Raw genomic sequence first — 121896 nt, 5'->3', positions numbered from 1 at the left:
TCTAATATACTAGTTATTAAAGCATTTGTATTTCTCTACATCATAGGTGTCAAACTCTGGCCCGCGGGCCAAATTTGGCCTGCAGCCTAATTACATTTGGCCCGCGAAGCCATGCCAAATTACTATTAGAGCTGGCCTACTGGTATTATACAGCTAATATATCTATTGTTTAGTATTAAGCTTTGCTTGTTCCATATTCAGTTTTTCAGCAAAACGTGTTTGAGTCCATAAGAAAAGATTCATTCTTATATCTGGAGGAATAAATATATTTCAATAAATATTAATGTTAGCCCGCGACTTTGTTCCAGTTTTGTGTATTTGAGTTTGACATCCCTGCTCTACATTTACATGTATTTTTAAAAAAATGTTTGTAAACACAAGTCTAACTCACAATAAACACATGCATATGAAAACACGTGCTTTGGATTTTGTCTGAACTGCCTGCCCCGCTCTGTGGGTTCCAAGCCTCGACTGACTGCTGAAAGTGTCAGGGTGGGAAACACACGGAGAGCAGCAGCTCAGGTTTGTTTAGTTCAAACTAAAGCTTAATAGATTTATTCTGGATTTCCTGTTATGGCAGCTGCCATGTACTATAATAAGTAGACAGTCAGCTTATTCAGAGAAAGTGCAGCAAGTGTTAAATGTGAAAGTTCATGACGGCACGATAAGAAAAAGACTGAACAAGTATGGTATCTTCCAGTGTTGGGAAGGTTACTTTTAAAATGTATTCCATTACAGAATACAGATTACATGCCCTAAAATGTATTCTGTAACGTATTCCGTTACGTTACTCAATGACAGTAACGTATTCTGAATACTTTGGATTACTTAATATATTATCATGCGTTTTACAACAACGTGAATGTACTATTGCTGTGTGATTTATTACTATTACTGAAGGTCCACGACTCCGAACTGTAGTAAAGGGACCTCTGACTAATACGGCGGGGTCCCTGTCGGCTCGTAGCCAAAAAATAGCTTTACTTTGTTGTGTGGGTCAACTTTTCTTGCGAGAGACAGAGAGAGGCGTTGAAAGACTGCTCCAACGGAACTTATTGTTTTGGAGGAAAACACGAACACGGTGTACAGTCGAGTCTTAATAGCTTACTTACAGCTGGGCTCGTCAGGCTCTCTTCTTGGCTGCAGTGGTTATTATTATATTTACATGCTTCCAGCTCCCGTTTTTCCTCGACGGCAACTCGTACCTTTCCACTCCCCTTTTTCTCCCTCCTCGCGCTCACAGACCCATAACGTGTATGGCAGTCCATTCTCCCTGCAGCACGGACTACACTGCCCATGATGCTACATTCTTTAGAGCTATGCTTGTAGCATTCTGCCTGTTAGCTTAGCACAACAACAACAACAGCGAAAAGGCGCTCTCTCACCCAGGAAACACACAGTCACAGAGAGAGAGAGAGCGTCGCCCTGTAACCATGGCAACCGTAACGCTGCCGCCTGGAACAACAGAACGTAGCTGTCAAACAAACCCAAACAGTCCTGACCCGCGACAATATGAAACAGGAAAGTACCGCAGTGTAATCCATTTATTTCAACAAAGTAACTGTATTCTGAATACCACCTTTTTAAACGGTAACTGTAACGGAATACAGTTACTCATATTTTGTCTTTGAAATACGTAACGGCGGTACATGTATTCCGTTACTCCCCAACACTGGTATCTTCTCTCTAAAAGAACACGACTTAGGTTTGCAAAGCTGCACCTGACAAATCCCAAGACTTCTAGTACAACAAAACAGCCTTACGGACCTGGGATTCCCATTTCTACAGACGCTTGACAACACAGTGAAAGGGAGACTGCGCCTGAGATGGCAGCTAAAAAATGTTGTCATAAAAAATGTCCCATGTTGTACTCAAAGTCAGGGCCGGGACAGAAAGGGGTGAGAGAAGCCAAGCTACTGGAAGTTTACCACCAGAAACAGTGTTTTGGAAAGTAGAAGCATGCAGCACACAAGCATGCAGCACACAAGCATGAGCGGTCGTTCTCTTTGCTTAAGGAATCCAGGTGAGTGACTGTCTTTTAAAAGATTGAAATCATTTCAGCAGTTGAAATTGCAAGTTACAGCTGTCTGCTTCACATGAAGGATGACCCTGTGAGCAGGTAATACAGTTTTATAACACAACAAAAACAAGTATTATTATCTCCTCTTGGGAATGACGCAGCTGGTCCTGCAGTCAGCCGATTGGATCTTCTCCTGCACTGCATCCACCACTGATGTCGTCTGCATCTGCTCCTTTTCCTGGAAAAAGGAAAAAAACACCTCACTCCCTGATATCCAGCCTGTTGTTTCTACTTATTTTCCAAGTCCGGGAAGTTCTGGCCCAGAAAAATATCCCCCCGACTCTAACCAGTAATGATGTTTGCAAATCCCTCTGCAGCTCAACATGTCACTCTCAGTAATTCAGTTTAATCACAGCTCTGAATGGACTTTTGACCCTCATTGCACAGTGCCAACTCTTAACGAGCACAATTCCAATGTTTATATAAAACTCACACAAAAACAGCTTTATTTAACCATTTTATTCCTAACAGCCTACAAGAAAAGTGTGAGACTACTTAGTCAGAAAAGAAGAAAAACAGCCAACGAGAAGTGACGCAGAGTCCAGTTCAGCTTTATTTATATTGATCCACGTCACAACAATACTCGTCTGAAAAAGCTTCACCCAGAGCCGACAGTATTAGAGACACGAGACAGAAGGACAGCTGACAGCTGGGTTAAAGTCATGAAGAGACCCAGTTCACATCCATGTTCGACTGAATATGTGTGAAGGTAGAAAACCACAAACAGGAGCAGCAGCTGACCTTCCTTCATTAATGAGTAAACAGCAAAAACACTGTTTTTAGTTTATGTTTTGTCTTGATTTACTGAATTTAGTCTAGTTTCCATTTGTTTCCACAGTGAGTTTGATCCTTTCAGTTTAGATTCTTGCACAGGGACAGTTTCCAGTGACCTGAGGGTCATTTATAAAAGCAGGAAGGAGCTGACAGAGCTCTTAAGATCTTTGTCTATGAGCTGTATTCATGTTTGTGTGAATATAAAGTTAGACTGCTGTAATGGAGGGTTCCAAGCAGAGGGGGCATACTTAATTCATTTTTATTTTCAAATCATTTGCATTTCTCTTTGTTTTCATCTCTCCTAAATTCTAGTTGTTGTTTTTTTTGTTTGAACATTATTTATTCATTTATTTTATTTGTTTATTTTTGAATGCAATTTAACAGTTCAGCAGGTTCAGGTGGTTCTAATCTCGGTGTTTCCAGGTGACTTCTTCAGTCTCGGCTGACTCCAAGTTTCCAACCTCATAAACAGTAATGACTGACTATTGCACCACTGAATGGACAATGGGCTGTGAGGTCAGTGTCTTGGTCATTAATATGCAAAATGTCATGGCCATTGACCAGGGGTGGAAAGTAACGAATTACATTTACTTGCATTACTGTAATTGAGTAGTTTTTTCTGTATTTGTACTTTTTAAAGTCATTTTTCAAGTCTGTAATTTTACTTTTACTTAAGTATATTTTTTTAAAAGTTTTGTAGTTCGCTACGTTTTCAATCACACCCTCTACTGAGTAAATTAAAAATAAAAAAAACATTGCGCTTCGGAAATACTGCAGGGAATGATGGGTAGTAGAACAAATTGGCGTTAAGGTCACGTTAAAGATGGAGTTTAACTGCCACTGCACTTTAATTTGTAAAGTTTTTCTTTTCACTAAAAAAGAACTACTTTGAGATTTATATCCCACTGTCTTTTTTTGCACTACTCAGAAGCGGCTGTCCTCCTGCTGACAGAAACGTAACTATGTAACTTTTACTCTGAGTACATTTTAAATGAGCTACTTTTTACTTTTACTTGAGTACATTTTTAGACAGGTAATTTTACTTGTACTTGAGTAAAATTTCAGCAAAGTAATAGTACTTTTACTTGAGTAAAATATTTTAGTACTCTTTCCACCTCTGCCATTGACAATGGAGCAATGGTAACTGGTAATTCAGGGTCACCTGGTCCAGCCGTAACTATATGCTTTAGCAAAAAGGAAAGTTTGAAGCCTAATCTTGAAAGTAGAGATAGTGTCTGTCTCCTGAATCCAAACTGGAAGCTGGTTCCACAGAAGAGGGGCCTGAAAACTGAAGGCTCTGCCTCCCATTCTACTTTAAATACTCTAGGAAGTAGGCCTGAAGAGCGAGAGCGAAGTGCTCTGTGGTTAAGTCAGTTTATTCATTGAGGGCAGGGCCGGTCCGTGGCATAGGCCGTATAGGCAAATGCTAAGGGCGCCGTCCATCAGGGGGCGCCACGCCAGTGCCACAAATGTTGAAAAGAAAAAAAAAAGTTGGTACTATTATTTCTAAATACAAAAAATAATCCCACGTTAATTAAAATGCAAAGTAAAGCTTATTTAATAGAAATATTATTTGTTACAACATTACGCCCCCCCCCCCCTCCCGGCACGGTGCGCCCCCTCCCTTCCCGTATCATGGTTCCTTTTGGACGTCACCACATCAAAAAATCAACACAAGATGTCAAAACGGCCAAAACTGTCAGGTGGCCAGGGAAGAAAAAAGAGAAAAGAAGAGGAGGAGAAACGAGAAAAAGACAGAGGTAGGTAACGTTAGCCTACATGAAATTATTTGTCTGAATGTGATAGTAACCTAAATTTTTAGCATTAAGCTAATGTTACATGATTCGCTAATTGCTAATCAATAAATAGCTAGTTAACTGTTTTAACGTCAGTTAATATTGTGGAGGGGGCTAAATTGTTATGGAAAATAATAATGTAACGTTAGGTAATTACAGTACTCCCACCTTTCCCACCATTCCTCATTTGTATTCATCTTTTAAGCAGGTGTTTTTTGTTTACATTGTTATTGCCTTCTGGTTAGCTAACGTTTACCCTGCAGGTAATAGTCACTTTTCCATCCATCCATCCATTTTCATCCGCTTTGTCCGGGGCCGGGTCGCGGGGGCAGCAGCCTAAGCAAAGTCAAAGCTAGTCACTTTTCCACCCCTGTATATATTATAGTTGTAAGCCTAGTTGTTAAAGCGCACATCATTAATGTTAATTAAGCAATATCACATGAGAGGGAATGCTGTTTTTTAATATGAGCACTGCTGTGATTCGGTCAAAGATAATCATAACATAACATTCTCATATGAGCATTTCACTGTAATGATGACAATAAATTGAATCTAATCTAATTTGCATATCAGTTAACATCATACATATATCTCTTTGGTTTTTCATTTATATTATATCATTTCATTTTATTCCTGGAATCATATGCTTTTATTATTAGACTTTAATACTCAGTGGTGTCACATACTCCTCTCTTCAGATGCACTGTTGAAGTTTCTAAATCCCACCCCTGGGCCATCTACCACATGGATAGTGTCAGGAGAAGACATACCACAAGTTAAAGAGCATTTCCTGGGCTTTCTTGTTGCAGAGGAATCAACAGGAGATCATTTGTCAACTCTCATCCTAAAACGGATAGAGGAGCTTAACATTCCTTTTGAAGACTGCAGAGGACAGTCCTATGACAATGGGGCCAACATGAAGGGAAAAAATAAAGGTGTTCAGGCAAGGTTGCTTCAAAAAAGGAGCTTTTTTTGGTCCCATGTGGTGCCCACACTTTAAATCTGGTAGTAGCTGATGCTGCAAAAAGCTCACCAGATGCCCTTGGCTACTTTGGGCATTTAGCAAAATTATTCAAGCTCCTCTCAGCCTCCACCCATAGGTGGGATGTTCTCCTGAAACATGTGAAAACCACCTTGAAATCATGGGCTGAGACCAGATGGGAAAGCAGGATAAAAAGCATTGAGGCAGTCAGATATCAGGCTCGGCAAGTCAGAGAGGCTCTTCTGGAGGTGAGGGAAACAGCTACAGACCCTGTGGTCAGTGTTGAAGCCCAGTCTTTGGCTGAGGAGATTGGATCCTATCGTTTTTGCATTTGTACAGCCATCTGGTATGACATTCTCAGCAAGATCCAGTATGTGAGTAAACTCATGCAGTCGGCCTCCATGCAGCTAGATGTGGCTGTCGACTTGCTAAAGAAAACCAAAGATTCCCTCACCAGCTACAGAAACACTGGATTTTCTGATGCACAGACAACGGCAAAGGAGATGTGTGAAGAAATGAATGTGGAGGCTGAACTCAAACAAAAGCGATTGAGAACCACCAAAAGGCACTTCGGTTATGAGTCTCCAGATGAGCCCATACAAGATGCACTTAAAAAAATGGAAACCACATTTTTTAATGTGGTAGTGGATACAGCCATCTCTTCACTTGATGAGAGATTTCAGAACCTTGGAGAGGTGAATGACAAGTTTGGAGTACTCCTCAATTTCCACAACTTACAAAATAAAGGGCTGCTACAGCAGTGCCAAACACTGAGTACTACTCTGACCCATGACAGCCAGCCGGACATTAATGGCACAGAACTTGCAATGGAAATGCAGAATTTCCCACCATTGCCATCAAAGAACATGAGAAACATGGAATTCTTGACCTTCCTGCATGAGAAGAAGCTGGTAGAAATTTACCCCAACATGTGGGTTGCTCTGAGAATCTTTGCCACTCTTCCTGTTACAGTACCTGCTGCTGAAAGAAGCTTCTCTAAGCTCAAACTCATTAAAACCTACCTGAGATCTACTATGATGCAAGAACGTCTCAGTGGACTTTCCATCATAAGCATAAATCATGTGGTCTCAAATCAGTTGTCATATGATGATGTTGTAGATGACTTTGCTGCAAGAAAGACTAGGTGTCACGGTTCTGGGTCCGTTGGACCCAGTATTTTGAGTTTTATTATGTTTGGGTTTTAGTTTACATCGGGGATTGTTTTCTTGTTCTCTTGTTGTGTTTATGATGATGATTATGATGTTTATTATTAGAGTTCCATGTTTCTGTTTATCTGGGTTTAAGATGCGGGTTTAGTTTCATATGTTATTTCCTGTCTGTCTCTCGATGTCGAGCCTGCGTGTGATGTTTTATTGTGAAGGTCTGCGTCTCATGTGAGTGTGTTCAGTTTTACCTCTGTCTCGTCTTACTGATTGTTCCCAGCTGTGTCCACCACCTGTGTGTAATTCCCGTATTTCTCTGTGTGTATTTAAGTCGTGTCCTCCGTCATTGTAGTTGCTGGTCCGTCTGTGTATTCCACCCTGCCTCATCTGTGTATCTACCATGTCTCACCCGTGTGTTCTCCCTGCTGTCCGTCATCATTCTCCTCTGCTCATTTTCATTCAGGTTTGTGCTTTGTAGTTTTAGTTGTTTCCCAGTATAGTTTAGTTCTCCGTGTTGCCGTTTGCCTCTCCTTTTGTGTTCAATAAATCACCTTTTACACCTTCACGACTGCCTGCGTGTGGATCCTCCTTTTCCTCCTCCACACGGCTCCTCTCACTCGCCGTGACACTAGGAGAGTAAGGCTGTAGCAGGTGATGTGAGGTTGATGAGGGGGTGGTGTACAGTAATTTGTAAGTCATTCTAGTTAATGCAGTATTAAAAAGCACAACTAGAGAACTCTGTAGGATCCCCTTTTTTGTAATATAGTTGTTAAAGTCATACTGGTTTATTTACAGTAATATCTTGTTTTGTGCAGTGCCTTATTTATATTGTATTTTTAATTTATTTTATCCAACTTGTTGACACGTTTTATTGTGTTTATGTATGTAAAATGTATTGTATTTCATATATTCATTTTTTATTTTTTGTATTCATTTATTTATTCATATATTTTTTTATCTTGTTAATTATTCTGATTGTGAATTTGGTTTCTTTAAGTAAAAAAAAAAAAGGTCAAAGACAAAGCTATTCGGTTTCTTCTGAGTACATACACTACACTGCCAATGTAGGGTGGCGCCACCTAAAATCTTGCCTAGGGCGCCAGATTGGTTAGGGCCGGGCCTGATTGAGGGTGTCTGTCTATGCTGCTGTATTATTCTTTCTTTGTGAGTTTTTGGTAAATTTTTTGTCTGTTTGGGAGCTGACACAGTCTCAGTGGAGATGGGTTTTAAAAAATTTGTCCATATTTCTAGAAATGAGAGCTGCTCCATCCAAAGTGGGATGGATGCCGTCTCTCCTAACAAGACCAGGTTTCCTCCAGAAGGTTTGCCAATTATCTATGAAGCCCACATCGTTTCTGGGACACCACTCAGACAGCCAGCAATTTAAGGAGAACATGCGGCTAAACATGTCACTCCTGGTCTGATTGGGAAGGGGACCAGAGAAAACTAACACCAATTTAAAAAAGACACAGAGGGTGTCCTGACAGAGAAGAAGAAAAAACGTTACCACACATTACATTTGTTTTTTTACTTTGATCTGAGTCTTTACAGAAGAAGACTCAAGTTTACTGACAGGAGGATGAGGCTCCGCCCACAACCTGGAGTAGCGTTCCCTCGGTGTCTCCATCCCGCACGTGTTCCTGGATCAGGTCTGCAGCACACTGTGTTGATGAGGTGAAGCTCACCTGTTCACATGACACCTGTAGGAAACAGGACTCACCTGTGAGATTTGTCACCTGTTGAAATCTTTGAAGTGTCCATGTTATTCATTTACAGATCAAATGTCACCCAACAACCACCTAAAATAAGGTCTGAAACCTTAAAGGCAAAATCCAGGGGAACACTGGATGTAAGCAGTCCATAGAATAATCACTGAAGTGTTTCAGCATTTCAGCTGAAATCAGCTCAAATAAAATCAGTGAATCAGCAGCAGTGAAATCATCACTGATGACACCATCACAAAGCAATCATCTGTGCTTAAAAGCCCACTAACAACGAGAAGACAAGAACCTGGCTGTTAATCCTGAATATTTCATCCAGTTTGGCTTTGTCCACCCCTCCTGATTCACCAAACACCTGCAAACACAACAACAACATCATAACAAGGTTGTAACTACATTAAGAATAATACCAGCAATAGTTGTAATTTATCAATAGATTTCTCACACAAAGACACCGTAAGTATGATTCCTGTTTCATCGTTAGTTGAGGGAAAGAAGGTCTTTAAAGGTTTCTTTAGTAATGGAAAACCAGAGACCAAAAATCTTCTTCAATCAGTGACGAATAGTAAGATGTTCTGGCTTTACGGAGGGCTTTCTTATAAAGCAGCAAACTGTTTCTCCAGACTCCAGAAATCTCTCAGTCAGAACATGCTATGTCATGTTTAGGCAGAAACTAGCGAGCTAACTTCCTGCTAACTTCTAACTCCATTAAACTTCATAAATACTGTTTTCATGGATGCCTGGATGTTAAACTTAGTTGTTACACCTGGTAAAACAGCAACGCTGATCATTTTATTACAGATGAAAGAATTTAGTGCAGGGGTCGGCAACCCTGGGCACGCGTGCCACAGCTGGCACGCGAAGGGTTAACTGATGGCACGATCATAGCTGGACTGGCCATTGGGCTTACCGGGCATTTGCCCGGTTGGCCGATGGTTTTGTTTGTTTGTTGTTTTGGTTTTTTGCAACGTATAATCATTGAAAGGTGGTGGATTGGCCAGTTGTTGGCTGATGTGTAAATGTAACTCAGTTGTTTGGTGGTGGCTGTGGTGGAGCTTCCACAGAGGCCAGCAGGTGGATGAGGAAAAGGGGAGGCAGGAGGAGGAGAGACCCGAGGCGGCCGCCGGTCCGAGTGTCAGGTGATCTGAACTTCAGAAGTTATGACCTGCAGTCTATCTGGGTCAGATATAAACCAAGTTTAGGTGGAGTTTATTTTCGTTGTGCTGACTTTTTACAGTCAGTTACAATAACTCGTACTGCGTTCTAGCATGACGGAGTTTCTATACTTGGGTGGTGCTATGATGTTACTGATGGTGAACTTTATTTTGTTCATAAGGTTAGTTAGTAGAGTTGCCAACCGTCCCGTACAAACATAATCACCCCGCATTCAGAGAAATTATTACGTTTCGTGTTGAGCTGAGAAGGAACAGTTTGTCCCGGACTTCAGCTACAATGAAAAAAGACACAAAGCTGGATTTATTCTGCGTCTTCTCTCATTCTCTCCCCTCCCTCTCCTGTTTCTACTTCAATCATGAAGCTGATCAACAATCAGCTGATCGGCACCAGAAAGAGGAAACCAGCAGATGTCGCACTAAAGAACAGCAGCAGGTTTAAGCTTGATCAGCTGTTGTTAGAATTTATTTAATATTACTTTCTATCAGCTGATGTTTGCTGGAGCCACAGCTGTAAAGCTGCTGGTCATGATGTCTGTTTGGATATGTGGTGAGAGGGAAACATGAAGATGAAAGCAGGAGATGTCCTTACTGAATCATCAGAGCTGAACAGGTGATGGAGAAACAGGTTTACCTTTTAGGTGACATGAATGAGTTGAAGTTATGAACTGTTTCTGAGAGACAAATAACACCAGGATCCTTTTCTTTGTAGACCAAAAACCAAAGTTTTTATCTGATGTAAAATGTATAAAAATCATATCAGCAAGAGAGTGTACAGCACTGTCACAACAGTGTTTGTTTTCATTGTTGTGAGGAGACCATAAACAGCATTTGCATTTTCTGCTGTACCGTTCATTTGCTGTTATGGATAAAAAGTGTCTTTTTTTTGTTTCAAAATAGCTGATAACTATTTGCCAACTGCCAACATCTGCAAACAAATATAATTCTGTAAAGTACTGTTAATATAGAGCGTTATTAAATGTATTGCTAATGCAGTCATATGGCACACTGACTTCTGAGGAAATTTTAGATGCACTCATCATCAGAAAGGTTGCCGACTCCTGATTTAGACAGTTTGTAACTCTGAGTGATGCCGCAGAGTTCATTTGACTTTGGGACCTGAAGCAGAGTTTGGACCAGACAGGAGAGGGTTTTCAGGAAACACTGTTAAATGTTCAGTTTCTATCCCATACGTTAAAACAAGATCTACAGTGTGATTAAAGTGGTGGGTGGGTTCTTTTACATTTTGTGAGAAGCCAATTGAGTCTAATAACAGATTAAATGCCATGTTGAGGCTGTCATTTTTAGCATCTACATGGATGTTAAAATCATTTATTTATTTCATTTTCATTTATAAAGCACATTTAATAACAACAGGGTGTTGACCAAAGTAAATGGTAAATGGTCTGTATTTATATAGCGCTTTACTAGTCCCTAAGGACCCCAAAGCACTTTACATATCCAGTCATCCTCCCATTCACACACTGGTGATGGCAGCTACATTGTAGCCACAGCCACCCTGGGGCGCACTGACAGAGGCGAGGCTGCCGGACACTGGCGCCACCGGGCCCTCTGACCACCACCAGTAGGCAACGGGTGAAGTGTCTTGCCCAAGGACACAACGACCAAGACTGTCCAAGCCGGGGCTCGAACCGGCAACCTTCCGATTACAAGGCGAACTCCCAACTCTTGAGCCACGATCGCCCAGTGCTGTACAACATAACAATTAAACAGTGGCATTAATAACAACAACAGATAAAAATTAAAAATTAGAGCAGCAGTCCCCAACCTCCGGGCGTCGGACAGGTACCGGTCCGTGAGTTATTTTGATACCGGGCCGCGAGAGTTGAGGCTTAAACTGGTCCATGGTGCAAAAAAGGTTGGGGACCGCTGCTCTAGAGGGCGTATACAGCTGCACAAGGTCAGACAAATAGTCCGGTGCATGGCCATTTAGCACTTTATAAGTTAAAAGTAAGATTTTGAATTTAATTCTAAAACGCACTGGAAGCCAATGAAGGGAAGCAAGCACCGGAGTAATATGTTGGTGTTTCTTCACACGAGTGAAAAGGCGAGCTGCAGCATTCTGTACCAGTTGGAGCCGGGCCAAGCTGGACTGACTGACACCCACATATACAGGGAGTGCAGAATTATTAGGCAAATGAGTATTTTGTCCTCTGCATGCATGTTGTCTTATTCCAAGCTGTATAGGCTCGAAAGCCTACTACCAATTAAGCATATTAGGTGATGTGCATCTCTGTAATGAGAAGGGGTGTGGTCTAATGACATCAACACCCTATATCAGGTGTGCATAATTATTAGGCAACGTCCTTTCCTTTGGCAAAATGGGTCAAAAGAAGGACTTGACAGGCTCAGAAAAGTCAAAAATAGTGAGATATCTTGCAGAGGGATGCAGCAGTCTCAAAATTGCAAAGCTTCTGAAGCGTGATCATCGAACAATCAAGCGTTTCATTCAAAATAGTCAACAGGGTCGCAAGAAGCGTGTGGAAAAACCAAGGCACAAAATAACTGCCCATGAACTGAGAAAAGTCAAGCGTGCAGCTGCCAAGATGCCACTTGCCACCAGTTTGGCCATATTTCAGAGCTGCAACATCACTGGAGTGCCCAAAAGCACAAGGTGTGCAATACTCAGAGACATGGCCAAGGTAAGAAAGGCTGAAAGACGACCACCACTGAACAAGACACACAAGCTGAAACGTCAAGACTGGGCCAAGAAATATCTCAAGACTGGTTTTTCTAAGGTTTTATGGACTGATGAAATGAGAGTGAGTCTTGATGGGCCAGATGGATGGGCCCGTGGCTGGATTGGTAAAGGGCAGAGAGCTCCAGTCCCACTCAGACGCCAGCAAGGTGGAGGTGGAGTACTGGTTTGGGCTGGTATCATCAAAGATGAGCTTGTGGGGCCTTTTCGGGTTGAGGATGGAGTCAAGCTCAACTCCCAGTCCTACTGCCAGTTTCTGGAAGACACCTTCTTCAAGCAGTGGTACAGGAAGAAGTCTGCATCCTTCAAGAAAAACATGATTTTCATGCAGGACAATGCTCCATCACACGCGTCCAAGTACTCCACAGCGTGGCTGCAAGAAAGGGTATAAAAGCAGAAAAACTAATGACATGGCCTCCTTGTTCACCTGATCTGAACCCCATTGAGAACCTGTGGTCCATCATCAAATGTGAGATTTACAAGGAGGGAAAACAGTACACCTCTCTGAACAGTGTCTGGGAGGCTGTGGTTGCTGCTGCACGCAATGTTGATGGTGAACAGATCAAAACACTGACAGAATCCATGGATGGCAGGCTTTTGAGTGTCCTTGCAAAGAAAGGTGGCTATATTGGTCGCTGATTTGTTTTTGTTTTGTTTTTGAATGTCAGAAATGTATATTTGTGAATGTGGAGATGTTATATTGGTTTCACTGGTAAAAAATAAATAATTGAAATGGGTATATATTTGTTTTTTGTTAAGTTGCCTAATAATTATGCACAGTAATAGAAAGGCAGCAGGCCCAGACAAGGTGTGTCCTAGGATGCTAAGGGCGTGTGCTGCTGAACTTGGGGAGCCGCTACAACGAGTCTTCAACCTCAGTCTGCGACTGGGGAGAGTGCCCGCCCTATGGAAGACATCCTGCATCGTCCCGGTCCCCAAAAAGAACCGGCCCAATGAGCTGAATGGCTTCCGACCGGTGGCACTGACGTCACATCTTATGAAGACTCTAGAGCGGCTCTTCCTCAACCTCCTCCGACCACAGGTACAACATGCCCAGGACCCACTACAGTTTGCATACAAGGCGGGTGTCGGAGTGGAGGATGCCATCCTGTACCTCCTACACAGAGCCCACTCACACCTGGATGGGGGAAAAGGCACGGTCAGGATCCTGTTTCTTGACTTTTCCAGTGCCTTTAATACCATCCGGCCCTGTATGCTTCAGGAAAAACTGAACAGGATGGAGGTGGACCCCTGCCTGGTCGCTTGGATCTCCGACTACCTCACCGACAGACCACAGTACGTCAGGCTGAAGGACATCACGTCTGACACAGTGGTCAGCAGCACAGGAGCACCACAGGGAACTGTGCTGTCCCCTCTTCTCTTCACCCTGTACACCTCTGACTTCAGCTACAACTCTGAATTATGCCACATTCAGAAGTTTGCAGACGACACAGCCATCATGGGGTGTATCTGGGATGATCAGGAAGAGGAGTACAGAGGTCTGGTGAGGAACTTTGTCGCATGGAGTCACACAAACCACCTGCAACTCAACACCTCAAAGACTAAGGAACTGGTTGTGGACTTCGGGAGGTCTAGAGCAGGTCCACTGCCGGTTCAGATAGAGGGGGAGGAGGTGGAGGTGGTCAACAAGTACAAGTACCTCGGGCTGTGGGTGGACAATAAACTGGACTGGTCATGCAACACAGAGCACCTGTATAAAAAAGCCCAAAGCCGACTGTACTTCCTCAGGAGGCTGAGGTCTTTTAACATCTGCAGGAAGCTCCTGAGGATGTTTTACCAGTCGGTGGTTGCTGGAGTACTTTTCTATGCTGTGGTGTGCTGGGGGAGCAGCACAGCAAAGAAGGACTCATCCAGGCTGGAGAAACTGATCAGGAGGGCTAGCTCTGTGGTCGGCATGAAGCTGGACACTCTGGTGACAGTGGCAGAGAAAAGGACATTAAAGAAACTGATGGACATTATGGACAATGCTAGGCATCCTCTGCACACGGCCATTAACAACCAGAAGAGTCTGTTCAGTGACAGGTTGCTTCTCCCAAAGACAAGAACTAACAGACTTAAAAACTCCTTTGTCCCACACGCCATCAGACTGTTTAACTCCTCTCTGGAGGGGAGAGGGAGGGGAAACAGGAGGACAAAGGAGGGGGGAACAACTAAGCTGTAGTGCCTCTTCACCTCACTGTGCAATACCTTTTGTGCAATACTTTTGTAAATAGTCAACAGTGCAATAGACCTCAATACTTGAAATGTGCAATTCACTTGTATTTTTATTTTTTATTCCTATTTATTCTATTTATCCCCTTTGTATATTTTATTTATATTGTCTCTGTATTTATATGTGTGTGTGTGTGTGTGTATATATATATATATAATATTCTGTAACTCTGTAACTTCTGTCGGTGCTGTGCTTTTTTGGAAATCGAATTTCCCAGAGGAACCCACCCGAGGGATTAATAAAGTTCTATCTTATCTTATCTTATCTTATCTTATCTTATCTTATCTTATCTTATCTTATCTTATCTTAATAGTCACCTGCACACACAGATATCCCCCTAAAATAGCTAAAACTAAAAACTAACTAAAAACTACTTCCAAAAACATTCAGCTTTGATATTAATGAGTTTTTTTGGGTTCATTGAGAACATGGTTGTTGTTCAATAATAAAATTATTCCTCAAAAATACAACTTGGCTAATAATTCTGCACTCCCTGTAGTGAATTGCAGTAATCCAGTTGAGATAAAACAAACGCATGAATGGCTCGTTCCAAGTTTCTAAAGGATAGAAAAGATCTCACTTTGGATTGGAGCCTTAATTTAAAAAAGGACCGCTGGACAACTGAATTAATTTGTTTCTCAAATGTAAGTTTGCTATCCAAGAAAACCCTCAGGTTTTTTACATGCGTTTTAACAGCACATGTTAGGTTGCATGAGTCCAAATCTGGGGCATTGAAATTACCGCTTGGTCCAAAAATAATTACCTCAGTTTTATCCTCGTTGAAGGTAAGAAAATTTGAGGCCATCCAGGTTTTGGTAAATGGTAAATGGACTGGTTCTTATATAGCGCTTTTCTACTCTTCTGAGCACTCAAAGCGCTTTACACAACTTGTGCATTCACCCATTCACACCCATTCGCACAAGCACATCTTTCTCAGTAACATTCACACACACTCATACTCCGATGGATGAATCAGAGAGCAATTTGGGGTTAGTATCTTGCCCAAGGATATTTGGCATGCAGACTAGGGGAAGCCAGGAATCGAACCACCAACCTTCCAATCAGTAGATGACCTGCTCTACCGCCTGAGCTTTAACTTCGTCGAGACATTTGACTAACGATTCCATGGGCGTAGAGGTGTTTCTATTAAACCGAAGATAAATCTGGGTGTCATCGGCATATGAGTGAAAGCAGATGTTATGCTTCCTAAAGATTAGGCCTAGGGGCAACATGTAGATTGAAAAAAAGAATTGGGCCTAATACGGATCCCTGCGGGACACCACAAGTAAAAGGAGCTGGGGAAGAAATAAAATCATCAAGGCTCACGGAAAAAGTCCTCTTGGAGAGGTACGACCTAAACCGTTCCAAGGGGATACCTTTGATACCACATTGCTCCAAACGGGAGATCAGAATGCTGTGGTCAACAGGATCAAAGGCTGCAGTTAAGTCTGGGAGCAGGAGCACAGCTGGGTCTCCTGAGTCAGTGATTAATAAAATATCATTAAGTATCTTTAGGAGGGCAGTTTCTGTGCTGTGGTGGGTTTTGAAGCCCGACTGGAACTTCTCAAAAATATTATGACTGTTTAGAAAGGTTTGTAGCTGCTCAAATACAATCCTTTCTAGAATTTTTGACAGAAACGGTAGCTTGGAAACAGGTCTAAAATTAGCAAGAACAGAGGAATCAAGATTCGGTTTTATAAGCACTGGCTGCACTACAGCGTGCTTATATCCAGTTGGTACTACTCCAGAGCTGAGACTGCTATTAAAAATAGTTAAAATGTCAGGACTGACTACCTTAATTATCTTTTTTAGAAAATGGGTTGGGACTCCATCTGAGGGGCAGGATGATGTCTTTATGCTATTGCAAAGCTCTTCTACCTGCTTAAGACATACAGCCTCAAACTGGTCAAAAGCAGTTGAGGGGGTATATGTTGATGAGACATTATACAGAGATGGGGTAGATGTAGATCGAAGCCTTTCTATCTTATTAATAAAAAACTGCAAGAATCTATCGCAAGTTTCAATGGAGCTATCTATATGGAAAGCGGGGGAGGTATTCAAGACCGAATCAATAACTGAGAAAAGAGTTTGGGGGTTATTAGAGTTGGTCTCAATAATGTTGTGAGAAACTTAGATTTTTCGGCTTTTACGATGACTTGATATCTAGATAGGCTCTCTCTCAGCAGCAGGAAAGACACTTGTAACTTGTCTTTTTTCCATTTTCGTTCAGCCTTCCTGTACTGTCGCCTAGCTGATCGAGTTGAGTCGTTTATCCACGGGTCTGAGTACGCTGTTGATCGCACTGATTTAAATGGGGCGATCTCATCAAGAATAGTCTTACATTTATTATTAAAATTCAAATCCATCTGCACAATGCCATCACCAAGAGAAGAATTCGACAGTCCTTCAAAGGCAGTGGAAAACTGTTCTGTGGCCGTTGGTTTAAAAACACGATAACATCGTGTTGAGGATGTAGGTTTAAGATGGCAATGAGATAAAAGTATATTAAACACTAATGGACAGTAGTCGGAAAAGATTGCATCAATTATTTCCAAATTAAAAATTGGTAATCCAAATCCATAGGATCGTCAGATCCAAATCGCTGTGAGTAAAAAAGTCCTTTAAAATAAAGGTTTTATTATCTAACGAGCGGACATTAGCAAGGCTACTCCTTAGTGAAGTCGAAGGCTTAGTAATGGAAATAGGAGCCCGTTGAAGTGTCCGCAGGTTCTGGAAATTTATTCCTCTTCGACGATGTCGCGGAGGTCGCAGGCGTGGGATCATTGTAGTAATCCCAGCGACAGGAACCATACAGGGGTAGATCATGGTCGGGGAGGTCCAGTGTTTGACGTAGTCAGATCTGGCCGCCTCAAAGTATTGATCATTCCCGGGACGTAAGAAGGCAGCCTTCAGTCTCACCAGTCGACTGCTTCGTCTTCCCCAGCGCCGGCGGTGCCTGGTTGATTGGGGTAGCTTCGAGATAAAGCAAAGGCTGGCAGGGACAGAAACGCCGGGCAGAAACGGTGGAGGGAGAAATTTCTGATTTCCGTAGTTCCAGCAGGATTCACGTCTCTAACAAGGTAATGTTAAATCTAAAAGCGTTTGGCGATCATAAAAACACAGAGAGTTAGCATCTTTTGAAGCGAGTAAAACAAAGGCAAACAATAACACTGGGAGGGACAGACGGCTGGCCGTGAACACTGGCGCCATCTTTGGAATTTGGATCCACAATATCACCCACAATAATTATTTTATCTGAGCTGAGAACTAAATCAGATAAAAAGTCTGAGAAATCAGACAGAAACTCTGTGTAAGGCCCAGGTGGACGATAGATGATAACAAGTAAGACTGGTTTCTGAGTTTTACAGCTGGGGTGGACGAGGCTAAGCATCAGGCTTTCAAATGAATGTCTGGGTCTTTGGTTGATTAACAAGATGAAAATAAAGAGGAAACCTAAAATTCTTCAGTAAACATTTAAGGAGAAGACTTTAGAGTGGTTTTAGTTTAAGCAAACAGAGTTTAAGAAACATATCAAAATGTTGGCAGCCCGTCCCAGGTGACCTTACCTGTGTAGTAATTGTGCGCAGAACATCCAAACAGCTGATCTGGTCTCCAGGAAACAGAGGCAGATTCAAGTGAGTCAGTTTTATGGTGTTTGGTTTGGGAATCCTCAAAGGATCCTGGAGACCATCACAGAAGTCTGCCAGCTCACTGGGGAACACATTAGAAAATATTAAAGTCCATTAGAGACTATTAGACTGTTACAGTGGAGTCCATTATAGTGCAGAACCATTTTTGATTAGTGTTAAGGTTAGAAACCGTCACCGAGCTCAGTCTCACCTGTACTGTATGACCTGCGAGCCACTGGGGTCAAATCTCCTCCAGGTTTCATAAAACATCTGGAGGTGATCATCACTCAGCATCTCAGCGTCCTCAGGGCTCGCTGTGTTGAAGAGCTCCAGGATGACAACGATGAACAGGTGGATCACCAGCAGGCAGAAGAGGAGGATGTAGGAGCTGAAGAAAACAATCCCCACCGTCGGGTTGGCGCAGTTACCAGGCTCAGGTAATCGCAGGTCGCAGTCTGGAGGCGTGTTCATGATGGGACTCAACAGGCCGTCCCACCCCGAGGACGTGGTGATCATAGTCATGCTGATGATGCTGTTTCCAAATGTCTTGAAGTTAAACATGTCATCGATCATCATCTCATGCTTCACGTAGGCAAAGTTAAACATCCCAATGATGGAGAATGTGTACACAATTAGGAAGAAGAGCAGGCCGATGTTGAAAAGGGCAGGAAGTGACATCACAAAGCCCATAATCAGCATCCAGATCCTTCTGGCAAACCGAATGTGAGGGAACGCTCCACATAAGGTGAACAAACGACCCAATCGCATAACAGAAAAGAGAGAGGGACTGACGAAATATTTTTCCAAGATGTCAGCTAAGAAGAGACCTGCAACAACAACAACAACAACAACAACTATTTGTATAGCACATTTAAGACCGAAGGTACACCAAAGTGCTTCATAAAAATGTTCAAACATAACAGATATGAGACCATAACAGAGTACAAATAAGCTAAGAATTGAGAAAAGCTGGTTAAACAAAAATACAGATAAAATAAGAAATAAAACATCAGAGTGTATTTTAGAAAATAAAATCACTGAGTATTCATAAATATAAAGTGGGGGTATACATACAGTGGTACATCAATAGAAGATAAATAACAGCTGGATGAAATATAGGGAATGTGCACTTGACTAACCGAAAACGCTCGGCCACACAGCTAAGTTTTTAACTGTGATTTAAATGAATGGATGGAATCAGAGGCGTGAACGGCAGCAGGAAGATTGTTCCAGAAGCTAGGGCCTGCCAGGACAAAAGCACGGTCACCTCTGGTCTTTAGCTGGCATCTAGGCTGCACCAAGAGTAACTGTCCTGATGATCTTAGGGCTCTCCTGGGGATATACGGATTAAGGAGTTCAATGAGGTAGCACGGCGCAGTATTGTTTATGGTTTGAAAGGTGAGCAAGAGAATTTTGAACTCAATGTGGTATTTGACAGGGAGCCAATGCAGGTCAGCGAGGACTGGGGTAATAGAGGCAAACCTTCTGGTTCCAGTCAAAAGGTGTGCCGCAGCATTCTGGACAAGCTGCAATCTATGAAGAAGGGCAGAGACCAAAGTAAAGGGAATCACAGTAGTCTAATCTAGAGGTCAGAAATGCATGGATAGGTTCTCAAGGTCCTATGTAGTGCTTGGCCTTGGATATTTGACGCAGTTGGTAAAAACTAGATTTAACTACCAAGGATCAATGTTCCCTCTAATGTTTCACGTGTCTGAGCGAACACACAAACTCCCTGAGCGTCCCTTGGACCACTGTGAGCACCAGCAGACGTGTGCACTGTGGTCACGCCAGCATCTAATCCATCCAATTTACATGGTTTATTAAAGTAATCAAATTACAGCATTTACATTTATCTTAGACGACTTTTAATTAACTGCTTTAGGCCACTTACAATGTTTTAGAAAAATTGGTTTTGTAGCATGTTAACACTATTGGAAGTAAAAATAACTTGAACTCCAGTTTTGAAAACACAACTTTCTTTTTTTTTTTTTATAAAGCTCTGACTTGTATTATGAGTATGACTCTGTGGGAGAGAGTCCTGTAACTCTGTCTGCAAAATACAGTAAATAATGACCAATGTTGGGCAATTAATTATTTAGTTACTTCTTCAAAGGAGTAACTGAGTTATGCAAACAACAAAGTTTTTTGCAGCTGTTTACCTAAAAATGCAGCCAAAGCATTTTTTTAAACAAACATTTCAAACTATTTACAGAACAATCAGCTGTTCTGCATCAAATCTGATGCCACACAAATTATTTGTGCCGCTCCAAAAAATAATTTCTGTCCACTATGAGATGAAGGAGAACAACAGCCTGATACCTGCAGGCCTGACAGCAGCAGATGTATCACTGCTGTAACACTCAGCAGGCGCTTCATTGTCCTGACACACAACAACACTACTGACCACACTACACACTAACTACACACTAACTACACACTAACTACACACTAACTACACACTAACTACACACTCCAAACACGCTAAACGTCACAAATCTCAAATCTCTCTCTCTCTCTCCCTCCTGGTCGACATGGTATATTTTTCGACCAATAGGAAAGGGTGGGGTTTTTTTGGTGTTGTTTTTGCTCGCAGGCTTTTGAGCGTTTTCCTTATAAAACGCCGTTTTTACCATTTCTTCCTGCAGTAAATATAAACAACGACAGTATTCAGGAAGAAAACCAAACACTGCAGATATTTTATCATAACTCTGGTTTTACGTGGCCGATCAACACAATTTAAAAACTGGTATAAAGTCCACACTTTGTCCGTCAGTTGTTCCGTCTGTCCTGCTCACATCTCCAATGGTTGTACACGTTGTCATTGTTGTGATATTTTGATACCATGGTAGCATTTACAGGATATTGTTTTATAGTGATATTATACAGGAAAACTGTTACTCAATAAGGCCCATTTACTAGTTGTTTTTCTCTTTCTCTGTGACCCAAGAATTAATGTGTAAGAATCACAGGCTAGTACCTCAAGGTCGAAAATACCACAGAGATCACTTCCTTACTCCCATCCTCCCTTCTTTATCTCTTACAAAAAGGCTTGTTAAAGGCCAGGTGGTTTGTTTCAGAATTCACTAATGAAAGAACTCTGTATTCTATGTCTAGGAGTGTATTTTGCTGGGATGATCATAAATTGTAGCTGAACTGATAAACTATACAAAGGATACTTCTTTGCTCAGAGGGCAGGAAGACGCTTCCTTATTTGGTCTGTACCGGTTTGAACTGAGAATCTGCTGACACATGAACCTTTTTCCTCTATATAAACTGTTGTCTGATGAATAAACCTTTGAGTTGATTTTGGGAAAGCAACCTGAAGCAGTCTGTGTTTCCTTGTTCTCCCAAGCTACTCCCGACGTCGTAACTAACCTGCTGAACGGTATACCTGAGTGTTACTTTGAATAATTTTGAATCTTATAGGGTAAAGACAAAACTCTGCTTATAGGTGCCCACGCCTCGGAGGAAACCCGATCCACGGATGACCCGGGACGGAGATTTCTTTCAATTTGGTGTCAGAAGTGGGATACACTGACGAAGGTAAATACGTGTCTTTTATATTTATATGGGACTGTATTATACCTTTCTCAGTGACCCACAAAGAAACGGGATATGCTGACGAAGTTTTCCTTAGTGGCCCAGATAAATGGGATACACTGACGAATCTTCCTTAGTCCCCGAATAAAGTAAATTAAAAGCAGAGAGACACAGGAAGTTGCCTGTTGTTTTGCGAGAAGTTGCTCGTTAAGTGAGAAGTTGCTCACCAAAAACAAAATAAAAGATAAAATTGCTAGCAATAAAATTGAAAGTAACCTCAGCTGTGCCACAGCAAAAATACTAACATAAATCCTTCAAGCATGTAAACCCCTCTGGAAATCACTGAACATGGGTCAGAATAATTCAAAGACCTCAGACAGGTCCGAGAAAAAATCTAAATTAACTGTAAAACCGAAAAAAATAAAATATAAAGTCTATGTTAAAATGATGCTGAATTTTGATGTTGCAAATCCAGAAGAAAGTGAGAAACTAATGTATGCAAGAGTACCACCTGCCCCAGCACAGCAGGGAGGTTTCAGAGGACGGAAAGATAAGAGTAGAGATGTGTGTTTTTGCTGTGGAAAGATAGGACATTGGTTTAGGGAATGCAAATTTGCAGCTTCCAATAGAGCACGCGCGCCTCAACCACAAAATGCAGGACAAGCTCCTGCCACTAGGCGGCAGCAGAGCTCTTCCAGTCAACAACAAATTTAGCTCCGTTTTCCAGCAGCCGCAGACACCCAGAGCAAAAATGAATTTGTGTATTTCATTTAACACAAAGGGTGAAATGTTTGCTGACACTGATAACAGCTTATGTTTTTTCTGCCCTATGCACCGACATCATGGAGAAGGAACAGCCTCTGTGTCAGCTGGATGCCTCAGCAGAGAATGAACTCAACATCTTTTTGTCCGGTACTCCATGTCACACACTGTGCCAAACACGTGTACAGTCGTTACCAGGTAATCCCATGACTGGGAGCCACACTTTTGTCTCTCTCACACTGTTCAACAACATGATAACTGCTCACACCAGTGAAGGTCAAACAGTGGTTTTGTCACATAACTCAGACATAGGTTATGACATAACTACACCATGTCGACACATAGATCTAACCTACCCTATCCACTGTACTATTTCTGCAGTTACGTTGCCAGCTGAATACCAGAATATGACATTATGGTCAAAAGGTGAGAATGATGTAGGATTTATTGACTGTACACCTTATCACGCACAGCTGAAACACAACAAGCCAGTATATGTCAAGCAATATCCCATTTCTGCCGAAAAAGTCGCAGCCCTAGATGTCATCATAGGAGATTTATTGACTACAGGAGTAATAAAGCCCACAGTATCTCCACATAACACTCCTGTCAATCCTGTGCCAAAGCCTAACAAACCTGGCGTATGGCGTTTCACACAAGACTTAAAGCAAATTAATGCAGTCATTATGCCTCTGCCACCTCTCGTCCCAGACGTTCCCAGCATATTGACATCCATTCCATCCACAGCTACACATTTTACCGTGGTGGACCTGTGTTCCGCTTTTTTCTCAGTGCCTGTGCATGAAGACACACAGCCGATATTTGCATTCACACATAGAAATAAGCAGTACACTTGGACTCGTTTGCCCCAAGGCATGGTAGATAGCCCTGCTGCTTTCTCAATGGTGGTCCGTGCTACCCTGGACAGCTTCACTCCTCCGGAGGGCTGTACGTGGATGACCTCCTCTGTGCTCCGAGTGAGGAACTATGTCAAACTGCTACACACATGCTTCTCCAGCACCTCCAACAGACTGGCCACAAAGCATCGGCAAAGAAAATGCAGTACTGTCAGACTTCTGTTCAATGTTTGGGATTCACACTGTCTCACGGACAACGTTCCATGACTGCAGACAGGGTCAAAGCTGTGACCTCCGTCCCTCGGCCTACTACACAGAAGGAAATGCTGTCCTTCCTAGGCATGGTGAACTATTGCAGACAGTGGATACCAGACTGTTCTTTTCATGACCACATTCTGCGTGACTGTTGTAAAAAAGACAAGCCTCCTCGAATACTGTGGTCCACAGAAATGACTGCCTCTTTCAATGCATTAAAGGGAGCGCTGGCCTCCGCCACTCAAAGGTGCTGCCTGTGGTTGTTCAGGGGATGCCGGCCTGCCTGAGGGCAGTAGCAGCTTGCTCTATCATGATAAGGGACTGTGAGAAGCTCACACTCTCACATGACACTATTCTACACACCAATCACCAGGTCACGACCATTCTAGCAAACATAACTACACAACATATGACCGCACAACGTCGCTCAGGTTATGAAGCTACACTGACCTCCACACCAAATCTCACTATAAAGGCGAGCAGCACACCCAATTCGCCAGCACATTTATTGATCCGTATGCTGTGTTCCTCTGACCGACAGGATGGCTCAGACGGGCTTGACGTTCATGACTGCATGACGCGTATACAGGAATCCACAGCATCACGTCCAGATTTAGAGCAAACACCTATCCCAGACTCAGCCACGGTTTATGTGGACGGGTCCTGTTCAAGGCCGAATGACAACTCATTTCTTTGTGGCTATTCAGTGGTGACATTGCCTGACATCATACTAGAGGCTCACTCATTACCATTTCACTCAGCACAAAAAGCAGAGCTCATGGCTTTAATACGCGCCTGTGAGCTACATGTGGATAAGCATGTGACAATTTACACGGACAGCCGTTATGCGTTTGGCGTCGTACATGACTTTGGCACATTGTGGAGACAAAGAGGATTTAGATCTGCTGACGGGAAATCAATTACTAAATTCTGATTTTGTTCAAAGACTTTTTCAGGCTATACAGCTACCATCAGCCATTGCAGTCGTTAAAACGAAAGGACACAGTACAGCTGACACAGACGAAGCAGCAGGTAATGCCCTAGCAGACATGACTGCCAAAGCTGCAGCTGCGTCACAGCTCCCACCTCCACAGGAAGTATTATCTGTGCCCCTACAGCTGCCACTTGTTACACTCCCAGACTATTTAGAAACAAATGTTGATTTAAAATTTATACAAGAGCAGGCCTCTGCATCTGATTACACCTATTGGGAGGATAATGACTGTACCTTAGATGACAGAGATGGCCTATACAAAATTTTGAGGGTTTGATTGCCCTCCCATCTTCCCTGCTGCCAGTCCTTGTCCGACATTTTCACGGTGTGAGTCATGTCGGACAGGGAGGGGTAATAGGGGCAATAAAATCAAGATTTGTAATTGAGAAAACATTACATGCAGTAAAAAGCATATTAGCAACCTGTCTAACATGTGCACGAACTAATGTAGGGAGACCAAAAGCAAAACATCAGCATTTATCACAACCAGATTTTCCATTTCATACATTATGACTCCATCCGCAGCAACCAAATTATCTCCATTTGAAATAATCATGGGAAGACCATTTCCAACACCATGGTCAGCCTCCAGAGGGGCACCGCTATTGGAAGGGGACATAGACACTGCATTGTCCGACTATGTTCACAATCTGGTAGAAACACTGAATAATAACTATCAGAAAGTTTGTCTCTCTCAGCCTCTCCCCTCCACAGTTCCACCAGTGGAGACATGGAGACGCGGTGTTGGTGAAGTCGCTAAAACCAAGGACACTCGGGGAGGCTGCGTTTTCCAGCCCCCAGACTGTACTTGCAGTGACGAGAACCAGCATCCTCACAGACGGACAACCTCAGTGGATTCATGCCAGCAGGGTTAAGACCAGCCCAACCAGACCACCTCAGGTGTCGGATCAAGTAGACGACGACTCAGGCGAGCCAGCGCCGGGAACCAGAACAAATAAACACACACAGGTAGATGACGACTCAGGCGAGCCAGCGCCCGGATCCAATCCACCTACACACACGCAATCACTGATTAACACACAACGCCTGAAAGAGCCAAGACTCAGAGAGCTCTTTGATGCTTCACCTGAACAACAACAAGGTACTCGAACATCCAGTAGGAACAGAAAGCCGAGAGTACCACATGATGTCTAACTTGATAAAGATAGACTCATTCCATCCTGATCATGGAGAAAATGAAATGCCCATTGTCATCATACGACGTTTATTCTATGTCTCTCGAACCTGGGACCAGGCCAGGAGACAACTGAAGAACTGTTTTTCTTATATATTTTCTTATATATTTAGGTTATTTATCACATCTATTGCATTAACCTTAGGATTTTTCTTTGCTATTTTGTATTGTAGACTGCAACCATGTACACATTTCTGCAGGTCATATTTTGCTGACAATACCTCATGCTCTATTTTACGAGACACATACTTAATACGCTCCTCACAATCAGTAAATGGCAACATAGACGCCCCTAATAAACCATTTTATGCGCCCCCTAGAGCAGGAGTCAACTCCTGGTATGAAAATGCTAGAACAGCTGCTCGTGATTTAGGAAACAGTAACTGTTATGTCTGTTCAAAGGGTAATCCAGAACAGGTTATAGTAGGATACCCCATATCCGGTTTCCCCCTCACTGAGGGACTAGAGGAAATCGGCGGAGATAATGCTCTCCTTAAAGACACTTTACAGTTGACTCTGAGCCCTCTCGACTGCTTACTTAGACACGCACACACACCAACTAACCCTGAGACTCCATTAGGCGAATTATTGAAGTTATCTAATGACACCGCAGGGACCTGCGCCCCAATGAAACGCCCTAAGAATAGGTTAAAACCCTCACTGCCCTTAGGACAGATCCCTTTCCATTTTAATACTAGTATGATATGTCTGCGCAGACTAAAGTTAACTGGCCCAGACACCCACATAGATTATACAAAGGATAACTATACATTCTTCTCTGACTCCCCAGGTGCACGCTGTAATGAGACATGGCTAGCTGTCTCTGTGGCTGAAGTTTTATCATATCTGGAGGAACACACACACAGTTCAAGTTCGAGCGGAGAATCGATCATTGTTCCCCCAGAGGGTGTATTAAATGATACTGACTCGGGGGAGTTAGTTAAATCACACATGGTCACGTGTCTAACTAGAGCAATCCCTAACGGTTATTGGATGTGCAATAATACTCTCAGATTAGCCTTACCTGTTAATTGGACCGGTACCTGTGGTCTAGTAACTTTAGCTCAAGAACTACTAATACAACAAACCTCGGATCTGCCTGTATCCAGCAGACGTACAAAACGCTCCGCTTACTCACATAACGTTTACATAGATGCTATAGGAGTTCCACGCGGGATACCAAAGGAATTAAAGGCACAAGGAGAAATATCAGCAGGGTTTGCCTCAATACTACCGTGGATACAGGTAAACAAAAATGTAGCCTGGATCAATTATGTTTATTACCATCAGCAAAGACATACCAATCTGACCAATACGGCCCTTAAAGCCCTAGAAGAACAGATGTCTGCTACCTCTTTAATGACCATGCAAAATAGAATGGCCTTAGATATGCTGTTAGCTGAGAAAGGAGGTGTTTGCGCGATGTTTAGAGATGTATGCTGTACTTTCATTCCCAATAATACCGCCCCTAACGGTTCATTCACACAAGCTATGAATAGACTTGAAGCATTGCAGATAGAACTAAGAGCCAATGCAGGTCACGGTCAGTGGCTAGACAAGTGGCTGCAGGACACGTTTGGAAAATGGAAGGAACTAATTGTAGCCTTTGTAACCGTTGCAGCATGTATTATTTTGTTTTTGATGATTATTGTCTGTTGACTGATACCATGTATATGCTCTCAGAATTTTTGACATTAAGCTTGCTCGAAGGACCAGTTACATTTATGATTTGTTTTACGTTTATGATTTGTCTTTAGATTATGTTATTACATTCTGTCTTTATACTATGTTATCATTTTATGATAAAAGGAGAGAACTGTTGTGATATTTTGATACCATGGTAGCATTTACAGGATATTGTTTTATAGTGATATTATACAGGAAAACTGTTACTCAATAAGCCAGCGGTGTGCAATTGCCCATGCGTGCAGCTTAGAGGGAACATTGCCGAGGATACTTGTTTGTCAAACTTAGCTGAAAATGTTTTTTAAAAAATTGGTTTTGTAGCATGTTAACACTACAGTATTGGAAGTAAAAATAACTTGAACTCCAGTTTTGAAAACACAACTTTCTTTTTTTGTTTTTATAAAGCTCTGACTTGTATTATGAGTACACTACACTACAGACTAGCTAAACGTCGCAACACACGACAACACACGACAACACACGACAACACACGTCACAAATCTCTCTCTCTCTCTCTCTCTCTCTATCATTTTTTGATTGGTCCACATGGTATATTTTCCGACCAATAGGAAAGTGTGGGGGGTTTTTTGGGTGTTGTTTTTGCTCGCAGGCTTTCGAGCGTTTTCCTTATAAAACCCGTCAACAACGACAGTATTCAGGAAGAAAACCAAACATTGCAGATATTTTATCATAACTCTGGTTTTACGTGGCCAATCAACACAATTTAAAAACTGGTATAAAGTCCACACTTTGTCCGTCAGTTGTTCCGTCTGTCCTGCTCACATCTCCAATGGTTGTACACGTTGTCATTAACGTGGCTTCACTCCACATCAGCCGCTTTGCTCGCTAAAACACCGGTGTCGGCACATAAGGACACTGTCATAGCCAGTCAGCGACATTGATTAGCTGCGTATACACGAATGTGAATCGCGTGATTGGCTGGACTATGGGATAAGGTGGCATCGTTCTGATCCCATACGGGAGCAGCCAGTCAGTCACTGACTAACACTGCAAAACAGAATTGTTAAAGTTTTAATTTTAATTTCAATTCAGGTTCGATTTCTTTTTTTGTGTGCAGAGACTGTGCCAGCAGTGCGCAATTGCCCATGCGTGCAGCTTAGAGGGAACATTGCCGAGGATACTTGTTTGTCAAACTTAGCTGTTTAAGAGGACACCTAAGTTGTTAACAGTGCCAGAAAGAAAGGTGCCAAGGGGTCCAAGAGTATCAGCAAATTGGCCCTGTGAAATATGGTTGTCGAACGGCACGATTTCTGTTTTCTTCTTGTTCAATATAAGAGAGTTATCAGAGAGCCAATCTTTGACCTCTCTCAAACACTCTAGCAGACAGTGTACTGATGACCAAACATCACCAGAGAGCCGAAAGTAAATTTGAATATCATCAGCATAAAAGTGACAGGAGATATTATACTTCTCTAAGACAGAGCCTAGGGGCAGCATATACAATGAAAACAACATAGGGCCCAACACAGATCCCTGGGGCAAACCACAGTAGAGGGGAGCAACAGAGGAAGAGCGAGTAAGTATGTAAGACCTGTCCGACAGATACGATCTAAACCAGTTCAGGGCATTACCCATTATGCCTACTGTGTGCTCAAGCCTCAATAGGAGGATATTATGGTCAACCATATCAAAGGCAGAGGTCAAGTCCAATAAAACTAAGAACGTAGAGCACTCTGAGTCGGCAAATAAAAGAAGGCCATTAAGGACTCTCAGCAGCGCTGTTTTGGTGCTATGGCGTGGTTTAAAGCTAGACTGGAATTTATCGCTGATATTATTTGCATCCAAGGAGGCCTGCGTCTGTGAGAGGACCATCTTCTCCAATGCTTTAGACAACAATGGAAATAACACAGACACACCACACTCTTTCTTCTGCTTTTGATGCCATAAGTGGAGGTTTTCCACACAGGCCAGGTTTGGATTTGGGGTTTTTTCCCCTTAATAATAAACACATTCATTTAGAAACTTCAGTTTGCGTTTACACGTGTTATCGTTGACAAATATTTTCATTGTTTGAGCTGAAACATGTAAGTGTGACAAACATCAGGAAATCAGGAAGAGGGCAAAGACATTTTAAACTGCAGAAACCATGACACGGACTGACTTTAGAGTAAAAACAGGGAACATTGTACTTCCTGTTACAGCCCGCAGACATTTGCAGTAACTAACCAAACTGAGATCAGATAAGAAAATAAGATTGTTTCTGTGTGTAGGACTCACCTATAATGGACAAAGTGAGAACCACAAAGTCCACAATGTGCAAGACATTTCTGAAGTAATGCTGTCTGAGTGCAATGATCTTCAGGATAAACTCAACAAGGAAGATGGCCACAAGGATGAGATGGATCCAGTTCAGGACAAGTGACTTCTCCTCACTCTGATCATCAGTCTCCACCATTAGAACCACCATGTTGAAGAAGATAACCACCACCATGAAGATCTCAAAGTACAGAGCGGTGACCAGGTCAAACAGCCAAGCCAGGCAGCAATTCTGGAGACAAAGACGTAAGCTTTAAACACTCCGGCAGTCAGTCGGTTTGCTGACACTGCAAATAGTTTTCAGTAAAAACCCTCTTACAGGAGAAACTTTGTCATTCAATGTTATCTTAATCACTGCTGAAACAGAATTTGTTTCTTCACCTCCACAGTAGGAGGCAACAGGCTAATATATGAAGGCTGGTGTAAGAGTCTGATTGACAGCTGATGACTCTCTCTACTGCACAAAATGAGACTCGTCCTTACAGTCATTAATCTGACAGCTCTAACATTCATTACCTTTATTACTGCAACGCCTCCATACATGCCTTCACGTGCTACATATGAACATATATCCATAAGTATCTGGACTCTGATGCGTATTTTAGTGTCTGCACACCGTGAGTTTTAAAGGTTTGTAAAAATATTCCATCAACTGTTGTTTCATGCAGTCCCCCGTTTTCAGAGGCTCAAAGGTGACAAACAGTAAAGCCCATTCCCTCATTATTCAATGAAAGTTTGAGCAGTTACAAAACCTGAAACTGATTCAAGGTGTTGTATTTAGGATCAGAGCATCTAATTGAGTCAAGGGGATTCTTGAGGAGGTTGGTGAAACTCTTTGAAAGTCTACGATCAATACAGAGAGTTTACAACAAGATGCAAACTACTGGTTACACTCAAGAAGTGCTAGAATAGATTTTACCAGAAAACATCTAAAGGAGCGTGCACAGGTCTGAGAAACATCTTTGGGCTGATGGAAGCGAGATGAACTTTCAAATCAAATCACTTTTATTGTCACATCACATGTGCAGGTACTCTGGTACAGTACATGCGAGTGAAATTCTTGTGTGCGAGCTTCACAAGCAACAGAGTTGTGTTAAAATACAATAACATAAGAACAAGCAAAATATAAGAATGGGTAAATCTGAGAATTATATGAATAAATATATGTACAATATAAGAGTCTATGTGCATTACTGAATGTGTATACTAAATATAAATATCTACGTGTGTGTGTGTCTATACATATTTTAAAAATTAAATAGAATAAACAATAAATAAAATATATAAAATATACAGAGGTTGGTAGTTGGACATGTGCAAAACAGTGGCATTTATATACAGTGTGGAGTGCATAATGTTGAAGTTCTCTTAAGTGAAGCTGAGGTGACTATGAAGTGTTCAGCAGTCTGATGGCCTGATGGAAGAAGCTGTCTCTCAGTCTGCTGGTACGGGACCGGATGCTGCAGAACCTCCTTCCTGATGGAAGCAGTCTGAACAGTTTATGGCTGGGGTGACTGGAGTCCTTGATGATCCTCCCCGCTTTCCTCGGGTACCGCTTCCTGTAGATGTCCTGGAGGGAGGGAAGCTCACCTCCAATTATCCGTTCAGAGCACCGCACTACTCGCTGGAGAGCTTTGCAGTTGTAGGCGGTGCTGTTGCCATACCAGGTGGTGATGCATCCAGTGAGGATGCTCTCAATGGCACAGTGATAGAAGGTCCTGAGGATGCGGGGGCTCATGCCGAATCTTTTCAGTCTCCTGAGAAAGAAGAGGCGCTGCTGCGCCTTCTTCACTGTTTTGTTTGTGTGTACTGACCACGTAAGATCCTCAGCCAGATGTACACCAAGGAACCGGAAGCTGCTCACTCTCTCCACAGCAGCGCCGTTGATGGTGATGGGGGTGTGTACTTCTCTGCACCTCCGGAAGTCCACTATCAACTCCTTTGTCTTTGCGACGTTGAGGGTGAGATGGTTGTCTTGACACCAGTGGGTCAAGGCGCTGACCTCCTCCCTGTAGGCCGTCTCATCACCTTTGGTGATAAGACCCACCACTGTAGTGTCGTCCGCAAACTTCACAATGATGTTGGAGCTGTTAGTGGCCGTGCAGTTGTAGGTGTATTATTTTCCACCCTGATTTACCAATAAATTCTTTACAAATCCTACCATGTGGATTCATGGATTTTTTTTTTCACATTCTGTCTCTCACAGTTGAAGTGTACCTCTGGTGCAAATTACTGACCTCTGTCATCATTTTAGGTGGGGGAACTTGCACAATCGGTGGCTGACTAAATACTTTTTTGCCCCACTGTAAGTCCACCTGGAGTTTACAACTCTCTGCCATCTATAATCCAGTTCTGAGATCCCTCCCCAGACGCCTTAACACCCACTCACATCCTGGGCCATCTGGCCTCAGGAAATCACATGACAGGGTGGGGCCGGGTTTCACCATGAGCTCACCCGAAACCCTGGCTGATTGTGACCCACACCCGTTTTCACACCTTGGCTCATGTGATTAGGCAGAGGATCATCAGGGGGTCCTTTGTACCTCTTTGGGGGGAAACTCCCACTGGGTTTCAATCTGGGACTCTCCACCATTTGACCTTAGAACTGAAGAAGCTTCTCGGATGAGAGCTGAAACGTCTTCAAACAACTAACGGTTCTCTTTCCAAGCTCCTTAGATTCCCATTTCTTTGGCATTTTTCACAAATTCAGCAAAAGAGCTCAAAGATACAACTTGAAACTGGTTGTTTCCTGAGTTGTGCATCATGTGTGGACACAACATTAGTTCATCCCTTGAGTTAGGAGCCTCTTTTGTGCCTGAATGGGTCAGAGTTGGGTAATCTTCTGAAAGTGGTCGGGTACAAGGACTGGGCTAAAAATGAAAATCAGCCAGCAGTTGACAAAGACTGAAGAACTATATCTGAACTGACCTGAGGTCGTGGAACAGTTTTGTTGCGTTTTTCAGAGAATCGTTTCTTTATGGTGCTCAAATATTTCTGCTGCTGGTCCGTCACAAAAACATGTTTCCCTCCGAAGTAGAGATGAGAGACAAGAGCAAAGTTAACTGACAGAAACAGGAAGAACGAATTCAGCCAACACTGTGGAGCTTCTACAGACTGATGCCCAACTGTGTGTGTGTGCGTGACCTATCTTGTGTCTCTGCTGGTGGATCGTATCAATGATGACTCTAATGAAGAGGTTCAGCGTAAAGAAGCAGCCGATGATAATGAAACAGATGAAGTACAGGTACATGTACACATTGATCTCGTAGCGCGGCTGGTCTTCCACCTACACACACACACACACACACATACAGTGGTTTTAACACACACACACAGTAGTAATATACCAGCAATAACAGCAACAGTAATAGTACTGATCCAGCGTGTATACTGACTTGTCTGGAGTCCACAGCTGCATACATGATGTCCATCCAGCCTGAAGACGTCCCCTGACCCACAATCAACACAGAGTTTCATTAGAAAAACAATGAATTCAAGCTGTATTACTAAATGATACTGACTTTAGTTAGCTTGGTTATGTTTTTTCCACACAGTTGATGGTTTTATGCATTCTAACTAACAAGTTAGAGTGTTCACACTGACCATGATCAGCAGCGACAGGAAACCCATCCCCACATTGTCAAAATTAAACGTCCACGTCTTCCAGTTGACCTCAGAGAAATTCTGATCCATCAGTGAAAAGCATTCAGCCATGTTGTTCACCACGTAAAAGGAGAAAAGCTCCTCTGAAGTCTCATTGTAACAGTAAGAAAACTTTCCTGCAAACAGATTCACTCCTATCACGCTGAAGACAAGCCAGATGACCAGAATCACCAGCAGCATGCTGAACATGGAGGGCAGCGTCACGGCAAGCACCTTCAGCACCACCTGCACACAGACAGAGACAAAAAGGTCTCTGCTGTGAATCAGCTCACATCCAGTTAATAAGCTGCCTCCACGTTGGCTCTCCATCCAACAGGACTTTAGTTCTGCCAGGAAAGTTCACTATTAGCTACTGAAAGACCTGAAAACCTGTAAACAAAAACTAAGCAAATGATATACAACGTAAACAATCATTCAACTTGGGGTGTAAATTGTGTGACATGCAACTGGCTTTATACTAGGGTTACAAGGCATTGATAAGTCCTGGTAAGACCAGTCGCCTCTCACACCTCTGTCATTAGGACAGCTACACCCTGGGGAACCCAGTCTTGTGCCTGGCTGAGCAAACGGAGCACAGCCGCCAGTCTGTGGAGTAACCTCCTCAAGTATGGACAAACTTTCCTCTGAACGTCAAAGGACAGTGTGTTCTTTTTGTGTGGTCATACAGATTTGGGAGGCTGAATAACAGGTTGGCGATTAAAACTCACAAATGCAGACCTGCACGCATTACTGAGACAAAAGTGATAAAGTCCTTCTGCTTACACCAGCGATTAAAATACCTGGGCCACGTCTGTAGGATGGACAACCGAGAAATAAGAAAACAAAGATTGTTTGATGAACGCTCCCTGAGTTGGGTGAAATCGAAGAAACTGTTAGGGACAGATACCCTGCAAATAAGGAGAATGATGATGGATAGGACAAACCTTCAGTGTCTATGGGAAATAACAGACACACCCTAAGGACTCAAATCTCCTAAAAAGGGAACACAATGATGAGTAGAGCAAAAGAGAAAGTCACACGAACTCTACAAATCATTTAACAAGCAAAGAATTTCATAAATATTTGATCTTCTTTCTCTAGCAGAAGAGTACACCTACATCCTGCTCGGCAATGTCTGTATCTGTATGAGTGCCTGCCTCACCCTCATGCCCTTGAAGCGAGACGGGACCCTCAGAGTCCTCAGAGCTCTCAGAGGCCGGCTGGTGTATCCAAGCATGTTGCCCATCAGGGAGAACAGAGACACCTAGAAGACAGCACAGCGGTGACAATGTGATCCACCTGTCTCTAATAATCGGCTACAAGCCACAGGCCTTCGAGATGGCAGTTGTTAAACATTACTTAAATACAACCCCTTGTCCCAGCTGTCTTAGCTAATTATAGGCCAATCCCCAGCCTTCATGTTATCGATTCTTGAAACAGTAGTTGTCAACAGCTAACAGATCATCTGCAGAGGAATGGCTTATTGGAAGAGTTTCAGTCAGGTTTCAACTGTAGGAAATCAGGTCTTTGCTCTGTCTTTTGTATAATGAATCTGTAGTGATCTTTGAATGGTTTCTGATGCAGGGGACTGTTCTGCTATCATTCTGTCCAGTGTTAGTGCAGCCTTTCATACCATTTACCATAACATTCTGCCTGACAGGCTTGAGGTTTAGGCTGGTGTATGTGGCTCTGCCTTAGACTGGTTTTCTTCTTACTTATCTGACAGGACTGTCTCTGTTAGAACAAACCATTGTATCTGTTGAAGTCATTCTGATCAAAGTTGTCCTTGTTGTGTTTAAAACTGTAAACCTTTTCTTGAACTGCGTGCAGATATTTTTCCTCCCCTAGATCTAGCATGGTGGGGGATGCTATTAGCTATAGTGTTTAACTGCAGGCGCACTTGCATGTAAGATTCTTGTTTCCTTATTTAGTAATGAATGTTTACTTCCTGCCATTTATGGGCTCACCTGTGCTTGTATATGGTGGACCGTTCAAGGAGTTGAGCCATGTACGGGGTGTAATATTGGATTCTTCTCTGGCTTCCACTTGCATATAAAATATTCATCATATTGCTGTTCATTTCATTTAAGTAACATTTCTAAGTTATTTTTAGACTATTGTAATAACCTGTTTTCCAGCTTGGACAAATCATTGCTTTCTTTCTTCATTCACAGACTCTGGATTTTTTGGTTGTTCCCTGTAAATGACTAAAGACGAGGGGGCACAGAGGCTTTCAGTCTGTGGCACCAAGGCTGTTGAACAGTCTACCACCACAACTACACTTAGTGGACTCTGTGGACTAAAATCTTTTTTTAAACAGGCTTCAGAAGTTTTATTGGAATGATTATAGGTTTATTTATTTATTTTAAAACTACCTGTTTAGTTTATTTTGTTTTATCAAATATTTTTATTGAATATTTTAGCACTTAATGTTCAGATTTATTTGACCCTTTTGTGTACAGCGACTCTGTGAAAAGTGCTTAATAAATAAATAAACTTAATAAATAAACTTTGCTTACTTCTCATAGAGTTCACAGCACAGAAACAGCTTTAGTGAAGGTTACAAATGATCTTCTTATGGCCTCTGACAGTGGACTCATCTCTGTGCTTGTCCTGCTAGACCTCAGTGCAGCGTTCGATACTGTCGACCATAATATCCTATTAGAGCGATTAGAACATGCTGTAGGTATTACAGGTACTGTGCTGCAGTGGTTTGTATCATATCTATCTAATAGACTCCAGTTTGTGCATGTAAATGGAGAGTCCTCTTCACACACTGAGGTTAATTATGGAGTTCCACAGGGTTCAGTGCTAGGACCAATTCTGTTTACATTATACATGCTTCCCTTAGGCAGCATCATTAGAAGACATAGCATACATTTACACTGCTATGCAGATGACACCCAGCTCTATCTGTCCATGAAGCCAGATAACACACACCAATGAGTTAAACTGCAGGAATGTCTTAAAGACATAAAGACCTGGATGGCCGCTAACTTTCTGCTTCTTCATTCAGATCAAACTGAGGTTATTGTACTCGGCCCTGAAAAGCTTAGAAATATGGTATCTAACCAGATTCTTCCTCTGGATGGCATTACCTTGGCCTCCAGTAACGCTGTGAGGAACCTTGGAGTCATTTTTGACCAGGACATGTCCTTCAAAGCACATATTAAACAAATATGTAAGACTGCTTTCTTCCATTTGTGCAACATCTCTAAAGTTAGAAATATCCTGTCTCAGAGTGACGCTGAAAAACTAGTTCATGCATTTATTACTTCCAGGCTGGACGACTGTAATTCATTATTATCAGGAAGTCCAAAAAACTCACTGAAAAGCCTTCAGCTGATCCAAAATGCTGCAGCAAGAGTCCTGACAGGGACTAGAAAGAGAGAGCAGATTTCTCCTGTTTTGGCTTCCTGTTAAATCCAGAATTCAAAATCCTGCTCCTCACATACTCTTAAACCAATAAGGTCTTAAATCATCAGGCCCCGCCTCAGATGGCCCCGCCCCTCCCTGAGCCTGGTTCTGCTTGAGGTTTCTTCCTGTTAAAAGAGAGTCTTTCCTTCCCACTGTTGCCAAAGCGCTTGCTCATAGGGGGTCATATTATTGTTGGATTTTTTCGGTTTCCTTAACATTACTGTAGGGTCTTGACCTTATAGTGTAAAGCACCTTGAGGCAACTGTTGTTGTGATTTGGTGCTATATAAATAACATTGAATTGAACTCGATTAAATTGAACTGACCTCATTGTACAGGAGAGCAGTGAAGCAGCAGGTTCATCTTACCCAGCCTGACTGTGTGCTGTTAGTTTATCTGTTCAAACTGAAACAACCCCATTTCTTTACTACAACGTCAAATACTGACATCCTGTCAAAGCCGCCCACACCTCAGACATGAACAGCCCGTCCTTTAGCTTCGGTGCCATCACCAATGCTGAGGTGGGTCTATGATCCCCAGCTCCACACATGGTTAAATGCCCCACATCATTTTTCGTTCATTCCAAGATTTAGTCAGAATGCTCTTACTGATACAACCCTCCCCATTTACCCAGGCTTGGGACCAGCACCAGGACAACACTGGCTTGTGGTCCCTCTGTGACTGGCTTTGTAAAATACTGCCAATAATCGGTGCTGCCGATTGTGCTCTTACATCTAGGATGAGGAAGTCGAGCCAGCACCAGAAGCTTGTGAAGTATTTCTTGAATCCAAAAGCGATCCACTTCAGTAGCATCTCCACCAGAAACACGAAGGTGAACACCAGGTCTGCCATCTTCAAAACTCTCTGCAAGACTGGACGATGCCCCAGGTAGATGTCCTCAAAAACCTGTTCACAAACACACGCCTGTTTACTCACAACAAGCAGCATATGAGACGATCTAAGGACAACCACTGTCATTCTAGCAGTGTGACCTTCTGGTTTAACAGACGACCTGCTGTCCTGTTTGTTCTTCATGAGCTCTTCTTTTCTGTCTGTGTTTTTTCCCACCACCCTCCGACACATCCAGGAGATGGCTGCTCCTCCCTGATTCTGGTTCAGATGGAGGTCTCTTTCTGTTAAAAAAGGGATTCTTCCTTCCCACTGTCACCAAGGGCTGCTCTTGTCATCTGATTGTTGTGATCCTCTCTCTAATATTGTAGACTGTGATCATCTGCAACTCTGGCGCTTTAGTGAGGGGATGTTTTGTGTCTTTTAGAGCAGCACCTCTGCAATAATAAGACATAACTTTTCTACCCATGAACAGGAAACCACCCCAACAGCTCCAAAACCCAAAAAGGTTGATTCAGTTCATCTGAACGTTTTCAGTGGGAGAAACGTTTCATCATCATCAGGTGACTTCTTCAGTCTCAGCTGACTGCAGGTTTCCAACCTTATAAACAGTAGATTGCACAAGCAGATGACACAACACAGAAAAGCCACCTCGTCAGGACAGGACTCTGCAGTCTATTCACACCTACAGGCCAGTGGACACTCTTTCAATGATGAGGATGTAACATCCTGGACAGGGAGGAATGCTGGTTTGAAGGCGGAGTCAAGGAGGCCATTTACGTGAAAAGGGAAGGACCATCTCTGAACGGAGGAGGGGCCTAAGGGTACATCTGTCACCATCTTACAATGCTGTGATTGCAGCCATTCCCCAACTCTCTGTGAATGGGACTCATGGTTATTGATCAATCGTCTTTGATCAATGGTCAAAAGAATTTGCATATTAACGATGAAGGAACTGACCTCCCAGCCCATTGTTCCTTCAGTGGTGCTAGTTTCAGTCAGTGTGCAAATGTCCTGTTTATATGGTTGGAGACCTGCAGTCAGCTGAGACTGAAGACGTCCCCTGATGATGAAAGTTTCTCCTGAAAACGTTACGACCAGGTGTACAGATTCAACCTTTGGGATTTACTTACCTGGATGATTGAGCATGCATCAAGACACTGATCCAAAAGTGACTTCAAAGACCAAATCAACTGTCTGTGGGTTCATGCAGGTCGCTATCAGTGCCATATGTTTAGCTCAGTGGTTTCAGTGTGGAGTTAAGCCAGGAAGATAAAACATGTCCAAGTGAGTTCAGGGTTTGAATGTGACATGAATTCATGATGTATATTGTCAAATATGTATTGACAATGTCTGTTTACCAGAGCTGCACAGCTCAGCAGGATGATGAAGACGATGGAGCCCTCAAAGAATTTGTGTTGCACGATGCAGAGGCAGGCTCTCCTGAAGTTAGACCAGACCCTGCCGGTACCCTGGGATGTGTCTATTTCCAGGAACGGACAGCAGATGTAACAGCCTGAAACACATCAGAGGCGTTGCTGACTGATTGGCTTCTGTTCTCTTGATGTAACGGAAACAGCTGCAGTGAAGGAACTTTGATATCATCTCTGTATGTCACAGTTTGTTGAACTTTTAAATTGGGTCTACATCATCCATCAAACTGAGGCACTGAAAACTAAATCATGCACAGAAGAACCAAAAGCTGCAGTTCCTCTAGCAGAGGCTCCAGCAGTGAGCCGGTCGCCATAGATTTAACATGTCCCTATGTTAAAACTTTACAGCACAAATAAACATGTTTACAGCCTGAGACCAAATCCATATCCATAATTTCCCCCTTTCATGACAACTGTAAGAGAGTGAGAGAAGGTTTGTATTGAGCCTTAAAGTTGGCATTATTAGGGGCGGGGCCTCTTTGACTAACAGGTGGATGGTGACACAGGCGGGTGTAGCTGCTAGCTGTCTGCCAATTGCAGTCCCTGAACTGGACCTCTGGACCGTGTTTGTGCTGTTGGAGCCTTTTGGATCATTTTTATTACAATCATCTGACCAATAATATGGCTGCTGTGAGGTTGACTGGACCAACAGACATTCAAGAAGTCTGAGGTCCAGTTTCAGGGACTGAAACTTGAGGATTTTATTTGGATGTTACTGAACACTAATTAGCAGGTATCCGAGTCTGTGTGATCCAAATATGGTGAAACATGAACACGTTTACCAAAGCTCAGCATTTACGTAATTACTCTCACTGCCACAAGAGGGAGACAAAGGTTTGTCACTGCAGGTTTAAACTATTTTACATATAATAATTTGATATAACAGTGTGTGTGTGTGTGTGTGTGCTCATACTGTTGCAGCAGCAGTCCTCAGGTTCTGGATGAGTTTCATCTTTACGTTTCTGCATGACGTCACACTGCAGACACAGAAGTTCACAAACATAAATAAACTTTAATGTCCTAGTTACTTTAAAATACTGTCACCGGACTAAGTGTTCACACTCTGAAAGCTCACGCGGTTTATGTCTCGGGTCTTTACTGTGTCTGTGAATTCAGGATGGCTGATTTCAGTCCTGCAAAAGTCTGATGATCACCTTCTTTAAACTGTTGCAGTGATTTTAACATCAGCAGCTGCTGATGAATTTCAAACTAAAACCTGAACTTTACACGGTCCAGTCGTCTGCCTTAAACCTGTGTGCTGTGGATGTGTGTGTGAAAGCATCTCATCGCTGTGTTTCACTCAATTCATCATAAAGACAACTGCAGTTATGCTGAAGCTCTGATGATGCTGCGGTCACATCGAGGGTGGAGAGATGTTCTTCATGCACAGTGATCACAGTGAGGAAAATAGTACTGTGTAATAATAAATAATAATAATGGATTGGATTTATATAGCGCTTTTCAAGGCACCCAAAGCGCTTTACAATACCACTATTCATTCACTCTCACATTCACACACTGGTGGAGGCAGCTACAGTTGTAGCCACAGCTGCCCTGGGGCAGACTGACAGAGGCGAGGCTGCCATATCGCGCCATCGGCCCCTCTGGCCAACACCAGTAGGTAAGTAGGGTAAAGTGTCTTGCCCAAGGACACAACGACCAGGACAGAGAGCCCAGGGATCGAACCGGCGACCTTCCGGTTACAGATGCGATTCCCAACCCCCTGAGCCACGGTCGCCCCGTGGCGACACAAACATGTTTATCTGCTGTTCATACTCGAGGCCGAAGCTGCGTCACACATCAGTATTTACTTTTAACATGAAATTCTGCTCTAGGATCAAAAATAGTAGAATCTGCTTTACATGCTGCGTCTCCTTTTCTTCTGCATTTTCAGGCGTCCTAAACTCGATCTCAGCCACAGCGACGGGGGCCTCCCAGGCGGCCATGTTTGTGTGGTTATCATCAAGGGTCAGCTGATCTGAGCTCACAGAGCTTAAGGCCAGATATTCCTCCTTGTTGTCTTTTTCAGTGTCACCTGCAAATGAGGAAAACATGAAAATATTTTCAAATTAAAAGCTCTAAATCTAAAATTTAAAAAAGACACAGAAATCCAAATACGATCCACAGAAAAAAAATAAACCACTAACAACAGAGTATGTGTGAGGATGACCTGAAACATGAAGGCAACACTGCCTCAAACCTGCAGTCTCTCTAATGTCCAGCAGGTGGCGACTCCTCTGGTTGTAACCTGAACATTTGCAAGTATATGAGAAAATGAGCTTCGTGTTCACCTCATCACTCAGCTCACTGATGAATTTATGGTCTCAGTCACTAGTTTGAAGTCTTGTTGAGGAGAAGGAAGGACGGGAAGATTTAAGTCGAGACTACAATCCACTTTACATTTTACTACCAATGAGTAGTGAGCAGAGTCCCTCACTGTCAAAGTCAGATCCAGTTTGTAAACATCCAGTTTCAGGCTTCAAGACAGGACTTCACTAAGTCTTAGTCTTAAGTGTATATTTATTTTTCTACTCCTTTTATATCCATTTATTAGGGTTTTTTGCACTGATGTAACTCGTCGTCTTGTCTTTATATGCTGCACTGGCTGTAGCAGTCAGTGCGCCCCAGGGCAGCTGTGGCTACAATGTAGCTTGCCATCACCAGTGTGTGAATGGGCGGATGACTGAATGCAGTGTAAAGTGCTTTTGGTCCATAGGGGACTAAGTAATGCACTATACAAATACAGGCCATTTGCCATTTGCCATTTAGCGGAGATGACACTAAAGTTTGACTTTGACTAATATGTTACCTCGTTGTGGGTGTGCCAGTGTTATATCTACATTCCATGTTAATAATGCAGACCCCCAAAACAGCAATAAAGTAATGGCACAAAACAAGCTCCTTGGATTACTGTGACCTGGATAACTGAGAACCTACAAAGACAAATATACAAACAAAAACCACCTTTGTGATCTTGGTCAGCGTAGTTCTTCCCCCACAAAGTCCAGATTCTCTTGGGGATCCAGGTTCTGGTCTGTTTCATGGTACTCTGCAGAATGTTTGTTGTTTTGTCTTCTGAATCCACCAGCTGAACATTGATGAACAATAAATTCAGGAACAGATGTAGGATCTGCAAACAGACCAGGAACTCATTCAAAAACTCCTGATGGACTAAGGTGGACTGGGTCATTCTAGGTTGTTAAGTGTAAAGAGACTCACCAGCAGCTTTCCAACAATCAGGACAATCATGAAGAAGGTCACACACATGCCATCATTCGAGACCTCCATGCAATCCCATAAAGACTCTAAACAATGTCCACACAAGACCCTGAAGACAAGCATGAAGGTGTGGAAAAAGTCTTCCATATGCCAACGAGGAAGCTGGCGGTCATGAGAAATGCGACAGACGTTAGCTTTGTAGTCTGACTGGAACAGCTGCACGCCCGCCACAGAGAACATGAAGACCGTGATGAAGAGAACCAGAGTCAGGTTCCCCACTGAGGCCCAGACGATCTTCAAAAACATGTGGAGCATCGGCCACCAACGGGCCAGCCGAAACACTCGAAACTGGACAAACAGAAAGATACGTGAGAACAGATGATGATGATGACAGTGATGGTGATGTTATACTAACCGGAAGAAAACTGTGCAGCAAAGATAGACCCTCAACGTCAGCCAGTCCCAGCTGCACCAGAGAAATGATGACGAGGATAAAGTCGAAGATATGCCAGCGCACCTGTAACCACGACAACAAACAATCACAAATGTTTCTTTGAAAATGGCAGATCGCTGAACTGTTGAGAAGAAACTACAAATCTGACCTGGAAGTATCCATGCAGGCCCAGTGCGACAAGTTTGATGATCATCTCAGCTGCAAAGATCACACGGAAGACCTGCACAGTTCAAAGGGGTCAGAGGTCACAGGGTAGAAGCATGTTTTGCATCCAATTCATCCAACCATCGGCAGACAGGCGGACGAAAAACCTCGAACACACCGAGTCCCGTGCAGAAGTAGAAGTTCCAACAAAACAATAATTTTCCTGTGAAATGTCACCCATGTAAAGGTAGATCACTCTGACCAGGCATCACTGTTACTGCAAAGACTCACGATGTAAATAAACCTCAGTAAAGCTCCCTCTGAATCCCAGCTGATCCTTACTTTTCTCGAGACTTGCCAGAGGTTTATACTGTACCCCCGTTACATTTTTACCTCACTGTGCTGCTTTTCCTCTCAGTTATGCAGGTCGTTTACAGGTTTGTACCGTTGGTTTGTTACCATTTGTGATGTAATTGCTCTGAGTGGACATTTTAAACCACTCTTGCTAGGTGGCTGAAGAACCCGCTAAAAGCATTCATCACTAAATTGGTCATGGAGGCACATCGAAGAAGAACATATGGTCCCTCCGACTGATCAAGTCTACACCAAACTAAGGGAGCAGAATGGAAAAGTCCTGATTTTAGCCTGCAGTGAAGAAGCTGCCATTAAATTAACCAAGTAGGAGATAACAGGGTCTGCAGACACTTCTTCAACACTCACCAGCTCAGCGATGACCAGGGTCTCCATGAACTCCTCCATCATAGGGTAATGTTCCATGGCTGTGAAGATGGTGCTAACAATGATGCAGATGATGATGACCAGGTCAAAGAAAGGGTTCGTGATAAAAGTGTGAAACTGCTGTTTGAGCCATCGCCAGCAGCCACAACAGTCCCCCTTCAGGAAGGCGTCAGTGCAGGTGCAGCACAAAGGCCGGTGGTGCTCCTCTGCCTCTGCAACACAAAGCTACTCTGTGAGGCCACAAACTGTGTCAGCATTAAGTTGTCTGCAGAGCCTCGGCTCTTCGTGTTTGTGTACCTGTGACTGCTCTCAGTAACGGAGCGTGTTGTCCTGTCCCAATGAAGGAAGGTGGAGGTTAAAGAGGTGGAGGTAAATATCTGTTTACCTTCAACGTATTCTTGCTTAGTAGCTCGTATACCAGCTGATTTCTTCTTCTGCAGTGAGTCCTGTTGCTCTGGAGTCTCTGCCCTGCTGGAAGCCTGCTGTCCATAACAAAACACCCAAACTCAGTTATGCTAAATGACGATTTCAGCAGAGCCATCCCACAGTACTCTGAACAGTTTCCAAACAGGGTTATTTTGTGTCAGAAAGGTCATGGCTGACACAATAAGTTGAGAAGAAGCTGGTGAAAGGTTTTTGGAACAGCTGGATTTTAAATGCACACTGCCGACAGGTCTGCAGGATTGGTCACATGCTAGACACAGAAGGAAGGATATTTAGATGAAGAATAGGACGTGTTTGATATATGAACAGAACTAAAGCCCGATAATAGACCTACTCGTGTTATTCCAGTATATTTTGTACAGGTGTGGAATGTTTTAGCAACACTGGCAACACCTGGGCCTAGTGTGCCAGTGCTCCAAGCTGTCAGAGCTCAGCTGTTGGTGTGGCTCTCCTCCTAGAGACACACACCTTATGGTTATTTTATATTGTTTCTATTGTGTTGTTTACATATTGTTGTGATTTACATTGCTGTGATTGAGAGTCGTCATCTACCCGAACCAAATTCCTCGTATGTGTCTGCGCATATACACGGCCAATAAAGGCGATTCTGATCTCCCTTTTGTCGTGGCCATGGAGCCCATCAACCTGCTCAATGAGGCCTGTAGAGTCTGAGGTGGGGCTGTTGGACCTCAGCCACAGTAACTGGGGTTTCTCTGTGGTTTCTCTGAGCATCAGTTCTTGCCGTGAATTTGCTGCAATGCCCAGTGTGGTATCATAATGAATCATTTGTTTATATATGCATAACAGTTATTATCAGTACAGGCGTCTTAAGTTCATGTTTATTTCTCTGGAGAAGCGCACAGAGTAGGTTGATTGTTGAGATAGGGCATTGTGTGTTGCTATACTGGCGAGGCCAGGAAAGGTGGTTGTTAGGCTGAAATTGTTAAATGTTGCCATTATTGTACTTAAGTTTGTAAGCCTGGCCTTAAACTGTGTGCTCAGAGACATCCTTCTGTTTCTGTTGCCCTCCCCAGCCTGTTGAATGGTGAGGGGGGCTATAGCGTAACTGTAGGCACATCCTCAGCAGGAAGTCACACAAACGTACCCCCACACACACACAAACATGCTCGCACATGCATATACACACACACACGCAGTGTTTTAACCTTTTGTGACCATAGGGGTTTTTTACAATGGGTGCTTGTGTAAACTGTGTGTCACACAAAAAAAGGCTGCAAGTGGGGGCTGGTTCTTTGGAGTAATCTGAGCTCGAGCGCAGAAGGTTTGCCCCGAGATCCTCCCCTTGCTGTAGCATGTGAAAACCGATCGATTGCTGTTCTGTATTTCCTTCTTTACAGGAATCAGTGTGAACCAGCGGGCCTGCTGTAGCGCAGACCCAACAGCGGTATTGAGTCTGTTCCAGAAGTCGAGATAAATGTAAGAATTCAGAAGAAGAGAGGGCTGTAAGTTAGGTAGACGTAAAAAAGTTGCACCTGTAACATGTGACACAAGGTTCAGCAAATAAGAAGCAACTTTATTCCCGTGTGTGGATCATTGATTCCTGCTTTTGTTTTTTTGAAGGTGCAGCACCCAGTCCTGGAGAGAATGTGGTATTGTGTTAGCACACACCTGGATGCTCCACAGCAAACTGACAAAATCTGCTGTTAAAGAGGTGCACACACTTACTGATGACCAACCAATGAACTAAATCTGATTAGACTTGATTAGTATTTGGCTGCTCATTGCCCTCCTAATTCCTGTGGAAGCAATGAGTCCTTACTGACCTCCTCCTCCTCTCTCCTCTTCAGCACCTCCACAATCCGTCCGAACTCTTCTTCTCTTTGTATGGCCTCGGCATCTCGAGTCTCTTCTTGCTCCGCTCGTGTCATGACAACCACCGCCAAAATGAGACTGAGCAGGAAGAAACAACCCGGGAAGAAGACGAACAGAAAGACGATCAGATAGGATTTTCCTGCAGTTCGCAACGTCTGTGGAGGGACAGACAGGTGAGAGAAACAGATGAGACAACCGGAGTACTGGGAGGAGCCTGCATGTGGTCATCGGTGAGTTACTGACCAACTGCATCAGGCCTTCCCAGAAGTCGTGCATCATGAGTCTGAAAAGTGACATCAGAGACCAGAAAAACGAGTCGTAGCTGGTGTATCCGAAGTTTGGGTTACTTCCTGCTTTCACACAGGTGAAACCATCTGGACAGCACCTGAACACATAAAAAACAGTTTGTTTTTATTGTTGTTGCTGTCAGTGAATGAAAGAGACTCATGTTTACTTACTCGGTGTCTGACCGGTTTCCACACACCAGAGGATCAGGATGTCCAGGAATGTAGTAATAGTTTTCTAGAAGGCAGACAGACATCCAAACCGTACAAACAGATCATGTTTCACCTTTCTAATTTAAGGGCAGGGGTGGCAACGATGACAGGTGCTGAAGTCTGCACTACAAAGCCAGCTGAACATTTCTAAACTTTCTAATCAATTCTCGCAGAGCCCCAGGTCCTGATAACATCCCTGGACGAGCACTGAGGGACTGTGCTGCAGAGCTGTCTTCACGGACATGTTTAATACATCACTGAGCCAGGAAATACTCTCAATGACAGATTCAAGGTCACATTTATGCTGCAATTCTCAGCATCTACATTGTTGCGGGTGATTTTAAAATCTGATAACAACAAATAAAACTGTTTTTGGACCTGAAGACTTTTCCGCAGAGGTTCACCTGATCTCACATGAGATCTCTTTCCACTGCTTTCATTGTAATGTTGGAAGAAGACCTGCGAGTCAGCCATCTGACTGTCTTAAAAGGCTAACCGGCCAATCAGGACGTGGTACGACCATCATACCTGGAGAGGTGGTGTGGATGTGGAAATCGAACTCTGTCGTGTTTGTGTTCATCGACCAGATGACACATTTGTTCTTCAGGGTTCCCATGAAGAGCTGTAAACCAATCATAGCCAAGATGCTAAGGCAGAACAACGTCAGGATGATGACACAACCAAGCCTCTTCACCGATTGGACAAGAGCTTCGACTGTCTTCTTCAGACCTGTGAAGACAGCCCCCGCTGTGAATACAAGTCGCACACACACACACGCACAGACACACACAGACACACACAGACACACACAGACACACGCACGCACACACAGACACGCACACAGACACACACACACAGACACGCACACAGACACACACACACAGACACACACACACAGACACACACACAGACACACACACACAGACACACACACACAGACACACACACACGCACGCACACACAGACACACACACAGACACACACACACAGACACGCACACAGACACACACACACAGACACACACACACAGACACACACACACAGACACGCACACACACACACAGACACACACACACAGACACGCACACACACACACAGACACACACACACAGACACACACACACAGACACGCACGCACACACGCGCACACACACACACAGACACACACACCTACACACACACCTCGGCTGCATGTGAAGATCTTCAGCAGCAGAGAAATCGTCATCAGCACAGCAAACTTCCCCAAATCTACGAACTGTGACACCAATCTGAGACACAGAGTCATCATCACCACCTTCATCATCATCATCATCATGAAGCAGTGATTAAAGCAGCTGTAAAACATAAAGACACATTTACAGCCGAGCAGGAAAAAGCCAAAGTGTGTCGAGCAGAACATACAGAAGCAAAGCCGGTGATGAGGACGTGACAGTTAGTGTCCTAATATAAATCTAAAACCTTTATCAGTGACAAAGGTAGAGGAGACGTACACAGGAAAGCTACACAGGAAAGCAGAGCAGCACAGCGAGCGTTCAGCTACAGGAGGTTAGCTTGTTACCAAGCCTTAAGAAACATCAAGAGTCTCTGTGGTCAGTTTGCTGGGACAGTGTTTGATGTCATCCTGGATTCAAACACTGAAAGAGTCCCAGACCTAAACAGGGAGTTTCAGTGCCTGAACCAAGGAACAACTAAACTCGAAATATAAGGGTAATAACAAAGGAACGGCCCCGGGGCAGACCCAGGACATCGTGGAGAGATCTCGGCTTTTCTGCTTAGGCTGCTGTCCCTGCAACCCAGCTTCAGATAAGCAGAAGAAAACTGGATGGATGGATGTGGTGGTGAAAGCAGCAAAAAGATAATTTTCATCTTTGCAGCTGGAAAAAGCCCACCTTATTTGCACGGACATGGATCTATGGATATGAGACCACACTGACAAGAACTGTGTTGGTGTAACTGTAAAGGTCACGTCCAGCATTGAGTGGATTCAATCGGTGGATCACATTTCTTGAGTATTTTCTGAGCTGCAGTGAGCCTTGTTATTCAGGACTGAGAGGCTCTTATTGTGAAAGCTCTTTTATACTGTTTCCTGTTTTTTGGATCACGTTAATCTGTAACCAACATTAACCCCCTAAGATCCGAACTCTTCCTCGGCATGCATTTTTAATTTCTCTTTGATATTTGGGCATATTGGGACCTGATGAATGTAACAATAAAGAATTACCAGATTATTATTTTTTTACCTAATTTTTGTTTCTAAGAAAAATGAAAGCCACATATGAGGATATTTGTTTAAAATTTCAGTAGAACAGTAGGCGTATAATGTCCTCGTGAGTGGATATCAGGCCGTTGCAGAGCGAAATTGAGTATTTCGGTCTAAATAACCCAAAATGTGATGTCCACACGTGGACGCCAGGTCCTAGGAGGTTAAAGAAGTGAACAAAGAGGAGCTCTTCCATTAACAAACTCACAGTATAAGCAGTCCTAATTGTACCTCATCAATGAGCTTGGAGAGACACCTTCAGCAGCAACAGCTTGATGTGATCATTTTCTGTATGACTAATCAGTCTGGCTCGATTAGGAGCACCTGGCTGCTGCTTACCCTCTTAACTCCCATGAAGGCAATAAGGCTGGACTTGTTTTTTTCTCAGGATCGTCCTGTGAAAACTTTCTTTTCCAATAACTGTACGTGTCGGAGAATCACGGCAGAGAAATAAGTCTCACCAACTTCATGTCAGCCGTTTTCCAATAAATCTAAAACAGATTACACTGAATTTTGTTTGTGCAACCTGAAGTTGCCCCCTGCTGGTCATTAGAAAGAATGCAGATTCATGGCTGTACATACAGTCTGTGTGAGAGTGTGAGGTGTGTTATTGAGCCTTACAGGGTGCTGATGATGATGATGTCCAGCCAGTTCCAGGGATCTCTGAGGAAGGTGAAGCGTCCCACACAGAAGCCTCTTGCCACGACTTTCACCAGAGCCTCAAACACGAAGATTGCCATGTACACGTACCTGTTCACATAAACGTGAGACAGAGAGCTTTCACACCAGAGAAGTTTGGGCTCGGGAGAGCCCGAGTGCCCTGGAGAATTAAGAAAGTGGAACCGGCTGTTCAAACCCCCCCAAGGCTGCCCGCTGGGATTGAAACAATGGGACGAGGCGCGACGTCTCAGAATGGGCTCACTGAGTGCAGCACGGTTAAGAGCTTGGAGAATCTTATGGCTGCCATGAATACTCAGAATAAGACCTCTGAGTGAAAGTTAGATCACATCTTGGAGCAGCTCTCTGCGGTCGTGAGGTCTCAGAATCTGCTCCTTGAGCACAAGAATTGACAAGACCACGGAGCGCAAGTTTGATAACATCATGGAGAAGCTCGCGGCTCTGCAACGGGAGATTGAGAGACCAGTGTCGGAGTGTTAAAGAACAGCTTTGAAATTCTCATGAGTTGTCCGCATAAAAGAAAAATCACCATCATAATGCAGCTGTCCCTTCGGCGCCAGATGTCGGCTCAAGGCTGGAGCCGAACAAAAACACCCTGATAACGACTGTCTTGAGTCTGTTCCTTCTATTCCATGCAAGGCCATCTGGGTTGGCTGGAAGACTGTTTACTTAGCCTGGCAGGGTGAAGGACACTGTCTCAGCTAAACTCTGGACACGCACACACATACATCAACACTGATATGCACACACTCATCCCCCCTCCCTTTCCAAACGCCTCCGATGCTTGTTCCCTCCTGGAGAACATGGCGGGTCTGGGCCCGCGCTGGAATAATAGCGCAGGGCAGGATGGCTGCTGTGTTTGCTTCGGATTACTCCTCACCCCCTACTCAACCCTGTGGCTTGTCACATGCTCCATAATGTTGTGCTGTGGACATTTATGTGCTTTCTGTGCAGAGGAGTTTTTTTGTTTCCTGTTCTCATGCTGTCCTCCCAGGAGCCCAGCATGAGTAGAGGTCTCTTTTTTTACTCTTGTACTTTCCCATTGTAGTGTACATTTCAGTGTTTTTCTGTAACGCTACCGATCTCTGACCTGTATCCCCATGTGATGTCTGTGTTGTGTGTGTAAGGTCGGGGAGGGGGGGATCCCATTTCACTGCAGGGCAACCTGTGTGTGGCGAATAAAGCCTTGATTGATTGATTGATTGATTGATTGATTGATTGATTGATTGATTGATTGATTGATTGATTGATTGATTGATTGAGAGCTTTCACACCAGCTCAGGGTTCTTTCCAAAGGATACTTTGGCATGCAGACTGGAGTAGCCAGGGACTGAACCGCCAAACTTTCAGTTAGTTAGTTTGAGTTGGCTCTAACTCCTGAGCTACAGCCAGCCCAAGACAGTAAAAGTGCTTCCATTATACTGAAGAGGAGGCAAACACTTCCACCGCAGATCTCTCCTAAATGGACGAGTCACACAAAAGCTGTCTCGATGGAGAAACATCACAACAGGCCCTTTAAGCCGTCTCTTAATTGTCTGTATGACAAATCTGTTCACATATCAGAACACTCTGAGCATTTCCTGTCTCGACAACAGCGAGCAAAGTCAGTTTGACCTTTACAGACCTGTGTGTGCTGCTGCTGTCAGACTGAGGACAGACTGAGGACAGACTGAGGACAGACTGGCTCTTTGTCTTTGAGCCTTAGCATGGATTTAGACTTTAAAACCATTCTCATGCTGTGACTCATCGATGCTGCCATCAACAGCCCTGTTCATCACTTAGTCGTGTTTTTCTGCTCCAGATGAAAGATCTGTGTGTGTGTGTGTGTGTGTGTGTGTGTGTGTGTGTGTGTGTGTGTGTGTGTGTGTGTGTATCTTACTTCACCACAGGAAATTTGAACTCCAGAACACCGAAGCCCAGGATCGCCAGTAGGATGAATATACTGAAGAATGTGTGAGAGTTCAGGGAAAACTCAGCTCACCTGATCCAGAGAGCTAAAACCTGACCACACAGAGGCTCCTGACACTATGACATCATAAAGGATATGGATGAAGAAGGGTCTTGATGGCGATGGTCCTCAACGGGTTGAATGGACTCAGCAGGTAACAAGACGAGTCAGCACTAAACCTGTTAATGATGTTTCCTTTACTGAGAACCATGAAGGTCTGCAGAGAGACAGGTGAGAGACAGACAGGTGAGGGACAGACAGGTGAGAGACAGACGGGTGAGGGACAGATAGGTGAGAGACAGACGGGTGAGAGACAGACGGGTGAGGGACAGATAGGTGAGAGACAGACAGGTGAAGGACAGACAAGTAAGAGACAGAGAGATGGATGAGAGACAGACAAATAAGGGACAGAAAGGAGGTGAGGGACAGACAGATCAGAGATAGATGAGTCAAGACCTTTTTTGTGACTAGCAGGATTTTGAATTCTGGATTTAACAGGGAAACAATAAAGATGAAAGTATAAAAGTCAAATCAAAGTAAAAATGCACTAAGACGGAGTCATAATGAAGGGTATGCAGTGCTGAATAAATAATTTTAAGAAAGTATTTAAAAGTGAAGAGACGGTTTGTGGTCTGGAGATCTGGTGGAAGTGTGGCCAAAGTCTCAGGACAGAACAACTAAAGGCTCTGAGTCCCATGGTAGTCAGACGAGCAGGTGGAACAGACAGAAGGGAAGCTGAAGAAGAGCAGAGTGTACGAGGGGGTGAGTATGTGTGGAGAAGATCAGATAAATATGGAGCGAGGTTATGAAGGGCTTTGAAAGTAAGAAGCAGGATCTTGAAATTGGCACGGAGGTGAACCCGGAGCCAATGGAGCTGTTTAAGAACAGCTGTTATATGTTCAGTGGATCTAGTTCTGGATACAATACGAGCAGCTGTAATTTGAACTAAATGCAATTTATGGAGGTGGACCATAGAGAAGAGAATTAAAGTAATCTGAAAGAGATGTGAAAAGAGCATTGACAAGTATGACGGTACTGTTTGGAGTGAGTGAGGGATGAAGGCGTTTAATATTACGGAGATGAAAATATTATATGTGCTGTGAAGGAAAGAGTGCTATCGAGGATGACACCAAGACTCTTAACCTGAGGGGAGGGTGTGACAAAACAGTTATTAATGGATAATGAAAGACATCTGGTTGGAACTTTAGTCAGTTTTGATTTGGTGCCTATTAGAATTAATTCTGTTTTATTGCCATTAATTAATTAATTTTTTTTTCTTTTTTGCCTGTCCCGTTTGGCTCTTTTGCATCAAAATTGTTGTCTAAAGGCGAAGAAAGATGCCCAACGGATTTACTTTACCAAATTGACCATCCCAGCCTTGCCGTAATGGTCTATTTGATTCACCTTTCATTGTTTATTTTATTTTTTATTTTCACTTGCTAGATACGGGACAGACTTGAATGAGGAAAAGAAAAGGGAGAAAGGAAGAGGGAAAGAAAAACAGCGGACAAGAGGGACGGGGATAGAGGGCAAAAAAACAAAAAACAACTAAATAAGCAGACAAAAAATACATATATCAACCACCTGGATCACCTGTTGAGAAAGAAAAAGAAAACAAGAAAATGAGAGCAATACAACAAACAACATCACAATGATATATGGGAATATGACAGTAAATACTAAATGTTAAACATTATTGTGCAGCACATAAGATCAACAGAACACAGTGTGCTTTGAGGTAGGAGCCAAAAAGGGTGTAGTTTGTGGGTGTGATCACCCGTGTGTACACCTGTGAGCATGGACGCGCTTGTTTTTTTTAAAAGGTTCCTTCATGTAATGATCTGCTAGAGGGTGTGGGGGGGCCACAGCCCCGTCCTCCAGGGCATGAAGCAGGTATGGAGGAGATCAAAACTCCAGACATCCAGAGGCCCCCAGAACACAAGAGACCAAGGAAGACCAACAGAGGGGCAGCCGCGCCACTGAAAGAGCTGAGGAGAGTCCCAGATGAGGGCTCACTCAGCAGCCGCGGAGCAGAAGCCAGGGGGAGTTGCAGTGACGCGCCCGTGAGCTCCGCCGGCAGCCAGCTGCGCCAGAGTGACCGAGCCCCAGGCCGAGAGGCCGGGGGCACCCCACCTCCGAAGTGGCCCGAGCGAGCCCCAGGCTCCAGGCCCGGACAAGAAGCCACCAAGGAGTGCCATTATTGCCATTGATTTTAAGAGAGTTGTGGGTAAACCAGACCTTGATTTCACTTAAACAGTCAGAAACTGATGTGGGTGGGAGAGTAGTTGTGGGTTTGGAGGACCGGTAGAGCTGGGTGTCATCTGCGTAGCAGTGAAACTGGATGTTATATTTTCTGAAAATATTACCTAGGGGTAGGAGATAGATAATAAAAAGGACCCAGGACAGAGCCTTGGGGAACACCGGAGTTAACTGGAGTAGATACTGATCTGTGAGTAACTGAACAAACTGTGAGTAGCCAGAGAGATACAAGGTCAACTAGGCGAGTGCTGTACCACTGATCCTAATAGATGTTAATCTATAAAGAAGGATGCGGTGGGAAATAGTATCAAAAGCTACTGCAAGGTCAAGGAGAATGAGGATGGAGATGAGTCCAGAGTCAGCTGCAAGCAGAAGATCAGTAGGGATTTTTACTAGAGCTGTTCCTGTACTATGAAAAGAACGGACGCCGGACTGAAACAAGTAATTTCCAGTGAGGTGTCTATGAACCTGTGCAGCCACTATCATTTCATGAATTTTGGCTAGGAAAGGCAAATTTGAAATGGACGTTATTTAAATGGGAAGGGTCTGAAGCATTCTTTTTCTTTTTACAGTAGTCCAGCCTAGAAGTAATGCAGGAACTAGTTTTTCACTCAGGATGTTTCTAAATTTAGAGACATAGCAAAAATGCAAGAAAGCAGTCCTACATAGTTGTTTAATATGTGCACTGAAGGACAAAATTTGATTTGTATCATCTGGCTTCATGAATAAATAAAGGTGCGTATCAGCTGCATAGCAGTGAAAACGGATGCTTTACTAAGATTATCTAAAGGAAGCATTTATAATGTAAATAAAATTGGTTCCAGCACAGAAGCCAGTGGAAGTCCACGAAAAACTTATATGTGTGAAGAAGGCTCCAAGTTTACATGAACAAACTATTGTTTGACACAGATATGTTTCAAACCACTCCAGTGCAGTACCTTTAATGTGTTCTAATCTCTGTAGTAAAATATTGTGCTCAGCAGTATTGAATGGTGCAATGAGATCTGACAGGACAAGCACAGAGATGAGTCCACTGTTAGAGGCCATAAGAAGATCATTTGTAACCTTCACTATTCTTTTTCTGTGCTGTGATGCACTCCAGATCCTGATTGAAACTCTTATAATAAATCATTACTCTGAATGGGTCGACTAGGCACATTGACGAGCTAAAAATCATTGATGTTAACCTAAAACGATCAGACAGAGACATGAAGATCACAAAAATCTCATACAAAGTTGGAGAATTCAGAAACCCAGAGTAAGGCCCAGGAGGACAACAGACAACAACAATAAAATAAGTTTTTGAGTTTTCCAGCTAGGGTGGACATGACTGGTCACAGAGAGAAGGTCAGAGGGAGACGGGTCCAAGAAAGACAGAGAAAGACAGGTCAGATGGACAGACACATCAGAGAGACCAGGGGATCAGAGACCTTCTGTGATTGGTAGAAGGGATCCAGATCCTCCAATGGGGTGCAGAGAAGCTGAGGGGGGGGGGCACCATAGATGAAAGGGAGGGACTTCCCAGTCTCCAGGTGACGAGCAGGTTTGGTCAGGTTTTTCTCACTTGCCTGAGTTACACAGAAGAGCTTCCCCTCATGCAACTTATCAGCAGTATTAATTTTACTGATTGATTATCTATCACTGATTCCTGAAAGTTGATCGGTACCTTTTGGTGCTTCCACGCCTTTCGCTCCTTTACCTCAGCTTCGTGTCGTTGTTGGACCACCTCCTTTGAGACTGCTGTGAAGCATCTGAAAACCTCCATACCTACAGGTGGCAGCAGAGACGCCATTCTCTCATCCTGGAGAAGTGGTCGAACCTCGCTGTTGCCTAGCAACAGGTTTCTGTAGGGAAGAGAGGTTTTGGTTTGGTTTCCTTGAAGCCACTTACAGAGGTGCAGCTGTCTGTAGGGCTGTTATTAATCATTATCAGATTTCTCAGTGTTATTCGGTTCAATTTTATTTAAATAACACCAATTCTGTCACGGTCTGGCTGGCAGACCGTGGGGATGTGGGGAATGAGGACCCAAAACGCAGGTTTCTGCGATGCAAACAGTGCACTTTATTTACAGTGAAAGCTGTAAACACAATAAATCCCCGTTGCTCCCTTGACTCCTGTGTGTGTGCTCCCCTCCGACGTCTGTGCTCGTGCTCCCCGCTGTCGTGCTTCCGCACACCCGTGCGTGCTGCCTTTCTGGTCCACTCTTCCACCTGCAGGAAAACCACAGAAACAGCCGTCAACACTGACCCCCACGGGCATATACGAACTGCGCTCTTATACACTGCCACACACTAACTTGGGATGACAACGCAATGATCCCGCGTCGGTGAGAGCTCCAACACTCTCCTAAGTAGCTCCCCAGACGAGGCCTGCAGGTGGCTGTCTTCCATCCTCCAGACACACACACATGTACACACCCACACCCTGCCTATACATATAATGAGTGAAACACAGAATAACACAGCATTTTGCAGAAAAACACACACATCACCAAATAATAACGATAATAATAATAATAATAATAACAACAACAACAGTCAAAACTGCTCATGGACCCCCGAGTCCTCCAGAGCCGGGTCCGGTCCGTGAGTCGTTTGGTACCGGGCCGCGAGAGTTGAGGCTCAGGTGTGAAATGTCTGGTTTTCAGGGTTTTTATCGGTTTTCAGCGTTATTTTGTTATAGTTTTTATTGTTAACTCGGTTTTCCTGGGTCTTTCCACGTGTGTTATGAATAAATCTTCTTTTTTTCAGTACTAGTTTTATTTTGTTGTATTTATCCGCGACACCTTAAAGGCCGGTCCGTGAAAATATTGTCGGGCATAAACCGGTCCGTGGTGAAAAACAGGTTGGGGACCGCTGCTATACAACACTCACCTAAAGGTGCTTTATATTGTAACTGTTGAGATTTAAATATATAATAATCTGAATGCGTATTTGCTGATTATATTGTTTTATATAAAAGGCCCAACTCTGAGTACAGTCTGTGCCACAAAGTACTGACAGGAAACTGCATGCTTTTGCAGAGAAAATAGGACCTGCAGCCAGAAAGTGAAACTAAGCAGAGTCTTTGATCGAAGCTTAAAGTGTGTGTGACGTCTATATAAATGACTAGGCTTTCTGTTTGTGCTTCAGACCTGAGCTTGTGTGTTCGTGTGTTCAGGTCTCCATATTCCGGAATATGTAAAATTAATGATCATTTTTTGAGTTTGACCACTTTGAGCCGTGTCTTTCTTGGCCGTTCAAGAATACAAAGAACTGAAATTTAATATAACCTAAAGACCTCCAATATTGGAGAGAAAACCCAAAAATCACATAACACCGTATGAGCAAGCACTTGAAACTAACTTTTAGTTTCTTTCTGCTAACTTTTAGCAGAAACGTCCTTTTCTTGATGTCATTGGCTTCTATCTACTCATTTGCCCAGCTTGTTATCCCAGGAGGTTATCTGATCACCAGCAGGGTGTAGGTGTTGATTTTCCATTTAGTTGACTCCTCAGGACTTACCTCATCTCTACAGGCACTTGGTGGTTGCAGCTTTCCTAGCAGCCTCTTCATGGTTCCCGTTTGCCTTTGGGATACCCAGGTAATTGTAGGTGTCCTCAATGTCTGCAATGTTGCCTTCTGGTAGTTCAATCCCCTCAGTTCTGAGTACCTTCCCTCTCTTTGTTATCATCTGACTATATTTCTCCAATCCAGCTTTCTCCATACAGCTTAATGTCATCCATGTACAGGAGGTGGCTGACGACTGCGTCACTCCGTAGTCGGTATCCGTAGCCAGTCTTGTCAATGGTCTCACTGAGGGGGTTCAGGCCTATGCAGAACAGCAGTGGGGACAGAGCATCTCCTTGGTAGATCCCACACTTGATGGTGACTTGTGCTACGGGCTTGAAGTTGGCCTCTAGTGTTGTCCGCCACATCTCAACTGAGTTCCTGATGAAGGCTCTTGGGGTCCTGTTGATCTTGTGAAGTTCTAGGGATTAAGGTTAGTAAGTCTGGTCTTGCAGTCTTGAGCAACTGTAGCTGGTGTTTCGTGCTTCTGGTGTTTCTGCCAATCCCTGTTGTTGCTCCTCTTATGTATTGAGCTATTTGCCTGGTCATCTTAGCTGCTCTGACGCCTGACAGAAGCTTCCAAGTGGTACTAAGCCAGGTTATTGGCTTACAATTGGATGGGACCAGTCTGTCCTGGGGATCCTCGGGGATCAAGACTATCCGGCTTCAGTTAGTCATTGCAGGTGTGTCTAATCCATTTGCAGTTAGCTTCCCTAACCAGCTGGTGTGAATCCTGTGAGGATCTGGTGGTGTCCAACTCTTCATGCTAGAGTCTCTACTGGATCTGGTTAGTGCAGAGCTTCCCAAATTGCGGGGCCCGCCCCCTAGGGGGGGGGGGGGGGGGGGGGGGGGTGGCGCAGAGCCATTGCAGGGGGGACGTGGTATGAAAAGGGGAAAAATCCAAAAAAAAACCACTTGGACACTGTTAACACGGGGCGCCAACACAAACGCAAAGCAGGAGATGAAGCATCGCTGAATATGTTTCCAAACCAACTTCATTCTAAGCCAAAGACTAGAAAATATGGTGAAGCAAATCTGCCCTTCGGCTTCACCTGCACAAGTGCCGAGGTAGGTCTCCCTGCAGAATTGGTTTTCCCTTCGTCTGGAGCAGCGCTGGGCTGTTCAAATCATGGACAAACAGTATACAACATTATTGATTTTTAGTTCACAAACACTTGTTGTAGTGACTAACTACTCCTGACATGTTGGAGATGTTTGCTCTTTATACAGTAAAGTTACAGCGGGATACAAATAATATCAGGCTGATCCTGCCACGATTTGTTCCCCCCGTCTAAATCACAGACAAACAGTATCCCAGTTTTTTATGTTTTTAAACCCATTTGGCACAGAGAGGCAATTTTTGAAAAATGTATTGATAGCAATGTTGAATATTATTACACAGGAAAACTACACGTAAAATAATCACACCGTGACGCCTCTGCCTTTGTAAATGGAGGGACAGTAACTGCGTGTGTACAGGGTGGGCCATTTATATGGATACAGCGTAATAACATGGGAATGGTTGGTGATATTGCGACTGTGGCTCAGGGGGTTGGGAAGCGTATCTGTAACCAGAAGGTCGCCAGTTCGATCCCCGGGCTCTCTGTCCTGGTCGTTGTGTCCTTGGGCAAGACACTTTACCCTACTTGCCTACTGGTGTTGGCCAGAGGGGCCGATGGCACGATATGGCAGCCTCGCTTCTGTCAGTCTGCCCCAGGGCTGCTGTGGCTACAACCGTAGCTGCCTCCACCAGTGTGTGAATGCGAGAGTGAATGAATAGTGGCATTGTAAAGCGCTTTGGGTGCCTTGAAAAGCGCTATATAAATCCAATCCATTATTAAAGTCCTGTTTGTGGCACATTAGTATATGTGAGGGGGCAAACTCCTCAAGATGGGTGGTGACCATGGTGGCCATTTAGAAATCGGCCATCTTGGATACAACTTTTGTTTCTTCAATAGAGATTGAAAATGTGACGTCACTCAGGGGTAAAACCGCAAGGAATTCTGGGAACTCGTGGCAAGAGGTACTAGCGCACGCAGGCTTTCAATTGAAATCAGTCACACAGCGATAAAAAGAAACACAAAAATGTCAAGAAGCTGTTGTATTATTAACTGCAATAGCCGGTCGCATGACAGCCACGGGAAGCCGACGGGTAAAGAGATCGGTTGTTATCGGATTACGTCGTTGAAGAGAAATTGTTCGAGCCATGTTTCCGAAGTAACAAAGAGGCGACTGGATTGCAGCCATTCAAAGACCAAATATAACGTCCCAGAACACTCCAGCTCACAGGTTAGTCTGCTCCAAGCATTTCCACAAAGGTCAGTCTGCTGTTGTAGTTAATGCGTCATTTTTCTTAACATAATTGGTGATATAGGTTACAAGCAAGTCTGGCGCTGAACAGAAATTGTCGTGCTATGCTCCTTTGTTTATTGTGCATAAATAGTGAATTTTCCTGACACAATATTGTGTTTCGCTTCTGTTATTACCATGGTACAGTGACAAAAACATATACTTTTATTCACAGGATAAAACAGTTGTTTTGTATCAGCACTTCCGGTATGATGGCGCCTGTGTTTGTCTTCGCCGCTGCCAGGTGCAGTTTGTCACGTTCTATCGTCGTGTTTTTTTTCTCTACTCTGCTGTTTTTTATTTGTATCTGGCTGCCTTGGTTTATGATCCTTTGACGCTGTTATCAATCCGATCTTCAATGATGGCCCAAGATGTTTCATCGTCCTCCTCCTTTGGCACTTTCCATTCTCCGCACTTTTCCCCGCACTCCTTTGGCACTTTCCATCTACCGCCAGTGGCTGGATCCTCGGCCAGCGTTCTCAGCGTTCCCCGTAGATCACGGAGAAGAAGAGGAAGGAGATCAGGTATCCAGGTGAAGCTTAGGCTTTTCTGGCGACGGGGGCTGATTGGAAAGCGATGTCGTGCGTGCTCTGTTACTTACGCTCAAAACAGCTCCATAGAGAGGAATTTGTTCTCCACGGCCCTGCTTGGATATACAGGGCCTGGCTCTCCGAGACCGTGCTACCTCAGAAGGGTTCATCCAGACTCTCCTGCTGACTCGCTTTTCATCCCCTCGGTGAGTGGAATATACGAACGTGAAGGCTCTAATCTCGAGTATTTACGTCCTTTAACTCGAGCTTCTCCCAATAATGATGCTCTCACCCCGCTGACTATGGCGCTCTTTAATGCCCGATCTTTGACTAATAAATCGTTTGTGCTTAACGATTTTATTGCTTCTAAAAATCTGGACTTCCTGCTTCTGACCGAGACCTGGCAGCAGGGCTTGGACTATTCGTCTCTTATTGAAATGTGCCCAAATGGCTTTTCTGTCATCAGCCAGCCTCGGGGATCTGGTCGTGGAGGAGGTCTCGCGGTGGCATTTCAGAGCCGTTTCAACTGCCGTTCAGTGAAAGTTGGACACTTTCTTTCTTTTGAATTGCAGCTCATTAAAATCGGCAGTAAGGATCCTTTTTACTGTGCTGTGGTGTATCGTCCACCCGGCCCAAACAGCTTGTTTTTAGCGGAGTTTAGCGACTTCCTGTCCTCTACTATGAGGTTGTCCAAATTGCTTTTAGTGGGGGATTTTAATATACATGTTGATGATGAGTCCGACCTCTTTGCCAGGGGTTTTATCAACATTATGGATTCTTTTCATTTTATCCAGCATGTGTCCGGCCCCACACATAACAAAGGTCACACACTGGACCTTGTCTTTACCTTGGGTTTGAATATTGATTGTATTTGTTCTAAGGACATTTTTATCTCTGACCATTATTGTATTCTTTTTAACATGTCTTTTCATGAGCCTATGTCTCCTGTTCACCGGGCAGTTATGTCGCGCATTATAAATTCCTCCACAGCGCAGAAGTTCTCAGATGCTTTTAATTTAACACTATCCCCACAAAACGGTGTTGATTTCTCAACAGATCTATTTAATCATCATTGTCTTTCGATCTTAGATGAAATCTGTCCGGTTAAAATGAGACCTGTGCCTGTTTCCAAGTCCCTACCTTGGCTAAATGACAACATCCGCTCTATAAAACATAATTGTCGTAAAGCTGAGTGGTTATGGAGGAAAACTCATTTAAATGTTCATCTCCTTTATTTAAAGGATCTTTTAGCCTCTTTTAACAATGCTATTAGAGATGCAAGGGCTGCTTACTTTTCTCAGTTGGTTGCAAAGAGCAGAGGTAATCCTAAGGTCTTATTTGATACTATTACTGATATCATTACTCCTGCTCCACCTGCTGCCATTATTTCTTCTGCTGAAGACTGTGAAACATTTCTTGCTTTCTTTTTAGAAAAAATTAGCAATATAAGGAAAAAATTGTCCCCATCAGCATCTGCACTGTCAGTTCCCACGCCAGTTCGGCCTGTTGTTTTAGAAAGATTTTTACCTGTTTCACTATCCGAGCTGGGAAAAATAGTTAGTGCAACAAAAGTATCCTCTTGTTCACTCGACATTTTACCCGCATCGTTATTCAAAAATGTCTTTTACTCTATTGGTCCCTGTATGCTCACTATAATTAACACCTCTTTGGGATCTGACAAAGTCCCTGCTTATTTTAAAACTGCTGTTATATACCCCCTGTTAAAAAAGCCTATGCTGGACCCATCTCTCACTAGCAACTACAGACCGATCTCAAAAATACCGTTAATTGCTAAGATTTTAGAGAAGATTGTGGCTAAGCAGCTTACAGAAGTTTTAGACAAATATAATATCTTTGACAAATTTCAGTCTGGCTTTCGTAAAGCTCATTCTACTGAAACAGCCCTTCTTAGAGTTTCCAATGACATTCTGATGCAAAACGATGCAGGTAAGTGTTCTGTTCTCTTAATGTTGGATCTCACGTCGGCCTTTGACACCGTTGACCATTATATTTTGCTTGATAGGCTGAAATACTGGGTCGGTGTATCTGGGTCTGCCTTAGAGTGGTTCTCCTCGTATCTTTGTGAACGATACTCTTCTGTGGCAGTTTCTAAGTACAGGTCATCTTCTACGTCCCTGTCCTTTGGTGTGCCACAAGGCTCTGTGCTGGGGCCATTATTGTTTTTAATTTATTTACTTCCTCTCCAGCATATTTTGAGCCCTTTTGAGGATATTTGTTACCACTGCTACGCAGACGACATCCAACTCTATATATCTTTTAAACCTGAAGATGCTTCTAAGCTGCGGATTTTAAATGTGTGTTTGGAAACCATCAAAGATTGGATGGCCGACAATTTCCTCCAACTAAATGAAAATAAAACTGAAGTCCTTTTATGTGCTCCAGACAGACATGTACCCAGCATAATGAATGCTCTTGGTCCCCTTTCAACATTGTGAAACCATCTATCAGGAACCTAGGGATAACCTTCGATCCTGCTCTTACATTGGATATTCACGTCAAATCTCTGGTTCGGTCTTGCTTCTATCATTTAAGAAATATTTCTAAATTGAGCCCCATAATATCTCATACTGAACTGGAGATTGTTATTCATGCTTTTATTTCATCACGACTGGACTATTGCAATTCACTGTTCACATGTCTAAACAAAAGTTCCCTGGAGCGTCTGCAGACTGTCCAAAATGCTGCAGCAAGGCTTCTGACGAAAACATCGAAATACTCACATATAACACCGTTGCTTATACAGTTACACTGGCTCCCTATCGAATTCAGAGTCCACTTTAAGATTCTGGTTCTGACATTTAAGGCTCTTCAAGAACAAGCACCATCATACATCATTGAACTTTTACAGCCCTATGCCCCTAGTAGGTCTCTGAGGTCTTGTGGTCAGGGATTACTTGTTATTCAGTATACGAGACTGAAAACTAGGGGTGATCGAGCTTTTGCTACTGTGGCCACCAGACTGTGGAATTCTCTTCCTCAGAACTTAAGATCTGCTGATTCACTGATTACTTTTAAAAAACAGCTAAAAACACATCTTTTTAAAATTGCATTTTGTTAACTTTTGACTGTACTTTGTCTTTTTAATCTGTTCCTATACCTTGTAAAGCACTTTGTGATCTTTTATCAAGAAATGTGCTATATAAATAAAATTTTACTTACTTACTTACTAATTGCCCAGTACGATTACAGCATACAATATTATTGTCACTGCTACATTTCTGTGACGCTACGAGAAATTATTTCCACTACTAATTAATTACCCTTGAGCTCAAAGGTTATATTAATAAACGGTTAACGAATGTGTATTTATGAAGACGATTTGTGAGACTGGTAAACTTATGATACGTACGATGGTCTTTACTTTCTACACGGTGCATTTCAAGGTCCTGTACCCATCCGTCGGTAAACTGTACCTGGGCTTGTTGCAGTGACCTGAAGTTACTAAACTTCACGAGTGTATGCACTCACTCCAAGAACCGTATGATTATAAATATGAGCGTGGTGAAGTTGGGCAGCACGCTAACGTATTTTGTCCCTCTGTGTGCTCGTGAGGGTCTGACCCTTTCACTGGTTTGATTTTTTTCCTCGTATCTTTTCTTTGACTTTTCATCAAGTCTGTCTTTGTACAGACCGGCATTGTTCTCCTTCGTTTTGTACATACCTTTTTGGGGGGCAAAGACAAAGCAAGAATTTATTGGAACCGAAGAATGAACGTTTTGCGGTGCTGCAAATGCTTGCATTTGATGCAGGTACTTGGATTGTTTTGCCACGAGTTCACGGCATGCAATGCGTGAAAGTCATGTGGTCTGTCAATCTCTATAGGAAGAGGGCCATGTGACACATCAAACTTACTGGTAATGTCACAAGAAAAACAATGGTGTGCTTGGTTTCAACGTAACTTTATTCTTTCATGAGTTATTTACAAGTTTCTCTTTGTTCACAGCCATTGACATGTTGAAGAGGTTAACACGTGAGGAGCGGATCGAAATTGTGTTGATATCTGGTGAATGCAGTAACCGGGTCATTGCAGCAGATTTCAATGCAAGACACCCTACGAGACCACCCATCTCCCACGCTACAGTCAGCAAACTGCTTGCTAATAGTGATGGGATTTTCGGCTCTTTTTAGAGAACCGGCCCTTTCGGCTCCCAACCAGCTCTTCAGGTTGTTTTGTTGCTTTAATTAATTTATTATTAACAATAATATAAAATTATGCACAAAAGGAATTAGTAATGTAAAAAAACTTGGTTTTCTTTATGTATGTTTATATATAAATATTTATGGGGGCCGCTAGAGACGAAACACGTACAAACTCCAAAGCACTTAGAAATTCCAAAGCACGTAAAAACTCCAAAACACATTTCTAACTGAACTTCCAAAACAGAGCTACCTAGATCATTTAAATTACACAATCGAATGCATGTCTATTGTTTTTGTATTAATACACAAACAATCATATATATATATATATATATACAGTGGGGCAAAAAAGTATGTAGTCAGCCACCGATTGTGCAAGTTCCCCCACTTAAAATGATGACAGAGGTCAGTAATTTGCACCAGAGGTACACTTCAACTGTGAGAGACAGAATGTGAAAAAAAAATCCATGAATCCACATGGTAGGATTTGTAAAGAATTTATTCGTAAATTAGGGTGGAAAATAAGTACTTATTACTGACCTCTGTCATCATTTTAGGTGGGGGAACTTGCACAATCGGTGGCTGACTAAATACTTTTTTGCCCCACTGTAACAGCAGGATGCAAGATGCTAGCAGGCAAGGCATACATGGAACGCCATAACCAAGTGGCCGGCATAGTGTACAGGAACATCTGTGCCGAGTATAACCTGGAAGTCCTGAGCTCAAAATGGGAGATGCCCCCAAGGGTGGTGGAGAATGACCGAGCTAAGATCCTGTGGGACTTCCAGATACAGATGGACAAAATGGTGGTGGCTAACCAACCGGACATAGTGGTGGTAGACAAACAGAAGAAGACGGCCGTAGTGATCGATGTAGCAGTTCCCAATGACAGCAACATCAGGAAGAAGGAACACGAGAAGCTGGAGAAATACCAAGGGCTCAGAGAAGAGCTCGAGAGGATGTGGAGGGTGAAGGTAACGGTGGTCCCCGTGGTAATCGGAGCACTAGGTGCGGTGACTCCCAAGCTAGGCGAGTGGCTCCAGCAGATCCCGGGAACAACATTGGAGATCTCTGTCCAGAAGAGCGCAGTCCTGGGAACAGCTAAGATACTGCGCAGGACCCTCAAGCTCCCAGGCCTCTGGTAGAGGACCCGAGCTTGAAGGATAAACCACCCGCAGGGGCGTGCTGGGTGTTTATATATATATATATATATATATATATATATATATATATATATATATATAATTGAAGAAGAACTTAATTTACCTGTTACTACCACACACCCAATTCGATTGTTGGTACTCGCTGGCTTGTGTAGCCACTAGGTAACAAAAGCTCAACACGGCCCATAGCATCCTGGAGCACTTCCGTTGTGTTTTGGAGTGTGTACGTGCTTTGTCTCTAGGGGCCACTGTAAATATACTTTTATTTATTCACTCCACATATAATGTAATAAATAAATTATAAAATACAAAAACAACTATTTACATTTCATACATTTCAACTTTTAACTTCTTAAATTTTCAGCTTTTTCCTTTTGAACAAATTTAAAGTGAAACAACACAAAAAAACTGCAAACCACAACGCAATAAATTATGGAGAAAAAAAAGGGGGTGGGGGGGGAGAGAACGCCCAGATCTTTAATTAAGGGAAACGTTGGCATTCAGAAATATTAATGTCACACTCAACTGACTGCGTTTTATCTTCCCATTGCACTGATGGGTGGACAGTTCTCAGGTGACTGTGCATGTTGTTTGTGGAGCCGGCTCTATATGATATCCTTTTCTTGTAGACTCTACACTCTGCCTTTGTTTTGTCAATAAGATTATGTACCTTGTACTCGGATTACTCAACTGGGTACAAGGAAAAACTAATAAATACTGAGTCTGCGATCGAAGAAAGCAAGCGGCTTTATAATAGCAGTAATGTGGGCTCGCTTACTAAAACGTGTTAACATCCTGGCTGTAGCACTTTGTATAGCTTGGAGGTATGAGAGAGAAGAGCCAGTAAACAAGATAAAAGGTCAAATCGCAGTGATACCGTACGATCAGTAGGGATGGGTATCGTTTAGGTTTTATCCGATACCAGTCCCAAAGCGGTACTTTTGAAACGGTGCCGGTGCTTAAACGGTGCTCAAACCGGTGCTTAAAGAATGGAGAACACACACTTTGTCCAAAAACCTCTCATGTTAGTTGCTAGTTCACCTTACATGCATTAATTTAATAACGTTTAATAACGCAGAGAAGAACGGCTGCTGCTGCCATCATCATCCTCATCATTTCTGCTACACTGGCAGGGCTAGGGGCCAGGACTCTGCTCTTCGGGTTTTTGGGGGATGTTGCTAACTCCGGGTCCGATAACAGGCACCACACCCGCAGTAGATGTGCTCGGTGTGAGGTCTCGCAGCAAGCTATCAAATATGGTGCATTTCTCGGCTTTTTTAAAAGCGCTATGCGCCGCCAGGTGTTTCATCAGATTCGAGGTGTTACCTCCTTTGCACATTATCACCTTAAAGCACTTGTTGCAGGCTGCTGAGTTTGCATCTTTTGCTGTGAAGTACAGCCAGACTATTGACCACTTCGCCTTGGGCATTTTTAATCTGTAGCTCTGCTCTAAAAGAACGTACGTACCTGGACCCGCCTACTATCCTTGGAAAGGTAAAATGATTGGCTAGAATCCAAAGTGTGTGACATCTCATGGGGCGAAAAAGCACCGAAATAAACACCGAAATGTGCGCTGCTTTTCGGTCTGGTTACTACCGTTTATGTCAGAACCGGTGCCATTACCGGTACCCATCCCTAACGATCAGTGGTAAATAGACCTGCACCTGCAGGCCCCACACAAAGGACAGCTACTCCTCTCTTTCTGTTTTATTTTGTTCAGAGTTTTCTGCAGAAATCTGAGCAGTCTGTGCTCGAACATGTGCGTGTCCTTCTACTGCTGCAGGTTTGTGAACCAAAGTCTATCACTGTCCCACACGTTTCACTGAAAACCAGTTTAAATCAGACTTACAGCTGTGAAGGATTCAGCCTCAGCTGATTGGCTCTCCTCAGCAGCGCGCCTCTCTCCTTCGTGCTGCTCCAGAAATCAAAAAAAGACATTTTTCTGTCTTCGGCGTCCCACCTCTCTCTGATACAGCTCTGTCTGTCTCTCTGTCTGAATCTGTTTTCAGTGATCAGCTCTCTGCTCCAGCTGTTTGTTAATGGCTCCTCCCACATTAGTTACAAGACACACACAAAGAAACAGATGTAGGAACTGTGTTCTCCCAAAGAGACTCCCACATCCTGATTTCCTGGAAACAGTCTGTCTATCACACACACACACACACACACACACACACACACACACACAAAGTCTTCTGATTTTTGTTTGTTTGTGAAGAAACACAGTAATCACGGGCATAGAGAAAAAAAGTTGCTCACACCCATGCTACCCTGACGTCATGCCAGTGCTTTTTGGGGATTGCATTGCGAGGAGCACCTGCTGCTTGCTGCACAGGGAGCAGAGGGGCGTCTAATAACCAGCTTGCAAAATAAAACAAAATAAAAACAAACCAACAAACACAAAAACACCAGACATCATGCTATACACTTATAATTTGCACTGATGTGTTTTCTGAATTCTATCACACACATATACGCGGAAAAGTGAGCGCGAGAGCCCTCGGTGCGCCTGCGTGCAGCTGTGTCTCACACACAACCTGTCGAAAAGGGAGGGGGTGGGCTGCTTCCAAATAAAGCATGTTTCATTCATGATATTGTCAATCCAAGCCCATAATGTATTAATTCGTTTTTCCAGGGTTGTGTGAAATCCTGGAGAAAATACAAACTGAATCTGTGGTGTGGTGATTGTGGTAATTCTCGGGTTGGGACGGGTGAGGAGGGATATTAACCTCCTTATGTCAAACGATATAAGGGGGTTGTGATTTATGACCTAGGAAGTAATAAAACAAAGGGTAGCCATAAAAATATGATATTAATAAACAATATTACATTAATATTATTATTATATTTCATAACTCATCAATTCAATAATTCAAAAATTATTTAATTATTATAAATATACAATTTTTATCATCAATAGCAGTTTTCTCATTTTAAACCAAAAAAAGTTGGATTTTTTTTATGGCCAAAAATGGCATCTGTTCGCGGGCCTGTGTGTGTGTGTGTCTGGGCCCATGCTTGTGTGCGTGTGTGTGTGTAAAAATGTGTTAAACCATACTAAAGTGCTTAGTTAAACTCGTGCTTTTGTAACAGTGAGTATGGCGAGAGATAGAGGCTGCATGTATGGGCAGAAATCTGTGCCATCAGAAACTGAATTTGAATTGCTCAGATTGAATCTGAATTGTAACTTGAATAAAATGCTTTTGAAAACTAAATTTGAATTAGTCTAATTTGAAATTGAATTTATGGTTTGAAAATGATCATCACTAAATTGAAATTGAATTTTATATTTTGAAAATGAATTGATTTGCTTTGAAACTGCATTTTATCCTTTAAAAATTCAGCTCTCGAATCATTTCAGTTTCAGTTCCAAAATTCAGTTTTTTGGAACTTACATCCGGTTCTGGTTCAAGCGCAGATTAATAGAACTACGTTTTACTAGCGGACCGAAAGTGTTACCGACGGGAATCTACAGCGTCTTGAGCTGAATTAAGACTTCAGAAGTCATTCGTCATGTCGAATGACCAGCGGATAAACTCTCAGGTTGGTAATAAATGTACTACATGTATAAGAACAAGCGTCATGTTAACAAATGATAGCCGTACGGTAACTTTTATGCTTATTGTAGCTGTTAGCTAAAAACGGTAATTTAGCGTAGTTTGCCCTGAATTCAGCTTTGACAACAAATATGATCGACTGTTTCTAGTAGAATTCCAAAGTTGTCATCTTGGACCCTCTCAGAGTACCCCCTCTGTATGCTTGCAGAGACCCCTACAGTAGGGAAACATGCAAAACGGTGTCCAAACCTTTGTATTTTAGCTTTATTTATGTCTTACACAGCATCCCAACTCTTTAGCTAACTTAATAACTTTAGCTAAAGTGAATAGTTAGTCTAATTCATTAGTGCAGCATTACTGGGTCACCTCTGTTTGAAGTGATATAATATGATATACAACTATCTGTCAGGGTCCTGAGACTGGGCGACCCAGGACCCCTGGGCAGTCATGGACCTGTGTTGTTATTATTAAGTATTTTTGGTGTTGCTTCCCCTTCTCTGTGCTTGTACATATGTGTGTGTGTGTGTGTGTGGGTGGCTGTGTGTCTGAGTACTTGTTTATAGGTGCCGTCAGGCCTGCGGGGTGTGGCCCTGCTAGGGGACTGGCCACACCCAAAGCCACACACCTGCTGCTGGTCAGGCCTCGTCGGGGGAGCTACTTAAGAGAGTCTTGGAGCTCCCACTGACGCGGGATCATTGCTTGGGACGCCACGTTAGTTACCCAGTCTAGGCTTTGTCACAAAGTGTATGCCTGCCATTACTGAGTGTCCTGACAGCTGCCGCTATTGTTTCCCACAGGAGGAGCGTGGAAGGCTTGGAGAGCAGCGAGCACCGGGGGGTGCTGACACGGGAGCAGAGAGCACTAGGAGGACACGACACGGGAGTCTGGGGAAAACACTGGGATTCATTGTTGCTTTCTACCACACTGTAAATAAACGCACTGCTTGTAACTTGAGCTCCGTGCCTGGGTCCTCCTTTCCCACATTCCCCCACGGTCTGCCGTCGCAGCCCGTGACACTATCACTGAAACAGCAAACTTTGTAAATAAGCAAACAACACTTCTCATTCTCTAAACGTTTGGCCACAGCTGTAGATTACACTACCAGTGCTTGTTCACTCTTGACAATAATTACATTTCTAAATTGACTTTGTGCATTTACAGGTAAAGAATATCTAATATTTTATCTAAATGACTGCTTTGTCTTTGAAAAGGGTGAAGAGCCTGAGGCCGGTGACAGTCCAGTTCTACTCTAAGTACATCCTTACAGTGGCTCACAGGACAAGGCCACATTCCTGTCCTGCCAGAAGAGAAGAGAAACTTCAGAGTCTTCATGCAGTTCAACCACACCTGTCATATTCCATATGACAGGGGTCTCAAACTCCAGTCCTCAAGGGCCAGTGTCATGCAACTTTTCCATGCCCTCGAGGACTGGAGTTTGAGACCCCTGCCGTATGGTGTTCATGCTGTTTTCTACCCCACAGTTACAGCATGTCTGACTGCCTGTTCAGCATATGCAAAAATATATGATGAGTTTAAGCATGTGATGACTAAGGCCTTCCATTATGGTGTTTGTCATCACACGTCACAGACATCTGGATGATCATTTGGAATAAATAAAATACTAAAAACGTGTTACTTAATCTTTTATCTTTATTATTATTATTATTATTGTTCTTATTTTACACTTTTCATTGTTAGGCATTAGGTTTATTTGTAGTAGTCCTTTCCAACGTCTTTCCCTCTTCCATGTTACAGTGTCAGCTTGTCAGCATCTATTTGGGTTTGGAAGTGGAACAGAAAGTAAGGAAATCCAAAGTGCCATTAAAACCATGAGAGGTTCTTATATTTCAGAAGAAGGGATTAATTCAAAAGACCTCAATGCCATATTTTATTTAGGAACCCTAGAGAGCACTTTGCAAAATAACACATTCTTATAATTTCACCCTCAGATGAGCCAAGCTACGACTGTCAGGGAAGGTGATGTAGGTACAGAGCATATGAGAGTGGTTAAGTTAATGTCTCTTGAAGGCACAAGAGGGATCAATGGCAAGGCGTAGAGATTCAGTATCTTCAGTCTTCAGTGGACACTCCATTTCTGGCACAAAACACCTGTAAAAGATGGTCGATTTAGGAGGTGACCCGACAACTTCAGCCTGTCAAACATAGTAATGGAGCAGTATTGTTAGGGGTTCCGAAAGAGACTCAGGCGCAGGCGAAGGACAGTGTGTTTATTTACAGTGAACACATACACCAAGTGGCTATATACAACGTGCAGGGGAAACGGGTCCGGGTCGCCAGGGTCCGTGGGAAACAGGGTTGGGAGAAGGGTGTTCCACACTTTCTGTACAAAACGTTCCCCCTTCAATCACTCCTCTCCGCATCGGGTTCCAAAAACGATCTACAAACAAAATGTCGGGTTAGCAGGATAATAATAAGAAATTCTCAAGGTGAAGGTTAGCCGAAACACAAGCCTAACTGACACTGATAGCTCAATGATCCAGCGAAGACTAGTGCAGACTCGCCATCTAAGTAGTGCAGTAATCAGCTGGGATCAGCGGCCGGTGTGGTGATGAGCAGGTGTGTGGGCCAGCAGCGGGAGCCCGCAGTGAGCACCGCCGTGGCGAGAGAGAGAGAGAGTGAGAGAGAGAGGGCGAGAGAGCAAACAAACCACAAACATATTGCCCAATAGAGGATTGACCAGCGGGGCACAGGGACCATGACAGTACCCCCCCCCCCTCAACGGGAGCCCCCCGGCGACCCACCAGGCTTACCAGGATGAGACAGATGGAAGGCCCGCAGCATACGCTTTGTCCAGGACAGCGGCCCGCGGAACCCAGGACCGCTCCTCAATGCCATAGCCCTCCCAGTCCACAAGGTACTGGAAGCCACGCCCGCGGCGGCGAGAGTCCATAATCCGCGTGATGGAATAGGCGGGCAAGCCGTCCACAAGCCGGGCGGGCGGAGGGGGCCCGGAAGGAGGGCACAGAGGGCTATTCCGGACAGGTTTGATTTGGGAGACGTGGAACACATTGTGAATCCTCATGTTGCGCGGCAGCCGGAGTTTCACAGAGACGGGGTTGATCAGCGCCGAAACCTCAAAAGGACCAATGAAGTTTGGGTTGAGCTTCTTGGACTCAGTCCTGAGAGGAACAAAGCGTGTGGACAGCCATACCTTTTGTCCCACGCTGTATGCTGGAGCTGGTGTGCGGCGGCGATCTGCGGTCTGTTTGGTTCGGTCCTTTGTGCGCAGCAACGCCGTCCGTGCGGCCCGCCAAGCTCGTCGGCACCTACGTAGATGGGCCTGGACAGATGGTACAGAATACTCACCCTCGACAGAGGGGAAGAGAGGTGGCTGGAAACCCAGTGAGACCTCGAAGGGAGACAGACCAGTGGCGGAGGAAGTCAGACTGTTATGGGCGTACTCAATCCAGGGTAGTTCATCACTCCAGATGGACTGGTTGGAGGACGCTGTGCACCGCAACATTGCCTCGAGCTCTTGGTTAGCTCGCTCACACTGACCGTTGCTTTGGGGATGGTAACCGGAGGTCAGACTGACCTTTGCTCCTAATGAGGAGCAGAATTCCTTCCAGACGCCAGACGTGAACTGGGGGCCTCTGTCAGACACAATGTCTTCCGGGATCCCATGCAAACGAAACACATGACGGGTAAGCAGTCGTGCGGTCTCCATGGCCGTGGGAAGCTTGGGTAGAGCTATGAAGTGGGCAGCTTTAGAAAAACGGTCTACGATGGTAAGTATGACAGTGTTGCCTGCTGATTGCGGCAGTCCGGTTACAAAGTCCAAAGCTATATGGGACCACGGCCTGGACGGAGTCGGCAGGGGATTGAGCTGTCCAGCGGGCGGCTGATGAGACGGTTTATTCCGGGCACAGGTCGCGCAGGCGGAGACGTACTCCCGAGCGTCTTTAGTCAGAGAGGGCCACCAGAAGTAGCGCTGGAGGAAGTTGATAGTGCGGTGGACCCCTGGGTGGCACGTAAAGCGGGCAGTGTGGGCCCATTGAAGTACTTGAGAACGTACTGATTGAGGGACGTAGAGCCGTTGGGCTGTGCCACCTCCCGGATCCGGATCCGACACCTGAGCCTCCCGAATGGCTGCTTCGATCCCCCAGGAGATGGCGCCCACGACACAGGTGGCGGGGAGAACGGGAGCGGGCTCAGTGGTGTCCTCCGAGACTGAGAACTGACGGGACAGGGCGTCGGGTTTGACATTCCGGGAACCGGGTCTGTAAGAGATGGAGAAGTGGAAACGGGTGAAAAACAGGGCCCACCTGGCCTGTCGAGCGTTGAGCCTCTTAGCTGATTGTAGGTATGCCAGGTTCTTGTGGTCTGTCCAGACGAGGAAAGGCTGAGCCGTGCCCTCCAACCAGTGCCGCCACTCCTCCAGGGCTAGTTTTATCGCCAGCAGTTCCCGATCCCCGACATCATAGTTTCTCTCTGCAGGGGACAGACGGCGGGAGAAGAAGGCACAAGGGTGGAGCTTACCGTCCTTCCGTTGCGACAGAACCGCTCCAACCCCTGAGTCGGACGCGTCGACCTCGACCACAAATGGCTGCGTGAGGTCGGGTTGGATCAGGATGGGGGCTGAGGCGAATCGTTTCTTCAGTTCTTGGAAAGCTGCCTGAGCTTCTTTGTTCAACTGAAAAGGAAGCTTGGGAGAGGTTAGCTGGGTCAGCGGCAAGGCAACTCGGCTGAAGTCCCGAATGAACCGCCGGTAAAAGTTGGCAAACCCAAGGAAACGTTGCAGTTGGTGCCTATTAGGAGGTTCCGGCCACTCAACAACGGCTTTTACCTTCACAGGGTCCGGGCGGAGGTTTCCTTGGTCGATTATGTACCCCAGGAATGCAACGGTGGAGACGTGGAACTCACACTTTTCTCCTTTGACGAACAATCGGTTTTCGAGGAGTCGTTGCAGGACCTGTCTGACATGGGTCTCGTGCTCGGATTGGTTTCTGGAAAAGATCAGGATGTCATCTAGATAGACAAAAACAAAACGGTTAATGAAGTCTCTGAGCACGTCGTTCACCAGGGCTTGGAACACCGCAGGGGCGTTAGTGAGACCAAAGGGCATGACAAGGTACTCGAAGTGGCCGAGGTGGGTGTTGAAGGCGGTCTTCCACTCATCGCCCTCACGGATGCGAACCAGATGGTATGCGTTTCGCAAATCCAGTTTGGTGAAAACAGTAGCCCCCTGGAGGAGCTCGAAGGCCGAACTGAGGAGCGGCAGAGGGTATTTATTTTTTACTGTGATGGTGTTTAATCCGCGATAGTCAATGCATGGCCGGAGGGTTTTATCCTTCTTTTCGACAAAGAAGAAGCCTGCCGCGACTGGAGAGGTGGAGGCCCGAATGAGGCCGGCAGCCAGGGATTCCGTGATGTACTTGTCCATAGCGTCTCGTTCTGGAAGTGAGATGCTATATAGCCGACTGGTGGGTAAAGGAGCTCCCGGGAGCAGTTCGATAGCACAGTCATAGGGTCTATGCGGAGGAAGTGACTGGGCGCGGGCCTTTTGAAACACCTCAGCTAGGTCGTGATAAACAGAGGGCACATTAGTTAAATCAGCTGATTTCAATACCCCAGGAGAGGGCGTTTCAGTGCTTGGAGGCGAGGCTGCTTTAAGGCAGGTCATGTGGCAGTCCTCCCCCCACCCAGTGACACGCCCCTTTAGCCAATCTATGTGAGGGTTGTGCTGTTGTAGCCAAGGATGGCCGAGAACTAGTGGAGTGCGAGTTGCTTTAAACACCAAAAAACAGATTTCTTCAGAATGATTGCCAGAGAGGGTGAGCTCGACAGGCTCCGTCACCAGAGTGATGTCTGGAAGGCGTTGACCTGACAATGCCGTAACACGTAATGCATGAGGCAGGGGCTCCAATAGTAACCCAAGTTGCCGGGCTAACTGACAGTCAATAAAGTTTTGTTCCGCCCCAGAGTCAATTAACACCGATAGGGAGCGACTCTTAGAGTGAATGGAAAGCGTGGCCGGTAGTGTTAAACGGGGAGGAGCTTCTTCCTGGCTCAGCTCGCCCACCAGTACTCCTACCATCACTGGCGGGCGCGCCCTTTTGCCCGCGAAGGGCAGGTAGCCACAACATGTCCCCTGTGACCACAATAGAGGCACTCACCGGCGGTAATCCGGCGCTGACGCTCCGCCGCGGTGAGATGGGAGCCGCCCAGCTGCATGGGTTCCTCTCCGTCCCCGCTCTCGTGAGTCCGGGAGGGGCCGGCATCCGCCATGGCGCCGGTGCCAGAGACTCCCGCAGCCTCATGGAGGTTGTAGTTCCGCTGCGACCGGCGAGCCCGTAACCGCTCATCCACCTTAATACACAGGGACATTAGCTCATTAAAGGAGGCAGGGAGATCACGCATGATTAGCTCGTCCCTTAATTCTTCTCTGATATTGTTCAGCAACGTGCTCCGTAGCGCCTCCTGATTCCACCCTGCCTCTTCTGCCAGAATCCAGAAGTCGATAGCGTATTCAGACATGCTTCTCCTACCTTGTTTGAAGTTGAGGAGACGGAGAGCAGCGGCCTCTGCCCCGGTGCCTGGGTTAAACACATTCTTAAATTTGGAGAGAAAGTCAGCGTAGCTGATGACAGGATCAGAGTTTAACACAACCTGGGCCCACTTTAGTGCACGGCCCCTCAGAAGTTGAACTAAATAAGTGATCTTCGCCCCATCGTTGCTATGAAAACGCTGCAGCTCGCGAAACGTCAGAGACACCTGAGCCAAAAATCCGGCACATTTGTCAGACTCACCCGAGAATGGTTCCGGTGTGGGTAAAGGTCCGTCAGACGGCGTACTGACCCGCGGTGAGCTACCTGACGCTACGGCGGGCGGTGCCGCCTGGGGAGCCGGGCTGGGCGGCTGGGGATTCCCTGGTTGCGCATTTCCCTCCAGCGGTATTAACTGCGCCACCGCCAGGGTCAATGCGGCGACATCCTGCCGTAGCTGCCCGAGCATTTGTTCATAGCGGGCCAGCGCGGCTTCCTGGGCGGCCAGAGCCCGGCCCACGGGGTCCTGTCCTGCTGAGTCCATAATGGCTGGATCGTTCTGTTAGGGGTTCCGAAAGAGACTCAGGCGCAGGCCAGGGTTTTCCTTTAAGCGAAGGACAGTGCGTTTATTTACAGTGAACACATACACCAAGTGGCTATATACAACGTGCAGGGGAAACGGGTCCGGGTCGCCAGGGTCCGTGGGAAACAGGGTTGGGAGAAGGGTGTTCCACACTTTCTGTACAAAACGTTCCTGTCATGAATCGCTGTGCGGCAGGCGGGAGTTGGACCCAAAATGCAGGACTCACAGACTCGAGGGAATGAACTCAAAACACAGCTTTATTTGCCGGTAGAACAAACATACAAACTAAACTAAACTGGGAAGCCACAAACTAAGAACTCACAGCGAGACACAGGGAGATCCACACACAGCATGAGGGACGACGTCACGCCGAACAGAGGGAGACGCAGACAGAAATACACAGAGGGTTAACGAGGAAAGTGGGAACACACGGGGAACACAGGTGACACTGATAATCATAACGAGACAGGGCGGGGTGAACTGAACATGACATGTACGGGCGTGAGAGTCACAAAGTAAACAGGAAGTGCACAGAGGTTCAGACAGGAGGAGAGAGAGCACGGGGAAAACACAGACATAACGGGCTGGGGAAACATGAAACAACCACAAAGGGAGACGAGGGCTCATAAATACACAGGGCACACAGGGGGGGGGGGGGGAGAGAGAGAGCACGGGGAGAACTTAGACATAATGGGCAGGGGAAACATGGAATAAAACATAAGGAGAGACGAGGGCTCACAGATACACAGAGGGGCACACAGGGGGTAAAAGCCATGAAGGGAAAACACTTAGGGAACAACACAACAGGGCAACTCAGAAAACATGGCCTAAATAAGGAACAAAATACAAACATACAAGAAAACTAAGAACACTGGGCCAACATGGCCCAGGACCATGACAGTTCCCCCTTCAATCACTCCTCTCCGCATCGGGTTCCAAAAACGATCTACACACAAAACGTCGGGTTAGCAGGATAATAATAAGAAATTCTCAAGGTGAAGGTTAGCCGAAACACAAGTCTAACTGACACTGATAGCTCAACGATCCAGCGAAGACTAGTGCAGACTCGCCATCTAAGTAGTGCAGTAATCAGCTGGGATCAGCGGCCGGTGTGGTGATGAGCAGGTGTGTGGGCCAGCAGCGGGAGCCCGCAGTGAGCACCGCCGTGGCGAGAGAGAGAGAGAGTGAGAGAGAGAGGGCGAGAGAGCAAACAAACCACAAACATATTGCCCAATAGAGGATTGACCAGCGGGGCACAGGGACCATGACAAGTATGCTTTAAAAAAAAAAATCTAATTAAGCATGCACTCAGTACCCTAAGAATTATTATGGTAGTTAAACACAGTGATAGTTGTATATCACATTATATCACTTCAAACAGAGGTGACCCAGTAATGCTGCACTAATGAATTAGACTAACTATTCACTTTAGCTAAAGTTATTAAGTTAGCTAAAGAGTTGGGATGCTGTGTAAGACATAAATAAAGCTAAAATACAAAGGTTTGGACACCGTTTTGCATGTTTCCCTACTGTAGGGGTCTCTGCAAGCATACAGAGGGGGTACTCTGAGAGGGTCCAAGATGACAACTTTGGAATTCTACTAGAAACAGTCGATCATATTTGTTTGTCAAAGCTGAATTCAGGGCAAACTACGCTAAATTAGCGTTTTTAGCTAACAGCTACAATAAGCATAAAAGTTACCGTACGGCTATCTTTTGTTAACATGACGCTTGTTCTTATACATGTAGTACATTTATTACCAACCTGAGAGTTTATCCGCTGGTCATTCGACATGACGAATGACTTCTGAAGTCTTAATTCAGCTCAAGACGCTGTAGATTCCCGTCAGTAACACTTTCGGTCCGCTAGTAAAACGTAGTTCTATTAATCTGCTCTTGAACCGGAACCGGATGTAAGTTCCAAAGAACTGAATTTTGGAACTGAAATTGAATTGTAGAACTGAAACTGAATGGTGAGAAGTTAAACTGAAATTATTCGAGAGCTGAATTTTTAAAGGATAAAATGCAGTTTCAAAGCAAATCAATTCATTTTCAAAATATAGAATTCAATTTCAATTTAGTGATGATCATTTTCAAACCATAAATTCAATTTCAAATTAGACTAATTCAAATTCAGTTTTCAAAAGCATTTTATTCAAGTTACAATTCAGATTCAATCTGAGCAATTCAAATTCAGTTTCTGATGGCACAGATTTCTGCCCATATGCATGCCCCCACCGGGGCATGCATATGGGCATTTCAATTTATTTGCATTTGTCTAATCCAAACTAGGAAATTCAGAATCAAAGTCCGAGTCACAAACTCTCACAATCCCGACAAAACCCAGCGTCTCCCCTCTATCCCCAAAACCTTAGATAAGTTAACAGGAAAAAAGTCCTGAAAAAACCCTTCTGCCGAACTCACACCACTCCTAACCTCGATAGGATAGCTTGATAGGGACTCGCCTGTATCCCCAAAACCTTATACGTGTTAACAGGAACAAACTCCTGAAAAGACTTTAGTCTTTCTACACAGGACCCCTGCGTGCCTAACTTCGCCCACTGCCAATCACATATCAAATGGGCGGGTGCCACAGCACCCCAGATATCCAATCGGCTACAGGTCTGATTTTTATGATCTGCCGCGGAGGTTAAGACTAGCACCGCGCTCCCACATGACTCCTGTCTCCAGCCAGATCAACGACTGGCGTTGCTTTCCCTCTGTGCATATCAATAGGTATGTAGGTAGGTTAATCTTCCTGTCCTGTTTTTACATTTCCTTTGACCTTTTGTCAATCTTTTCATTTCAAAAAAAGACCACAATGATTTGTAACACCTACAATGCACTTTTTAAAAATATTTATATAAACTCGGCTTTAACACGGGCTAAAGTACTTACATATCATATCACAACATCAGCTGTCATGGCCTACTCGGGTAACTCATTTCATCTTGATCATCTTATCTTATACTCCTTTCACATTTTACTAGTTTGCGTATTTTAAAACTCTTCTTGTTTTTCTTTTTCTAGACTCTGAAATCAGCCAGCTCTGCTCCAGCCCCGTTTCTCTCAACAAAACTGGTAAGTTTTTCATTCTCGATCTCCCTAATAACAGCTAATTGTATGCAATAACATTAACCGTGTTTCATTTTGAAACTCTTTTTAGACATCTCTGACTTGGATGATTATCTATTCCCTCGCAGTCCGAATTCCACACTACAGCCACATACCACCGACACCAAGGGAAAAATATTCTTCTGTCCAACAGGGACAGACATGATTTGTTAACCGAGCTAGGCAGTCCGGCCCACAGTTCCAGAGCTCCACGCTCCCTCCCTCCACCCCGGCCTGCGCGGCTTGCCAGCCATCAGGCGCTCAAAAGCTGGCGCGCCTGCTCTTGCAAGCCAGACACGGTCATTCTCTCCACGGTCTCATAATTTGCCATTTTAAACTATCGTTTTTATTTACCATAACTTTTTCTTTTTACCCTCTAATTGTCAGGTCTAGGCATTAAATGCCTCAGAGCATTCAAGACAGCGAGCACCAGGACCATTAAGTCGAGGACAAAGACAAAGCGCAACCGACAGCAGCTTGTTTCTCTTGCTCTATGTCTCATTGTTGAATTAATGTCCTTGATGAAATAAGAAATAAATAAGCTCTTTTGTTTTTTAAACATTCTCCTTTTACATTCTTCTGTGTGAACAGTGAATAACTAGAAACAGGATATAAGTGACCCATGTTTAGCACTAAACCTAGCTCTAGCTATGTCAAACCCCAATATCGATCCTAATGTTGGTGAATCTCAAAATACATTTTCACAAAGCAGTGAGCACCCTGCTGCGATCATTGATAATGACCCTTTAGAATTGCTCAATTTAGCTCTTGCCCGATTAGCACATAGTGAAAGTCTTTTGCAAAATAGCTGTCACAGTTCGGGTGTGGAGTCTGGTGACATCAGAACACAGTCAAACGTTGCTCATTCTCAAAGCTGCCTAACACAAAACATTTCTTCTGAGCCTTTCGCAGCTCTTACCATGTGTTCACACCGAACGCGATAGACGCGACCAAACGCCAGAGGCCCCTAGCTTGACGCATGCACGTTCGCACCTCGATGCATGTCCAACGCGAATTATTCACGTGTCAAAATATCCAATTTTGACGTGCGTGAAGCAGAAATGTGGGAGGAAGTAGTGCCAGACGGTATGTTTGCAGGATGGCAGCTGTCGATCTACCGTTTGAAGAGAGAGTCTCCCTTCTCTATTTACTGTGGAGAGCAGAGCAGCGGCGTTAAGGACGTCCTCGCCATACCTGGGTCCATCAGGTCCTCCAGAAGTGTGAGCAGTTTGGTGAGTTTCACCACTTGCTCCAGGAGCTGCGCCTGGACTTTCAGCGATATCACCATCTTTCAGTCACCCAGTTTGAGGACCTGCTGTCCTGTGTCGGTCCAAGCATCGCCCGCCTAGACTAGAGATGGCACGATACCACTTTTTTATGTCCGATACCGATACCGATATCATAAATTTGGATATCTGCCGATACCGATATGAATCCGATATAGTGTTTTTTAATCAACAAAACTGTTTTTTAAATATCTTGCTGCATTTTGTATAAGTTCATACTCAAGTTTAAAACAACAACTACACTAAAGCTATTCTGTTATACCTGTATGCAAAAAAAAATGTTTCATAGTTCAGCAATACTGATCAAGCTAATAAACTTAAACCTACACCATCCTCCCTATTCTGGTATTTTAAAGAGTACTTAGCGTAAATATTAAGCAACCTAACTAATAGGGTTCCAACTCCCAGCAACAAAAATAAATAAATAAAAAATAGGGAACCACCCCTCACGCTCCACCTCATGATGCTTACTCGACGTAATCAACCTTAATTTGATGCAGTGTGAAAAAAAATGCACAGAAATCAATTATTTTTCAAGAAATATTAAATAGATTCAACATCTTTCTTCAACAGAGCTGCAGACTGCACAGATGGTACCTTCACAAAGGAAAAAGTGCTATAGCTTACTAGGGTATATATACAGTATATTAGACTTAATAGTTACTATATACAGTAATGGACTTCTATTCATTTTACATCAGATTAAAACTTTGTGTGTCAGATAATTATTTATTAAAAGCTTTTATTTATTAGACATTTTAAATGAGAATAAGAAAGAAAAGTATGTCTTTGTGCCCCCTTTTTCCTGTTAATGCCCTATCGGCCCCCCTGGCTAAACTTTGCTAGATCCGCCCCTGCTCAGTTACCAGCGTCAGCTACGTAGAAAAAGATCCTGGAGTAGAAAGTAATATTAAATACATTCTAACAACAGCTGATCAAGCTTAAACGTGCTGCTGTTGTTCAGCCGCTGGTTTCCTCTTTCTGGTGCAAAGTGGGCCAAAAACAAACTAGAGACACGGACTCGCGACAGAAAAGCCGATCAGCTGATCATTAAGCAGTTTTATGATTGAAGTAGCAGCAGGAGAGCGAGAGGCAGTCGCTTGTTAAGCTTAACGCAGGAATGCTTTACATTCAGAGATGGACTTACACACTTGCTTTACTTCTCTCGGGGATAACTTTGTCGGAGATGAAATGCCGGGTTGCTAGCGAAGCTCCAAATGCTATCCAGACCACCGACAGGTCCTGCATGCCACAGCCGCTCTATCACGTGATGCACACTGCTCCGACGTGCTAACGTTCTGAGGCGAGTTACGGCGTGTTGCAAGTTTTGTGAGGTGCTTTTGTGATATTTAATGGATCGGATTACTTTTTTTCTCTGATATCCGATCCAGTAATTTAGGTCAGTATCGGACCGATACCGATACGTAATATCGGATCGGTCCATCTCTAGCCTAGACACCAACTACAGGCGCTCAATCCCACCTGCAGAACGCCTGTCCATCTGCCTGAGGTTAGTAAAAGTGTTTAATACGGTAGTCCTTTATTGAGACCTGTGCTAATACAGTGGGGCAAAAAAGTATTTAGTCAGCCACCGATTGTGCAAGTTCCCCCACCTAAAATGATGACAGAGGTCAGTAATTTGCACCAGAGGTACACTTCAACTGTGAGAGACAGAATGTGAAAAAAAAATCCATGAATCCACATGGTAGGATTTGTAAAGAATTTATTGGTAAATCAGGGTGGAAAATAAGTATTTGGTCAATAACAAAAATACAACTCAATACTTTGTAACATAACCTTTGTTGGCAATAACAGAGGTCAAACGTTTACTATAGGTCTTTACCAGGTTTGCACACACAGTAGCTGGTATTTTGGCCCATTCCTCCATGCAGATCTTCTCGAGAGCAGTGATGTTTTGGGGCTGTCGCCGAGCAACACGGACTTTCAACTCCCGCCACAGATTTTCTATGGGGTTGAGGTCTGGAGACTGGCTAGGCCACTCCAGGACTTTCAAATGCTTCTTACGGAGCCACTCCTTTGTTGCCCGGGCGGTGTGTTTTGGATCATTGTCATGTTGGAAGACCCAGCCTCGTTTCATCTTCAAAGTTCTCACTGATGGAAGGAGGTTTTGGCTCAAAATCTCACGATACATGGCCCCATTCATTCTGTCCTTAACACGGATCAGTCGTCCTGTCCCCTTGGCAGAAAAACAGCCCCATAGCATGATGTTTCCACCCCCATGCTTCACAGTAGGTATGGTGTTCTTGGGATGCAACTCAGTATTCTTCTTCCTCCAAACACGACGAGTTGAGTTTATACCAAAAAGTTCTACTTTGGTTTCATCTGACCACATGACATTCTCCCAATCCTCTGCTGTATCATCCATGTGCTCTCTGGCAAACTTCAGACGGGCCTGGACATGCACTGGCTTCAGCAGTGGAACACGTCTGGCACTGCGGGATTTGATTCCCTGCCGTTGTAGTGTGTTAATGATGGTGACCTTTGTTACTTTGGTCCCAGCTCTCTGCAGGTCATTCACCAGGTCCCCCCGTGTGGTTCTGGGATCTTTGCTCACCGTTCTCATGATCATTTTGACCCCACGGGATGAGATCTTGCGTGGAGCCCCAGATCGAGGGAGATTATCAGTGGTCTTGTATGTCTTCCATTTTCTGATGATTGCTCCCACAGTTGATTTTTTCACACCAAGCTGCTTGCCTATTGTAGATTCACTCTTCCCAGTCTGGTGCAGGTCTACAATACTTTTCCTGGTGTCCTTCGAAAGCTCTTTGGTCTTGGCCATGGCGGAGTTTGGAGTCTGACTGTTTGAGGCTGTGGACAGGTGTCTTTTATACAGATGATGAGTTCAAACAGGTGCCATTCATACAGGTAACGAGTGGGGGACAGAAAAGCTTCTTACAGAAGACGTTACAGGTCTGTGAGGGCCAGAGATTTTCCTTGTTTGAGGTGACCAAATACTTATTTTCCACCCTGATTTACGAATAAATTCTTTACAAATCCTACCATGTGAATTCATGGATTTTTTTTTTTTCACATTCTGTCTCTCACAGTTGAAGTGTACCTCTGGTGCAAATTACTGACCTCTGTCATCATTTTAAGTGGGGGAACTTGCACAATCGGTGGCTGACTAAATACTTTTTTGCCCCACTGTACATCTGATGCCATCAGCTTGTCCTCGGTCACGGTTTCCTTCCACATATAGCTTTGCAAAAATTGCATAAAAAGCTCTTGCAGGAACAAAAATATAATATTCCAGAAACACGCTTTGCCGATCCGATCAGCTGTTCGTAACACTTCCCACAGTGAAACAGACGTCAGCGCGAACTATCACATGTCGGCCATTTCCTGGTCGAAACCGGAAGTGACGTCATTTTCGCGGAAATTGTAGTTTTTTACTTGTAGGCCTTAAAAGCCTATACTGGTCATGTTTGACTTTTCTGAATAGTTGCTGGGATGCTTAGAACTCGAATTGCACTGCTGGAAATAGTTTATTTTGATGCACCTGCTGTTTTCTTTGCAAATTTGCATCATAGGATTGTTTTTTCGTTTTTCCTGCAGTATATAAAAATTGGTGTATCTCCAAAATAAAACTATGAAGACACTCAAAATAAATTTCCTGTTATTGTAAACTATTTTTTGCAACTTTTTTGTATTTAAAGCGTTGAGGGATAAACCTCTTAAATTTCTCCAAGTAGAAATATATGTAAAAAATACAAAAAACGATTTTCAATTTTTTTGTAGTTTATTGCACTTTTTTGCAATTAATGTAGTTACTATGGACTTAATGCATACATATTATTAAAATATGGGCTATAACAGTTGTATAGCAACTTGAAATGCTCCCACAAATGGCACTACAGCATGTAAAAAAATAATATAAGCTCTGGCGGACTTAGTAGGTCTTAAAGGGTTAAATAAATATCGTCAAATAATCGAGATCTCAATTTCAGTGAAAATAATCGTGATTATCATTTTTGCCATAATCGAGCAGCCCTAATTTGATGCTTGAAAAATAACATCATGCAGTACAATGAGATGACTCTGGTGTGAGGGAAACAAACTCTCATCTTCAAAAGAATCAGGGAGACCTTCAATGAATTTAATGCTCTTATTTTTCTCTTGAAGCTCACAATACAGAGGCTGAAAGGATGTATAAACCCACACATTTTCAACAAGCTTATTCAAAACATGTACACAGTTTTCCAATACAGATTTGACAAAAACGTTTTTCCTGAGCCACTAGGCTTAAAAGGTGAAGTCAGACCTCCTGGTAGCATTCTATGTTTGTCAACAAGGTTCTTTACAGATTCAAAGTTGACCCTCTCGCAGACATCATGTGTTTCTGTGAAAATGAAAATGTAGTAGCAGCCTTCTTATTTCTTTGTGTTGTTTTGTGCTGTTTTACAGGCCCACAGAGGAGGACAGCTCCGAGGCGGACGAGGGACGGGTCCCAGGACGGTCCATCGGCGGTGGAGCTGGCCATCCTGGAGTCCCAGAAGAGGCCACGCCAGTCTCCAACTGAGCATTTCCTCCTCAGCCTTGTTCCTGTTCTGGAGAGCATGCCGCCTCACACGAGAGTATTAGTGAAATTTCAAATTTATAAATTCGTTTTTGAAAACAGCACAGCTGTCTTAAACTTGGAAACATTGGACCCGAGCGCTCAGTAGTTTTCTGATGAGGCAGCAGGTCTCCAGGGCGGAAACAATGTTCTTATTTTTCTGCTCCTTCTCCCTGAGGCTCTTCCACTCTTTTATTCCTGTCTCTCTGTAAATACTTATATTTTATATATCTATGTTTAATGTTATTCTGTTTGAGAATTTTAATATTATTTGAAATTATTTTTTGTAATGACTAATGTCTCAGTTCTACTACACAGCAAATATCGGCACACAACTTGACACATGTAGAATTTATTTCCTATTATACTAATGAAAAAATATACTAATATATAGCAACATAGTGAAGACCAGTTATTAAGAGAATAAAGAGAGGTTAGTTTATTTTGGAGTAGAGCTCCATTTATTAAGAACATTTTAAAAAGGCAGGAACGCTCTTCAGAGGTTTGTGGGTGGCTCAGAGCCGTTGTGGGGAAGTCGCTGGGACTTCAAACAGGCTGTTCTTTTGGCTGCCAAGACGCTGCCCCCTCCTCTGAGAAGTGGGCCATGAACTTCTCCCTCACCAGGACAGCCTCTCTGGAGGAGTTGTTGGTTGCTACACGACCCAGGCCTGTTTGGAAAATTAGCCTGTAATAAGACAGCATATCAAGATAGAATTGTTATTATCATATAACTGAAGATGAACCAAACTGTTCACAATCCTATCTAGCTCTCAGTTTTAAGAAAGGCTGCTGACCCCTGTTATAGTCTGACAGCTGCAGGGATTATATACAAATATTCAACTATACCAGAATTAAACCAGGTCTAATTTTTAAAAAAAAGGACTTTATAAGATAGACCTTCTGAGTATCACTACAAAGATTAACCCACAGTGGTCCTCACACCACAGTTTGCTATCAGTAAACACCGACGGCATTCACTGATAGCATACCATATCCATGTTATCAGTGTATAAATGGATGGTTTAGCACATACAGTGGGGCAAAAAAGTATTTAGTCAGCCACCGATTGTGCAAGTTCCCCCACTTAAAATGATGACAGAGGTCAGTAATTTGCACCAGAGGTACACTTCAACTGTGAGAGACAGAATGTGAAAAGAAAAATCCATGAATTCACATGGTAGGATTTGTAAAGAATTTATTCGTAAATCAAGGTGGAAAATAAGTATTTGGTCACCTCAAACAAGGAAGATCTCAGGCTCTCACAGACCTGTAACGTCTTCTGTAAGAAGCTTTTCTGTCCCCCACTCGTTACCTGTATGAATGGCACCTGTTTGAACTCATCTGTATAAAAGACACCTGCCCACAGCCTCAAACAGTCAGACTCCAAACTCCGCCATGGCCAAGACCAAAGAGCTTTCGAAGGACACCAGGAAAAGTATTGTAGACCTGCACCAGACTGGGAAGAGTGAATCTACAATAGGCAAGCAGCTTGGTGTGAAAAAATCAACTGTGGGAGCAATCATCAGAAAATGGAAGACATACAAGACCACTGATAATCTCCCTCGATCTGGGGCTCCACGCAAGATCTCATCCCGTGGGGTCAAAATGATCATGAGAACGGTGAGCAAAGATCCCAGAACCACACGGGGGGACCTGGTGAATGACCTGCAGAGAGCTGGGACCAAAGTAACAAAGGTCACCATCAGTAACACACTACAACGGCAGGGAATCAAATCCCGCAGTGCCAGACGTGTTCCGCTGCTGAAGCCAGTGCATGTCCAGGCCCGTCTGAAGTTTGCCAGAGAGCACATGGATGATACAGCAGAGGATTGGGAGAATGTCATGTGGTCAGATGAAACCAAAGTAGAACTTTTTGGTATAAACTCAACTCGTCGTGTTTGGAGGAAGAAGAATACTGAGTTGCATCCCAAGAACACCATACCTACTGTGAAGCATGGGGGTGGAAACATCATGCTATGGGGCTGTTTTTCTGCCAAGGGGACAGGACGACTGATCCGTGTTAAGGACAGAATGAATGGGGCCATGTATCGTGAGATTTTGAGCCAAAACCTCCTTCCATCAGTGAGAACTTTGAAGATGAAACGAGGTCTTCCAACATGACAATGATCCAAAACACACCGCCCGGGCAACAAAGGAGTGGCTCCGTAAGAAGCATTTGAAAGTCCTGGAGTGGCCTAGCCAGTCTCCAGACCTCAACCCCATAGAAAATCTGTGGCGGGAGTTGAAAGTCCGTGTTGCTCGGCGACAGCCCCAAAACATCACTGCTCTCGAGAAGATCTGCATGGAGGAATGGGCCAAAATACCAGCTACTGTGTGTGCAAACCTGGTAAAGACCTATAGTAAACGTTTGACCTCTGTTATTGCCAACAAAGGTTATGTTACAAAGTATTGAGTTGTATTTTTGTTATTGACCAAATACTTATTTTCCACCCTGATTTACGAATAAATTCTTTACAAATCCTACCATGTGGATTCATGGATTTTTTTTTTCACATTCTGTCTCTCACAGTTGAAGTGTACCTCTGGTGCAAATTACTGACCTCTGTCATCATTTTAGGTGGGGGAACTTGCACAATCGGTGGCTGACTAAATACTTTTTTGCCCCACTGTAAGTACAACTCCTCCGGTTTCATATGCAAAACAAATTATTGCGCTAGCTTACACGGTTCAGGTTCTACAGGGATTTAAAAATAGTTACACAAAACGGAGCGTGCTGGTCTGACCGGCTTTAAAGGGTTAACAATGACTTTAAAAAATAATATAACATAGTGTGCAACACCACTGAAGTTTTTTTACCTCTCTTTTCAACCAGCGGCAGTCACTCTCCTCTCCAAATAACTTCTGCTTAGCTTTCCGAGCTTCCCTCGGGTCCTCTTAATCAGCGGTCTCCAACCTTTTTTGCGCCACGGACGGTTTATGCCCGACAATATTTTCACGAACCGGCCTTTAAGGTGTCGCGGATAAATGAGGGAGGGGCTAATAATCGGCTCAGTCATTTTTAATGATCGTTGAAAGCCCAGATCGTAATCATGATTAAAATTCGATTAATTGAGCAGCCCTACATCAAATCATCGAGAAGTGGTTTCACGCAGTACAGACACCATAAAAATATGAGTGTTGACTCAGAATGTGTTTCTACAGGGAAAACACAGCAGAACGATCAGTCTGAACAGTACTTATATGGTCTTATTTAAGAAACCCTGTGATAAATTACAAGTTAATACATTAGCTAGACAAATTTGTCCAGGACGTCTGCAGTCAAATACGAGAGAAAAATGTCTGTAAGACTGAGAAGAAACTTTGCTTTGTTGAAAACACTAACCACTAGCTCACCAAAAATGCGTAAGGTTTTAGATGAATGCTCACCTGTTTTTATTGAGGCTGTAAGCGAGATTGGGATGAATCTTTTAAAAAGAAATATTCCTATCACATAATGCCAGCATAAGAAATTAAAGCAACATAAAGAGAAAATCAGACAGATGACGGGATGGAGTGAGGAAGAAGAAAACGCTAATGACTCAAAAAGGTGGTTTCCTGTTACCACTTCTCACAACCATGCTACCCATCGCTGCAGATCTAGCTATAGGTGGCATTCACAAATTAAAATGCATAAAATGTATTTGATCTCACCTGAGCAGATCAAACACTTACATGAAACGCATGGAAATGCGTCTCGGACAAACATCAGAGAGAAGGCTGAGGCTGATTTGGATAATGAAATGAGACGGGTATTAGAGACTGAGGGTTTAAACCTGGATGAGAAAATCAAAAGGTATAATATGCTTTTACAAAAGTATCTTGTGCTCGAGAAACAGAAACTGGATGAAAGCAAGCAGATAACGCTAAGGCTCCCCGCTGAGCGTGAGGGGAGACTTAGTGACAGGTCATATGATAGGCGCCAGTACCAGGAGGAAGAGAGCGAGGAGGGGGAGCAGCAGGAGGGTGTCAATATAGTTTTGCATGAAGTTTTAACCAACATAAACCCTCGCTCAAAGAGGAACACTGCATGCGTAGAATATTAGCATCAAAAGGTCACAGCGGATGGACCGAAGACGGTGAACCGATGCATAGAGAGAAGTTTTTAGCAAAGCCCTCGGACAAGCGTCAAACCAACAGGCTGGACTTTGCTTGCACAAACCTTGGCGGACCTAAAAATCCCCCTTTCCACAATCGATAACATATCAGCTCGAAGGGAAATAGCAGAGCGAGAATACCAGGCATCATCAGATGTTATTGATAAGAAAAGAAGAAAAGCAAGACATTTGCCTGATCACCCACCTGGTTACATTTCTGATGTAATCAAAGCCAAATAAAACATGTTTTGTTATTTTTAAAGTTAATTATCGCTGCTGTTTTTATTGAGCAACAAAAACCCCACACATTACACCACTTTTTTGGCAAAATGTTTTTACCCTTTATTAAAAATAATTTTTAACACAAGAGACAATCATGAAAAGCTTTCAGAGAGCATGAAGTTTGGTTAAAATTGCTAGCTTTACATATTAATGCACAGCTGATAAATCGTTTTACAAAACACGACCACGGCATCATTTTCCTTTTGATTAGACCCATATAAAGCAAGTACATTATCAGAAGTCTTTCCACACGATCTCTGGGCTAAAACAAATATACAGTGCTAACCGCATTATGTAGACAGCGTGGCTTGCAGCTGTCTTTGATGGAAAGATACTCGATCAGCATGCTTTTTCAAAAACGTTACAATGCTTTGGGGTAAAATGAATAATTCGCACAAATCCTAAAAACTTGCACCTCCATCTTCATCTAATGAAATCGCCAGCCAATGAGTTCCAGGTTTATTCCTGGGATCTGTATTTATGATCAGATATGCAGGCCGTTTAAACAAACGTTTGAGCAGCAGCAGTAGCTCGTCTGAGGCCCAAACCCCACAGAATCTGTCGCCGACTAGCAGCCTCATGATACTCTCCAACTGATGATTGTTCATGATTCAAGAAAAAACGGAAACCTGTCAGTAATAACCATAACTTGTCTTTTGGAATTGATCTCGAGAATTGAATCGTAACAAGCATAAATGATCAGCGTGGTTGTGTGATTGTTGGTTGTTGAACACGAACAGAGTATATCCTCGTTTAAATTCCTGTCTGTCAATGCACAAGGACAGATCTTTCAGGTTTCTTCAGTGTACAGGCTGTAAAACTCTCTCACAGACTGTCAGCGAGATTGGGTTGAAACGCTTTGGCTGGTATCTGTTTACTCTCATGACACAAAGCCAAAAACTCTAAATTGTTATGCTGGAAATTGAAAGGGCATAAATCACATCACCCTGTAAAAGCTTCGTGGTTTATCATGCCTATGACAAGATATCTGGGCAGTGAACCCACAAACAGGTTCTCGTGATGTGATATCAATTCTCAGACATTGAAAATGTTTTTACGTTAATCCGCGAGATCGGATATAATGCATTGGCATGCATGAGAGCGGATGCGTGACCTACGCGCATAACGGGAGACACTGCCACTTTTCTTACAAACATGGAGGCGCCTAGAATATTCAGACGGTAACTGGCATTTTGAGGTGCCATGAGGCTACACGCGTCGCTGGCTTTCGTGAGCTTAACCCTCAAATCCACATTATTGAGCAACAATCTTCCACAGAAAAAAATGTCAGAGTGCAAGGGGCCCATGACATGAAGCAATAGCATCAATAGCATAGAAAAATGCTATTGATGATAAAAAAAAAATTGTATATTTATAATATACATCACCAGTGTGTGAATGTGTGTGTGAATGGGTGGATGACTGGATATGTAAAGCGCTTTGGGGTCCTTAGGGACTAGTAAAGCGCTATATAAATACAGGCCATTTACCATTTGCCATAATAATTAAATAAATTTGAATCATTGAAAATTAATGAGTTATGAAATATAATAATTATATTAATACAATATTGTGTTAGGTGTGGCTGTGTGCAGGCAGGAATAGGACCCAAGGTGCAGACTCCGGAGACAGACGTGAACTCAAAAAAGGCTTTAATTTAATACTCAAAATATAACAAAACTAAAAAAACTCAAAACAAACTTAAACTAGAGAAATGACAGAACACACAGCTAAGAAAACGGTAGATCGCGACACAGACACAGAGAAACACTGGGCTTAAATACACAGAGGGAACAATCAGGGAATGAGTAACAGGAGGGAAACACAGCTGGGGCAAATCAGAACTGATGAGACCAAAGAAGCGTAAACTGAACACACTGAGAAAAGACAGAGACCTTCAAAGTAAAACAGGAAACACATAACACAGACTGAACAAAGACACAGACTCACATGCAGGCACTACAGAGGGAACAGAGACGTGGGAACAGGGCAGACACAAACACTGACTGGACACGGGGATATAGGAACTTAAGATACACATAGACGCGAACTAGACAAGGGGATGCAGGTGACAGGGGAGACAGAGCAACTAAAGAAGACAGAGACCTAAGCCATAAGACAGAACTCAAAGAAACCAAAAACTAGACAGTATAAATAATATCATAAACTCAAAAACCCTGGGTCAACGACCCAGGCATCCTAACATATTGTTTATTAATATCATATTTTTATGGCTACCATTTGTTTTATTACTTCCTTTATTACTTCCTAGGTCATAAAGCATTTTATTTGGGGGTCATAAATCACTCGTTTTACATAAGAGGTTGAATATCCCTCCTTGGGTGTTGATACTGAGTGCTAAATTAACACCAATGGTAGATGGACAAGAAAAAGTGAAAGCCACCAAGGGCTTTGTTTAGGGAAACAACGAGTAAAAGATAAATGTAAGCAGATGTGTCTTTGGCAGGCATTATGTATGACATGTATCCTGAAACAAGATAACATTCATTAGTAGGGATAGTGAAAACTTCTGTTTACCTTTGTCAGCCACTTGGCTATGATATCAAACAGTAGGCAGACAGTAGACACTGATGTGGCTCATTGAATCTTTTGGACCGTGTTCAGCACAATATTAATTACCCATCAATTGGAAGAGCTGTAAGCTGCGAGAGGCGCTGACTCCTGGCTCAAGTTGTGCTTTAACCTGAAACAAACTGGTGAACAGAAATAAAGAAGCCCAGAACACATCGGTGCACTGCGCGGGTCCGATCATTGCTACAGTGGTGCCGAAACCTTGGCAGAGATGTCTGATCCTCAGGCCGCCCCTGCGCGTGCAACCGCTCCGGTTTCTGGCCCAAATGTCGGCTGAGATGGCAGCTATGACCGTGCAGTGGGCCAGAGACCACACCCACTCACTCACACCAACACATTCACTGAGTTTGTCCAGTTCAACACAGAAGCATCAAAATGGTGTAATGAATGAGACTGCAAGATCTGAATCTTACAGTGTATAAAATACTGACTTTAATAAATGCACATTACACTGCAAACAGGAAAACAGTGTGCACATTCATGCACGACACAGTCACTGTAACTGCAGCATGTGGACGGGTCAGGACCCGATGGTACATCCCGTTCAGCATACAGGTCAGCTGTTTGTAATAAAGCAGCTCTGCTCCGGATGATTTCAACTCTGACTGTAACCCTGAGAAAGACCCACAGGAACGACTGAAGGAGACATGAGCGAGGGGAGCTCTGCAGGAGCAGCATGTGATGGAGTTTCCTGGATTTACCTGTTAATTATTTATAACAATGTTTTATGCTCTCCATCAGAGTCACAGCAACAACTGGACACAAATGTTTCTCTATTTTCACATTTACATTAACATGATGATTTTTTGATCTATCGATTTTGCACAGAAATCTTTTTCCAATTTGAAGAGAGAAATTGCATTTGGAGGCCTTCACTCTCAGCACGCTCAGCACTGAGAAATCATTCATCACAGCAGCATCTTTACGAGTCACTCAGTGTGATGGGCCGACATAATGCAGAGCACCTACAACTTTACTTCCACGCAGGTCGATTATCTTGTTAAAAGTCTTACATCCTCGCTGCGCACAACTCTGGAAATGAAGCCAAAGAAATCTATGGAGGCTGTGTGGCAGGCAGGAAAGAGAGGGCAGGGTGTAAAACTCAGGAGGCAACTTTACTGCTGAACGCCAAACAAACATAAAGTAGTTCAGGAGGAAACCATCTGTGGCAGCTTTTGTGTTGCTGATACGACACAGAGGCACTCAGTTTGGTGCAGTTTCACTTTTATTGTTTCACACACGTGTACACTTCTTGGTCTGCACTCCAGTATAGCTGCTACCTCACCCCACACCCCTCATCCCCAACAAGGGGGGGCACGATTAATCAGCCTCCCCACGATCTGCCCCTGAACCCACCGGACCCACGGGACCTCCCCTGCAGCTGAGCCACAGACCACAACCCAGAGCCGGAGCACAGACGAGGAGGGATGCTGCATGACAAACAAGACAAAGAGCAAAGACTGAAACAATATATGCACACAGGATAACAAGGGGAAGGGAACATGTGGGAGCACAGCTAATTAGAGACAAAGTAGAACTAGACACACGAAACAAGGAAGAAACAGACGACAGGAACCAAAACACAGACTTGATACAAACACAGAAACACTGCGATCCATAACAGAGAACAGGACAGCAGAGCATACAGAACCATAACACAAAGATAACCAATAACTAGAAAAACCCAAAACGCTGAGTCCTGAGATTGCTTTGCTGTGCCTTCGGGTCGGATAACGAGTGCTGACTGTCTTTTGTGGGCCAAATGGAAGTTTAGAGTAGCCAACCCTTCTTGAAGTGCTAAAGGTGCCTCTGCCGAAGAGCCATTGTCCCGATGGGGAACCTCAACACTCACCAGCGAGACCTGGACGGGTCATTGAACCACCAAAGTCCAGCCAATATATAAAAACCGCCACGTTCAAACAATAGGATGTCCATAGGTTCAGCTTTCACTGAGAAACCAGCGATCGAACGATGAAGCCCAAACTAAAGGAGCCATGCGTGCAACAACAAAAGCTTGCCAGTTTTTGGCACCGCGTTCTTTTCAACATGCTGCGGCTGCAGTATACATGCACATACATGGGCTTTGGGCCCTATCACAAAACCGATCAGAATCAGAATGTCTTTATTGTCATTGTCACAGGTACAACAAATTTAAAAACGGTCCCCGATCAGTGCATCATCCCTAACAATATCAAGATATAAATAAAACAATAGAATTCAATATAAATAAAATACTTAAAGTGCTAATAAGAATAGTCTTAGCAAACATTCACATACATTCCCACATACATGCTTCAGTCAGGGCATAGATTAATACAAGAGTGGCGTGATGGACATTTTCTTGTAGCAGTATTCAGACGTGTTATTACAGTTGGATAAAGCTGTGTTCGAGTCTATCAGTCCTTGCACCGTCTGCCCGAGGGCGACAGTTCAAACAGGGTTTGGCCAGGATCTGAGGTGTCTTTTATAATGTTTTGAGTTTTTCTAAGACAGCAGGTGTTTTGTAGATCTTCCAGCGTGGGGAGAGGGCAGCTAGTGATCCTTTGGCGTCTTGATGCATGCTCAATCATCCAGGTAAGTAAATCTCCAAAAGTTGATTCTGCTCATCTGGACGTAGCGTTTTGTGGGAGAAACGTTTCGTCATCATCCAGGTGACGTCTTCAGTCTCAGCTGACTGCAGGTTTCAATCTTATAAACAGGACATTTGCATAATGACTGAAACCAGCCCACTGAAGGAACAATGGGCTGGGAGGTCAGTTCCTTAATCTTAATTATGCAAATTCTCATGACCACTGATCAACAACCACTGACCAAATAAATAATAAATAAATAAAATTATATTTATGTAGCACCTTTCTAGACAGAATCACAAAGCGCTGCACATAAGATAACAAATAATAAGAGGGTAAAACAGACAATATGAAACAGGCAGAAATTTAACCAAAAACAGTTTTAAAAAGGTGAGTTTTGAGTTGTTTTTCTAAAAACAACTCCCGAGTCCACAGTTCTTAATGTCTGAGGGAGAGCGTCCCACAGTCTCGGGGCCACAGAGGCCAAAGCTCCGTCAACCTTAGTTCTCATCTTAGTCTGTTTCATAGCAAGTAAGCCCTGATCAGATGACCTCAGGGACCTGCTAGGGATGTAGGGAGGTACTAGTCCATGCAAGGCTCTAAATGTCAAGACCAGGATCTTAAAATGAACTCTAAATTCAACAGGAAGCCAGTGTAGCTGAAACAGCAACGGTGTCACATGAGAATACTTGGAGGATTTTGTCAACAGCCTAGCTGCAGCGTTTTGCACAACCTGCAGACGATCCAGAGAACCTTTGCTTAGACACATAAACAGTGAGTTACTATAGTCCAAGCGTGAGGAAATAAATGCACGTATAGTTCAGGGCGAGATAAAATAGGGCTTAACTTAGCCACATTTCATAAATGATAAAAACAAGACCGAACCAGAGATTTCACATGCCCATCCAATGTGAGACTCAAGTCAAAGGTGACACCTAAATTCCTGATAGAGGATTTAACATAGAGTGAGAGAGGACCAAGGGCTTTCACTATCTGGGATACAAATCTGTCCAGAGCGCATATGAGGACTTCAGTTTTCCCCTCGGCGAATTGGAGGAAATTTGCAGCCATCCAACGTTTGATGGAATCTACATAAATCCTGGGGCTTTACAATTGAATGTCATCAGCATAACAGTGATAAGAAATGTCCTCAAAAGAGCCCATTATGTGCTGGAGGGGGAGAAGATATATTAAGAACAATAAAGGCCTCAAAACCAAACCCTGAGGGACACCACAAGTAAGGGAGGTAGAGGATGACCTAAAACCGGAGACCACCACAGAAAAAGATCGGTTACGTAGATATGAGGAGAACCACTCCAAGGCAGTACCCTATACACCAACCCAGTGTTTAAGCCTTTCGAGGAGAATGTGATGGTCAACAGTGTCAAAAGCTGATGTGAGGTCCAACATAAGGAGGACCAAGCATTTTCCTGCATCATTACTCATCAAAATGTCACTTGAGACCCTAAAAAGGGCTGTTTCTGTGGAGTGAGCTCTACGAAAGCCGGACTGAAACTTATCAAAAATGCTATGTTTGTCCAGAGCCGCTATAAGTTGCTTAGCCACAACCTTTTCTAGAAGCTTAGTGATTAACGTACTTTGGAGATTGGTCTGTAGCTGCTCCAAACAGAGGGGTCAAGCTGAGGTCTTTTTAAAAGCGGGAGAATAGCAGAATAAACCGGAACTATACAAGACGCCAGTGAAGAGTTGAGTAGAGTGAGCACAGATGGACCAATAACCTGGAAGACATTCTTGAATAACGATGCAGGTACAGTGTCAAGAGGACAAGAGGATGCTTTCACTGAATTCACTAGTTTTACCAGCTCAGGTAGTGAAACAGGAGAGAAAGTATCCAAGATGACAGGGCGTGATGAGGTGGAGATCGAGATAACAGGTGCTGAATGAGAAAAATTCATTCTTATGTTATTAATCTTTGCAAGAAGAAAAGAAAGAAAACGGTCACAGTCCTCATTAGATGAAATAGGGGCCGCGGGAAGAGCAGGAGTAACAATGCCACTAATGGTGTTGAATAGCACTGCTCTTTGCAACCAAGTGTGAGAAATGGGCAGCCCTCGCATCTCTGATCGCATTATTAAAAGAAGCTGAAAGGTCCTTTAGGTAGAGGAGATGAACATTTAGGTGAGTTTTCCTCCACCTGCGCTTTACGACAATCACGTTTCAGACAACTAATACTGTCATTTAGCCAAGGAGGAGATTTGCAAGCATAAACTCTCCTCGTTTTAACCGGACAAATTTCATCTACAATAAAATGGCAGTAACTTTTCAAAAGATGGTTGAAGAGTCAACATCATTATGAGGAGATAGCTGTAGGTTAAAAGCATCCGCAAATTTCTCTGGTGTGGAGGAGTCTAAGGTACGAGAGCTAACCTTCCATTGAACGGGGGACAAAAGCTCATTAAGAGACAGTTTAAAAACAATAACATCAGAAATGAAAATGTCCTCAGAGCAAATAAAATCAATATTTAAACCCAAAGTGAAAACAAGGTCCAGTGTGTGACCTTTGTGTAGGACCGGACACATGCTGAGCAAAATGAAATGAGTCCATAATATTCATAAAATCTCTGGTGAAAGGGTCGGAGTCATCATCAACGTGTATGTTAAAGTCCCCAACTATGAGCAACCTAGACAGCTTTACAGTCGAGGATAAGAAGTCACTGAGCTCCCACAAAAATAACCTATTTGAGCCAGGCGGACGATACAACACAGCACAGTAAAACAGATCCTTGTTTCCAATTTTAAGCAGCTGCAGCTCAAACGAAAGAAAATGTCCAATTTTCACGGAGCGGGAGGAGAAACGTTCCTGGAAAGCCACAGCGAGACCACCTGTGGCTTTCCAGACAAGGCACGACCAGAAACCCGAGGCTGGGTAATAAAAGTACAGCCATCCGGGCAGAGTTCAACAAATGACAAATAGTCTACGTCCCGCTGCCAGGTCTCAGTCAAGAATAAAAAATTCAGTTTTTTAGATGATATCATTCAACAAGAATGATTTATTAGACAGAGCTCAAGCGTTAAAAAGCGCCATATTCAGTAGAAGCCTCCGTATTTGCGGAGGCTCGAGTTAAAGGACGTAGAAACTCAGGGTTTGAACCATCACGCTCGTAGAATCCGCTCACCGTGGGAAGAAAAAGCCAGCCGACAGAAGAGTCTGGATAAACCCTCAAAGAGCCGGGCCCAGCGTATCCAAACAGGGACGTGGGAAACAAGTCCCCCTCCATGGAGCTTCTCTGACCTCAGGAGACAAGGCACGCTCTGTGTCGCTTACCAGGCAGACCTCGCCGCCAGTAAAGCCTGAGCTTTACCTGAATACCTCCTCTTCTCCCTCTCCTTCTCCGTGGTCTAGAGCAGGGGTGTCAAACTCAAATACACAGTGGGCCAAAATTCAAAACTGGAACAAAGTCGCGGGCTAACATTAATATATATTGAAAAAAAAAATCTTCCTCCAGATATAAGAATGAATCTTTTCTTATGGACTCAAATAAGTTTTGCTGGAAAACTGAATATGGAACAAGCAAAGCTTAATACTAAACAATATATATATTAGCTGTATAATACCAGTAGGCCAGCTCTAATAGTAATTTGGTATGGCTTCGCGGGCCAAATGTAATTAGGCTGCGGGCCAAATTTGGCCCACGGGCCAGAGTTTGACACCTATGGTCTAGAGGATCCGCCGAAAACGCCCGACAAAGATCCAGCTGATGGAGGAGGGTGGAAAATGCCGAAGGAGGACGAAGAGACATCGTGAGGCATCACAGAGGATCGGATGGATAGCAAAGACAGACAATCATGCACCAAGGCAGCCAATACATCGTCAAAACTAAATGAGAGCAGAAAATAATACAAAAGTGGTGGAGCGCGACAAACTGCACCCGGCAGCGGCAGAGCCAAACACAGGCGCCATCATACCCACCCACAATCAAAGCCCACTGATCAATGGCCATGAGTCCCATTCACAGAGAGTTGGGGAATGGCTGCAATCACAGCATGTAAGATGGTGACAGATGTACCCTTATAAAATATGTGTCTCAGCTGCTCCAATACTCCTGACTCGTACGGGATCACTACAGGTTTTCACTTAGGCAGCGGTTGTTCTTCTCTCCTGGATCATCTGCAGCTTTCTTTAGGAGCCTTTCCAGCTCTGACAAAAGTCCAGCTGGGATAACCACATTTACTCAGGGCCTTCTTGATGTTCTTCTGCCTCCCTGGCTGCTGTGTCTGTGGGGATGGTGTTTGTTCTGTGTTGTAGCGTCCTGATGACGCCCAGTTTGTGCTCCAGTGGATGATGAGAGTCAAACCTTAGATACTGATCCGTGTGTGTAGGTTTACGGTACACGTGAGCTTTTAGATGTCCCTCATTACTGATGGAAATCTCACAGTCTAAGAAGGCTAAGCTGCCACTTTCAATATCCTCCCTGGTGAATTTGATGTGTCGGTCCACCGAGTCATTATGCAAATGTACTTTTTATAAGATTGGGGAAACCTGCAGTCAGCTGAGACAGGAAGTCACTTGGATGAGTGACGAAACGTTTCTCCCACAAAATACTACGTCCAGAATCAACTTTTGGAGATTTGGCGGTGTTAATGATCCCTCGGAGTGCTTTCCTCTGCGCCACTGTGCAGCTAAGATAAGCAGATAGCATATGCAATAGGTTGGTCCACTCTTGATGGTGGCTCTGTAGAAGGACACCAGCAGTCTCTGTGTGATGTTACTCCTCCTGAGAAGTACAGTCTCCGTTGGGCCTTTTTCAGCAGCTCAGAGGTGTTTGCACTCCAGGAAAGGTTCTCCTCTATGTTGACTCGCAGGAAGCGAAAGTTTGCCACCCTTTCTACTCAGTCAGGCTTTGGATGGACATCCGGCATGGGAAGTCTTACCAGCAGCCCATTTTTCCTTTTCCTTTCTTTTTGTTTGTAAAGCTGCCCAGCTTTTATATACTTTCTGATTATAATAAAAAAGTTGTGCCTGTCCTCTTACCTGCACCTCAATATAATCCCTTATTTTGTGACCTTGCATGACTCATAGCATATTGGACATATGGTAGTGAACTGAGTACACCTGTGCTTTACTTTTGTAAATCGGCTCTACATTAGCTCTATTTGGGGGTTGTACTCGAGCCATTCGTCCCCACTTTTTGCTGTTATTTAAACGGATGTTCTCATCTCCAATCTCAATCCTGCTTGTTTCTCTTTACTTTCTCTTAAACTCTTTAGTTTACTTTTCTTACTTTTTTCTTTGTCCTTTACTTGGTGTTTTACAGTGTTTGTTTGCTTTAATAGCTTCCATCCATCCATTCGCTTCCGCTTATCCTTTTCAGGGTCGCGGGGGGCGCTGGAGCCTATCCCAGCTGTCATAGGGCGAGAGGCGGGGTCCACCCTGGACAGGTCGCCAAGCTGTCACAGGGCCAACACACAGAGACAGACAACCAGTCGCGCTCGCATTCACTCCCGCATTCACACCTATGGGCAATTTGGATTAACCAATTAACCTACCCCACTAACTGCATGCCTTTGGACGGTGGGAGCTTTCTTTTGTTTCCTTTTTTCTGATTCTGATTGACGGCTTGATTCAAGTATTTTTTTTAGAGAAATCGTCTTTCGCTTGCCTTCGCTGTGATGAGCGCGTGTCCTTGCAGCTGTTGTTCTCTGTAAGACTGTCACAAAACAGAATGAAGAACCGTCTCAGGATGTGATTTTGATAACTTTGTATTATTGTAGGCTCTACCTGACAATACAGAGCACCTTGGGACAACTGTTGTTTTGTTTTGGCGCTGTATAAATAAAGTTGAATTGACTTGAACAGCTAGGCCTACATCACGAAACAACATCATCCTAAACTGCTGAACGGCAGATCCACACTCATCCCAGCAGGACAGAGGGACTGCACCAGGCTTTAAACTTCTCCATCAGACGTTTTCATCGTCTCATTTCCTGTTTTCTTAGTTGTATTGAATCATGAATAACATGCTAATGGATTAATGGAAGGACACTAGAATTAGTTTTACGGACCGCTGAAAGCACTGCATTATTCTAGACACTTCAAGCACTTTATCGACCCGCTCGTTTAAGGACAGCTGGCCATGCAACCGGCAGAAGAAGCTTCATAATGCAGCATGAGTCAATAAACCCTCTGGACACTGTTACTGTAGATTTAATCTGACCCAGCATGTGTGCATAACTGAACGATACAGGACCGTGAAGCGAACATACCGTTGGGGGTCCTGACTGCATTGCCCCAGATGTACGGTGGCTTATAATAGACCAATAGTGCCCAGTGATCACCAAACGGGCCACACAAACTTCAGGATGATCAAAGCAGCAAACCTGACGGTGGCTCGGTGATGTGGCCCGTCTGTGCAGAGCTGCAGTGAAAGCTTTTACATAATGTGTTCTAGACCCCAAACTGCTAATCCTGACTTTTAGGGCCTCTAAGCTCAAGCTCGGTTGTTATCTTCATTATCACTCACGCCCCTCTGCATCCTTTTCTTCTTCTTCTTTGGTGCAACCCTATAAATTTGGGGTATCCCTTTGGCCTCTTTTCCCCTTTTCTACAATTCCCCTGTGGGAGAGCTCGGCGTCGTTTCTTTTCCAACACTAATAATATCTTTATTCAGCCTCATGTGTCTGATTGTGTGTTTTAGCTCATTATTGTTGTGATTGTGCCCGTCTTTACTAGCTGCTGTGAATGCGTTTCACGTGTGTGCTGCATATGTGTGTTGGCACTGTTAATGCTAGCATGAACAGATAAGTCTTGCTAGCTTGTAGCGGTTTGAGCTAACTCTCCTCACAGCTGTTTTTATTTGGTTATAGGAGCTGGAGCAATTTATTTACTTGAAGGTCATTCTTTTGACCTTTCGTTGTCAGACACAACGCAGGAACACGCCGCTTTCACATGAAAACATCTGCATCATTGGCTCTCCATCCCTGGGCTGTTGTTTGCCTTCTGGTGCACACTTCTCATCAGATGTTCACCCCCCTATTATTGTTGAAGCTCTTTAAACCATCACTCTGACTAGTTAAACTAAAAACAACCACCAAGACTCAAGGGCAATGTCAGAATTAGTAAAAGTAACAGTTTGATCCCAATGGTAATAAATAAGCTAAAACTCCCAAATGTATGTTTTTTAAATGCACGGCCAGGTGAGGGCTGCGAGGGAGAGCGTGGACGGAGGTCTCGACAGCAGGGACGGTTGCTCTGGACTCTGTGACGATCTGACCCGATTCTCTGGTTTAGCTCGTTGGTGCATTGGACTGCACAGTCCTCAGCCAGGATCGTGCAGTCCAACTCTGCTTCTGCTGACGTATTGGCATCAACACCCACTGTACCTGTGGGTGAACTGCTGTTCATCTCTAATCTGGTGGAGGGCGGCTGAAGTCTAGTGAAAGTTGGCCGACTCTAGAAAAGAGGAGTCACATTTAGTTAGAAGCAACAAGGCCAGCAGGTCAAGCACATCTTCAGAAACCAGCCAGAAAGTACCGTCCACGTCTGCGGTCAGACCCAAGGCTGCAGACACCACGCCCCTGCCACAGATCATGTTCAACAAAGACACAGACTCGCTCAGTTCATTCCAGCTGTATTTATATCAATCCAGCTCACAGCAGTCATCTGAAGGAGTGTTATCCTGTCAGGGCAACAGCAGCTTCCAGACACGAGGCAGAAGGACAGCTGTGAGCAAATCTAAATCATGTGATTTCTTTGTGTGCGCCGTTTATAATTCTTCCAAGGAGGTGATAAAAGTACAGACATTCTGAACCTAAGTAGAAGTATCTGACTCACACTTGTAATTAATCTCTCTCTCTTCCACAGCATGTCTTTATCCTGTCTTCTTCACAGCAGATGGCCCCGCCCCTCCCTGAGCCTGGTTCTGCCAGAGGTTTCTTCCTGTTAAAAGGGAGTTTTTCCTTCCCACTGTCGCTAAAGTGCTGCTCATCCGGTCTTTAAGTCTGACATCATCAGCTGTGTCTGGGCCCTAAACTCCAGTTCAGGTCCCAAAGTCAAACGAACACTGCAGCATCACTGAGAGTTAAAAACTGTCTAAATTCTTTCATCTTTAATAAAATGATCAGCGTTGCTGCTTTACCAGGTGTAACAATTACGTTTAACATCCAGGCATCCATGAAAACAGATTTATTTAATTTAACGGAGTTAGAAGTTAGCAGGAAGCTGATGTTTGTTGAACTCACAGGTAATTTGAAATGCAGCATTTCTGACAGTTAAAAACTGTTACTCCTGTTATGCTCCTCTTCTGTAGAGCTAGCTAGAAGCTATATAGTACACCTACACCTGCACTCCACCCACTTTAACCCATTCAGTTATGTTGTTGAAAGCAGGGGCGATTATAGCATCAGAGCTTTGGGGGTGCTGAGCACCCAGAGAGCTGCCCAGCCAGGCAAGATAAACTTTACTCGTCACGATGAAACTTCTTCCCCGTCTCTGTCAGTCCCTGCATCCTTAAATGTCTGCAGTTGTCCCGAGTTCTCTCTGTCTTCTTGGTGCATTTAAACCCCTGTTCCTCCCTGTCCTCGTCGTCTGTTGTCTTCAGCTCCGCTATCGGTCATCATAATTTTACCATCTTTGTGCAAGTCTGCAAATTTCTTTATTAAATCATAAGATTTTTGAATTCATCAAGTCTCTCTGTGCCTGGGTCCTCGTCAGAAAACATGACATCACTGTTTTGTACATTTTAACAATTTAATCCCACATTTGTGAAAGAAAAGCAAAACACTATTTTAAAAGTCTGTAACAAAACCATCAAATCTGATAAAGGTTATTTAAATGCTGCCAAAGAAGAATGGATTGGAATAAAAAAAACTACATATCCTAACCTTAATTACTGCGGGAGAATAATGAATGATGCTCATAGTGAGTAAAAAGTAAACTGAGAGCATTTTTTGGAAAGAGATTCACTTTTAATGTGTATGTGTAATATAATACAGATATATAGAAATACACTCCAAAAACAGAAAGGTTCTTGAAAAGTACAAATGTACAAAATATTAATTAAAACATTGTAAAAATGGAGCCAACTTTGCCTGTTGTACACATACAATGTATGAAAAAATCTTTACTGCAGATACTAATTTTACTAATTTAATAAGACCAATTTTGTGTTGTAAGATTTATGACTTTCATGCTTTCATAGTGGTGCTTGGGAGAGCTTGACCTTTTCTCAGGTGGTCCACACTGTAAAAAGTGTGAGAAACACTGATAAGTGTCTGTGTGCTTTTGGAAAACATTTAAAGCTGCAGTACAGAATCTTTGAAACAAGCTTAAAACATTTTTAGAAACAGAGCATCTGCTTCTCTTTACAGCTGCTCGCTCCACCAGGTCTGTTTGGCACTGATAGTGAGCAAATGTGATGCACGTACTGCGGCAGTCATACAGACAACTGGACGGTCCAAAAGTTGGCCGACCTGTTACTGGCTGAGGTTTCAGTAGAGTTGTGGCTGAACCACATAAAAATATATCATTAACTTTAATCTCCCCGATCAATGATAATGTTATTGTAGGAGCCATATGAGTTGTTCCTTTTTGATTAAGTGGGTTGGTTTAAATGGACTCACTGTATTGGTGAGTCCATTTAAACCAACTCTACCAACATCTACCACACCCATGAGACATGTGTGGGGCGTGTCTCATGGGTGTGGTAGATGATAAATGTGGTTGCACTCACCTGTTCACAGCACCTGATGTTGATGGGCAGAAAAGTAGGGTGAGCATGAGGCAAAACTGTCTGTTGACCGCAGCTTGAATGATTTTGATGTATTTTGACTGTAACTTGATGGTTTTTGTATATTTGTGCACTAATTGATGCCATAGACCAAGTTGTAATTTGACATAGTAGTTAGTGCAGTTATTTGTTTGTGCAATCTGTGCATTTGTTTAATAGTTAATCCCATGTGCTGATTTATATACTGGACAGTTGCATGTGGAAATAAAGGAGCAAATTGTACAGAAGTGTATTTTATGTGTCTATTGTTGCGCGTCATCTGTGTCCTCATGTTTAGCCTGCCGCCGCCGTTGGTTAGTTGAGCCGCAACAGTTATGTTGAAATGTTGTTAAAGAGGGTCAAAATGTTTCAGCCCAGTTTGTTTTGCAGGTTCTGTACAGCAGCTTTAATATAGGGAGGACACAACTTCCAGATTGTGAGTAAAATCAGGTTTGTTTCTTTATCAGTTTAACAGTTTCTGCCTGTCACTGTTCCCTGTCTGTTTTCTTACCTGGTTCTTCCTGACCTTGTACTTTCTCCTCACGTTCTCTCTTTCCTCTCTCCCTCTTTGGACTGACAATCATACACAAATAGAGTCAAAGGAGCTTGCAAAGAAAAGCGTCTGGACTTCTTTAAGTTGCTTGAAGACGTTTCACCTCTCATCAGAGAAGCTTCTTCAGTTCTAAGGTCAAATGGTGGAGAGTCCCAGATTTAAACCTAGTGGGAGTGACCCCCCACAGAGGGACAAAAGGACCCCCTGATGATCCTCTAATCGCCTGAGCCAAGGTGGGAAACTGGGTGTGGGTCCCAATCAGCCAGAGTTTCGGGTGTGTTCATTGTGAAACCTGGAAACCCTGAGAACTGAGAACCTTCACAGACATGTCTCTGTGTTATGTTTCCTGTTTTACTTTGAAAGTCAGTGTCTCATGTAATTCCGACCACCTGCGTGGCGGGAAAAGAAGTTCAGTCTGAGAACTACCTGCTGTCATCTGACCACAGCTTATGATGTTTAAATTGATCTGCAGTCGTTATATATGTATGTATGTATGTATGTATGTATGTATGTATGTATGTATGTATATATATATATATATATATATATATATATATATATATATATATATATATATATATATATATATATATATATATATATATATACACACACACACATATACATATACACACACACACATATACATATATACACACACACATATACATATATACACACACACATATACATATACATATATATACATATATATACACACACACATATATATATATATACATACATATACACATATATACACATATATACACACACACACACACATACATATATATATATATATATATATATATATATATATATATATATATATATATATATATATATATATATATATATATCCGAACCCGGATAAACCCGAGAAGAAACAATAGACGTGCGTCTTTTTTTTTCTTTTTTCTATCCGAAAGCAGCTGGATAGCGTAGTGGTTAAACTACACGCCTTTGGAACAGAGGATCGCAAGTTCGATTCCTGCCTGGGGCGTCTGTATCCAGTAAGGGTCCTAAGGCTAGACCCCCTATGCTAAGCAAGCCTACCGCAGACATGAGCGAGACAGATAAATATGAAGGCATGCCGGCTCGGACGTCGCCCGGATCAACAAGGTCCGCGTCAGGTGTTGAGGAACCAGGGCACCCTGACGAAAAGTGGGCTACTGGAACAAGAAGGCATCGGTGGGCAAGGGACGAAAACAGGGCGTTGTTGGAATGCTACTACGCAAGTAACCCCGGCGGAAGGGGCTACATGAATAGGATGAGGGACCTATGGATTCTTCGATACCCAACATCCACAATGACGGCGAAACAACTAGTAGCTCAGTGTTCCAACATTCGAAAGAAGGGACTGCTCTCACAGCTAGAGATTGACGAGGTACAACACAAATGCTACGGCAAGGAGGAGTCAGGACGCCAGGTCAGGGGGGAGATATCATCACCCCCACCCGAGATTGGGTACATAGCCCCAAGTGCGATAGGAGAAGGATCGTTGAGTGCGAGAGGAACTGACCTGAAAAATAGGATCATGGCCAAGCTTGAAACCTGGATCCCCCGTAGCCGGTTACCAAGATTACGTGAAGTTCCCTCAGAAGGTCTGCTAGATGATGTTAATGCAGCACTACGGACAATACCTACAACCACGGTTACCGACACTAACAAGCTGATCTACAATACGGCAGCAGTGATCAGTGAGATGCTTGGCTACAAGTTGAACAGCCACAAGGGGCAGTACCCTCCATGGAGAAGGAGGCTAGAGGGCAAGATCAAAGTAGCACGGAGGGAAGTTAGCCAACTAACGGAGTTGCAGAAAGGTGCGACAAAGAAGGTGCATAAGAAATACAGCAAGCTGTCCATACCTGAGGCCTTGGAAACTGCCAAGCAAAGACTCACAGCCTTGGCCAGCCGCTTGAGGAGGTACACCAGAGAGATAGAAGGCAGGAGAATAAACCAGCTGTTCTCCACAGAACCAGCAAAGGTGTACTCTCAGTGGCAAGGGAACAATAAGAGAACAGCACCACCAAGGCTGGAGACGGAGCAATACTGGAAGAGCATATGGGAGAAGGATGCAACCCATAACGGCAATGCTCAGTGGCTAGAGGATCTGAGGGCAGACCACAGCGACCTCCCTGAACAGGGTCCAGTAACCATCACAGTGGCAGATATCCAAGAAAGGGTCTCCAGTATGAAGAGTTGGACAGCACCAGGGCCCGACATGGTTCACACCTACTGGCTGAAGAAGCTGACTGCACTCCACGAGCGTCTGGCAGCACAAATGAACCAGCTGCTAGTTAACGAAAGACACCCGGAATGGCTAACTGAAGGCCGGACGGTCCTGATCCCCAAGGACCCCAAGAAGGGACCGGTCCCCTCCAACTACCGACCAATAACCTGCCTCAGTACTACATGGAAGCTCCTGTCAGGTATCATATCGGCTAAGATGAACAGGCACATGGGTCAATAGATGAGCGGGACACAGAAAGGAATTGGCAAGAATACCAGAGGTGCAAAACACCAGCTACTGGTAGACAGAACAATCAGCCGAGACTGCAAGACCAGACTGACCAACCTGTGCACTGCCTGGATTGATTACAAGAAGGCCTATGACTCAATGCCCCACAGCTGGATACTGGAATGCCTAGAATTGTACAAGATCAATGGGACCCTAAGAGCCTTCATCAGGAACTCAATGGGGATGTGGCGTACAACACTAGAGGCCAACTCCAAGCCCATAGCACAAGTTACCATCAAGTGCGGGATCTACCAAGGAGATGCTCTGTCCCCACTGCTGTTCTGCATAGGCCTGAACCCCCTCAGTGAGATCATTAACAAGACTGGCTACGGATACCGACTACGGAACGGAGCAGTTGTCAGCCACCTCCTGTACATGGATGACATCAAGCTGTATGCCAAGAGTGAACGAGACATCGATTCACTGATCCACACTACCAGGCTATACAGCAATGACATTGGAATGTCGTTCGGACTGGAGAAGTGTAGTCGGATGGTAACAAAGAGAGGGAAGGTAGTCAGAACTGAGGGGATTGAACTACCAGAAGGCAACATTGCAGACATAGAGGACAGTTACAAGTACCTGGGGATCCCGCAGGCAAATGGGAACCATGAAGAGGCCGCTAGAAAGGCTGCAACCACCAAGTACCTGCAGAGGGTCAGGCAAGTCCTGAGGAGTCAGCTGAATGGTAAGAACAAGATCCGGGCCATCAACACATACGCCCTGCCCGTGATCAGGTACCCTGCTGGGGTAATAAGCTGGCCAAAGGAGGAGATAGAAGCCACTGACATAAAGACAAGAAAGCTCCTTACCATGCATGGAGGGTTTCACCCCAAGTCCAGCACCCTGAGGCTGTACGCTAAGCGGAAGGAAGGGGGCCGGGGACTGGTGAGTGTCAGCACCACAGTCCAGGATGAGACAAGGAACATCCAAGAATACATTGGGAAGATGGCCCCAACTGACCGAGTGCTCAGTGAATACCTCAGGCAGCAGAAACCCAAGAAAGAGGATGGAGACGAGGAACCATCATGGAAGGACAGGCCCCTGCACGGTATGTACCACCGGCAGATAGAGGAGGTGGCTGATATCCAGAAATCCTACCAGTGGCTGGACAAAGCTGGACTGAAAGACAGCACAGAGGCACTAATCATGGCAGCACAAGAACAAGCTCTGAGCACAAGATCCATAGAGGCTGGGGTCTATCACACCAGGCAAGACCCCAGGTGCAGGCTGTGTAAAGATGCCCCAGAGACAATCCAGCACATAACAGCAGGGTGCAAGATGCTAGCAGGCAAGGCATACATGGAACGCCATAACCAAGTGGCCGGCATAGTGTACAGGAACATCTGTGCCGAGTATAACCTGGAAGTCCCGAGGTCAAAATGGGAGATGCCCCCAAGGGTGGTGGAGAATGACCGAGCTAAGATCCTGTGGGACTTCCAGATACAGACGGACAAAATGGTGGTGGCTAACCAACCGGACATAGTGGTGGTAGACAAACAGAAGAAGACGGCCGTAGTGATCGATGTAGCGGTTCCGAATGACAGCAATATCAGGAAGAAGGAACACGAGAAGCTGGAGAAATACCAAGGGCTCAGAGAAGAGCTCGAGAGGATGTGGAGGGTGAAGGTAACGGTGGTCCCCGTGGTAATCGGAGCACTAGGTGCGGTGACTCCCAAGCTAGGCGAGTGGCTCCAGCAGATCCCGGGAACAACATCGGAGATCTCTGTCCAGAAGAGCGCAGTCCTGGGAACAGCTAAGATACTGCGCAGGACCCTCAAGCTCCCAGGCCTCTGGTAGAGGACCCGAGCTTGAAGGATAAAACCGCCCGCATGGGCGTGCTGGGTGTTTATGTATATGTATGTATGTATATGTATGTATATATATGTATGTATGTATGTATGTATGTATGTATGTGTGTATGTGTGTGTATATGAGAGTATGCAAACGGCTAACAAACAGCCATCACAATTCATCATACAATGAGAACAGGACAAATCAACAACTGACAATGACTAATTAATATGCTGAACACAGTCCAAAAGATTCAGTAAGCTACATCGTGTTTACTATCATAGCCAAGTGGCTAACACTTTATAATCACCTCTGTTAATCCTTGATATTTATAACTGAGTGGTCTGTATGTATTAGTGCCATTTCTTAAATGTGTAAAATCTGTAACATAATGTATTGTTTGGAGTTTAGTCTGTTACTGTTACTATTTTTACCATTTCTTCTTGGAGCAGCTGTAACCCACATTATTTCCTTAGGGATTAATAAAGTGTTGTGGAAGTTTTCCATTCAAATAAAGCCTGCAGACGAGCGGTAGCTAACATTCTTTAATCAAAGCACACCAAAAACAGTCAACCAAGCTTGATGAAGTCCCTGCATGTCCACGGGACAGACGGTCAGCAGAGTCTGAGCCTAGCATGGCTCTCAGTTAAATACCTTCTCCAGGAACAAAAGGCAGTGCACAGCTGTTTCAACCTTAAGGTTCACACGCCCTTGCTACTTCCCAGAGTCCTTGAAGAGACAAAAGACTCTTTCTGTGGAGTGGCCTGCTCCCCCCAACTTCCTTACTACACCCCCACCATTTCTCTTACTGTATGGGTGTCAGACATGTTAAACTCCAGTGGCACCAAGGCATTATACAATAAAATGTGATTAATACAAAAGTAAAAGAAATTCCTATACAAAAGTATTCTGGTTCTTCAGGATGACCTGCCATCATCCAATCATACATCTGCTTACCTGCAGCTGTTGCTCGTTTCTCCTCCTCTTCTTTTCTCTTTTTTCTAAACTGAGCTCCTGATGGCTTTGAACTTTTCTTGTCCATCTTGGTTTTAATTTTGCACTCCAGCATGAACACAAATCCCCCAACCCGAGGATCACAACATAACCTAACAGACCCTAACACACCGACACCTTAGTTCACAGACTCCCTTTGTCTAAGGTGCATTTCTGGGATTTCACACAACCCAGGATTCAGATCATGAATCCATGATGGGCTTGGATTTACATCATTATGAATGAAATGTGCTCTATTTGGAAGCAGCCCCTCCCCTTTCCACAGGTTGTGTGACACTTTAAATCATCAAACTGTAAATTATAAATTTTAAATTGTTATTGATCCTTTACCCCGAGTCCTAAAGTGTATATTTATTTTCTTACTCCTCTTTGTTTCCTTGCACTGCTGTAGCTGGAGCCTCGTCGTCTCGTCTCTATATGCTGGACTGTCTGTAGCGGAGATGACAATAAAGTTTACTTTGACTTCAGCAGCGAGCACGCGCACCGAGGGCTCTCGCTCACTTTTCATGTATAGAATTTAGAAAAAACATCGGCGCAGATTATACGTCTGTATCAGGATGTCTGGTGTTTTCGTGTTTGTTGGTTTGTTTTTATTTTGTTTTATTTTGCGAGTTGATTATTAGATGCTGCTCCAGCCACCAGAGAATCCCCGCCGCCCCGCCCTCTCCTCCCTGTGCCGCAAGCAGCAGGCGCACCTCGCAAACGGAGGGCACCCTTACTCCCAGCAAATGAAACAAGGATTAATTACATTATTTCCTAAACCAAACAAAGATAAACGACAATTGGATAACTTAAGGCCCATAACTTTATTAAATACAGATTATAAAATTTTCTCTAGCTCAGTTGCAACAAGGCTCAAACGAGGGGTTTCAAGTATAATTAGTGAGACACAATCAGGGTTTTTGAAAGACAGGAACATTCATAATAATATCAGATTGGTTTTAGACTTACTGGACTACAATGATCTAAGTAGTGATGACAGTTTTATTCTTTTCTTGGACTTTTATAAAGCTTTCGATTCAGTAGAACATCCTTTTATTTTAGAAACACTAACTCGATTTGGATTTGGGGATAAATTTAGGAAGATAATAGATATACTGTATAATGATATAAACAGCTCTGTGTCATTAGGCTATGGTACTGGTAAAAGATTTAGCGTCATAAGAGGAATTAGGCAACGGTGTGGAAGCTCTCCGTTGTTGTTCATAATGGTTGTGGAGATGCTCGCAATTCTAATTAAAAACAGCAGCGTTGCCGGAATTGAGATTATGGACAATTCTTTAATAATTAGTCAACTTGCAGATGACACTACTCTTTTCTTAAAAAATGAACATCAGATTCCCCTGGTAAAACAAATACGATATAAAGGTGAAGAAGGGGGTAAAATATTTGGGCATCACAATTTCAAAAGATCAAAGTCTTAGAAAAAGTAAATATTTTAGATAATGTTGACAAATGTAAGACAATCTTAAATAAGTGGTTACAAAGAGACATCACAATTTTTGGAAGAATATTATTAACCAAAATGGATAGTTTATCTAGATTTATATATCCAGCTTACTCTTTATCAATATCAAATAAAGTTATTAAAACAATTAATAGCTTGAATTTTAATTTTATTTGGAGGAATAAGTGCCATTATATATCTAAAGATGATTTGGTTAAACCATACATTGAAGGCGGTGGAAACGCAATTGATTTTGACATAATGAATGGTGTTTTGAAACTTAAATGGTTAAAATCCTTCCTAAATAATCCACACTCCATTTGGTTTTTTATACCAAGTAAGGTCTTTAACACACTAGGGGTTATCGACTTTCTCCTAAAGTGTGACTTTAGCAGGTAGCTTAGTAATTTCAAACTCTCTGAATTCCATAAACAGGTCCTTCTTTATTGGAAAATGTTATTTAAACATAATTTCACTCCACATAATAGCCCAATTTGGAACAATAGATATATACTGATGAACAGAAAATCTATTTTTATTCAAGATTGGTTATCAAAAGGTGTTTGGGCAATTGCCCATTTTGTAGATGAGGAAGGACATGTTCTAGGACATCAAGATTTTTGCCAAAAGTTTAATATCCAATGTTCTAAAAGTAAATTTAATCGGGTTATAAAATCCATTCCATTGTCACTTAAAAACATAGTTGTAAATGATATAATATATTCTGACATCTCCCCCAAGTTAAGGCAATTATATATAGATGGTATTCAGTTTTGTGATGTTAAATGCAACAATAAGTTTCTTAGATCTTCATTAAGAAGTCTTTATTCTCCAAATTTACTTAGACGTAATTACATATTAAAAGATTTCCAAAGGGAAGAAATTTAAAAAATAAGAACTGATTATATCACCTTCCCTATCCCTCCTAAAGGGAAAGAAGTCCAATTTAAAATCTTGAATAAAATTTACCCGACAAATAGACTCCTTGGTGCTAGATTCAAAATAGAAACGGGTAATTGTGTATTTTGTGAAACAGAAGAGGAGGATTTGGACCATCTATTCTTTTTGTGCAATTTTATACAAATATTTTGGTTGGATTTTCATACCTGGCTTTATTCCAGTGGGAGTCAAATTACCCCATTTACCTTAAATATGATAATGTTTGGAGTGTTTTTGAAAGAAAAGAAAGCTAATTATGGTGTTAATGTGTTATTAATCTTGTGCAAGCAATTTATACATAAATGTCGTTTTTTTAAGACCAAACCAACACTAGCTTACTGGAAAAACGATTTAAACCTGTTGGTTAAATCTTTGACCTTAGTTAAAAAGAAAAAGGCTGCTTTTTTTGTTTCCTTTGTAGAAGATTTTGATTTAGTGAGTTAATAATCTGTTAAATTATGTGACCCCATCTTTATATTTTCTTTTCACTATGTATGAAAGTTGTTAATATATAAGGAATGTTTATTCTCCGTAATATATGGTGCATTTTGTTTGTTTGTATGTTAATTTTACTAATTAAAAAAAAAAATCGAAAAAAACAAAACAAAACCTCCCAGCAAATGGGCGATAGAAAACCGATCGGTGCCTGTGACATTCCCAGTATGCGCTGGCTGATGTCTGTGATGTCCCCACCACAAAGCCGCGCATATCAAAGACCGCTACTGCCTGCAGGCCATCGCCTGATCCACCTGTCTGAGGAAAAAGTTAAAGTATATTTTATTTGTATCTTATTGGGTGTAAGGTAGGGGAGACCGGGGATAGTTGTAACGTGGGTCAGTTGTAACACTTCCAATTTCTCCAATCAGGGCTAAGTTTCAAATGATGTGACTCATCCTGTGCATGCCCAACTCAGTTCTGCTATCACATGTGAAAAATCAGCACATTTTGTCAAACACAGACAATTTAACACGAAAAAAAGTAATTTGTATACCAAAAATTAAGTTTTTCTACTTTATTTCAATTTCTAATAGCATTATCTGCTTTGCAGTTAAACTCATCAAACCTAAATTATGTTATTTGTATGTCTATGGGGATATATTCTGTGTAGGTCTTTAGTGCTAATGTTTTAGCCGTTGGCTGTAATGTTAGCTAGTTCATGGCTATAGGAGTCTGGGTCAGTTGTAACAGCAACAGTCTGGGTTAGTTGTAACAATAATGCAGATGTTACCACACTATTACTTTAACTTATATTAAACAAGTTGGGGCAACGACTTCAGCAGAGAGGTTCACTGGTCACCTTTGTATATGCGGTTAATGCCACTGGCAACACAATTCCTCCACTGTTTGTGTTCCCACACATACATTATGCAGACCACTGTGTCAGAGATGGACCAGTAGGAAGCACTGGTAGTGGAAATAAGTCAGGATGGGTGCAAGAAACAGATTTCCTCATCTTTCTGAAGCACTTTGCAAACCTCACCAAGGTAAGCCAGGATAAAAAGTAATGGAATTGCGATGCTGGTGAACAACTACATTTTTTCAGCTTCATTGTTATGTTCAAAATTGGTGCAAGAGTTGTAAGTTATAATGCCCACTGAGCCAATGAGGCCAAACTCAAGGAAGACCAACCAAAATTAATGAAATATTCAGTTGCAGAAAATTCCATAATTTGTCTTTTTTGGGGGGTTGGAATATGTTCAAAGTTAGATTTCTGCATTCTGTCACACACACACACACACACACACACACACACACACACACACACACACACACACACAGCTACATAAATGGATGTAAGTGCATTCATGTGTTGAATAAACAAAGATTACATGTTAATGTTTTGTTAGTACCCTTATTTCATTGTGTTACATTTCACCCCAGGATATGTTACAACTAACCCAGACTATGGGATTAATTGTAACATTTCACTCTTCGTGTTTGAGACCACACCATGCAATGGGTAATTGTGCTGCAGAGAAAATAGCTGCACTATTTAATAGCCGAGACATGTAAATACTTTGCATTACATTTTGAATCCACTACCTTAAAAGAGCTCCAATTTACAGACAGAAATGTCAAAAATGTTACAACTATCCCCGGTCTCCCCTACCAATCAAACTCCGACACACACACACACACACACAAACACACACATAAAATCTAAAAAGAACATCTAATAATGTTAATTTCCTTCTGGGCTCTGATTGGTCAAAGCAGACATACAAAAAAACCGGACTGTCAGATTTGTACTGTTTAATGATGACGTCAGTCATCCGATCCGGCAGGTGGCGCGCCTCGCAGTGGTTCGCCTACCTTAAATGAATCGTAGAAGAAGAAGCTGGAGGCAAAAACAATTTAAATTTTTGGGATTGTGTTTGATGAAAGGGTGACATGGCCTATACATATTCAGAAAATAATAGACAGATGCAAGAAAGTGTTGAATGTCATGAGGTGCTGAGTGGGAACTGACTGGGGGCTGATATGAAATCTTTAAAAGCTATATATACTGGGTTGATTAGGTCAGTATTGGATTATGGGTGTGTAGTATTTAATTCTGCTGCCAGAACAAGTCTTCGTAAGTTGGATAGTATCCAATATCAAGCGTTAAGACTTTGTTCAGGTGCATTCAAAACAACATCTGCAGCAGCACTCCAGGTAGAAATGGGGGAGATGCCATTACAAATAAGAAGAGAGCAACTGACACTGAATTACTGGGCAAATTTGCAAGGACATGGTCAAAATCATCCGACAAAAACTGTTTTCCACCCATGCTGGGAAAAAGAAAAGACGGAATTGAAGAGCTTTGGGTGGACAGTGGACAGCAGCTGACCTTAATCTGGACAAGATCAACATAAGTCAAACAGGGTGGCTGTGGCTACAATGTAGCTTGCCATCACCAGTGTGTGAATGTGTGTGTGAATGGGTGGATGACTGGATATGTAAAGCGCTTTGGGGTCCTTAGGGACTAGTAAAGCGCTATATAAATACAGGCCATTTACCATTTACCATTTACCAAACAGCACCGTTGCCTACAATACCACCATGGATGCTCCCTGATGCAGTAGCAGATTTCACATTGTTAAACAAAAAGAACAAGGAGAGGGGGTTTATCTTACATTCACATACAGCACAGGAATATATTAATCAGTATTGTAGTCAAAATCTACAGGAAGCGGTGCCTGAGGAAAGCGGGGAGGATCATCAAGGACTCCAGTCACCCCAGCCATAAACTGTTCAGACTGCTTCCATCAGGAAGGAGGTTCTGCAGCATCCGGTCCCGTACCAGCAGACTGAGAGACAGCTTTTTCCATCAGGCCATCAGACTGCTGAACACGTCATAGACACCTCAGCTTCACTACTGGAACTTTAATATTATGCACTCCATACTGTACAGTAATGCCACTGTTTTGCACATGTCTCACTCTGTATATTTTATTTTATATATTTTATTTATTGTTTACTCTATTTAATTTGTAAAATATGTGTACACACACACACACACACACACACACACGTAGAAAAATATTTAGTATACACATCCAGAAATGCATATACTATTATATATTGTACATATATTTATTAGTTTCAGATGTAGCCATTCTTGTATTTTGCTTGTTTACATTATTGTATTTTGCACAACTCTGTTGCTTGTGAAGCTCGCACACAAGAATTTCACTCACATGTGCTCTACCAATGTACCTGCACATGTGATGTGACAATAAAAGTGATTTGATTTGATTTGATTTGAGATGCATCAAAGAATACAGCCAACCAAAGCGGGATAGCATTTATTGTTCCTGAATTTAATATCAAAGTAGGGAAAAGGATCAGTGACGATTTATCAGTGTGCACAGGAGAAATGGTTTCATTATTGTTAGCAGCCCAGTGGACTGAAGAAACAAAACCACTAAGTTCTGTGATAAGTTCAGACTCGAGCTCATCACTGGCCAGTTTGCAAGACTGTCACTCAGACTGCAGACTGACATTCTGATAGAGATCCAGCAAACATTGTTCAGACTTGTTATGATGGGGCTTATGGTCACATTCTTATGGTTACCAGCGCATCATGGAGTTAAAGGAAATGAAACGACAAATAGGACAGCAAAAGAAGCAACAAGGAGACCGATGGTAGGTGTGGATATTAGTGTTAGTGGGACGGAGCTCAAGAGTAGAATGGGATACAAAATGAAGGAAAGGTGGCAAAAGCAATGGGAGGAGGAGAGGAAAGGGCGATGGTTGTACAACATCCAAAGGAAGGTGGGGGAAACGAGAAGTACAGGACAAAACAGGAGAGAGGAGACGATTATATCTCGACTGAGATTCGGACACACTGGTTTAAGTAGCACATTATTTTAATAGGTAAACACTGTGCAGGGGAGTGTGACTGCATAGGGAACAGGAAACAATCGAACATGTTCTGTTGCATTGTCAGCAGTATGATGCTGAAAGGAGACAACTGATCAAAAAGCTGGATGATATGAAAGTGAAGTTGGACTTGATTTATTTCGCATGAGCTCTATAAGTGAAAGTTATCAGGCTGTATTTTGGTTTTTAAGGCAGACCCATTTGTTTCGGGGGGATTTGAATATTTTATTTTCTTTCTTTCTTCATTTCGGTCCTCACTCCACACCAGTTGGTAGCGGTAATGCACCATTTTGCTGTTTGCCAACTGCCAATAAACCCTACACAGAAGAAGAAGAAGCTGGAGCGGATTTGAAAGCGCAACGCGCGGCCGCAGCGGCACGAGGACAAGATGGCGGCGGCGTTGGAGCGTAGCTACATCGAGATCTGCGGGTTCGAGAGAGAGGCCGAGCGGAGGCCGCGCGAGCTCACCGCGAATCTGGGTAACACGTGCACTTCACCTGCGCGCCGCTGTCGGCGGCTAGCAGGGAGCTAACAGCCTGACGGCCCGTACCTGCCGGCGTTAGCGTGTTAGCTTCCTGCTAGCCGCGCGCGGCCTGGGGGTGTTTCTGTTGTTGTTTTTACTTCCGAACTCTCACCTGACCAGGTGAGCGCGTAAATCTTCCTCCGTCTCCGTTTAGTGTCAGCTAGCTCCGTTAGCTGCTCACCTGTTGCGCACCTGGTCACGCAGCTGTCACGGTGAACCTGCGCTGATCACGGGGCCTTGACCTGCAGTCTTTGTTGTCTGCGCCTCCGGAAGCAGCTGATTACTGATCTGAGAAACACTGTCACCTGCTGATCAGAGCTTCAGACACCTGCAGGTCAAGAACCTGTTCAAACCGGACTCACCTGTTCTCCCTCACCTGTCTTTCCGGTCTGCAGGTGTGAGCGTGCCACCTGGCAGCCTGAAGTTTCCTGACAGCGCGGGAGCGTTTCACTATGAGGAGAGCGGGAAGCTGCTGTCGGTCACCAGCAACAGGTTCATCCACTGGTGGGTATCAGCTGCTCTCCAGGTGCTCTGCAGGTGCTGTCAGCCGTTCTCTGCTAACACTCTCACTCATGCAGGTCCACGTCCGGGGACTCGGTGGTGCTGGTGGAGCAGTCTCTGGACACCAACTTGCTGAACAATGCCGTCAGGCTCCGCTTCACCCACTGTGCCGTCCTGCCCGGAGGAGTCACCATCCAGGAGACGCTCAGCAACGTCGTCATCCTCATCTCCACCAATCACAGCGTCCACAGGCTGCTGCTGCCCCACCCCACGCGCATGTACCGCAGCGTGAGTAGCTGACGGTGACCCTCAGCCTGCACGCTGTCCTGTGGTGGGTGGAGAAGCCGCACCACCAGCTGCAGGACAGTGTGCGGTTGTTGATTACTGATTACCGTTATCAATTGATTAATGAAAGTGTCACTATGGACACGACGGATGAGTCAGACTTTAAGGTCTGATACCAAACTACCAACAGCCCTGTGAGATTACCATGGTTACCATAGAAACAGTTATCTGTTACTGACCTCGAACACTCCTCTGTGCACGTGTAGGAGCTGGTCACAGAGTTGCACATGCAGTCCATCTTCACTGATGTGGGGAAGCTGAGCCTGCAGGACCCCGCCCACAGCGCCCTTATCCCCAGCTCAGTGGGAACCACGGCGAGTCCCGGCACTGCCTTCGCCTGGCTCAGTTACCACGGAGATGCACACTTCGCTCTGGCTTCTCCTGCTGGAGGCATCACAGTGGTCACCCTGCCGTCGCCCGATTCTCAGGGTGAGGAGGAGTTTCTATGTTTAATGTGGGCGTGGCCCGTTGGGCGGTTTTTAAGACGTGTGCTCACCGTTTCCAGGCAACATGTCAGTGCTGGAGTTGAAGAGGAGCTCTGTGATGCAGCGGCTGTCTGGGTGGATGCCCACGGCGATCCGCGGCGAGCACAGCCCGGCCGACCTCGTGCTCAGCCTCGCCGTGCGGGAGCTGGAAGAAGACTCCTTCATCTTTGCGCTGTGTCAGGACCACCGCCTGCGCATGTGGTCGCTCAGGGTGATGACATCGCACACATGCACCCAAACACATTGTTGACGTTTAACGTTTGAGTTGCCGCGTGCTGACGTGACTTCCGCCCCCTCAGGAGCATGGCTGCCTGCTGGAGGCGGACATGTTGGAGTACATGCCGGCGTGTAAGGGTGTGAAGCGCCTGCCGGGCCACGGTCACCGCCTGCGCCTGGCGTTCTCCTCCACCACAGGCTTGTGCGTCTGCGTCTACCTCGCTGTCCCTCAGCGGGGGCAGTTCACCGTGCTGCAGCTGGTCGCCACAGACAACAACCGCTACAGCCTCGAGCACATCTCCACGCTGTTCAGCACACAGGTGAACGCACGGGCGGAGCCAGGGGGCTGGCCTCGTTTTTCTGTTTGTGGTTACTTCCTGTATTCTGAACCGCTCTCTGTGAGCAGGAGACGCTTGTAGACTTCACGCTGACCTCCTCGGACATCTGGGCTCTGTGGTTGGACGAATCCAACGCCACCGTGGTCAAATACATCAGCTTCGAGCAGTGAGTTGAAATGCCAGCGTCCTCCTGATATGTTCTCCACGTGTTTCCGCCGTCTGTCTCCGCACATGTTCCTCACCTGTCGGCGTGTTTCACAGCAACACGGCGGCTCAGTGGAACCAGGTGTTTGTTCAGCCTCCACCCGAAGAAGAAATCCACATCGGAGTGGACCTGGACCCCCGGGTGAGACCAGTTCAGACCAGTAACCAGTGTTTTAATGAACGGGTAGTGCTGACCATGTGATCTGACCCCTGACAGGAGACGTATCTCGAGGTTCTCTTCTCTCCTCTTCGCTTCACAGCCTCGGCCATCGTGAAAGCCCTGCAGGTGAGAACCTAGCTGTGTGTCTGATTCACTCTGATTGGTTCGCTGATTGATAACTGATTGGATGGTCTTTGTGTGGGTTGCTCAGATCTTTCGGCGAGGCTCGGAGAGGATCTGGGACCTGTCCTGGGAGGCTCTGAGGAAGGAGGTGACGCTGGCTGTTGAGAGCGAGGTAACGCAGAGCGATCTGAACCAGAACAGGAACTTTTCAGACTGTTTTTTTAACAAGCTTCGTCTCTTTCCCTCCTGCAGCTGCAGAGCAGCATCACAGAGTTCGAGTTTTCTCAGGAGGAGTACCGACAGCTGCAGGTGGAGTTCTGGTCCCGGTTCTACTCCTGCTGTCTGCAGTACCAGGAGGTCCAGGCATCTCCTCTGGGTCTGACTGTGAGCCAGCACACCGGGATGGTCTGTCTGCTCCGGAAGGTGAGTGGACCGCCTGCAGGCGTTGCTGCGTGCCTGTGGTTGTTGGCAAAGAGGTGACGCCCGTTTTCGTCCCGCTGTGTTTCAGGGCTTCCTGTCATACCTGCTGCCGTGCTTCGCCGTGGATCACCTGTACCTTTCCCACGACCAGTACCTGCTCTCAGAGGAGGAGACGCCAGTCGCAGAAGGTAAAGAGACAGCCAGTGTGTTGGTTTGACGGTTGCTGCACATCCTGATCTCACCTGTGCTCACCTGTGCTGTCAGACCCGGAGGCGGGGCGGGATGTCCTGCAGCTGGTTCAGTGCCTGCGGCTCATCAGCGACACCGTTTCTGCAGAGATGGCGTACGAGATGGAGAAAGCTCTGGAGTACCTGCAGGCGCCCGAGAGAGCGGCCGAGCTCGTCCTGGAGAACCTGCTGTGCAACGACAGGTGGGTCACATGACCCCCGACGTACTTGTTTTAAATTTAGGTTGTACGTTAAAGAAAAGCATCCTGATGGTTAATGAGCAGGAGCTCAGGTGTGCTCACAGGTACAGAGAGCGTAGAGACACTTTGAGGAGATAATCACTGAACATCCTCAGGAAATAAAAGAACTGGATCCTTCAGTGAGCGCCGCACTTCCTGTCGGTCCTTCGGTGATGATCGGGGGGGGGAGGAGCTAAGTTTCCTTTGAAGTCATAACCACAGGCAGCAGTGTAACTTTGTTTTCACGCGTCAGACTTTCAGAGGGTCGCAGGCTGAATTTACCGGGGTCGCTGCTGGTGATTTAAACACGTGGCGTCTGTCCTCCACAGTGATAACGTGATCGTGGATGTCCAGAACAAACTTCAGGATGTCAGAAACCCGATGGCCGCCATGATGGTCCTGTTGAGAGAGATGGACCTGGAGACGGACTCCGAGGTCGGCGGGGACGGACTCGTGGCGCCCGGTAATACCCTCTCGGTGAATGAAAGTGCGACCCCGCTGTCAGTCGCTTCAGTGTGCCCTGCGCCTTGTCTTGCAGGTCAGAGCCTGAATTTAAGGATCGGCCTGTCTCAGCTGTACAGCGGCAGCACGGCGGTCTCTGTCGTCTCCCAGGCCGTGTGTCACATGGCCATGACCAGAGCGCTGTTCTGCAGAGACCTGCTCATCCTGCAGAAGCTCTACCTGCGCTTTGGAGACAATGTACGTACACACACACACACCGTCACCTGCTTGGTGATGATGGGAAGGGAGAACTCCCTTTTGACAGGAAGAGGTCTCGGCTTGTCTGTATGAGACGGTCAAGCCTGAATCAGGGGTACAAGGGGGATTTGAAGGGCTTCTGATTGGCATGTGGTAATTTTGAGAGGTTACCTGGGGGCCGAGGACCTCTTTCATGTGACAGCGCACTGCTAGAAGCTTCTTGTATCCAAGCAAACGCTGTCCGGAGACATCCGAGAGCTTCTCACCATCACCTGATCGTCTTTCTCCTCGGTGTGTTTATGAGCCACACGTGTGCAGCTCAACAGGTGTGTTTGTGTCCAGGTGTTTCTGGGTGGGGGGGCTCAGCTGCTGCAGCTACAGCAGGACCTGATTCCTCGGACCTCCCAGCTCCTGTCCTCCTATCATCTCCTCAAACATGTCAGTCAGAGCCTCGCCTCCTCCGTGCCCATCAGCACCATGTGAGCACTAATACACG

At 44.1% G+C, this 121896-nt stretch overlaps 2 protein-coding genes across 2 annotated transcripts in view; one reads left to right on the top strand and one right to left on the bottom strand.

Moving 5' to 3' along the window:
- Nucleotides 1-413: 413 nt before the first annotated feature.
- Nucleotides 414-67388, bottom strand: LOC111501024 (sodium channel protein type 4 subunit alpha B). The gene is made up of 33 exons (XM_076887005.1): nt 67250-67388; nt 55316-55493; nt 55080-55217; nt 51490-51607; nt 51322-51394; nt 49386-49514; nt 47687-47772; nt 47033-47233; nt 46466-46529; nt 46251-46392; nt 45959-46162; nt 44149-44212; nt 44028-44060; nt 43713-43942; nt 42997-43068; nt 42810-42911; nt 42395-42742; nt 42140-42305; nt 41038-41210; nt 40089-40152; nt 39104-39258; nt 37626-37799; nt 34640-34741; nt 33439-33723; nt 33231-33284; nt 32984-33121; nt 32764-32868; nt 29797-30067; nt 18481-19096; nt 18207-18351; nt 8806-8871; nt 8394-8495; nt 414-2258 (listed from the first exon to the last, which is right to left on the bottom strand). Exons 1-33 carry the CDS (start codon nt 67336-67338, stop codon nt 2157-2159), a joined length of 4989 nt encoding a protein of 1662 aa, XP_076743120.1. The 5' UTR covers nt 67339-67388; the 3' UTR covers nt 414-2156.
- Nucleotides 67389-117241: 49853 nt separating this feature from the next.
- The window catches only part of nup160 (nucleoporin 160), an 11417-nt gene continuing 6762 nt past the window's right edge, over nt 117242-121896 (top strand). Inside the window, exons 1-16 of the mRNA XM_004571547.5 lie at nt 117242-117399; nt 117839-117947; nt 118022-118232; nt 118496-118718; nt 118795-118985; nt 119074-119310; nt 119397-119494; nt 119590-119674; nt 119750-119818; nt 119904-119987; nt 120068-120238; nt 120324-120423; nt 120500-120665; nt 121031-121164; nt 121240-121400; nt 121743-121879. Of these exons, the coding sequence (XP_004571604.1) occupies nt 117309-117399; nt 117839-117947; nt 118022-118232; nt 118496-118718; nt 118795-118985; nt 119074-119310; nt 119397-119494; nt 119590-119674; nt 119750-119818; nt 119904-119987; nt 120068-120238; nt 120324-120423; nt 120500-120665; nt 121031-121164; nt 121240-121400; nt 121743-121879 (2267 nt within the window). The 5' untranslated portion in view covers nt 117242-117308. The remainder of the gene's footprint in view (nt 117400-117838; nt 117948-118021; nt 118233-118495; nt 118719-118794; nt 118986-119073; nt 119311-119396; nt 119495-119589; nt 119675-119749; nt 119819-119903; nt 119988-120067; nt 120239-120323; nt 120424-120499; nt 120666-121030; nt 121165-121239; nt 121401-121742; nt 121880-121896) is intronic.

Source organism: Maylandia zebra, linkage group LG7 (genome assembly GCF_041146795.1).
Source record: "Maylandia zebra isolate NMK-2024a linkage group LG7, Mzebra_GT3a, whole genome shotgun sequence".
Taxonomy (NCBI): domain Eukaryota; kingdom Metazoa; phylum Chordata; class Actinopteri; order Cichliformes; family Cichlidae; genus Maylandia; species Maylandia zebra.
The sequence above is the reverse complement of the archived record's forward strand: the minus strand, read 5'-3'. Positions and strand labels throughout refer to the sequence as shown.

Coding starts and splice junctions, on each gene's coding strand:
- LOC111501024 (XM_076887005.1), bottom strand. CDS start 67,338: ATGTCTTTTTTTGATTTCTGGAGCAGCACGAAGGAGAGAGGCGCGCTG. Junction 46,530..47,032: donor CATCCACACCACCTCTCCAG/GTATGATGGTCG, acceptor TCTGCCTTCTAG/AAAACTATTACTACATTCCT. Junction 41,211..42,139: donor CGCTGACCAAGATCACAAAG/GTGGTTTTTGTT, acceptor CCTCATTTGCAG/GTGACACTGAAAAAGACAAC.